Source organism: Oncorhynchus masou, chromosome 31, assembly GCF_036934945.1.
Source record: "Oncorhynchus masou masou isolate Uvic2021 chromosome 31, UVic_Omas_1.1, whole genome shotgun sequence".
NCBI lineage: Eukaryota > Metazoa > Chordata > Actinopteri > Salmoniformes > Salmonidae > Oncorhynchus > Oncorhynchus masou.
In genome coordinates this window covers 37301402-37445580 of record NC_088242.1, presented here as the reverse complement: position 1 = coordinate 37445580, position 144179 = coordinate 37301402, and the positions used below count along the sequence as shown (strand labels likewise).

General features: G+C 42.8%; 1 protein-coding gene across 1 annotated transcript; it reads right to left on the bottom strand.

The window, feature by feature from the left end:
• Positions 1–39901: 39901 nt before the first annotated feature.
• Positions 39902–142360, bottom strand: LOC135523901 (transcription factor 7-like 2). The gene is given in 16 exon segments (XM_064950909.1): positions 39902–42041; positions 42044–42123; positions 45772–45844; positions 47243–47293; positions 48151–48199; positions 48788–48895; positions 49096–49258; positions 49424–49546; positions 53864–53950; positions 55340–55442; positions 57941–58073; positions 96747–96806; positions 105038–105139; positions 141222–141346; positions 141488–141554; positions 141707–142360. Coding segments are annotated over 16 exon segments (1893 nt in total). The 5' UTR covers positions 141896–142360; the 3' UTR covers positions 39902–41661.
• Between the last annotated feature and the right edge of the window lie 1819 nt (positions 142361–144179).

Here is a 144179-nt window from a genome sequence, read left to right as displayed (position 1 = left end):
AAGGGTTCGGTTGGACTACAGCTGTTTGTTTATTTAACTCCAACTTGTAATTATGGCTCTGACAGACTGCACCATGGAGAAAGCCCATATCTGTCTCGAGTTTGAACAGGTAGGCTTATAACGAAAATGTCTAGCAACCCAAAGGTTGCGTGTTTGAATCTCATCACAGACAACTGTAGCATTTTCTTGCAACTACTTACTACTTTTTAGCTACTTTGCAACTACCTAACATGTTAGCTAACCCTAACCTTAACCCTACCTAGCTAACTTCTAACCTTAACCCTTCTAGTTAACCTCTAACCTTAACCCTAACCCTAACCTTAACCCTACCTAGCTAACTTCTAACCTTAACCCTTCTAGTTAACCTCTAACCTTCACCCTAACCCTAGCCTTAACCCCTAACCCTAACTCCTAGAGCTAACGTCGCAAGCTAGCCACCTAGCTAACGTTAGCCACAACAAATTGAAAGTCGTAACATATCATACATTTTGCAAATTTGTAACATATTATGTTTGGCACATTCATAATATAATGTACAAATTGCAATTTGTAACATATTGTACAAATTACAATTCGTAACATATCATATTAATTGTAATTCGTAACATATAATGCGAAATGGATGATTGACATCCACAAATGAACACATACCATACGAAACGTAACTTATCACACGAAATGTTGATGGCAGATTTACGTACAGAATAATACAAAATGCTCTGAGACCACCTTGGTTTGAAACCAATCCTCGGCGGCTGTGCTCAATTGCTCTTGATTGCACTTCATTGTTGAACCCATGCCTGCCATGTAACAGGTTCACGTTGTGTGTTTAACCCATCCCTGCCATGTAACAGGGTCAAGTTGTGTGTTCAACCCATCCCTGCCATGTAACAGGGTCAAGTTGTGTGTTTAACCCATTCCTTCCATGTAACAGGGTCAAGTTGTGTTTGAACCCATCTCTGCCATGTAACAGGGTCAAGTTGTGCTTTTAACCCATCCCTGCCATGTAACAGGGTCAAGTTGTGCGTTTAACCCATTCCTTCCATGTAACAGGGTCAAGTTGTGTTTTTAACCCATTCCTTCCATGTAACAGAGTCATGTTGTGTTTTTAACCCATCCCTGCCATGAAACAGGTTCAAGTTGTGCTTTTAACCCATTCCTTCAAGTTGTGTTTTTAACCCATCCCTGCCATGTAACAGGGTCAAGTTGTGTGTTTAACCCATTCCTTCCATGTAACAGAGTCATGTTGTGTTTTTAACCCATCCCTGCCATGTAACAGGGTCAAGTTGTGCTTTTAACCCATTCCTTCCATGTAACAGGGTCAAGTTGTGTTTTTACCCATCCCTGCCATGTAACAGAGTCATGTTGTGTTTTTAACCCATCCCTGCCATGTAATAGGGTCAAGTTGTGCTTTTAACCCATTCCTTCCATGTAACAGGGTCAAGTTGTGTTTTTAACCCATCTCTGCCATGTAACAGGGTCAAGTTGTGTTTTTAACCCATCCCTGCCATGTAACAGGGTCAAGTTGTGCTTTTAACCCATTCCTTCCATGTAACAGGGTCAAGTTGTGTGTTTAACGCATCCCTGCCATGTAACAGGGTCACGTTGTGTTTTTAACCCATCCCTGCCATGTAACAGGGTCAAGTTGTGCTTTTAACCCATTCCTTCCATGTAGCAGGGTCAAGTTGTGTGTTTAACCCATCCCTGCCATGTAACAGGGTCAAGTTGTGTGTTTAACCCATCCCTGCCATGTAACAGGGTCAAGTTGTGTGTTTAATCCAACCCTGCCATGTAACAGGGTCAAGTTGTGAGGCAGCAGATTTTTGTAATGTCAGTTATCAGTTATGCATCCAATATGGAACCGGATTTTATTGATGAATTGTACACTATATACACAAAGGTATGTGGACACCCCTTCAAATTAGTGTATTCGGCTATTTCAGACATACCCGTTGCTAACAGGTGTATAAAATCAAGCACACCGCCGTGCACTCTCCATAGACAAATATTGGCAGTAGAATGGCCTAACTGAAGAGCTCAGGGAATTTCAACTTGGCACCATCATAGGATGCCACCCTCCGAACAAGTCAGTTCATCAAATTTCTGCTCTGCTAGAGCTGCTCCGGTTTAACTGTAAGTGCTATTATTGTGAAGTGGAAATGTCTAAGAGCAACAACGGCTCAGCTGCGAAGCTCATAGAACGGGACTGCCGAGTGCTGAAGCTTGGAGCAAGTAAAAATCATCTGTCCTTTGTTGCAACACTCACTACTGAGTTCCAAACTGCCTCTGGAAGCAACGTCAGGGAGCTTCATGAAATGGGTTTCCATGGCCGAGCACCCGAACACAAGCCTAAGATCACCATGCGCAATGCCAAGCATTGGCTGTAGTGGTGTAAAGCTCGCCATCAAAAGACTCTGGAGCAGTGGTAACGCTTTTTCTGGAGTGATGAATCATGCTTCACCATCTGGCAGTCCGACGAGCGAATCTGGGTTTGGCAGATGCCATGAGATCGCTACCTGCTCCAATGCATAGTGCCAACTGTAAAGTTTGGTGGATGAGGAATAATAGTCTGGGGCTGTTTTTCATGGTGAAGGGAAATCTTAATGCTACAGCATACAATGACATTCTAGATGATTCTGTGCTTCCAACTTTGTGGCAATAGTTTGAGAAAGACCCTTTCCTGTTTCAGCATGATAATGCCCACATGCACAAAGTGAGGTCAATACAGAAATGGTTTGTCGAGATCGGTGTGAAAGAACTTGACTGGCCTGTACAGAGCCCTGACCTCAACCCCATCAAACACATTTGGGATGAATTGGGACGCCAACATCGAGCCAGGCCTAATCGCCCCCATGTTCGACGAGCAGGTGTCTACATCATTTTGGTCACGTAGTGTAGAATGTCCAAACTTTACGTGTTATGAGATAGTATAATTGTATTGTGTTAAAGTTTAAATGAGAGAGAGAGTAATGTTTTATACATCATTATGCAATCAATCCATACTCCATAGATGAAGGTCGATCAGCATTTTGCTTATTAGACAAGCTGTGTGTAAATACCAGCTTCAACTGCTGCCGTACACATTTCCCTCATTTTCGTGAGTTGTCCTGATGATGAGTTGGCCAATCTGTTTTGCTTTCATTTATTAGGCCTATCCATAAGGTGGAGTTGAGACGGAGACGTGTAGTCGACGAAACCACAGACCTCAAAAGGAGCAGGAAGAGAGGGACTATTCTTCACAGCAACGACACAAACCGAACCCAATCGCTCTCTCCTTCCTCACTTTCCCTTTCTTCTCTCTCCTTTTTTCCACTGGTTAAAAGTTGTCCTGGCTTTTATTTTCAGAAACATTAATTTGGTTGAGAGTGCGCCACATCAGAACACACCAAGAAGAAGAAAAGAGATGGAGATGGAGATGGAGAGCAGGGAAAACGGGGGGGGGGGGGCGGCTGTGTGTCTCTCTCTTGACGTTTTGCTGAAGTTTGTACGCCACTTGAGCCCGCCGTTTCCCTCGCTAATGATACCAGCGGAGCCTCTCTGGGGAATGGCGTCCGTCGCGCACCTGGCTTTCACATTTCCAGCACTGGATATTTCGGGAGGCACGAGCGAGGCCTATGAGGTGCATCATTCCAGGAGCTCATCTCTCTCTCTCTCTCTCTCTCTCTCTCTCTCTCTCTCTCTCTCCATCTCCCTCTTCCCCCTCCAATTCATTCCCCTCCTCTCCTTCTCTTTTTTGTTGTTGTTGTTGTTGTACTTCTGCATACGCATTCATTCTCTTAGTCACTCTCTGTAGGTTTGTCCCCCTATTGCCCTCTCTCAATTTTTTTGTTGATTTTCCGATTGATGAGAATATATAGAGAAGAGGGATAAAAATATGTGCATGGTAAAAAGCCGTATTCATTGTATATAAAATCAATAGTTTTCTTCCTCTCTCCCTGCTCTCTTCTTGGTTAAGGCAAATGAATGTTTAAAGAGGTAATTTACTAGGCCCTGGCAGGATCCACATTGTGCATCATACAAACACACGGGAAACAAATGAAAAATCTAATCTAGACAGTAACACGACGGCACAGAGGATTCTCTGCGGGGGGCCAGATGAATTATACAACAATCTGTGTTCTCCCACATTTAATTTAAAGGTCTGTTTTCAAGGCTATTGCCGGTTCAACATCAGAGAGGAGGGTTCGCCCGTTGAGGTCAAGCCCATATTGACAAATATGAAGAGGCAAAAAGAGCGCCCAAAACGAAGTTATGAATAAGTAAACGCAAAGATAAGCATAAAGTAACTAGGGAGAGGAGGCCGACACACACACACACACACCATGTTTGTTGGCCATGAAAATGCGCTTGGGTTTGTATGGATATAGAAAGAAAAGAGATGAAAACAGTGTAAGGTCATTTCTCTTCATAAATAAAAAGAAGTGTTTGACTGTATTGCTTAGCTGTGATGGTTCTGTGCTTTTACCTGTGCCTGTACCTACAAGTAGAATTTACCATTTAGGAACTGGAATTTGATAATATGTACAATCATAATTGAAAATTGATGATCCATAGCTACAGTTAATGTCGGACGTTTACATTAACTCAGGTTGGAGTCATTAAAACTTGTTTTCAACCACTCCACAAACTATAGTTTCGGAATGTCAGTTAGGATTCCGATTTTTCCAAAAATTGTTTACAGACAGATTATTTCACTTATAATTCACTGTATCACAATTCCAGTGGGTCAGAAGTTTACATACACTAAGTTGACTGTGCCTTTAAACAGCTTGGAAAATTACAGAAAATTATGTCATGGCTTTAGAAGGTTCTGATAGGCTAATTGACATCATTTGAGTCAATTGGAGGTGTACCTGTGGATGTATTTCAAGACCTACCTTCAAACTCAGTGCCTCTTTGCTTGACATCATGGGAAAATCAAAAGAAATCAGCCAAGACCTCAGATAGTGGCTAGTGATACAAGCATTTCGCTACACTCGCATTAACATCTGCTAACCATGTGTATGTGACAAATAAAATTTGATTTGATTTGATAAAGAATTGTCGAACTCCACAAGTCTGGTTCATCCTTGGGAGCAATTTCCAAACGCCTGAACACCACGTTCATCTGTACAAACAATAGTACGCAAGTATAAACACCATGGCACCACGCAGCCGTCATACCGTTCAGGAAGGAGATGGGTTCTGTCTCCTTAAGAGATGAACGTACTTTGGTGCGAAAAGTGCAAATCAATTCCAGAACAACAGAAAAGGACCTTGTGAAGATGCCGGAAGAAACAGGTACAAAATTATCTATATTCACAGTAAAACGAGTCCTATATCGACATAACCTGAAAGGCCACTCAGCAAGGAAGAAGCCACTTTTCCAAAACCGCCATAAAAAAGTCAGACTACGGTTTGCAACTGCACATGAGGACAAAGATTGTACTTTTTGGAGAAACGTCCTCTGGTCTGATGAAACAAAAATAGAACTGTTTGGCCATAATGACCATCGTTATGTTTGGAGGAAAAATGTGGAGGTTTGCAAGCCGAAGAACACCATCCCAACCATGAAGCACGGGGGTGGGGTTTCACCATTCTGTTGTGTGGGTGCTTTGCTGCAGGAGGGACTGGTGCACTTCACAAAATACATCGTATCATGAGGAATGAAATTTATGTGGATATATTGAAGCAACATCTCAAGACATCAGTCAGGAAGATTAAAGCTTGGTCGCAAATGGGTCTTTCAAATGGACAATGACCCCAAGCAAACTTCCAAAGTTGTGGCAAAACAAAGTCAAGGTATTGGACTGGCCATCACAAAGCCCTGACCTCAATCATATAGAAAATGTGTGGGCAGAACTGAACAAGTGTGTGCGAGCAAGGAGGCCCCAAAACCTAACAAATCAAATCAAATCAAATTTTATTTGTCACATACACATGGTTAGCAGATGCTAATGCAAGTGTAGCGAAATGCTTGTGCTTCTAGTTCCGACAATGCAGTAATAACCAACAAGTAATCTAACTAACAATTCCTAAACTACTGTCTTATACACAGTGTAAGGGGATAAAGAATATGTACAGGCCCTACACCCAAACAAGGGCACTGCGTTCATCCACCTCTGGCCTGCTCGCCTCCCTACCACTGAGGAAGTACAGTTCCCGCTCAGCCCAGTCAAAACTGTTCGCTGCTCTGGCCCCCCAATGGTGGAACAAACTCCCTCACGACGCCAGGACAGCGGAGTCAATCACCACCTTCCGGAGACACCTGAAACCCCACCTCTTCAAGGAATACCTAGGATAGGATAAGTAATCCTTCTCACCCCCCTCCCCCTTAATGATTTAGATGCACTATTGTAAAGTGGCTGTTCCACTGGATGTCAGAAGGTGAATTCACCAATTTGTAAGTCGCTCTGGATAAGAGCGTCTGCTAAATGACTTAAATGTAAATGTAAAATGTACATAAGGATATATGAATGAGTGATGGTACAGAGCAGCATAGGCAAGATACAGTAGATGGTATCGAGTACAGTATATACATATGAGATGAGTATGTAAACAAAGTGGCATAATTAAAGTGGCTAGTGATACATGTATTACATAAGGATGCAGTCGATGATATAGAGTACAGTATATACGTATGCATATGAGATGAATAATGTAGGGTAAGTAACATTATATAAGGTAGCATTGTTTAAGTGGCTAGTGATATATTTACATCATTTCTCATCAATTCCCATTATTAAAGTGGCTGGAGTTGAGTCAGTGTCAGTGTGTTGGCAGCAGCCACTCAATGTTAGTGGTGGCTGTTTAACAGTCTGATGGCCTTGAGATAGAAGCTGTTTTTCAGTCTCTCGGTCCCAGCTTTGATGCACCTGTACTGACCTCGTCTTCTGGATGATAGCGGGATGAACAGGCAGTGGCTCGGGTGGTTGATGTCCTTGATGATCTTTATGGCCTTCAGGTAACATCGGGTGGTGTAGGTGTCCTGGAGGGCAGGTAGTTTGCCCCCGGTGATGCATTGTGCAGACCTCACTACCCTCTGGAGAGCCTTACGGTTGAGGGCGGAGCAGTTGCCGTACCAGGCGGTGATACAGCCCGCCAGGATGCTCTCGATTGTGCATCTGTAGAAGTTTGTGAGTGCTTTTGGTGACAAGCCGAATTTCTTCAGCCTCCTGAGGTTGAAGAGGCGCTGCTGTGCCTTCTTCACGATGCTGACTGTGTGAGTGGACCAATTCAGTTTGTCTGTGATGTGTATGCCGAGGAACTTAAAACTTGCTACTCTCTCCACTACTGTTCCATCGATGTGGATAGGGGGGTGTTCCCTCTGCTGTTTCCTGAAGTCCACAATCATCTCCTTAGTTTTGTTGACGTTGAGTGTGAGGTTATTTTTCTGACACCACACTCCGAGGACCCTCACCTCCTCCCTGTAGGCCGTCTCGTCGTTGTTGGTAATCAAGCCTACCACTGTTGTGTCGTCCGCAAACTTGATGATTGAGTTGGAGGCGTGCGTGGCCACGCAGTCGTGGGTGAACAGGGAGTACAGGAGAGGGCTCAGAACGCACCCTTGTGGGGCCCCAGTGTTGAGGATCAGCGGGGAGGAGATGTTGTTACCTACCCTCACCACCTGGGGGCGGCCCGTCAGGAAGTCCAGTACCCAGTTGCACAGGGCGGGGTCGAGACCCAGGGTCTCGAGCTTGATGACGAGCTTGGAGGGTACTATGGTGTTGAATGCCGAGCTGTAGTCGATGAACAGCATTCTCACATAGGTATTCCTCTTGTCCAGATGGGTTAGGGCAGTGTGCAGTGTGGTTGAGATTGCATCGTCTGTGGACCTATTTGGGCGGTAAGCAAATTGGAGTGGGTCTAGGGTGTCAGGTAGGGTGGAGGTGATATGGTCCTTGACTAGTCTCTCAAAGCACTTCATGATGACGGAAGTGAGTGCTACGGGCGGTAGTCGTTTAGCTCAGTTACCTTAGCTTTCTTGGGAACAGGAACAATGGTGGCCCTCTTGAAGCATGTGGGAACAGCAGACTGGTATAGGGATTGATTGAATATGTCCGTAAACACACCAGCCAGCTGGTCTGCGCATGCTCTGAGGGCGCGGCTGGGGATGCAGTCTGGGCCTGCAGCCTTGCGAGGGTTAACACGTTTAAATGTTTTACTCACCTCGGCTGCAGTGAAGGAGAGACCGCATGTTTCAGTTGCAGGCCGTGTCAGTGGCACTGTATTGTCCTCAAAGCGGGCATAAAAGTTATTTAGTCTGCCTGGGAGCAAGACATCCTGGTCCGTGACTGGGCTAGATTTCTTCCTGTAGTCCGTGATTGACTGTAGACCCTGCCACATGCCTCTTGTGTCTGAGCCGTTGAATTGAGATTCTACTTTGTCTCTGTACTGACGCTTAGCATGTTTGATAGCCTTACGGAGGGAATTGCTGCACTGTTTGTATTCAGTCATGTTACCAGACACCTTGCCCTGATTGAAAGCAGTGGTTCGCGCTTTCAGTTTCACGCGAATGCTGCCATCAATCCACGGTTTCTGGTTAGGGAATGTTTTAATCGTTGCTATGGGAACAACATCTTCAACGCACGTTCTAATGAACTCGCACACCGAATCAGCGTATTCGTCAATGTTGTTGTCTGACGCAATACGAAACATGTCCCAGTCCACGTGATGGAAGCAGTCTTGGAGTGTGGAATCAGCTTGGTCGGACCAGCGTTGGACAGACCTCAGCGTGGGAGCTTCTTTTTTTAGTTTTTGTCTGTAGGCAGGTATCAGCAAAATGGAGTCGTGGTCAGCTTTTCCGAAAGGTGGGCGGGGCAGGGCCTTATATGCGTCGCGGAACACCAGCTCTGTCAGGAGGAATGGGCCAAAATTCACCCAACTTATTGTGGGAAGCTTGTGGAAGGCTACCTGAAATGTTTGACCCAAGTTAAACAATTTAAAGGCAATGCTACCAAATAATAATTGAGTGTATGTAAACTTCTTCCCCACTGGGAATGTCATGAAATAAATAAAAGCTGAAATGAATCATTCTCTCTACTATTATTCTGACATTTCACATTCTTAAAATAAAGTGGTGTTCCTAACTGACCTAAGACAGGGAATTCTTACTAGGATTAAATTGTGAAAAACTGAGTTTAAATGGCGAAGGTGTATGTAAACTTCCGACTTTAACTGTGTGTGATACACTGTCATTAAGAGGATTAGGATGGAACAATATCATAGACCTATACGTAAAACATTTTATATTGATATATCATGAAAGGTTCCATGAAGGTGTCCAGATATAATTATCAAGGTCAAGAAGTCCTCAGATGAACTCATTCCACAAACATGTGTATAAACACACAACGATAGGAAATCACTAACATTCTCTGCGTCTTGAATCATTGGATAGAGCGAAACTCTTTTTGGCCACACGCCTCTCAGCTATTCACTTTCTCATCCTCCCATCACCTTGCTCTATTGTCTGGTACCTACTTCCACTATCTGTCAGGTTGTCAGCTGGCGACAGAATTACGCGGCCACCCCGAGTCGCCTCGTGTCGCCGCTGATTTCCCTCATAGCTCAATGGAGCCGTGCTCCCGAGCGTCACACTCCATCAAACCATGGTGAATCAACAGGTCTCGCCCCCTGACCACACCCCGCTGCTCGCCGCCTGTGTCATCTTGACAGGATGAGTTTGACCTCTGACCTCCCGGAGCAGACAGCTCAATTGACTCTTTTTGTGCCACTGGGAGGCTGTGGCAGAGAGCTTAGCAGGGTTTCATCACCGCGTCGGCCCTTTGACAGGAGAGAAGTCTATGTGCCTCTTCTTTTTTCCCTTGCTGTTTTATATACCTCTTTTACACTGTTGATGATCCTTTGACCTTTGGAAGGGATGTGTATGTTGAAATACTTACTCACAATTAGAAATACTTAGAAAGGATGGATATCACTTTGACATATATTTGAAGTAAATTGTTATACGTTATTTCCTTCCATTGAAAAACTCGGGGCAGATTTCTGCTTGTTAACTACTTTCATAAGTCCTAACCCTTGCCAATATCATGTACTTGCCTTTGGAAAAAAGCTACATTTGCCCCAAACCTACAGCCGTGCAGCATGCTGGAGCTAAGTTGGTTGCTTATATTCAGAGTTGTACTGTACCACTGATTTAACCTCCTGGGTGAGGAGCGATCATCACACACAGAGGAAGTTTAAGGCCTCTCTCTCCAGAGGACGGCGCCTCTCTTCCCTCTTCTCGATCTGTCAAAAAAGGAAGGTAAAGATAAAAAGCACAGTGTGTGTGGGCTTCACACAAGTCTAAAACTGCGTCATCAGCACAAAGATTTAACTGCGTTTCTGTGTGTGAGTCATGTTGGGGGAAGGTAGCTGCCCCGGAGCTAGATTATGAGCAGGAAAGCAGATGGGAGATTTAACGCAGACCCAATGGGGTATTACTGTGGTAGAACTGACACACAGAACCTGTCTCAGAACCGTTCCCAGCCCGAATGGATGCCAGCACTGAGGTTGAATAACAGCGTGTGTGTGTGTGTGTGTGTGTGTGTGTGTGTGTGTGTGTGTGTGTGTGTGTGTGTGTGTGTGTGTGTGTGTGTGTGTGTGTGTGTGTGCGGTGCGTGCGTGCGTGTGTGTGTACGTGCCTCTCATTGCTCCCTTCACCCTTTATTTCGCTCTTCTTTTTGTGTTTCACATGCTTCCCTTATCACACTCTCTAATCCTTCCATCCTGTTTGACTCCCTTCACTTCTGCTATCTCGTTCGGCCGTTTTTATTCTTCATAAATGTCAAATACACTCTGTGTGAAAGAGAGTCAGGCAAGCTCACCGGTAAAAAAACAAGTACATTTATCCAAATCTAACTGTAATGTGTCCAAATTTAGCCCCTCAAATACTGTCAAAAGAAGCATTATGAGAAATGTAGTACACTTAAAAGCAGCTCTGTATGACTGTCCTCTAACAATACATTACATTTGTGTGTATTTGTTGTATGAAGATGATTGATGCGGAAATGCTCAGTGGGACATCTTTCGAGAAGACAAGTGAGTTGTTTGTCAACCCACAACCCCCTGAAATCCTGATTAAATATACAGACAAATCATACTTATGTGTATGCACACCCACTCAGCCTAGACAAGTATGAATGGTTTAACATCAACCACTATGCAAACAGACAAATGCACAGCACACAGAGTATAAAATGAGTATAGCCTGTACTTAGTTGCTCTATACAGTAATAAAAAAAAGTGACAGTACGACCTGGTAAAACCACGTGCTAATGTGAAAGATCATGTAATACTTTGCAAAAAAAAAGATATGTAAACATAGTGGCACTGACTGCACTGAGTTTGCTGATAGCTGCTTTATCGAGGGGAAAATGTACTTGCTCCAACTGCGATATGTCTCAACGAGCTATCTTAAGACGAATGCGCTAATGGCAAGTCATTCTGGATAAGTGTCTGCTAAATGACTTTTTATTTTTATTTTTTTAAATAAATCATTCAACAACAAAACACAAATATTCCAAATATGTACCCAAACACTCATTAATCTACAGTACCAACGCTGAGTCGTACTTCAGATTCTACATCCAACTCACTGGGGGCCAATATCTGAGTTCAGTAAATCAAAATCTGCATCTCCCTGTACTAAAATAGTTGGGGTTTTGAAGAAGCTCGCAGTGAATGAGAAGCACATGTTGCTGCTGGATGGGTGAGGCTGGTGGAGGAGAGGAGGGGAGGCGAGGGTTAATAATGAGGTGAGGGAGAGCTTCTCCAGTCCTGACCTGATTTACTTTCCCCCTGTTTCCCACATTATCAGAGCAATGTTAAGGTCAGGACTGATGAGGGAGAGAGTGGGGGTTTGTTTTGTCAGTAGCAGTACAGCTGGTATGTATAGTAGAGTACATAGCATCCTTCAGAGAGCTATAGGCCTTGTAAGTTAGGCTACTGGGTACCAAACTGACCCATAAGCCCAGGGTATACAGGCCTCCTTTCTAGCTGAGCGCATTGCTGCACTTTGTTGCTGAGGCCACCCTAATGTTCAGAAGTCTGGGGATTGCTGGTGTCTCTCCGTCCATCTCTGTCTCTCTCCCGTTCCCTCTCACACACACACACACCCCTCCTCTCCATACAAACCCTCAAGTATGATTGATGAGGAAATAGCGGGCAAATTGCAGTGTCCATTCTGATGGATGACATCATTTGGCCAATGTGCTGATCACGTATGACAAACAGACCCTGGCTCTCTTCCCTCCCTCCCTACCTCCCCCTTTTTCTTGCTTACAATTGATCAGTTGGAGTTTGTTTTTGTGTGCACCCGTCTCCTTTGAATTAAATGCACGAGGAAGACCACACGGCAGGGCTCTCTTTCTGCCCATCTCTGGCTATCAGCCGCGGTCCGCACTATCCATCCTTATCTGGGTGGGCGCTGGCCGTGACAGACAAACAGTGGCAGGCCGTTAGTTTGCTTACATTCATTGTTAGACACAAGACTTGCGGTGTCTGTTAAATTGGTATTCTACTCTGTTTTGGGTTGATTTTGGTTTGTGGTATAGTTTACTAAGAGAGCTGATTTAATACAGAAGCACAGATAAACAAAGTGCTTATAAGTGGTGGTTGATGTCCCTAGACATTTATTTGGAAATTTCTCTCAAGTAGCAGAGGTTCTCAAACTTTTCTTCACATAGACATTTTTTACAAGGACACACACTACAAATGGAGCAGATGCCTTCGAACCTGAGAAAATAAAACATTTGTTCACAAAAACTTCCTAAATGCATCTCACTTCTTGATAGAAATATATGCTGTGGTATCAGCATGCTATAGAAATTGCGTGTCACTCTGAATAAGAGTTCTAGTTAAATGCCTAGTGCAGTCAAAAGCGGTATTTTCCTGTGTTTTATATACACTGAGTACACCAAACATTAGGAACACCTTCCTAAAATATTGAGATGCCATCAGAACAGCCTCAATTCGATGGGGTGTCAAAAGTGTTCCACAGGGATGCTGGGCCCATGTTGACGCCAATGCTTCCCACAGTTATGTCAAGGTAGCTGGATGTCCGTTGGGTGGTGGACCATATTCTTGACACACACGGGAAACTGTTGAGTGTGAAAAACCCAGCAGCGTTGCCGTTCTTGACACAAACCGCTGCGCCTGGCACCTACTACCATATCCCATTCAAAGGCACTTAAATATTTTGTCTTACCCATTCACCCTCTGAATGGCACACTTACACAATCCATCTCTCAATTGTCTCAAGGCTGAAAAATTATTCTTTAACCTGTCTCTACCCTTCATCTACACTGATTGAAATGGATTTAACAAGTGACATCAAAAATGTATCATAGCTTTCACCCATGTTCACCTGGTCACTCTATGTCATGGAAGGAGCAGGTGTCCTTAATGTTTTGTATTCTCAGTGTATGTTTCCACACTATGACGTTGGAATAATACTGTGAAATTGTGAAAATTATGATAAACCCCCTTAAACGTCTAAGCCGTTTTGCATTATGTTAATTAAGGTGCTTCAATCTACTCTTAAGGATTAAAGAGCGGGAAGAGCTGTTGGAAAAGACTGGCTGAAATGTCAGTCTTTTTTTTGGTGGGATGGAGTTTTGGCCTTCCGTGGTGACATCACCATGTGGTAAGTTAGGCAATAGACCAATAAGAAAGAGTTCCAAACCTTTCTGCCAATAACAGCACATGTTCAGTTTTCCCCTCCCCGCTCAGACCACTCCCGGAGTCCTAGCTAAATTCTTGCTTGAAATATTGCTCTTAGCTAACAAGCTATTTTTGTTTATCTTTGACCATTTTAATTGAAAAAAATAGTAGTAAGTAGTAAGGTGAGGGAGAGCTGTTAGTCAGAAATGATTTGATATTGAGATAAAAATGGTTGCATTGGCCCTTTAAGGTGAGAGAAAAATCTGTCCCATACTTTGAGGGAAGAGGTATGCATACAATATTCCTCAATCAAAATTACAGCCCCTAACACATGTAACTGGTTTGCAAGACCTCATTCTCCCTCCGGCTTATTTGCAGAAGCCATCCAAGCGCCACCTTATTTTCAGATGGGTTGACAGATGAGGAGGACGGACACGAGTTGATTGATGGGCAGTGCTGTGCGGGTTTATGAGGCAGAGAAAATCTAAATATTGAGAGAGCGACCGTCGAGTCACATTGCCATATTAATAATTATTTGACAATGCATTATCTTGGAGATCTGTCACACAAAAAGATGAGCGAGGCATCCCCTGTGGCTGAGATGATGGTTTGTGGTGTAGTGAGTAACACCCCTTTTCCAACCTCCCCCATTTCCAATCCTCTGTGGACTATTCCGACACGAGTCCCATTGGTCGGCCACCCCCACTTTCTCAGAATTAGCAACTACCAAAAAGGACATTTTATCATGTATTTCAATATATATATATGCATGTATTTCAATATATATATATTTTTTCAAGGTGAGAAAATCGCTGTGCCATTTCCTGGTTGTTAAAATTCAAATAGTTTGCATAATTTCAGTTTATCTGACAAAACAAGCAATGTATAGTGTAGGGAATCATTGTACCATCTAAACTGTTATGAAATATATTTTCAATAACCAAAAATATTTTATTTTCACCTGTTAGAAGCTGGTGTACAAAACCGGAAGTAAAAAACGCAAAAATGTAACTTGGGAATGAAATAACAGATTCTTAGATTTGCATTCAACGGGATCGACAGATCTATAAATAAGTCACATTTCCAAAAAGTTACATATTGCAGCTTTAAACCACTGCAGAGGTTTGTTTTAGGATATGAGGCAGCTTATTAGCTCTCATTAAAGAGATTGAACGGGATCTTAAGCACTTGCAAATTCGTAACATATTGTACAAATTGGAATTTGTAACATGTTTTTTTTGTTGCAGGATTTAACATATCATATGAAATGAATGATATTGTACACAATTGTGCACAAGTTTTGAGCGTTTTTTTCAAAACTGCTGGCTGAAATTATACAATGCATTTTATAACGCTTTTTAATGAGAATGAGCTGAAATGTCCCCCAATTAGCACAGAGGTACAATACAGATCCACTCACATTGCGCTGGGGTAAGTCTCTAAGAGCTTTGCATACATGGATTGTACAACATACAATTGTACAATATTCTTTTGAAAATTCTTCAAGCTCTGTCAAGTTGGCTTTTGATCATTGCTAGACAGCCATTTTCAAGTCTTGCCATAGATTTTCAAGACAATTTAAGTCAAAACTGTAACTAAGCCACTCAGGAACATTCAACGTGGTCTTGGCAAGCTTGAGTTATTGTTTGCTGAAAGGTGAACTCCCAGTGTCTGTTGGAAAGCAGACTGAACCAGGTTTTCCTCTAGGATTTTGCCTGTGCTTATCTCTATTATGTTTCTTTTCATCCTAAAAAAAACCCCGTCCTAGTCCTTGCCGATGACAAGCATACCCATAACATTATACAGCCACCCCTTGCTTGAAAATATGAAGAGTGGTGTTCATTGATGTGTTGGATTTGCCGCTAAACATAAGGCTTTGTATTCAGGAAATAAAGTTAATTTCTTTACCACGTTTTTTGCAGTTTTACTTTAATGCAGTGTTGCAAACAGGATTCGAGTTTTAGAATATTTTTTATTCTGTATAGGCTTCCTTCTTTTCACTCTGTCAATTAGGTTAGTGTTGTATAGTAACAACAATGGTGTTGATTCATCCTCAGTTTTCTCCTATCACAGCCATTAATGGTAACTGTCTTTTAAAGTCACCTTTGGCCTCATGGTGAAATCCCTGAGCGGGATCCTTCCTCTCCAGCAACTGAGTTAGGACGGATGCTTGTATCGCTGTAGTGACTGTGTGTATAGATACACCATCCTAAGTGTGATTAATTAACCATGCTCAAAGGGATATTCAATGTCTCCTTTTTTTATTTTACCCGTCTACCAATAGGTGCCCTTTGTGAAGTATTGGAAAACGTCTGAGGGACCTTACATATGTGTGGGGTACAGAGATGAGGTAGTCATTCAAAGGTCATGTTAAACACTATTATTGCACACACAGTGAGTCCATGCAACATATTATGTGACTTGTTAAGCACATGTTTACTCGTGAACTTATTTAGGCTTGCAATAACAAAGGGGATGAATACTTAACCGATAACAACAGATAGCTCCAACAACCAGAGTGACATACTGTATGCTATTAACTGATATTAAGAAAACATTTTCTCTACGTGTAAACACTGATGTAGATGGGTCATTCTCCAGAAGTGGTGTAAATTAGGGGATGCTGGTATAAATCTTGGCCTTGGCTCCTGGATATTGCCTTAGTCTTTGGTTTACAAACCATAGGCAACCCAATTTGAGGAAGACAGTGCTCTCTGATCATCAGCCCATAGGAATCCACACCCAGTTGATTTATTTTAAATGGTGGAAGCACTCCAAGGCAATGTCTATACTAAAATGAGTTATTTCCATCTAGAGTCCTTTATTGCTGCATCTCTATGATTGACACTTGACACTGAAATGCCTGTTATTTTGTCAAAATAAAGACAGGTAAAGTGATTGTTTAAACAGCGAACAACATCATTGTCACGTCCTGACCATAGTTTGCTTTGTATGTTTCTATGTTTTGTTTGGTCAGGGTGTGATCTGAGTGAGCATTCTATGTTGGATGTCTAGTTTGTCTGTTTCAGTGTTTGGCCTGATATGGTTCTCAATCAGAGGCCGGTGTTAGTCGTTGTCTCTGATTGGGAACCATATTTCGGTAGCCAGTTTTGTCATTGTGGGTTGTGGGTGATTGTCTATGTGTAGTGTTTGTGTCAGCACGATTGTTCATTAGCTTCATGGTTGTCACTTTGTTGTTTTGTAGTGTTCAGTTGTTCCCATTAAAATGACAAACACTTACCACGCCGCATCTTGGTCCTCCTCTCTATCTCCAGACGACATCAGTGACAATCATTAATTATATGCATAAGTAATTCAATCAATCAACAAGTTTCAGGTTTATACAATCAACATTGAACATTTTACAGAGACCAATATAAATTATAGTTTTCCAAATTCAATTTAAAGGTTTTGAAAATCAGGATTAAAAAAAATTGTTTTCACTATTTTGTTAATTTGGTACGTAAAAATATCTTCTAAAATGTATCTGTCGTAGAAGGTTAATCAAAAGGATCGCTACTGTTCATGGTTCTTCCTTTGCTGCAACTTTGACACTATGTTTATGTAGAGACAAATGTAGTGGTGTTAAAGAATTCAGGTAATTATTTAAAATATGCAATAAAAACAAAGTGAGTTAGTAGTATATACAGTGCATTCGGAAGGTATTCAGACCCTTTGACCTTTCCCTAATCAATATTCACACAATACCCCATAATGACCAAGCTAAAACAGGTTTGTAGATTTTTTGGGCAAAAAAATGAAAATATCACATTTACATAAGTATTACTCAGTACTTTGTTGAAGGACTTTTGGCAGCGATTACAGTCTCGAGTCTTCTTGGGTATGACGCTACAAGATTGGCACACCTGCATTTGGGGAGTTTCTCCCATTCTTCTCTGCAGATCCTCTCAAGCTCTGTCAGGTTGGATGGGGAGCGTCGCTGCACAACTATTTTCAGGTCTCTCCAGATATGTTTGATTGGGTTCAAGTCTGGGCTCTGGCTGGGCCACTCAAGGACCTTCAGAGACTTGTCCTGTGCGTTGCCTGGGCTGTTCGCTTAGGGTCATTGTCCTTTAGGAAGGTGAACCTTCACCTCAGTCCGATCTCCTGAGTGCTCTGGAGCAGGTTTTCATCAAGCATCTGTCTGTACTTTGCTCCTCCAGACGTGACACTTGGCATATAGGCCAAAGAGTTCAATCTTGGTTTCATCAGACCAGAGAATCTTGTTTCTCATAGTCTGAGAGTCCTTTAGGTGCCTTTTGGCCATCTCCAAGTGGGCTGTCATGTGCCTTTTACTGAGGAGTGGCTTCCGTCTGGCCACTCTACCATAAAGGCCTGATTGGTGGAGTGCTGCAGAGATGGTTGTCCTACTGGAAGGTTCTCCTATCTCCACATAGGAACTCTAGAGCTCTGTCAGAGTGACCATTGGGTTCTTGGTCACCTTCCTGACCAAGGCCCTTCTCCCCCGATTGCTCAGTTTGGCCTGGCGGCCAGCTCTATGAAGAGTCTTGGTGGTTCCAAACTTCTTCCATTGAAGAATGATGGAGGCCACTGTGTTCTTGGAGACCTTCAATGCTGCAGACATTTTGGGGTACCCTTCCCCAGATCTGTGCCTCGACACAATCCTGTCTCGGAGCTCTACAGACAATGCCTTCGACCTCATGGCTTGGTTTTTGCGCTGACATGCACTGTCAACTGTGGGATCTTATGTAGACAGGTCTGTGCCTTTCCAAATCATTTCCAATCAATGGAATTTACCATAGGTTGTCTCCAATCAAGTTGTAGAAACATCTCAAGGATGATCAATGGAAACACGATGTACCTGAAAAAAAAACAGGATGCACCTAATAAATAAATACATGTACGTTTTTTAAATTTTTTAATTGCAAACACTTCTAAAAAAAAAGTTTTTGCTTCGTCATTATGCGGTATTGTGTTTAGATTGCTGAGGATTTTTAATTTTATTTAATCCATTTTAGAATAAGGCTGTAACGTAACAAAATGTGGAAAAAGTCAAGGGGTCTAAATACTTTCCTGAAGGCACTGTGTTGCTATGTAAAACAGTTTTGTTATATTTCAGTCTTCAGTGATGTATATAAAGTGTAATTTTGGGATGCAAAACTCAAAATTGAATACATTTCAACTCTTTCTCTAACATGGTACAAGTGTCTTCTTTTTTCTATGTCCATAACCATGTGTGTGAGGTGTATACTTCTGGTTCAAAATATATATATTTTTAAGACAACCAAAAATCACTCTGTGTGACCCTGATTTAGCACACTGCAGTAAAAGGTTAAACAAATGAACAAGCTAGCTAATACATTATCTTGTTAAACTGTTAAATTAGTAGCGAGAAAGCAACAAGTTATTCCAAATAACAGACCCATGATGTCTTCTTCAGTGGCACTTGGTTGCGACCAAAATTCAGGGATGATTTTCTCTACACAGACGATCAGTGATACCTCTGTTGTAACTAGCTCTGCTGCAATCAATTGTGAGAGTTGATACCCAAACTTGATATTGTTACAAGGGCTATGTAGAGTTAAAAATGTATGTCACTGATAATGATGACGGCGCAAGTCAAAAATCCCTACAAAAAGTTACATACATACCATTACACATTTGTAATAAACCAGTTATTCTCATGTTCATCCAACATTGACGTGCTAATTGCAAAGTAAAAATGCATTTAAGCCCACCTTTACTTGTAAATTAAGACATTTTCTATCCTCATGGTGCATTTTGTCTATGTTGCTAGCTAGCTAGGCACAGATTGACGTAGGCACAGATTGACGTAGGCACAGATCGATGTAGGCACAGATTGACGTAGGCACAGATTGACGTAGGCACAGATTGACGTAGGCACAGATTGACGATGCAAACCCTGGCGACTCCTAAGCTTTTGATGTAGTTTTAGCAAATTTGGGGATTTTGAGCACAAAAAACACCAGAATCATTGCAAAAAACATGTTGAGAAAATAATGGAAAATATATATAGAATTTTACTTTGTATTTGGCTTTTCATAACAGCTATTTTAATATGAGTATCACAGGTTAAGCACTGCCTAGTGCCTACCCTGCCTACCCTGACCACAGTCATTGTAATACAGTATACATAAAAAATAGTTGCCAGGATAGACATGATTTAAAAGCCCTCACTCTGTGTCTTGTGGTTTCTGCAGAAAGGTCGGTACACTGAGACCGTCACAGACCTAATAAGGTCATGGTGTTACGTAATGGGAAACAGAAGGACCTATGACGCTGCTCTCCCCCAGCCCCTCTCAGATGATTAGTCACACATGGGCATGGCTGTTGGGGTCGACTAGGGTGAGATGTGGGGATATTATCATATAGCAAGCTCATCTGTTTGTGTCGTGTCAGCACTTTGGTGATGATTAGCTCAGGAGCTCGGTGGGCCTGCCCTGGGTGATATGATCAGCACACAGCCATCGTCTTTGATTAGGACTTACTTGTCTGTGTGTGTGTCTCTGTGTCTCTCTCTGCGTGTGTATGTGGGTGGGTGATCTTGGGGGGACCAGGAACAGAGATGGACAAAGCCAGAAGTCAAACGCTTTCAAGGAAAGATTTGTAGCTACTAGTGCACAATTTAGAGATGCCAACGCTCAAAAAATGAGCCTTCTTGTTTTTCTTAAACGTATCATCTCAAGTACCAGAAAGGGTTTTCTGTGTTGATGTGACTCTTTACCACCACCAGGAGCATATATTGATAGTGGAATCTATCAAGTCTACTGCACGGAAAACAATATGCTTCGGAAAGGTATTGGCGCCACTCGAACGGGTTGGGGTAGACAGCGTTTCCCATATTTTGTTGGTGCGAGCGGTGGAGATTTATGGTTAAGTTAAGACGCAGGAGGAGAGGCGAGAGGGACTTCCACAGAGAGATTGAGGCTCAACCCCCCCACTTCAAAGCTTTGCCCACTGGCGGTGTCTTGTGATATTTATTTATTGAGATGATTTTGCCAGAAACCCACTGCCCTCCCCATGCCCTTCCACTCTTTGATATGCTGCTTCATTCTTAGCTCAGTGTCCTCCGAGAAAGAGGGGTCAGGGGTCGCCAAAGAGACCTCCTGAGTAAAACATGGCTCACACACTTGCACACAGAGATACACACACACACACACACACACACACACACACACACACACACCTCAGATGATGCACCGGGAGAGAGCAGGACAATGGGAAATTAGGAATTGATTGTTGTTAAAAGTCGTCAATCGTCTGTTTCCTCCACCATGTTGAGGCCTGTACCTCACATCTTAATAAACACCAGATTAGCACCTTGAAATCATTACCATGCAACCTCTATTACATCAGCACAGAGTGTCATACTTGAACTAGCTTAATGCTGCAACCCATAGCCACTGGATGAGGCCTTTCACCATAGTGAAACTCAGTAGTGAAACTCAGTTTAACTTTATGTGGTTAGGGGTACAAAACACCCCGAGGCCTGATTCTACTCATTTAAAACCTCCATAAAACAGATTGACACCAAAGTAATAAAGTGTCATGACACACAGAAGCTGTACATAGGCACACACACACACACACACACACACACACACACACACACACTCACACACACACACACACACACACACACACACACACACACACACACACACACACACACACACACACACACACACACACACACACATACATACACACACACACACAAACAGGTTTGGTAGTGTATTGAAATCTAGGAACAATGTCACAGAATGAATTCCCCTGACTGATACCAACAATACCACACATATCATCTTCGATATGCAGTAAACCCCTCCCTCTCTGCACTCTCAGACCAGTAGCCTTGATTATGTGAAAGTGGTGCAAAGCAAAATTCTTCATCATGCATATGTGGTCTCTCCTCCAAGAGAATCCAGTTGCGCAACACAATGTATGCATGTTTCGTTTCCAAGGCTACGCTACACAAACAAATGTCGATTTATGCCCGTATACTTTATCCACATAAATCTGACTAATTTTATAATGATCCAGGCAATTAACTCTGTAATCTGCTATGAGAGTTTAAAATATTGTTAGGGGAGCACCATCAGGGAACAGTTTTGTTTTTACTTTGGAAAATAATTGCCAGTGAAAAACTGAGCAATTTAGTTTCTTCAAGGGAATTTTGTGGCTATTGCTGGCTGTTGCCTCACTCTGTCACAAGGAAGCGACTGTGTGTTTGTTGGTGACCCTGGGGGGATATGGAATGTATTTTTCAAGTGGAAGTACAATCATGCTGGAAACTGGATTTTTGCTGAGACTGATTTGTAATGGATGATAACGGTAGCGGTGGCTTACTGTGTAACAGTGCCTCTTAGAGCAGAACATTTATTTTATACAGGGTATAGTAGTTAGAGTATAGTAGCTAGCATATACCTAATGGTGTGATGAGTATTGTGTAGTCTTACATGAATTAACATACTGGTATTGAATACATATCAGGAGGCTGATTAAACAGCATGATCATTACACAGGTGCACCTTGTGCTGGGGACAATAAAAAGGCCAGAGCTGTTGCCAGATAATTTAATGTTAATTTCTCTACCATAAGCCATGTCCAACTCCGTTTTAGAGAATTTGGCAGTACGTCCAACCAGCCTCACAACCGCAGACCACGTGTAACCACACCAGCCCAGGACCTCCACAATCCGGCTTCTTCACCTGCGGGATCATCTCGGACCAGCAACCCGAACAGCTGATGAAACTGAGGAGTATTTCTGTCTGTAATAAATCCCTTTTGTGGGGAAGAACTCATTCTGATTGGTTGGGCCTGGATCCCCAGTGGGTGGGCTAATCTCACAAGTGAGTGAGCCTATGCCCTCCCAGGCCCACCCATGGCTGCACCCCTGCCCAGTCATATGAAATCCATAGATTAGGGCCTAATGCATTTATTTCAATTGACTGATTTCCTTATATGAACTGTAACTCAGTAAAACTGTTGAAATTGTTGCATGTTGTGTTTATATTTTTGTTCAGTATATATACTGTATGTCTATGGCCATAATGCAACCCGCTGTAAGCCTATATTTGTGCGCATGCTGCCCAAAATGCGGATTTCCCGACTGTAGGCATACCAGTAACTGACAAAATAAAGGAAACACTTGGGTAAACAAGGGATACCAAGTATATGTTATGGTGTGGGGTGCATTTTCCTGGCATAGTTTAGGTCCACTTGTAGAATCTATGCCAAGGTGCATTGAAAGTGTCCTGGCAGCTCACGGTGGGGCAACACCTTGACACTTTATGTTGTTGTTTCCTTCATTTTGGCAGATACTGTACGTTATTTTAATAAACTATTTATCCTCTGTGGCTAAATTGTGCTCTCTGGTGTACTTAAATATATATATATTTGTTTGCCTTTTAGGTCCAGTCCCTGACTCACACAACTGACCAGTCGCATTCATTTATTATGCAGTTTATTTTAATCAGTTACTCAATGTTTTTGTATTGTTAGTTATTTCATGTCTAGTTCATTTCATTAAAGAACATTGCGCTGCATTTTGGTCCGCTTCTCCTTCACCAGACGAGAACCGTTACAGAATCACCCACCACAACGGGACCAAGCGGCATGGTAACAGGCAACAGCAACAGCAGGAGCAAAGAGAGGAATGGACATGGGAGGACGAATTGTACGGAGAAGGACCTTGGGATCAGCCCGGAGAATATCACCGTCCCCAAAGAAGAACTGGAGGCGGTAAAAGAGGAGAGGCGCCGGTATGAGGAGGCTGCACGGCGACGCGGATGGAAGCCCGAGAGTCATCCCCAAAAATGTCTTGTGGGGGGGGCTCAGGGAGAGTGTGGCAGAGTCAGGAGTCAGACCTGAGCCAACTCTCCCTGTTTATCGTGAGGAGCCAAGGAGGAAACCAGAACCAGAGCCGGTGTTGGAGATGAGCGAAGCAGAGACTGTGAAGGAGTTAATGGGGAAATTGGAGGAGAGAGAAATGAGGGAGTTGCTGTGTTGGTGTTTTAAGCATGGAATTCGCCCGACGGAGCGTGTCGGGGATTTGATGGCACCTGGGTCAGCGCTCCATACTCGTCCTGAGGTGCGTGTTAGTCAGCTGGTGAAGATGGTGCCAGCCTCACGCACCAGGCCTCCTGTGAACCTCCCTAGCCTTGCACGTCCTGTGCCAGCACTGCTCTCAAGATCTCCAGTACGCCTTCACGGTCTAGCCCATCCTGTGCCACCTCCACACACCAGCCCTCCGGTGGCAGCTCCCCGCACCAGGCTTCCTGTGCGTGTCCTCGGCCCAGTACCACCAGTGCCAGCACCACGCATCAGGCCTACAGTGCGCCTCGCCTCTCCAGCGCTGCCGGAGCCTTCCTCCTCTCCTGCGCTGCCGGAGTCTCCCGCCTGTTCTGCGCTGCCGGAGCCTTTCTCCTCTCCTGCGCTGCCGGAGTCTCCCGCCTGTTCAGCGCAGCCAGAGCCTTCCTCCTCTACAGCGCTGCCAGAGTCTCCCGCCTGTTCAGCGCAGCCAGAGCCTTCCTCCTCTCCTGCGCTGCTGGAGTCTCCCGCCTGTTTAGTGCTGCTAGAGCCTTCCGCCTCTACAGCGCTGCCGGAGTCTCCTGCCTGTTTAGCGCAGCCAGAGCTGCCAGCCTGCGTGGAGCAGCCAGAGCTGTCAGTCTGCATGGAGCAGCCAGAGCTGTCAGTCTGCATGGAGCAGCCAGAGCTGTCAGTCTTCATGAAACAGCCAGAGCTGTCAGTCTGCATGGAGCAGCCAGAGCTGTCAGTCTGCATGGAGCAGCCAGAGCTGCCAGTCTGCAAGGAGCTGCCAGTCTGCAAGGAGCTGCCAGTCTGCAATGAGCTGCCAGTCTGCAAGGAGCTGCCAGAGCTGCCAGTCTGCATGGAGCAGCCAGAGCTGCCACTCTGCAAGAAGCCGCCAGAGCTTCCAGTCTGCATGGAGCAGCCAGAGCCGCCAGTCAGCATGCAGCAGCCAGAGCTGCCAGTCAGCATGGAGCAGCCAGAGCCATCAGTCTGCCAGGATCCGCCAGTCAGCCAGACTCTTCCAGATCCGCCAGTCAGCCAGACTCTTCCAGATCTGCCAGTCCGCCAGACTCTTCCAGATCCGCCAGACTCTTCCAGATCTGCCAGTCAGCCAGGATCCGCCAGTCAGCCAGACTCTTCCAGATCTGCCAGTCAGCCAGACTCTTCCAGATCCGCCAGTCAGCCAGACTCTTCCAGATCCGCCAGTCAACCAGACTCTTCCAGATCCGCCAGTCAACCAGACTCTTCCAGATCCGCCAGTCAGCCAGACTCTTCCAGATCCGCCAGTCAGCCAGGATCTTCCAGATCCGCCAGTCAGCCAGGATCTGCCAGATCCGCCAGCCAGCCAGGATCTGCCGGATCCAACGACCTGCCTGAGCTTCCTCTCAGTGCTGGGCTTCCTATCAGTGCTGGGCTTCCTCTCAGTGCTGGGCTTCCCCTCAGTTCTGAGCTTCCCATCAGTCCCGAGCTTCCCCTCAGTCCCGAGCTTCCCCTCAGTCCCGAGCTGCCCCTCAGTCCAGTGGGGTTCTTGGTGAGGACTACTAGGTTATGGTCGGCGGCGAGGGTGGACTATCCAAGGACGCGAGGAGGAGGGACTAAGACATTGATAGAGTGGGGTCCACGTCCTGCGCCGGAGCCGCCACCATGGACAGACGCCCACCCAGACCATCCCCTATGATTTTGGTGTGCGTCCGGGAGTCCGCACCTTAGGTGGGGGGGGTTCTGTCACGCCCTGGTCGTAGTATATTGTGTTTGTCTTTATTTATTTGGTCAGGCCGGGGTGTGACATGGGTTTATTGTGGTGTGTTTTGTCTTGGGGTGTTGTTGGGTGTGTGGCTTAGTGGGGGTATCTAGCATAGTCTATGGCTGTCTGGAGTGGTTCTCAATCAGAGGCAGGTGTTTATCGTTGTCTCTGATTGGGAACCATATTTAGGCAGCCATATTCTTTGAGTATTTCGTGGGTGGTTGTTCCTGTCTCTGTGTTTGTTGTCACCAGATAGGCTGTATAGGTTTTCACGTTCCGTTTGTTGTTTTTGTATTGTTAGTTATTTCATGTCTAGTTCATTTCATTAAAGAACATGAATAACCTCCACGCTGCATTTTGGTCCGCTTCTCCTTCACCAGACGAGAACCGTTACAAATATGAAATGTATTTTTTGGTTAGTACATGATTCCATATGTGTTATTTCATAGTTTTGATGTCTTCACTATAATTCTACAATGTAGAAAATAGTAAAAAATTAAGAAAAACCCTTGAATGAGTAGGTGTGTCCAAACATTTGACTGGTACTGTATATAATATATAATTGATATATAAAATATACAGTATATATATTTCCTTAATATTTTTCATTTATTTATTTAGAACACAGTACAGTAAAGAAAAGTAGAGTCGAGTATAGGTCAGTACTGTTCTGTACAGTAGAGTTTAGTACAGTACAGTAGAGCATACTCGAGTGGAGTACAGTATAATTTACTGCATTGTACTGCACATATTAGAATAGTAACCAATATGAAGAGTAATACTCAAACAATTAAAAGAGGATATTTCGTTTTCCTTTGTGTACCGATTCAGGATAAATCACAATTAAGAGAATGACATTCATAATTATGCATTTCTGCATGGTACAGATCAGGGACCCATGATGTCATTCTGTTACCACCACTCTGTTACCATTAGTTAATCCACTTCACTTACTGTAGTGCAATAACCAAAATAGATTTTTTTTTTCTCAATCTCAAGGTGTCATTGCTGACACCCCATTCATTCTGCAGACATCTTTTGAAATCTTAGTTCAGAGTAGATATTTAACAGAGTTTTGGGGAAAACATTGACATGTAAAAAGAAAACGGGAGATTTTACCAACCTTCTATTACCAAACTTTATATCTGCACTGTTCTTGGAGTACATTTTTTGTTGTTGTAAAATGTTCAATAGAAATTGTTAGAGGTAGTCCATATATAGTTGTATGGTTTGTTTAACTTTGCAATCAGTGGTTTAAAGTGGAAAAAGCTGAGTCTCAGCACCATTCTGTTACCGTGGAGTTGACCAAAACTGCTGTTCTTGTGATTCTATGAAGCACAAAAAATGGCCAGCCCCAGTGTCTATCTACAGTCATAGAAACAGCAAAGAATGGCATATCATTATATTTCTCCCTCCTAACGCAGGTACTGATGAACATGACCGTAGATATGACATCAAGTCATCACTATATTGCAACAGTGTATGCTTTGAAACCCGTTACAAGCCAGTACTAAGCAAGCATCAGCCCTACAGTACACGCGAATGATTTGAAAGGGAAGTTCGGTTTTTAACCAACAGACTGTTATTTTCCTTTCAGCAACAAGAAGCTCCCTTCTCCTATCCCTGTAATGTTACTGTCAGACTGTAAGGTTATCAAGTCGTCCTTTCCATCCTTTCTCATTTAAACACGGTCCCATTCACCGCACCATCACAACACCGCGGACACAAATAAAGCAGGAGGAGGAATAGCCCGGAGGGTGGGGGACATTAAACTCTGTAAGTAGTCAATAACGCTTTGTCCGTCACTAGCTGAGTAGCGGTGGGGGAGTGCAGGCTTTAACATGACTGAGGAGCGCAGTGGAAAACCGCAGCCCCCCAGGGAATATGTTATTGACTGTTGAACAGCCCAAATTAATTTTCAACAGCACTCTACAGTTTGACAATAGCGCTGGATTATGGTTGTAAAGCGCCCTCGCATTGTTAACCCCAGGCCCTCCTCTGTTGATAGCGCTTTCACGTCTCTGTGTGCTTTTTCCGTGAATGGAAACGGTTCTCTGTAGCGATAGCTCTCACATTGAAGCATAGTATTTGGGGTGGTGATATTTTGTATTACTTACAACTGACTTACTGGGGTGTTGTTGACAGGAAATGTCGTAAATTTCGTTTTGTTTTCACTTAGCTACATCCTTATTCATAGGACACTAATTGCATTAGATTTCTTCTACGCATGATATAGATATGATGCGTCTGTTTAGATTGTATAATGCAGAGGCACCGGGAGGAAGTCAGGAAGCAGGAAGCAGAGTTGAACAAGCTGCATTGTTCATTTGAGCATCCTGGCTTATTAGTTCGGGTTTTGATCTGTTTCAAGTGGTTGGGTGTCATCGTAGCTCTTGTTCCCTCTCCCACTTTGAGTCGTACAAGTAACAAAGCCCCCCCCCCCCCCCCCCCACACACACACACACACACACACACACACACACGGTGGAGTCGGTGTGATCGCTCGCACAAAGAGACACGGGAAATGTCAGCACTAATCTCCTTTAAAATGGCTCTCTTGTCTGCTCCAACACTCACCGTAGCGTGAACGCCGACTCTCTCTAATTATCTCCTCTCTGGTATACTTTCTGTTGCCATCATAGATTCATGCTACGCCTCAGTGAAATTACAGCAAATCTACAGCTCTCAACTAAAGAGGAGAGCAACAAAGTGAGAGAAAAAAATGTGTGGTTTGTAAATAACGATAATACGTATCAGATTATGGTTAAGAATAAAAGATATGGCTCTTGGTTAAAGTGACCAGAGCGGAGTTAAAGTGGAACTAGTAATATGACTGATATCGGTAGATGACGGAATAACAGGGTAATAACTGTGTAATAACAGCAAAAAATGGTGTAATAACAGATTCACACTGCCTCTGCTTGTTTAATGACACTTATGTGAAGTATTGGTTTTGATGTGAACCAATACTATGAAACCAGCCCAGATATAAACAAACTCCCTGAGTAAAACCAGAATCAAACAACTTCTGATGTCTGTCATCATTATTTCCCTGTTTGATCCGGAATATATTTGATTTTTAATCATCTCCTTTCAGCATATATGACTCTTTTTTTGTTGCTTTGTCACATTCTCAGGCCCTTGCTCTATTGTACAATGTACTGTACAATGCATGTTAAAGCCAGAACAGATGTTCCGAGGTAACAGTGACATTAATTTGTTTCAACAATAGATAGGTCAACGTCGGTGGAGTAGTACAACCTCCTGTCTGACAGAGTAAGGGGGTTGGTGAGGGTAGACAACACCACCAGTATCTTCTAAGATTAAAATAACTCTGTCGGTGGAAAACCCTTGTAAATGTCTACTCACAATCCCTAAATGGGGAACTTTTGTTGCGTGGTTCCCAGCGCAGTTGTGACAGATAGGAGAGCAGCCATGTCTGAGGTTTCTCAAGCTCACAGATCAGATGATGAGGAGCAGTACTAGCTCACTACATCTGGACACTATTATATCACATTGGAATGTGTTCCTCTGTCTCCCCTACTATCTTTGAGGGGGCAGACCGGCCGTGTCCAGATACCCGTACTTGCGTCCTCAATAGTAGGCCATTTGGGTATGTGAAAATAGAACATTTTATAATATGTGACATTTCCAAAATGTAGTATGCTTGAAATTAAGCCTGATGACTCACACTAAATTCCTAGTCGGAGACTGCCATCATCAAAGTCGTTTGTGGTGATGAGGGGCACAAGAGGCGTTGTACAAAACAAAGCAATGTGATTGGATCGTCTCGAAAACATCAATGCCAATGACGAATTTTCAAACCGCTGCTTTACACACGTGTCCTGGCTCTGGCCCAACACAACAGTTTCTGGCCCAATCAGACGGCCCTGAATGTGTTCGCATTCGGGGAAGTGTTGGAAAGGCACTCAGATCCACGTATCCCCCAATACCCCCCTTTACCCCACGCCCCTACCATCTTCCCCATATGCCCTCATCCAACCCCCCTCACTCATCTTCAATTTTGCTGATGAAATCAAAGAGACTAGTTTTCGCCTGTACGACTGAAGCTGTGGACTCGACCGTGTGGCTAAGGGGGAAATCAATGTGTCCAAAAGTATAAGATCAAACTCAACATGTACGTTTGGATTGGGCGACAGCGTCTTCATTACAACCAAATAATTCTGTATGTATTTGAGCGGGGGTTGTTCAAGATTTATTTGTGCAGGTTTGTCTGAGATATATCTAGACGACAACTTACAATAACAAGAAGCTATCTCTATTCCTTCCAGTCTACATTGTGTTCTAGGACACGTGGCACATTTTTTGGTGGTAAATGGCTGAGGTGATTATAGTTTGCAACACCTGATATTACATAATGGCTCACCGTGTCATAATTGCATCATCCACATCTGCAGGACTTCGCTTGAAGTGATGGTGTCGTGTGATTATAATAACCTCCATTGACCCCAGCCTTATACATTTGTCATTGTGTCCTTAGACTACTTACCACATTTAGTACAAATCAAAGAGTGGTCATTGGTGAAGTGCAAATGAAACACGTACATGATTCGAGGTGTTATATCTGGACCTTTTATAGAGATGCACCATTTATTTATTTGTTAAAGTTGGATTTACCCTGAGAATTCTGAAGGTGAGAAACAACATGTCCATTTTTTTTTTTTTACATTTTGCGAGACGGCCATTCAAAACCACCGCGCCAAGGATTGTATTATACTGTCTCAGAATGTCACAGAGTTCCAACACCTGCTTAATGAGGTAGTGTGGCAAACTTTCAGGCAGATATGAATTATTTGTCATTGAGAGTGTGTATGTGTTCCTGTCTTTTGAGTGGGCCGGTGTAACACAGGATGAAGGAAGGCCTTGACGGAGAGATGTGGCACTAGCCTGGGGGCTCGCTCCACTGTGAGGGTAGTTAGCTCACTATAGGCTACACACCGCCATCATTAGGGACTGTGGCAGGGAGAGGAAGGTGACACGCACACACATACACAGTCGCATGCGCACACACACACAGGCACCAATACGACGCACAAGCGCAAGCGCACACATTCTGTTTGTGTATATGTTGTGTATGTGTGTGTGCGTGTTTGTGTGTCAGTTTGTCAGTCGAATACTTATCAAATAACACTTTATTGTTGTGCGTATTAACATGTCCTTGTAAAAGAAAGACTGTAGGATACTCTGTGCAAGCATTGTCTACTATATTGTTCCAAATCTCCTATTGTTTTGGGCGGTCAGTATTTTCTAGATTGAAAAAGAGTTTTTCAAAATGTAAAAACCTTCTACCATATTCATCTTTTGTGTGCCTTGTGTTTCCCAAAGTTGTAAGACAGTTGCCTCCTTACAAAATACCATAGAAGGATTTCTCTTGTCTGAATAGAAGTATCTTTGTTGAGAGAGAAATCTTACGAAAACATTCAGACACCTCCCCACATCACCGTAACAAGAACCAGAACAGTGTAGATACATGAACGAAAACAGATTAAATTCGCACCTAATCTAACATAAGAGAAGACAAAACAGTCCAGTAACCTTCCAATTCAAATAACTGTTCCAATGATGCTCTTCAATTACAGTTGCTCTCAAATGTTTTGGCACCCTTGCACTTTATAATGGAGTAGAATGTTGTTTTCACTTTTCAAAACTGTTTGAAAAACTATTTTGACCTTGTAAAGCACCTGCAATTTACCACAGATCAAATTACACAGTAAACAAGAATCACCTGCCTCCAACCAAATTCATTTGAATTCTTCTGAATTCTAAATATTTTAGTCCAGGATTTTTAAAGTGAGAGGGGAAAAAAGTGTGGTACTGTGCAGTTGTAAATCAAAAAAAAAAAAAAATGTTTTGAAGAAGAATAAATAGTGAATTATAAAAAATAAAAATGTTCAAAGGTGGCAACAGACAGTATGTGAGTGCAAATGTACAGGCCACGCAAAAGACAAGTTGTGAGAGAATTTCACATATTAACATCTCCAGAAATTATTATAGATTAGATGAAATATATGGAACTAAGATGGGACAGGCACTTCTAATGTTTGTACATTCTAAAGCCCTCACTACCAAACATTCACCCCATCATACACACCGCACACACTCCACTAGTGAAGAGTTCTACAGCTGTCACACGATTCCTCAATGGCACAGCAGTTGTCTCCAATCAAAGTCAAGTCGTCTAGGACTCTTGGGCTACCAGCGAAGGCATTGCTCAAATCATTAGAAAGCTACACAGCGTCTCCATGGGATTTCTACCTTGTCTCGTCCTCTCTCTCTTCCATCCTCTTGAGATTCATATTCACTCTCTCCCTCTTTCTCTCTCTCTCTCTCTCTCTCTCTCTCTCTCACACACACACACACACACACACACACACACACACACACACACACACACACACACACACACACACACACACACACACACACACACACACACACACACACACACACACACACACACACACACACACACACACACACACACACACACACACACATACACACATAGTAGGATGCAGCCATGATCGTACTGTACCATCTGCCTTTCCCTTCCCCTTCGTTTCTCATCTTCTTCATTTCTGTTCCCTCTTCATGACCCAGTTGTCATTGATATGGACTAAGGTGCCACCTGTCTACCAGGAAAGCTAAGTGGGTGCAGACTAGGTGAGAAAGTTCACTTTCTCTTTACAACGGCCACAGAAACACACCACTGTCTCTTCCAAGAGTCAGTCAACCTCGATTCTACTGTAACTTTGGAATTCATTAACGATTGTAGCAATGTCACAATATGCCACACAACAAACAACCTCATTTTTTGTTGTTGAAAATATTCTGCATTGTCAGGGGGTCCAATTAGTTAGCATGAATATCAATATTTGAAGACAATCTGTGGTTATATGTGATCCATTTCTCACTTTTGCAGTCATAGAAACACGCACAAGCTTTGCCGCCCCACTTGAATAGGGGTCACACAAGACCCGATTCAGCTTGTTTTAATAACTCAGGACAGACAACAATACATTTCTCAGTCCCTGTAGGTCAGGGGATATACTTTAGTTAGATTTAATCAGGCTCTATGCTATTTGTATATTTGCCTGCAGCATGGACCTACCCTACATCGTCAGCCAGTTCCCTCCACACCAGCTTCTTTACTCGGGTACACCAAGCTTTTTATTCTGTAAGTCTAAGTAAACGTCTACACAGATGTGTTAAGTAACTCATTTCAACAAAAAAACATAATTCTGGCCTGTGGTTGTTTGTCGTTAACTATTATGTGGGCACCTGCAATTTACCACAGGCAAAATCAAAATGTATTTGATAATTAATTTAGTCCAGTCTATTTGACTTTGAAGTGAAACATTTTAATTTCAGTTTAAAAATATATATATATTGGCCCTGTGCAATTGTAAATCAAACAAATACATATATGAACACACAAATTATTTTTCTTTAATGTATTTTAATTATTGTATTTTAAAACATGCAAGGGTATTCATATACCAAAGCAGGACAAAAGCATGAAAATAAAAAGCAGTTTGTTTACAATATCAATACCAAGAACTGCAATAGTTCAAATAAGGCAAAATACCGATGAAATAGCAATGAAAGGAATTGGATAAAATAATAAGAATGAAATCAAAGGTCGAATCAATGGTCCCCTCAAGATCAAGAGCGAGTTTCAGTCAAGAGAAATTCTGAATGGAATGTGAATAATATACACTGAGTGTACAAAACATTAGGAACACCTGCTCTTTCCAAGACATGGACTGACCAGGTAAATCCAGGTGAAAGCTACGATCCCTTATCGATGTTACCGGTTAAATCCACTTCAATCAGGGTAGATGAAGGTGAGGAGACAGTTTATAGAAGGATTTTTAAGCCTTGAGACAATTGAGACACGGATTGTGTGTGTGCCATTCAGAAGGTGAATGGGAAAAAAAATATTTAAGTGCCTTTGAATGGGGTATGGTAGTAGGTGCCAGGCACACCGGTTTGAGCGTGTCAAGAACTGCAACACTGCTGGGTTTTTCAAGCTCAACAGTTTCCCGTGTGTATCAAGAATGGTCCACCACCCTAAGGACATCCAGCCAACGGCAGGCCAGTGGTTGAAAATGGATTATTAATGAAGAAGGACAAAGGAGGCTGACACAAATTCGGCAGAGCAACAGACGGGCTACAGATAGTCAACTGACAGTCCAGTACAACATTCGTGCCCAAAGACCATCAAATAGTCCACAACACGGCAGCAGACAACCTTACAGAGAGTTCCACTTCTTTCAGCAAAAAAACAAGAAACTGCGGTTGGAGTGGGCTAAGGAATAAAAACACCGGACACTGGAGAATTGGAAAAACATAGCCAGGTCTGATGAATCCCGGTTCATACTGTTTCACGGTGATGGGAGGACAAGGGTATGGAGAGAACCACAGGAGTACATGTACCCATTGTGCCGCGTGTCACGGTGAGGCTTGTGTTCTCATGGCACATGTTGGGCCATCACTGCCAATCAGGTGCATCCCTTCATGGCAGCAGTGCATCCATCTGCAAATGGCTTTCCTAATGTTCCAAATGTTTTGTACACTGTGTGTGTGTATGTGTGTGTGTGTGTGTGTGTGTGTGTGTGTGTGTGTGTGTCTAAAGACACAGTAGTATAATGTCTAGCTAAATTCAGGACATTGTAAATCATTTCAAGGGACAGACAGACTGACAACATACACACAACTCACTAGGTTCGTTCTTTCTGGTACTGTAAGGAAGTGGAAGGTATAGAGGAAGAGTTGAATGAGAATATACTTCAGGCAAAAGAAGAGAAAGAAGAGAAACAAGACAATATGCACCGCTCTTCCTGACATGGTGTGATGTATAATTATTACTGGTACATGGTTTGGGATAGTGTTGTGTATGGGTGCCTAACAAATAAGTACACTTACAAAAATGGACCATTGGACGAACAGTTCAAACTTGGCTTTGTGCACGTCTTTTTAGCTATCACTGAATAAAGCCACTTCCCGAGACTTGGAGGAGAGAATACTGTCTCCGGTGAAAATGTTCTTTGATCCAACTACGCTAATTCTTTCTTGTCATTTCAAACCGAGCTCAAGGAGTTATCGCCCTTGACCCAAGGTGTCATGGTAAGGGAAGGCAGGCATTGTGACATTTGAGGTGGTTTCATCCAATTCACAATCCATCTGTGTCCCTTTAAGATGCCTTGATGTATTTAATTGTTTGTAATTGTGTCTTTCAAAACATTTCCTCACTGATATATTCTTAAAAGCATTATAAATACTTATGATGGCCTGTCGTTTCTCTTTGCTTATTTCAGCTGTTCCTGCCATAATATGGACTTGGTCTTTTACCAAATATGGTCTGTATACCACCCCAAGCAAGTGACAACACAACTGATTGGCTCAAGTGCATGAAGAAGAAAATAATTTCCACCAATTAACTTTTAACAAGGCACACCTGTTAATTGAAATGCTGGTTGAGAGAATGCCAAGAGTGTGCAAAGCTGTCATGAAGGCCAAGGGTGGCAACTTTGAAGAATCTCAAATATAAAATATATTTTGATTTCTTTTACACTTTTTTGCTTACTGCATGATTCCACATGTGCTACTTCATAGCTTGATGTCTTCACTATTATTCTCCAATGAAGAAAATAGTAAAAAATAAAGAAAAACCATGGAATGAGTAGGTGTGTCCAAACTTTCAACAGGTACTGTGTATCTTTATATAGAAATAAACGTCCCTTTTTCAGGACCCTGTCTTTCATAATTAGTAAAAATCCAAATAACTTCACAGATCTTCATTGTAAAGGGTTTAAACACTGTTTCCCATGCTTGTTCAATGAACCATAAACAATTAATGAACTTGCACCTGTGGAACGGTCTTCAAGACACCAACAGCTTACAGACGGTAGGCAATTAAGGTCACAGTTATGAACATTTAGGACACGAAAGAGGCCTTTCTACTGACTGAAAAACACCAAAAGAAAGATGCCCACAGTCCCTGCTCATCTCTGTGAACGTGCTTTAGGCATACTGCAAGGAGGCATGAGGACTGCAGATGTGACCAGGGCAATAAATTGCAATGTCTATACTTGAGATGCCTAAGACAGCGCTACAGGGAGACAGGACGGACAGCTGATCGCACTCGCAGTGGCAGACCATGTGTAACAACACCTGCACAGGATTGGTACATCCGAACATCACACCTGCGGGACAGGTACAGAATGGCAATAACAACTGCCTGTGTTACACCAGGAATGCACAATCCCTCCATCAGTGCTCAGACTGTCTGCAATAGGCTGAGAGAGGCTGGACTGATGGCTTGTAGGCCTGTTGTAAGGCAGGTCTTCACCAGACGTCACCGGCAACAACGTTGCCTATGGGCACACACCCACTGTCACTGGACCAGACAGGACTGGCAAAAAGTGCTCTTCACTGACGAGTCATGGTTTTGTCTCACAAGTGGTGATGGTCGGATTTGCGTTTATCGTTGTAGGAATGAGCATTACATCGAGGCCTCGATTTGGAGATGAAGGGTCCGTCATGGTCTGGGGCAGGGTGTGTGACAGCAACACCGGACTGAGCTTGTTGTCATTGCAGGAAATCTCAACGCTGTGTGTTCCTGGGAAGACATCCTCCTTCCTCATGTGGTACCCTTCCTGCAGGCTCATCCTGACATGACCGTCTAGCATGACAATGCCACCAGTCATACTGCTCTTTCTGTGTGTGATTCCCTGCAAGACAGGAATGTCAGTGTTCTGCCATGGCCAGTGAAGACCCCGGATCTGTAAACAACAGCAGGTGCACGAAATCTAAGGAAGTCTCGCCTGAAGTAGCGTATATTGTGATAAACTGCAGGCCACACTACTTTCCTAGAGACTTCTCAGCTATACTTTTCGTGGCTGTTTATTTACCATCATAGACAGATGCTGGCACTAAGACCGCACTCAGTCAGCCCTATAAGCAAACAGGAAACCACTCACCCAGAGGCGGCGCTCCTAGTGGACGGAGACTTTGATGCAGGGAAACTTAAATCAGTTCTACCAAATCTCTATCAACATGTTAAATGTGCAACCAGAGGGAAAAATATTCTAGATCACCTGTACTCCACATACAGAGACACGTACAAAGCTCTCCCTCGCCCTACATTTGGTAAAGCCGACCACAACTCGATCCTCCTGATTCCTGCTTACAAGCAAAAATTAAAGCAGGAAGCCCCAGTGACTCGGTCTGTAAAGAAATGATCAGATGAAGCAGATGCTAAACTACAGGACTGGAACATGTTCCGGGATTCTTCCGATGACATTGAGGAATACACCACATCAGTCACTGGCTTTATCAATAAGTGCATTGAGGACGTCGTCCCCACAGTGACTGTATGTACATACCCCAACCAGAAGCCATGGATTACAGGCAATATTTGCACTGAGTTAAAGGGTAGAGCTGCCGCTTTCAAGGTGCGGGACTCTAACCCGGAAGCTTACAAGAAATCCCGCTATGCCCTGCATCAAACAAGCAAAGCGTCAATACAGGGCTAAGATTGAATCATACTACACCGGCTACGACGCTCGTCGGATGTGGCAGGGCTTGCAAACTATTGCAGACTACAAAATGAAGCACAGCCGCGAGCTGCCCAGTGACACGAGCCTACCAGACGAGCTATATCACTTCTATGCTTGCTTCGAGGCAAGCAACACTGAGGCATGCATGAGAGCATCAGCTGTTACGGACAACTGTGTGATCACGCAACCCCTCTTTTTTACGGTCCTGCTACTCTCTGTTCATCATATATGCATAGTCACTTTAACGTTACCTACATGTACATACTACCTCAATAAGCCTGACTAACAGGTGTCTGTATATAGCCTTGCTACTCTTTTTCAAATGTATTTTTACTGTTGCTTTATTTCTTTACTTACCTACACACACACCTTTTTTCCCGTACCATTGGTTTGAGCCTGTAAGTAAGCATTTCACTGTAAGGTCTACACCTGTTGTATTCGGCGCACGTGACAAATAAACTTTGATTTGATTTGATCTCAATCCCATTGAGCACTTCTGGGATCTGTTGGATCGGAGGGTGAGGGCTAGGGCCATTCCCCCCAGAAATGTCTGGGAACTTGCCTTGGTGGAAGAGCGGGGTAACATCTCACAGCAAGAACTGGCAAATCTGGTGCAGTCCATGAGGAGTAGATGCACTGCAGTACTTAATGCAGCTGGTGGCCACACCAGATACTGACTGTTACTTTTGATTTTGACCCCCCCTTTGTTCAGGGATACATTATTCCATTTCTGTTAGCCACATGGTTGTGGAACCTGTTCAGTTTATGTCTCACTTGTTGAATCTTGTTATGTTCATACAATTATTTACATAAGTTAAGTTTGCTGAAAATTAACACAGTTGACAGTACACACTATACACACTACCGTTCATAAGTTTTGGGGTCACTTTGAAATGTCCTTGTTTTTTAAAGAAATGGCAATTTTTTGTCCATTAAATAACATCAAATTGATCAGAAATACAGTGTACACACACATTGTTAATGTTGTAAATGATTAATATAGCTGGAAACGGCAGATTTCTTTTATGGAATATCTACATAGGCGAATAGAGGCCTATTATCCGCAACCATCACTCCTGTGTTCCAATGGCACGTTGTGTTAGTATAAAAGGTTAATTGATCATTAGAAAACCCTTTTGCAATTATGTTAGCACAATATGTTACAACTCTAGGCAGATTTCCTCTGTCCAGTGTCTGTGTTCTTTTGCCCATCTTACTCTTTTCTTTTTATTGGTCAGTCTGTGATATGGCTTTGTCTTTGCAACTCTGCCTAGGAGGCCAGCATCCTGGAGTCGCTTCTTCACTGTTGACGTTGAGACGGGTGTTTCGTGGGTACTATTTAATGAAGCTGCCAGTTGAGGACTTGTGAGGTGTCTGTTTCTCAAACTCGACACTCTAATGTACTGCGGTTGTGAGGCCAGTTGGACGTACTACCAAATTCTCTAAAACAACATTGGAGGTAGAGAAATGAAAATTAAATTCTCTGGCAAAAGCTCTGGTAGATATTCCTGCAGTCAGCATGCCAATTGCATGCTCCTTCAACACTTGAGACATCTGTGGCATTGTGTTGTGACACAACTGCACATTTTAGAGTAGCCTTTTATTGTCCCCAGCGCAAGGTGCACCTGTGTAATTATCATGCTGTTTAATCAGCTTCTTGATATGCCACACCTGTCAGGTGGATGGATATCTTGGCAAAGGAGAAATGCTCACTAACAGGGATGTAAACAAATGTGCACAACATTTGAGAGAAATTAACTTTTTGTGCTCATGGAAAACGTCTGTCATTTCTTTTGTTCATGAAACATGCAACCAACATTACATGTTGAGTTTATATTTTTTATTCAGTGTAGTTTGGGGGTGGGGTGCAGCAACTTTTTTGCCGACAGTGGGATGCAGACAAAAATGTTGCCCGTGCTGACGACATCTATATAGGTCCGTTTATATAGGACTAGCACACTTTGGCATTGAATGAGTAGGTTTGTCCAAACTTTGACTGGTACTGTATGTTTTCCAGTTTCTTGAAATACTTTGCAAATGCAACTTATTTCAATGTACAACTGAAATGGTCTATTCATTCCTTTTCCATTTTAGTAGATGCTCTTATCCAGAGCAATTTACAGTAGTGAGTGCATACATTTTCATACTGGTCACCATGTGGTTATCAAACCCACAACCCTAGCATTGCAAGTGCCATGCTTTACCAACTGAGCTACATCATCACAAACCACTTGATGTCTCAAAGTACCTTTCATGGTGATGGAAAGTCTACAGGTACAAACCTAGATGGCCAGCCTATGTACAATACACTACACTAATGTACTTTGACATTAAGTGGTTTGTAAGGATGGCAAATTAAAACTGCACAAAAAATGGTTGTTTTCCATGTTTTTTGATCAAGAAAAATATTTAATTTGATGTGGATGTTTTGTGTGTTTGCCCATAACCTTGCACCTTTTGATGTAAATGTTTGAGGACAGGGTTTTGTTTGTTCTGGATTCCATTAAATGACCATTGCAGAGAAAGGGACAGGGCAACAACTCTTACAATTCCAACTATTGAATCCTGCAAGTTACTGTACTGAATTATACTACCTTTTTTTTTTGTTGCCATAACGGACATGCAAAACAATAAAAAATGGCCCACGCTACAGATGTCTATATTGGTCCGCTAAATATTAGTAAAGGCCCAGTGCACAAACAAAAGAGGTACATTTCTTTATATATTTTTTATTATGATTTTTTAGGGGGTGCTGCTGCACCCTCAGCACCCCTAATTCCCCGCGGCTATGCCTTTACACTACTGCGATCTCTCATTTTGTTGCTGCACTCACATATTCTATCACAAAAGTTAGACACAGATTTATCTGCACATACTAAGTCGCTTTTATTAATACAGAACTGCATGCTACAGAGACTGTACAGCATAAACATTTATTCATTACAAAAACATGGTTTTGGAACCATTTAAAATAACAGGGAAAAAAACAAAAAATTTAACAAAAGATAAGAGCATAAAATAGAACAGGAACATCACAGCCGTTAAGGAAACATTCAAACTATTCATCATTAGCATCTTAATAAACCAGAGAAGAAATCGACAGGTTACAGTCGCGTCATGTCAACTACAATGGTACCGAGTGGATGATTCTCTTGTAGCTTTTTTTACAGCCTCTTGCAACATCAACATGCCTATTTTTTCTATCTACCTATATGTAGCTGTGTACTTAAAAGTGGCAGTTTGTGTATTTTTTTGTAGTTATTTCATAGTTTTTTATGAACCTCCTAATATACATAATTTGGCCCTTGTGGGTTTATACAGTATGATGTCCGTCTTTTTAATCAGTTTAAATTGTAATATTTGACAATCTGCTACCAAACACATTTGTTATAGCAACATTTATACTACATACATAGCAATCTATGTAACGTCACAGCAAAGTATGGTTTTAAAAAACAAAAAACAATCAACAACAGAAAAACCCTACAGCGTGGTTAGAGGGGGGAGAGAAAATTATCACAAAATTTGGCACGGAAAATCTGTACACAAATCTACAGTCTGGTAGAGATGAGACTGTGCAATAAAAAAGAAGGGCTTTGACACTTTCCCAAACTACTGAAGACACGGTACCCACTGTCCCTTGTTGTTTCAAGTTTCTTTTCTTCTTTTGTAAAATGGCTTATAGACGCATTTCTTGAAATGAAGTTGTACATACCTCTGTTCGTGAAATCTACACAGTACATTGGGTGGAATCCAGGTTGTCAACAACAACAAAAAGATTTACCTTTAAAACCTCCTTGTAAAAATGGATCATTTCATATATAAGTTGCTTACGTTAAGAAAAAATATTTATACAATGTATTAAGAAAAGAAAATATTTAAAAAGGGACAACATACAAGATACAACAAGCAATCTCTAAAGCAATAAATACTACTGGTCCTAGCGTTGTGACATTTTGTATTGAATAGCGCAACCCCCCCACCCACCTCAATAGCCCTCCCCTGTCTCCCCTCCAAGTCCAACCACCCCACCTGACTCCACCCCCAAAGGTAAACAACAACAAAAAAGACAACGTAATGGAACAATGCACATTAAAACAATACCCCCCCCCCCACACACACCAATATTTCTGTACATTTAAAGAAGAACAAGTAACATCACAATTAAAGTTGTTCCTCAGTAAGAGAGGTGTCTCCACGATCCTCATGCCCTCCAGGGTTTGTACGGGTGTCAAATGATTGGTTCGCAAGCTCGTATTTAATACAAATAATGAAGGAGAACCAACTCTTTCAAGAAAAGGGCTCATTGAATAATCATCTAACCTACCTTTTTATATCTGTCATTTAAACATGTTTAAGTGGAACTACATAACAATTTGCTGTTGCACTGCAAAATAAAAAATAATAAAAAATAAAAAGTTAAGAAAATGTTGGCAAATTCCCAAAGCTATACTCTACAGCTCTTTGTATTATTCATTCATTATAATAATTATATATATTTTTTGATAATGATGGGTCAAATATTGACCAATGAACTTTGATAAAACAATAACTAATTTTCAAAGCCTTATGGCACAGAAATAGACAAAAAGATAGAAAAGAAAGAGGGCCCAAATAGAGGTGTGCAGAGCTAGACAAATAGGAAGGAAGGACAGGAGTGAATAAGGAGGGAGGCTACTCTATAGACTTGGTCACGAGCGACAGAGGCTGAGGGGCCGTGGAGTTGGGGTGTAGCGAGTGGGAATGACACAGCGATGCTGCCGAGGGCCTGGCCAAGGAGGCGCCTGAGGAGCCCGGTTGCCGCGAGGACGAGACATTGCCGTGGTCATGGGCTCCATTGTGGGCTGCGCCAGGCATTTTACCCGCTGCAGCAGCAGAGTTTTCCAGCAGAACCAAAGATGGCGGAGGAGGATGCCCAGCCAGGAGGTGCGGGTGGTGGAGAGGCTGGTGGGCCGGTTTCATAGTCAGTGAGAGAGGTTGCATTTGTTCAGTCTGAGGTTTGGACTCTTTCGAGGAGGGGGAGGGGGCCACCGAGGAGGGGGAGGATGGGGGGAGTCTAGTAAGCTTCCGTCCGAAGAGGGAGGACTGGCACAGCTGCCTTCACCTTGGATGTAGCGAATGCACTTTTTTTTTCTCCTGGAGATGGGGGACAGAGAAAGACGCTTTTTAGCATGACATCCCAGAACTGACAGCAATCTGCTGGGCAATAGCTGAGCCTTAGCAGTCAACTTAAATGCACCATCTTGTTTAATTTGCATAATATCAGTGTCTTAAAGATTCAATCTAAAACCTATTTCTGGGCCTTAAATTATTGTTGTTTTCTGGTGCATTTAAGTGGTTGCCACCACTACAGCCTAGCTGAGGATTAAGGCTACAAGTGGCCTTCTCAGATTCCCAGGACATATACAGTACAACACAGTACACCAAACAGACAGACAGGAAAATGAAATAGGAGAAGCAGCATGATGATGAAAATGATGGATGAGAAATGGATGAAGAATAAAGAAGGATGAAGAATGGTTTTCATGGCAAATCTATAACAGCTCACTTTTCTTTCTTCTATTTTAAAAAGTATTTTAATCTTAAAAAAGCTCTGACGAAGGCCTTAAGGCAGATAGGCTTATTAAAGAGCAGAGATACTATCAAGAGCAGTGTGCAGGTTTCTTCTTTTTTCTCAAACGTTTCCTCACAGACTTCTGATCTTGACTGAAACAAAGAGCTGGCCCTGGTGAAGAGCTACCGCCAGGGATCACCCTGCTCTTCTGAAATACTAGTCCTCCCTCCCTCTCTCCTCCCTTCCCTTCACTATCCTGACCTCTCTCTCTCACATTTCCTTAGAGGGGAGACTTTGGATGCAGAGGTAAGAGTTCAGGGGCATGAACACTACGCTGCACCTGCCCCTAAGACATATGTGTGAGTATGAAGGGTAACGGCGTCATGTATGCATTTCTGCTCGGGTTTGGACCCTCCCCTGTCTGGCGTGCCTGCAGCGTGTGTGTGTGTGTGTGTTTGTATCTGAGATGGCTGTGTGTGTGCTATGTTCAATTGGGGTGGAGGAAGGCTGGGAGGGAGGGGAGCCTCTGCCCACCTCGTCTTACCCTGACCTCTACAACAACTCCTTATCACAAGGACTGTGCTTGCCTGAAGGGCAAATACACTGTGGTTCAGACTGTGTTGCTAGCTCACAGGGACAATGAGCAAGGAGAAAGAACAGAATTCATAGCTGTGGAGGGAGGGAATGAGAAGGGCAGAAGTGACTGAAAGAAATGATGCTTTGGTTCAGCTAGCCTTTGAGAAATGTCAGCATCTCTGTTCTATTGTTCAATCAAGGTATGGCCTATTTGTCAAGTCATACCCTGTCTGTACAAACAGTGTGCAAGAGAGAAAGAGATGGAAAAAAGAGAGGGAGATTGATCAGTGAAAACTGATAAAACAGAGGAATGAAGAAAAAGGGAGAATGGGGAAAGAAAAGCAGACATTTGGACAGCCACATATACATTACACTGATAGCATGCTGAACAAAAAAGGCAAGCACTTCTGTGACTGAACAATTACACAAAGAGGACAGGCACACAACATGGACACACAAGAAAGAGTGAACCACGGGAAATGTCAACTGAAAAGCAAGGAAAGTGAGTTGGGGTGAGTTGTCTGCTTGGCTGTCAAAGACCCTGTATGAGTATTGTGTGGTATTGACTGTTAGCTACCATCGTAAAATGCTATTATTCTGCCAGTGCTAGGCTGTCTCTTCCTCTGTCAAGGCTAAACTGATAACTGCCTGTCAAACCGCTACAAATGAGCTAATATCCATTTTTTTAACAGACATATCGATTGATAGTATGTGCCTGTGTAACATATTGATTTCTCAGTCTCCAGGGGAATTACGCCAGATGCATCTTTCAGGAAATGGATCCCAGTGAGGTCTGTTAACCTCTTGGCTCCTTAAACGAAGCAGGAATTATCCCTGGCTATTCCCAAGCCTGGCCCTCTGGCACCCCGTTGCTGCCTCGCTCATCATTTACCCGTTACGTTCATGGACTAGATCAGGAAATACTGTGAGAATATCATCCCTTTCTCAATGTGATCAACCGTGTACATCTTAATTAAAATCTACAGTAAAAGTACTTGTAACTGTTAAAACTGAGTGTGGAGCATTTCTAAAAGAGTTCAGCTGTATTTGTCTTTGTGGATTACTTTAATTGAATGCCATGTGAATTCAACGTTTATAACCACTCATAAAATGTGAGGGGAAAAGTGACTCGGTAAGATCACTCAATATCCTGTTTTCTTTGAGGCAATGACAAAATGGCAGAAATATTTCCGGAGTAATAACTCCAGATCAATATTGAAAACAAAATAAGAAAAATGAAATGCGTTGATAGGTCGCATGCCTTGGGTTGACCAGTGATACACAGTACCAAACGGCATGTCACAATGGTCAGAGTAGAGGTGGGGACACAGTGCAAGCCAGACACAGAGAGGGGTATTACTTAGCAGAAACAAATACCTACCATGAAAATATTCCCAATTCAAAGACTGCTTGTGTCAGAACAGAAAGACAACATGTAGGGACTAAGTACGGGTTATCAGAGAGGAGTTTGGAGGAAGAAGAAGAGGAGGAGGAGGAAGAGGGCATAGAAGAAAGTCACTCTGGTGCCCTCTGAGAAGCAGGGCCAAGTCTTAGCATGACAAGGTTATCAAGAGGGCCAATTCAGACAGACACTTAAGACAGTTAGAATGTCAGGCACTTACATACAGCCTGGATAGAAAATGGATTTCAACCTTTCAACTTGACACAAGAATGGTATCAGAAACCATACATGTGTTTTAAAAAATTACATTACAACAAAAATACCCAAAGGTCTCCTAAATTTGATTGTTTACAATGTTGCAACCGGGACCTTTCTTTACAATGTTATTGTTATCGCCGAGGTAGTGTACAAATAACAATGCTAGCAAATCCATTTTCTGCCACTGGGCTTCTAGTTTTCAAAGAAAATAAGTAAAATGACTTGCTTAGAGAAGATATAGCAAAACAATTCCACAATCAGGAAAAGGAACAGATAAAAGAAGGCCATCAATTAACACATTGAAGAAAACATAATACATATATTTTCGAGGGATGTCTTGAGAAGACGTAAGAGAAGGAAGTGGTTGTCTATACGGTTGTCCTCCCATAGATACTACAGGGGTATACCTGCATGGTTTGCACCATAAACTCAGCTGGTCAAGCCCGAACAAGGCACGACACTTCTTTGGGGTATTTGCATCTGTTAGCCAAAGAGGTAGACACACAAACAATACAAAAACACAGAAAATGGACACGTCATTGGACAGACAACACATGTAGGCAGGGCTTAGGTTTGGGCTGTCAACACTGGGACTTCCTCCACACAGACCAGGCCATCAAGTCTCCAACTCCTCTCAGACCCAGTCTACCATCTGATGAGTCCTGCCCCTCATTGTGGCTAATTCCTAAAGAGAATACCCCCTATTGGACCCGCCCAACCCCACATCTATATGTAGAGAATCTAGAGTTATATACAAACACCACTCAAACAAACACACGCACACACATTGACGCATACCCTGTTCCCAAACACCAATAAAACTAGTGGATAGAGGCAGGCCAAACTGGCAGGGCTGGGTTGGAGGAAGAATTGTGAGGTGGCGAAAGCCTGGCGAAGGAAGGAGAGAGGGAGTCGGGGAGGGAAGGAGGAAGTCCCAGCTCAGAGAACAGCCGTCACCTGGCCCTGGCGTTCATGCCACACACACCATACACACCTGCACGGGCCACACCAGTTATTCTGCTGATCGAGCCCAAAGCGCGCTCGACACTTCTTAGGAGCGCTCAGGTCTGATGCCACAACAGGGAGGGAAGCCAGCAGAGAGGAGGAAGAAAAACCAAAAAGGAGGGAAGAGAAAGAGGAGAAAAATAAAGGAGAAAAATCGTAAACCAGTGAGGCTGCGAGTCTCGAAATCATGGCATATTTAGCTTATTTCCCCCCCTAATTAAAAAGATGCAAGTAATTGTGCAGTATGCCTTTATAGAAAAGGACTGTCAGAAGACACGGTTAGTGTTTCAGACATTAGTCAAATCAAACCACAAGCAAAAAGTAAACAAATGCATAAATGTGCAAGGATTAAGTATAACAAAGCGAATAAAAAGATAATAGGTATTTGTTTAAGGTAGAGAATACGATGGGGGAAATAATGCAGACATGATTACATTTCTGCAAAGTGCCATTCATAGTTTTCTTTTTATCAGCATATTTGAAAAGGAGAGGGAATAGGTGGTAGGTGAAAGAGGCAGCAGTATCAGACTGTTAAAATAAGGGAAGGTTTGGGTTAGTCCCTGCCAGCGAAAGCATTAAAGGGTTGAACCCTACTGAATGCAGCAAGGGCACTTCTACTTAGACCTGAATTCAACCACCTGACAAAGTTTTCCTTTACCTTGACCTGTCAACAAACAATTTGTTGTGTAATCTTCTAGAACTTTACCATGGGCTCTACACAGCCAGCCCAATTCAGATTCCCCCCCTTCGAATTTTGACCAATCAGATCAGCACTGAATATGTGAAAAAATCTGATGTGGTCAAAAGACCAATTAGTGGGAAAAAAATATCAGAATTTGGCTACCTGTGTAAATGCAGCCATAATGGCTTAATAATCATATGTAGAGCAAAGTTTACACTTGGGTCAAAGGAGGAATCCTGTGGTGAGTTGTTTGAATCCAGGCCCTAGTTTGAGCAGAGACAGCATAGAAGGGGAATAGGCCCAACTCATGCTGGCCCAGGGAAAGGAACAGGTGCAGCTACTGAAGCAAATAGATTAAGGAGGTTTACCCTGACTGACATCAAATCTCTGGGTCATAACTCAACATTAAGATTCTGTAACTTTTACAGTCACTGCTAGAAATATATACTACATATTGATTTGGCCAAATGGGGAAGATTGTTCTGGAATGAATTACTTTAACATAGAAGAATCATTAAATAAATGTGTAAGTATATCAAATGAAACATACTTTTGCTAGTATAATAAATAAAATGGTCAAATAAATAAACATAATCAACATTTTAAAAAATAAAGCAGCAAACAAAGTCAATAACATCCTTCAAAATATTGTATTGAGCTTAGTAAAACTACTTTTAAATAGAATATAATACACACACATAGATAAATAAATACATGATAAACCAAAAAGAGAAAAAAAAACAAGTTAGTAATTTAATACTCAAAATGACATTAGCACCTGTAATCGGAGGGAGTGAAAGGCAAGGGTTTGGAAAATATTCTCTGTGTTCTGAAAAAAAGAACAGATAGAGAGGCCTTCAAGAGGGGATCCTTCACGTAAACGAGCGTAAAATACAGTTTAATATGCCGCATTTCTCCTTCTCAACTCACAATATGGATTATCAGAAGAATATGAATAATAAGAATATAAAATGAAGAAATAATAGAATTAGCAAACCTCCTTAATTTCAAGAAGTGGGTGATTTTTGTTTGTTTGTGTGCATGCATGCAGACAAGCAGGGGCAGCCCATGTTACACACACACACACACACACACACACACACACACACACACACACACACACACACACACACACACACACACACACACACACACACACACACACACACACACACACACACACACACACACACACGCACACACACACGCACACACACGCACAGACACAGACACACACACAAGCACAGTCTATCTGCAGGGCACAGGCATTATAACACACAGACACACACAACACTGGCAAAGTTAATGGCTCTCACAACGCTTAAATTTCACATTCTCAAAACACACATCACAGTATCATAAATGCTGGGGGGCAAAGTGGAGAGGGGTGATATTGGCGGGGGTGAGGAGGAGGGATGAGGCTGGTTGGGGGGGGGGTCATGCATATTCAATGTTATTAGCTGGGGAAGGCTAGGGGGGGGATGGGGAATGGAAGGAGGGGGCGAACAAGCAAGTCTACCATTTAAATATTGCATTGGGTAGCATAACTATGTACAAAAAAAACGAGCCAGGCACAACAACACAAAAAGAAAAAAAAAACGGGCTAGACTTTTATCTTGTGAGATGTCACACAGTCCTGACACATGATGGGGCTCCTCTAATAGGAGGTAATTGGAGCTCACTTACCATTGCCCTCTCCTGGCTGCTTATCCCTTTTTCTCTTCTTCTTTTTGCCCTGTTGGTTACCCGCCAAAAGAAGAGAAATAGACAGGAACCTTAGTTATTATATTGCAGAAGACCCGAGACATGAAATAAAAACGGGGCCCATATTTCTGTTTATTTATTCATTCATTCTCTCGCTCTCTCTGCCCGCTGGTTTTAACTGCCACTGCAGGCCATAACAGAATTTTCCCTTCTCACTTTTTGTACTTTATCCCCCTTCTTTTATTTTGCTGCATTTTATATAGAGGCTTTGTTGGTTTGTAGTGAGGGAGTCAGATTTGTGCACAATGCTTTGGGTAGGCTGAGAGGAGTCAGAGTTTCACTGGTCAGTCTGTACTGCTGGACACACCAACGCTGGGAGAGAAACTTCCTTCAGCATCAGCATTTCAGGGCTTTTAGGCCCTGTTTAAATAGCCCAACATGTCTACTGTAAAGTATATTGGAGATTCCATCGACTAAGGTGTTTAGGGAAACAGACAGCAGGCATTGCTAAGGAGGTGAGCTCTCAGCTCAGACAGAACAGTAAGAGCACTCATCCCAGGGACATGTTCTTGTGAGAGGAGAAATACAGGATGTACATGTTGAAAACTTAAAAACTTACATAGTTATCTCGTGCTGACCAGCCTGGGTAGAGCTGCATATGAAGCTGTCGCTCTTTCCGGGCCAGCTCGTAGTATTTCGCCTGCTCCTCTCGTGTTAGGGCATGCCACTATAGACAGACACACAGAAAAAGAGAGAGGGAGGGGAAGAGAGAGGGACAGGACATAATACAAAGAGGTGAGTGCAAGGCGAGAAGACTATAATTGTCAACAGTAAACATGATCATGTTCAGTCAAGAGCCGTGAGAGGTAGAGACAAAATAAGATATAGTGAGTGAGCCTCTGTATAGTGGTGTTGTTTCTCTCTCACCCTTCGTCCCAGGATCTGGTTGATGGCGGCGCTCTCTTTCAACGTGCACTCGGCCACCACCTTGGCCCTCATCTCCTTCATGTAGAGCATGAAGGCGTTCAGCGGCTTCTTTATGTGGGGCTGCTTCTTCTTCTCGTCCTCCTTTTTCGAGTCCTGGTGTTTCCTGTGGAGTGTGTACAGTATAGTACTGTATGGTTGGCAAATACCCAGAATTGGTATTAAACAGATTATTGTAATGGTAGAATTTTGAACAACAAGACCAGTGCCAATTTTGACTACACTGCTGTTTAGTTTACAATGGTGAAAACAACCAGGTATGTGTACTCACGAGCTGTTGAGGCCTATGTCGCTGTGGGAGGACTCCTGCTTGACATTGGGAGTGACGATGGCAGGGTGGGGGATGCCGGTCTGGTGCAAACTGTGGTGAGGGGGGACCATGTGGTGAGGGAACCTGGAGGACAGAAAACTGTGTAAATCGTCAGAGTGGACACGTGTGAAATGGAAAATGGACACATATTAGACACAAACAGAGACAGAATATGCTCACTCGACATTAATACAGATGTGCATATATACAGGGCCGAATCCTACCTTGAGGTCCGAGCATGAAAGTCCGATTTTCACGCAAATCTCTCATTGATGTCCAATGCATGACATAACACAAAAGCTTGAGTTTCGCACGGGTATATCAAGAAAGGATTCGGCCCATAAGTATCACAAAATTTAGATCTCACAATCACATCAAAACTGTTACACAGCAAACACACGCTACACATCATAATGAGTCATATTTCATACAGTATATTCATTTTAAAAAGAGAGTCCGTTTGTGTTGGAGTGGGAAGAGTGTTAAATAGAAAGACAGGGCAGCCATTGCACTGAAGGTTTATCTTTGACAAGCCAAAATGGTCCATACAGACACTTCAACTACACGTGTCCTTGTAATGGATTCTATAAAATCCTCACTTGCTTCCATAACCGAGACAAAATAGTGACTTGGCTCCCCTTTTCTCCAAGGTGAATTCAGTGTTTAGTGCTGCCACCCCTCTCTCCGGACTGTGGATAACAAATACAGGTCCCAGGATGTCTTGCCCTACTTTACATTGTGACAAACTACAGGTCAATGGAGTCTTGTGCCAAATCGCTCTGTGAGCTGATGTCAAATCCCAGTCCCAGTCCACCACTTTATCTTTAACCATTGGCAAGGCGAGGACAGTCCAGCATCAGGCCTTTCTGTGCATCACTGTGTTAGGCCTATTCTATCTGTCCTCATGCTTGATCCGAATTATTAATGGTGTTACCATTCTTTATCTCCCCCCTCTACATCTTCATAATACTGGTAGAATCATTTCATCATCTCCCACAGTGATTGAGGGCAATAACCAGCATCTATTGAGCAGTGTGTGTGTGTGTGAGAGAGAGAGAGTAAATGTGTGTGTGTGCAAGATTATTTGTATGAGTGTGTCTGTGTCTGTGTGTGCACAGTATATATCTCAGCTATGCATGACCGTTCACAAATCATAGAAAAAGAGTGGAGGATGAAGAAGGGCAAAAAAAGGAGGAATATTATATATATTTTTTAAACAGCTCATTATCTGGCTATGTCTGGCTGCATGGCTCGGAGCCAGAATATAATGATGAGCATAAACTCGCCAGGAACAACTCGTTTCTGTTGCAGGCGATCTCTGGGGAGTGTTCCCTCTCTCCCTCCTCCCTCTCTCTTGCTCTCTCCTCTCCTCCACTGCTCTTCTCTCTTCCCTTTATCATTGACACGTTTGTGTTTGTGCCATGTCATCTGCTGAGGCGACCGTGGCAGTGGCTGCGGATCACTCATCATTAGCCCGCCACACTTCCTCTTTCTCTCTCTTTTTCATTCCTTCTCGCCTTCTTTCTCTCTCTCTTGGTGCTCTTGTTAAGTTTCCTCTGTTCCAGCATCCAATTTTTCTCTTCTTCCTTCTCTACACTCCTCCTCCTCCTTCTCCCTGTCCCCTTACCACATCCACATTCCCCCTCCCTCGCCCCAGCTGCCACCGCGCGGCCCAGGTTATGGTTTAAACATGACGGCCATCCCTTTGATGTGCGGGGGCATCATCATCTTGCCTCATCAGCACAGAACAGAACAGCGCCTTGGACCAATTTAGCCAACCCCCAGGCTCCTATGTCTCAATCTGAAAGGCAAGGATGGGGGGTGGGTCATTGGCTGCAACGCAGGCCCAGTGTCAGCCAGTGCCATTTAATTGCCAATGTGAGGAAGTACCCCTGTGCCTGGTTAATGTACAGGATAACGAACTCGGCCGGCGCGCTTTCCCTTCCGCAGGAAAAAAGAGGGGTAGCGAGGGAGGAAGGGAGAGAGAGCGATGAGGGGGGAACATATCAAAGCGCAGGCATTGGGCAGGGGGGCGAGGGGTTTACACTTCTCCCCACCTGTCACATACAGGGCCCGCCAGAGATAATGGACCTGTACGGTTCCATTCCCATTATCAAAATAATGTCTCTCATTTGCTCCGTTCGACTGACTCTGCTCTCTCTTGCCTGCCTTTTTTCCCCCTTCCAGAGAATGTATTTTTTAAACAGGACCTAGGTGTAAGGTGCTCATTGAGTGGGTGCAAGGTAAGAGAGCCAGACTTGCTCTCTGCATTCTAATTGGCCCGGTATGTGGCACTAGGGGCTAGTACTGAAGCACTAGTTCTCTTCTTAAGATCTGGCTAGCCAGTAAAATACAGGATCAGGACATCTCAATGTAATTATTAGACACAGACTGGATGTCCGTGTCTAACTACTGGATGTCTTGTGCCATATTTAAGCAAGAAAAGCCCTTTTTAAGACGAGACAATTTTTTGCTTCCGAAACCCTGTCATATACACGATTATCCAAACCTTCCCACTCTGTGCCATTTCTCTACGCCGTTGACAACCCAATCGGACGTCTTTTATTTCTTTTGTCAATTCCCCAGTGGAAGTTATAACAAGGACATGCTAAAGCCCCTTTCTCCAGAGAGATGGAGACCTCCACCTATTCAGCTATGCTAATTCAATTAGGGCTCATCAGAACGCATTAGCTCTCCCCAGCCCCACAGCCCAGCCAATCCCCCATCCAGTAGATTCAATTAGCCTTGCTGGAAATAAGATGATCACAATGTAGAGGCCATCATTAGGGGTGAATTAGCTGTCACTTAAAACACAGGTCCACTAGATGCTGCCAGGTCCTGCTTAGTCTGGCTGCCTGTGCAGACACCAGACGCACCCTGCCTGTACATGAGAGCAAGGCAACCAGGGCTAGGATTGGGAGAGGGGGTAGGGCAAGGTCTGCTTCATGGGGGTTGCTAGGGGTGGAAGAGGGACACAATAGGGATAGAGAGGAGAAATTAGCGCCATCTTAACCCTGCTACATAGATGACACCCACATATGGAAAACAAGACTGTGCTACAGTGAACTGTGAAGATGGTTGGGTCTGTTCCTAAAGCCACAAGGGAGTCTGGGTCAAGGGGTGGCCAACAATGATATAAACTATCAACCTATGTATATAGGTCATGTGTATTAATGAAGAATATGCGTGAAGGTATATAGTTTCAATGTAAGGCTAACCAAGAAAAAGGACAAACGAAGAGCTATTGGCTCACCTAGCCTCTCTTTTTAACAGAAAGTGTGAAGTCAATCTGCTTTTCTGCTTTTAATTAAAAGAAGTGTACCAAGAGGCCATGTCAGAGTGTGTGTGTGTGTATGTGTGTGTGTGAGGGAGAGAGAGAGAGGGTGGGGATAAGGAACCCGAGTGTACACGTGTTCAATGTCAAAGTTCTGAGGGTGTCAGGTACTATTTCACAACATTAACCTTTCCATATCCCATTCGAGGCCTCCCTCTCTCTTCTTCCCTTCTTTTGCATTCTCTCTCCTTTCCTCCCTCACTCACACTTATCCATCAATATCACAGAGGTCTGAACTGTCGACTCTCAGGAGCTGCTTTTCCAATCAGCACGTAATTAAACTGAAGTTTGGCCTGTTCCCCATACTCCCTAGGCCTCTGCCTCCCTCCCCCCACCCCTCAAAACTATAAACCATCCCCGTTCCAAACTCTCCAGCTGCCTGCAATGAAATGCCTGTGTATACTGTTCTGGGCTCAGGGAGAGGGACAGGGGAAAAGGGAAAGGGAGGGGCGGCCATATGGAATTGTTTGTTTTTGTTGTTGTCGTTTTTCGAAAAGACTCTGAACCTACAAATCATAGGGTACTTGTCATCCACAGTTAACTCTTCCCTCTTCCCACACAATGCAGAGAATTATAGCACAGCCCCCAGGGGAGCCATGCCCAGTTAAAGACACATAATACAACAACAACAAACATATGTGCCCCCCTGGGTCCACTTGAGTCCAGAGTTCTCCTCTTGAGCTGGACCCTAATGGACCCAACAAAGCATTAGCCAAGTGTCAAGCCCGAGTCTACATCATTCTCTCCTTTTAAGCGTCTATATGTTTATTTATCAATGTGTCTGGTGGCTAAAAACTAGGACATGCCCCGTCCATTACAGATGTGGCTGACATGCAGCTAGGGTAAATGTTCTTCAGGGGCCTCATTAGAAAGTGATAAATATAATTAATATTTCAACACATAGTGGGGACACTGGAGGATTGGCCTTTTGAGCACGGAGACGAGAGTGTGCACTTTCCATAAGGGATAAGTTTACGCAAACTGTGTGTGACGCCTGTGTGTGCACCCGCGTCATGGCCTCTTCCTGTGTGTGTGTATGCCTGTTTATCTTCCAAGGCTCAACTCACCTTTGCATGGATGCATTGACAGTGAGTGCAGTCGGGTAGGGGTGTCTAAAACCCCCTGTCGTGATTGGGTAAACAGGTTGACCTTGCCTAGGAGAAGGAAAAAGAACAAAGGGAAGAGAGGGAGGTAAAGAAACAGGGTTGATGGAAGGAGAGGAGGTAAAGCCCTCTCCCTCTCTCCCCGATCGCAGGTCTCTTTATTCTCATTTGATCAGGACTAAAATCTAGGGGATTGCAGAGTGCGGATCAAAGGAGAGGCAAACTCTGAACAATTTGAATACCACAAATTTGATAGGAATGGCTAATTAAATTTCATAACCCTTCGCTCGGTGTCGAAGGAGAGGGAGCCCCTTCCTCCCCGAGCTGGAACTAGGTGTTTTGTTGTGATAATTAAAGACGAAGCGCGGGACTCTTTAATGGAGCCATCACGCTAATTGAGGTCTACACATCCAAAGACAACCAATAATGAATGTAAATTTATACCAAAATAAAGTGCAGCAAATCAAAGGGTGCCGTGGCTGCGCTCGGGGCCCCTTCCGGTATTTACATCGCGGTGAGAAAACATTGAATTAACAGAGCTTAATTTGTAGCCTTTTGTCATATTAACAAGTGTTGACAAGAGTTACCAGGGGAGAGCCCCCGTGTGGAATTCTGGGTAAAATACGGGCAATCACGGTTCATTAATCTAATTGGACAATACAGAGAAATGCAAAAATGCATTTGCCACAAAGAAGCAAGTTGGGGCTGGAGCATGGGGGGGGGGGGGGGGTTAGGAAACCGCAGTGTGCTTCTAAGGCCCAGTAGTTGGTCCATTGCCAGAATGTATAAACTGGAGACAGTGGTCAGCCAGGAGTCAAATCAGTGCTTGATGAAAACTGAGAGGGCCCAGTTTGAGATAAGTGGATACCGAGCTTTCCCTATGTGCTCTGCTTATATGATGTTACCAGTCAGGAAAATACAGAAACGAAGCTCTTAGAAAACCCAACAAAACCAGAAGACATTGCCTCTGACGGAGAACCATTTGACATTATAAACTGGGTGGTTCTATCCCTGAATGCTGATTGGCTGATAGCCGTGGTATATATACCACGGGTATGACAAAGCATTTATTTTTAATACTCTAATTATGTTGGTAGCCAGTTTATAATAGCAATAAGGTACCTCAGGGGTTTGTGATATATGGCCAATACACCATGGCTAAGGCCTGTATCCAGGCATTCGGCGTTGCGTCGTGAATAAGAACAGCTGTTAGCCGTGGTATATTGGCCATATACCACACCTCCTCGGGCCTTATTGCTAAATTACATCATCTACATTAGGGATGCTGATTTTATACCGTAACGATATACTTAATGATCCAAACCGCTAAATAGATCTACATCTAAACATAGTTATATACATTGTAGCCAGCACATGCGTGGAGCAATAAAAAACATGCTTGATGACAGTGGAGAAAGAGGATAGTAAAATGCTGCTTACTGTGGTACTAACCAGCCTAGCGGATGGGGGAGCTGCCCTACAGAGCCAGGCGATAGAGGGTAATAGGGAGATATGTCTGGGTGTTGTGGAGGCCTTGGAATTCCTGGAGAGAAAGAGAGAGAAAGGGTAGAGAGAGCAAGGGTAGAGGGACAAATAAAGAGGGAGAGAGAGAGATGGACCCCGAAACATCAGTCAGTGTTAAATTCCTCCTTTGTGTGTTTCATAATGAACAGAGTCGACATCACAGGAAGCTGGGTGGGTGGAGAGGAGGAGGAGGAGGAGGAAGAGCAGTTGCGCTCACATGTACACAGTGCTAAATCACACGTCCTGATCAAAGCTGTTTGAGTCTGGCGGTACGGTGTCATAACGTGCTGAGAGAAAGGGGGGGGGGGGATAAACAGGGTTCGACTTCATATAAACCTAATAAGTTCTCTTACTGTCATAAGCATGAATGAAGGGATGTTATAAACCGTCTCTGCAAGTTATTAATGGCCAGCTTGTTTCATAGCTAATATACTGGATGACACTACAGTGTTGTATTTGCCTAGCAGTCTTTATCTGACATAGGCTCGTACAAGCATTTCGCTACACCCACAATAACATCTGCTAAATATGTGTATGTGACCAATACAATGTGATTTGATTTATGACTTTTGATAACATCTATGACATGCTTATGACATAGGCCTTATAAATAAATAGGGGCCCTTGGGTTTCCAGCTTCTTTTAACCAGAATTAGTTCATCCTATTCCTCCTAACGTTTTTAACAGAGACAGAAATAATGTAGTTTTCTCATCTGATACAGTGACAGAGATGTCCTTGAGCGTTAAAACATGACAAGGAAGTGTTTAAGTTCCACTGGCAGACAGCACAGCGAAGGGACTTTTATTTGCTCTGGTGCATTATTTTACAGTGGTCCTGCCTGGCCTGCATATCAGTGCAGCTGTGGAGCAGTTTTTGTTTGGCTGGTGCCAATATGGCCACAGTGGAACCAGGTGAAGAGTACTGCAGAACTAACCCTGGCCCCATGAATCCGTCCACAGCCGGTGTGTTGCTGGTGTGTGTCATACCCAAAGCCACAGGGCCAAGCCAGGTATTTGAAAATCGGCCCCATGGGAAGGTTTCCATAGACATTGTTCAGTGACAGGTGCCTAAGGAACATTTTGTGCATCCAAGAAGTAGACACACCCTCACTGAGGTTTGTCTCTCAAAACTGATGCCGAACTAATTGAGAACAATTTTTATAAAAAGTTATAGATCGTTAAGGGTTCCAGAGTGGCGCAGCTTTCTAAGGCATTGCGTCCAAGTGCTAGAGGTGTCACTACAGACCCTGGTTCGTTTTCAGGCTGTATCACAACCGGCCGTGATTGGGAGTCCCATAGGGTGGCGCGCAATTGGCACATCGTCAACCGGGTTAGGGTTTGGTCAGGGTAAGCTGTCATTGTAAAGAAAAATTTGTTCTTAACTGACTTGCCTCATTAAATTATTATTATTTTTTTTTAATTCCACATTTGTAGTTGATGAGGGTTTCAAAAATGTTGTATGCCCTAGTTCTATAGACATAGCGGCACTGACTGACGCACTCCCCAGAGAAAAGAGTTCCTAACGTTGCTCTCCATTGCCATCCAGTGCTGAAGTCTTAATATAACTTGTTAATTAATTCAACAACACTAAGCTCAATTAAGCAGACCATTAACTGGCACATTAAACAGCAGCTGGGTCATTATCACCCTTTTGTGAGGAAAATCATAATAAGAGACCATTATTACCTCAAAACCCTAACAAAACAACCAGAGACCCTTCAAAGCTATTCAACACTAACTCAATATTATGAACAACATATTGAAAGTGAGTTGACCTGCTAGGTCAAAATGTTTATTGCTGGTGGACATTTAACATGAAGGAATGCTACATTTAAATTCAGTCAGATGGATGGGGAACATGCTGTGGTGTGTGTGTGTGTTTGTGTGTGGGAGAGGAGCATTTAGGCATGTGAAGTTACACACACACCCACCTCCTCCTGTAGTGTCAAAAGAGAGAGGAAATAGTGACGCTCCCCTCCCTGCCAGAGCCAAATCAACAGGCTTACTTCTGCAGGACCAGAGACACAATAGCACAGCCATAAGGAGAGAGAAGCTTTCTGTCTGAGTAGCCCTGACTGTTGTCTGCCCTCAAATACCTCACACCTGGTCAGAGAAAGCAGGCCCTGCAATGCTGTGCTTTGTAAGGGCTATATCTTCCATAAATAAAACTACATTTGATCAGCCAGTCGTGTGTGTGTGTGTGATTGTGTGTGTGTTTGTGGTGGTTGCATAGGCAGCAGTGGTAGCCTTTGTATGTGGACAACAATAAGAATTCTTCTGTGTTCTGTTGAGGAATTCAAAAAAAACAAAAACAAAAATTATCTTTTGTTGACCTTGGGAGAAGATCTCGTGGCTATAGTATGTTAGTCGCTGGAATATCACTCTTTGGATTTGAGGACTGTGTGTCTTTGGAACATTGGCTGGAGTGTTAACCATTTCCCAACCATTTCTACCATTCCCCAACGGGGCATCAATGTAGTGTAGTGTAGTGTAGTGTGTGTATGTTCTCTGTCTTACCTGTTTTGGGGTCCACGTCTCCCTGTAGGTGCGGAGGGGGGTTGCCCGGTGTGAAGTGCTCATTGCTGTAGGTGATCAGAGGCGTGAGCGGGTGCACGTGGTGAGGGTGCTGTACCACTGGGACTTTATTAGACTATAAAGAGAGGAAGAGAGAGGAGGAGGGGAAAGGGGGAGAAAATAAAACAAAAGAACAGTGTATTAATATTTGGGTTAGGGGTAGAGATGGCAGGCACCTGCAGAAGAGTTACAACATGGCTCAGAAAGCTCTAGAAAATTGAGAGCCATCAAATGATCAACCCCCTCGGAGCGCCAAACTGCCAGAGCAGAGTGAAAATAGTGTGCTTGGTAATTAAGAACACTTTTGCGGCGACACTCCGCGACTCAGTAATGCTATCTCAGATGCAGGGCTGTCATTTTAGTTTTGGACTGGGGCTGCATGACAAGGTTGCCTCTTACTGGGGGTAGATCGATCATGTGCAGACCACCAAATGTGTAAAATCCACACCCATTATAACAACAGTCAGCAATCCTCTACCATCCAACCCCTCACTTAGTGCTTCACCCTACTGATTCCCTCTTCTCCGTCTGCTATACACCCCTCTACCCCTCCCCTCGCTGTCCCCCCAGGGTCTGGTTTTGGAGGGGGGTAGAGGAGGAGGGGAGGTAAAGAGGACAGGGGGGCATTGTAATAATAGAGGGGAGAAAATCCATTTCTACATTTTTGCCAAATTAGTTTTAGCTATGTAATCTGCTCTTTGTGCTCCTAAGTGGCCCAGGCCCCTTTTTCAATTACTCAAAAGATAACAGTTAAGCTGAGGGGTGCTCCGCCATGGGCCATGTTAACCAGAGCTCAGCCCTCTTCTCCAGGCGCACACACACACACACACACACACACACACACACACACACACACACACACACACACACACACACACACACACACACACACACACACACACACACACACACACACACACACACACACACACACACACACACACACACACACACACACACACACACACACACACACACACACTAACCAGATTAGTGTTCTGGTTTAAACCACTGGCGGTGAGCTGGTCTTGCTCTTCAACTCATATTCTGTCCCTCGGCAGTCAAAGAGGCATCACTAATCAGGCTTGTGGTAACATGGCTGATGTATGCTGGGGAAAAGGAGAGCTAGCTGGTGTGTGTCTCTGTGTGCGTAGAGAGAAGGAGGGAGGGAGTAGGAGCAATGGGGGTGTGGGTAATGTTCCCTTCACAAGTTCAATTTGCACTCTTGCAGTCCAAACACACTCATTAGCAGCCCTAACCATGGCGAGGCACCAACCCAAAACCTGGCTGTGGCAATTTTCCAATAGACTTTGAAATGCATTAAAGTAGGAGAGGGAGGGAGGGATAATGTAAGGACTCTATGCTCATTTAACTATACAAATGCAAAGCTGAGGGCCTTAGGCAAGACACGTGTGCAGAGCTTAATGCTGAAAATCCATCATCTCCATAGGTTGAACCAACTGTGAGCAATTTATGAGATACATTTCTGTGTAACTGACAACCTGATTGGTCTGAACTTAACTGTACCAGGCTGGAGTGGGTAAAGTTCCCTTCCAGTGGAGCTGTGAGAGGGGTAGAGAGGAGAAGGGAGGGGGAAGGGTAGCGCCAGGCGAGAGAGGGAGGGGGAGGGGTGGCATTCCACACCGCATGGTCCCAATGAAAGATTAATGAACCCAGTAGAACTACTGGGAAACATGGAGAGACTCTGGGGACTCATTCACAGCCCTGAGCTCAAAAGACTGGAGAGTGAGAGGAGAGAGGGAGGAAAGAGAGTGAGAGAAGAAGAGGGGTGGGTGTTGGTTGTGGTACACGACTCGTTAAAATGAATGCAAGACACAAATCAACATGTTTCTTCCCCACAGTCCCCATATCTAATCTAAAAATCTTGAACAGAGGGATAAAAAAAGATGCGGAGATGACAGCTGCCAAACACAGCTGACGAGGTAGCCATTGAGCAAAACGCACTGACTGCCCCAAACGGCCTTCTCTCCTCTACCCCCTTCAGTAATGATGTGAAAGAATGTTGTCAATTCTCCCTCTGCTGAAAGGCTTTAGAGGCCATTTAAATTAGTTATTTTGTCTCCATTGAGAGACTGTTTAAAATGCCCATCCACCAAGTATGCATTAAGAGCGAGAGACAGCGAGAGATGACAGAGAGAGAAGGACAGAGAGTGAAAGGGGGAGAGAGAGAGAGAGACTGTTTGAGCATGATAGAGAGAGCGAAGCTGTGAGAGAGAAACTGTGTGTGTGTGAGAGAGAGAGTGAAAGAGAGAGAAAGAAAGAGAGAGAGAGATTGAAAGAGATGTAGAGAGGGATTGACATGGGGCTAACAGGCCTCCATTTCAGAAGCCCCGAGCAGAGCCAGGCAAATAACAGACAACGCAAGTGCTCCAGTTTATATGGCTTCTGGGCCATGCGGACAATACTGCTGTATGGCTACTGTAGCGCCCAGCCTCTCTCTGTGTGACTGAGGGGAGGATTAGAACCACCCCATGAAGGGGGGAGGAAAGAGGGAGGTGTAATGTCACCCATAGAGAGAAACATTCATCAGCAATGGAGGTTTGCTGCCTTACAGAGAAGGCTAGTCTGTATCAAGACGAAAGAATAAATGCATTCTGAAGTATTTTTCAGTGCAGTTATTTTAAAACAACTCTGGAGAATGCCTCAATTCTATGCTCACATGCAGCAAGAGGGGTGTGAGAGTGAAATATTCTGTGCAGCTTCCATTTGGGTCAAGTTGACTCACACACACACCTCTACATGCCCTAGAGTCCAGACGTCACTGACAAGTCCATGAGTTAAGCTTTTGCACTTTCACAGAGAGAACAGGTGAGTCATACCAGATTCCAACACCTACAGTGCAGAGCCCATATGGACTGTAACACACGCACAGAACTTAAGTAGAACAGCCATGGAGAGAGGCGGGATGAATTTTTGTTTTACTGATATGAGCCCAATCACACCTGAAGTTCAGGCCTTTGCAGAAAACACAGACTAGGTTCACACCATATCAACAATACAGTTTAGTCCCCCCCCAAAATAAGATATAGCCTACACTGCGTGCACACACACACACACACACACACACACACACACACACACACACACACACACACACACACACACACACACACACACACACACACACACACACACACACACACACACACACACACACACACACACACACACACACACACACACACACACACACACACACACACTCCGTCCATTAAAATGAAGCCTCGGTGCAGCACCTGCTTTTTTTCCCATTAAAATGAAAGTAGGCCTAGGTGCAGCACCTGCTTTTAACACCCTCGGACAACAGGTGCTGACGGAATCACACCACAGCTACTCAAACAAGTGGAGCATTATACAAAGCACACATGCTAAACAAAGGAACTACGTGGGAGTATTTTCTGTTTCTCTACAAAGGAAGGAGCAAAGCCGACTTCCTGGCCCTGTTGCCATCACTCCCACCACTTCCAGTATTACTATAGACAAAAATATACCAGGAGACTAATCACGAGAGAGCTGTTCAAGAAAGTGCACACACGCTCAAAAGAGCACACGAGCTCAAACGGGTACACAATCAACACACAATTGTATGAATTTGTATACACTACTGTTCCTTGACCTTGATTAACCATTTCAAAGAAAGTGTCCCGCAGAAATTCCAACTGCTGAATGGCTAAACCCTTTACAGAAGCTCTGTAGTACTACGGCATGTGCATACACCTCTGCACACACACTGTAGCGCACTTTATAAATATATATACATAAAAAGACTCACACTGCCAAGAAAGACAACTGTTTTTTCTCGAGAAAGTGTGTCTGTGAGAGCGTACATGTTCAAATGAGTGTATGCGTGCGTACGCTGAACCCCCTTGGTGCGAGTGACAGTCGCAGTATCAGGGTCTTGACCCCTGGTGGTGATCTCACTAGTGTCTGGGCTGTGTGGATGGAGAGAGGGCCTGTGTGTTTGTGTGCAGGCCCTCTGGTTGCCACGGAGAGGCTGTGTCACACTCACTCAGCATCATTGTCCGACCCCTGACCCCTAGGCATTCCCATCAGCCACTCATGCAATGGGTGGACACAACTTGTCCGAGTTGGTTAGGTATCCTCTTTCTTTATGGTTCAACTGACCATGGTTTTGGATCTGAAAATAAAGTGTGACCTTTATAAAGTGGTATTTCACGTTCCAATGGTACATTTGAGTAAATAACTTGGTTTTTACAATATTGTTTATCATTTAGTATACGAAACAAATCAAACTTTGTCAAATCACTTTTTGAGCTGATTCACCACAGGCATGTGGTATTGACAGTTACAAGAGGATACCCTGTGAGAGACAGAAACAAAGAGGAGGGGGACAGATAGAGAGAGAAAGCAGGACAGGGAAAAGCTGTTGGCCTTGCATTTCTGCCTGGTGGCACCTTGCAGGGCAATTTCAAGACTAAATGTGAAGGTGGCGACCTTGTGGCCCCTGGGGGGCCCTACACGTCTCTCCATGCTTTATCTCATGATATGATGAGTTGTCACAACGCCTTGCAGGCTCTAATGAGCTGTAGTGGGGTTGAGTGAGGGGGGCAGGGGGACCAGGGGGGCTGACAGCATATTGATGGATAGGGGTCCTCACAGGCCCACAAATTCCAGAGCAAGCATAAAAAGCCACCAGGGCACTGATCCCCTCCCAAAACGTGCCTGTGGCCCGCATCCAAGCACACACACAGAGACACCATGCAGAAAACACACACTGTGCAAGAGGAGTGGGAGAGAGGGAGGGAGAGAAAGAAAGAAAGTGTGTGTGTGTTTGTGTGTAGACTTTTACATTATCTGATAAGTGCAAAAACAAAACACATGGCAACATCAAAATTATTGTCCACGATCACAATAGGTCTTATTGGCGTGATAGGATTTATTTTCATAAAATATTCAAGTTTACCTCTAAGGCGTTAAGAGTGCCCGCTCCAGGCAAAATATTATCGTCTCCAAGCGACACCCATATCACATCTCTGTTGCCAGTAACTACATTTTCCCTCTCACTGTAGCAGTGATGGAGATCAAAGTGAACATTCACAAAGATACAGATCGCAGGCTACACATCAAATCCTAGTAACGATGCCATATTTTCATTAATGCAACACCTTGGGGCCAAACGAGCAGAGAAACACATTACATACCATTTTGTGTTGGTTTCCTTACCAATACAATATCTTAAAGCATAATCTTCTATGAACATATTGTATATACACTCTTAGAAAAAAGTGTTCCAAAAGGGTTATTTGGCTGTACCCATAGGAGAAACCTTTTTGTTTCCAGGTAGAACCTTTTTGGTTTCAGGTGGAACCCAAAAGGGTTCTACCTGGAACCAAAAAGGATTTTTCAAAGGGTTATCCTGTGGGGACAACCGAAGAACCCTTTTAGGTTCTAAATAGCACCTTTATTTTCTAAGAGTGTACAGTGTCAGAATAAAAATACACACACTAACTTAATTCACCATATTTGAGTTAAAACTGGACAATTTCCGCAGCATTAAATACATCAATACTTTCCATATTTAGATGTGGAAACAACCCTCACTGTTGTGTTTGCACTAAAATACTATCTCAGTAATATCTCAATGCTGTGTTGGAAAAAAATGAAAGAATTTAGGAAAGAGCCAGGCGATCAGTATTGCTATTCCAGACAGGGAGAAAAAAATCAGCCCACTCCAAGGGCATCTTGCTCTAGAGACCGAGTCAGTATATTTAAAAGTTAATCTATTCACTTTGCTTCTGTGACATGCTTGCTGCTGATCACAGGACCTAACAAAAAATGTATCTGGGCCAAAGCCTTTGCTCTCACTCTCCATCTCTCTTCATTCATTCATACATATTGAAGTCTGTCATTTGTCAAATTTACATTTTGCAATATATCTTCCATATAACTTTGTCAATGTGATTTTAATAAATAATTGTCTAAAATATATTTTATATTGAGTTTTATACAAGAGCAATGTGCTATGTGTGTTTACACTTCCCCATTAGAATGTAATCATCTCTTGAGCTTTCCTACCCGAGTTGAAGTGGTGTCTAGAAGCAGTGATACTACAGTGCAGGAGCTACACTGAGTTCTGTCATCAGCTTTTGAAATGCAATCAGCGTTTTACATTTTCAGTTGAAAGAGGAGGCAATTATAATTTTGAATTAGACGGCAAAATTAAGAGAGGAATATGTTAATTTGTGGGTTATTTCAATTATATTTTCCATTTCATGGTTAGATGCGAGCATGATCAAATAATGCTTTGTCTAGGAATTACTATTCAGTTGGATAATAAGGTATGATCTTTTGATAAATAATACAAAGTAATACTGAACTAACTATTTTCATTTTAATTCATTAGTAAATAACTGTTTATAGATTTGAATAGCAATTTAAAACAAAATGGCAAATGCTGCTTTCTGTCTTTGGCCTGTTTCTGTAAATGTACACTGCTCATTAGCATATCCCCACACACACCTCCCAAACACACGCCAAGATCAAGAACACCCCCTCCCCGCACATAAACATACACAGCCACCTAAAAAGTAAATAGAAGCAGAAAGGAATATTTGAAAGGAAAAAGCTTTAAAGCAGATGACCACCAGCCTGCACTTACAGGAGAGGGAATACCCGCCTGGGTCCCCCTTAATCACAACAACCATCATCTGAACCTCAAAGTTCAACGGTAACATAATCAAAAAGTAATGGAGAACAGGAATTGAGAGAAAGGGAGATGAAGAGAGACAGAGAAAGGAGATAGGGGAGTGTGGTTTACTCACCCAGCCACTGAGATTCAGATGCCAGCAGCCGATCTGCTGGAGGAGGGGGAGCCCGGAGGCAAGGACTCCTCCTTTGGCTCCCCTCTCCTCCGGCCCCGCTAAAACGCCCTCACTCGGGTACATGACCCCCCGCTTACTTTTCACCTGCCCCCCACTTCTGCTCCCTCACTACAGAGTTCAAAACCACTGGCCTTCCCTTTCTTCTTCACACTCTTTTTCCTCCTCCACTTCTTCTTCTTTGTCTTTTCTTAGCCCTCACTTCTTCTTCTCCCAAAGTGCTGAAGTGTGTGTGGCTGGGCATGTGTGTGTCCCTCAAACTGAGGCATCCTCATTGCGACACGAGTGGCCCATTGTTCCCAGGATTTTATGATTGGAGTATCCACAGACATTTGTGTCTGAGGATCCACAGATGTGGTTCAGGGTCTGGGGCCTAGCCTGGCCCCCTACCTCCCCCAAAACAGCATGAGGATCCCCCAGCTTCCTCCACCACTCTCAGCACCTCCTCACAGCTTCCTCTCTCAGGAAAGTTTGTGCCGTCACAAGAAATGAAAGCGAAAAAATAAACCGAGAAAAAAAATATAAAGTACTGCTTCTCAGTGCAGAGAAATCTTCCCACAAGCAACAAACGAGAAAAAAATACACAACAATATAGACAACAAAAATATTGTTATTACAAAACTCCCAGATTGCACACTTGTATATGTGTGTGTATGTGTGTGTGGGCTCTGCAGTCCCTCCAGGATGCCCAGAGTCGAACTGGCAGCTTGAAAAGCTTTGGCTACAACAAGGTAAAGTGAGCAAGGAAAGAGACAAAGAGAGAGGGGGAGAAAAAAGAACAAGACACAACATCCACAAAGGGAGGGCAGGCTCAGCAAAGTGTAGCGAACAGTCACTTATCCATGTGATACTGACAGTCCCCTCTCCAACCCAACTTTCCAGGGGGGGAAGGAGGAAACGAGAAAGAAATGTATTTGTCTTCATTTTGACATGGACGTGACATCTACGTGGGGTCTTCTTTCTGTTTTTCCTTTTCTGTTATTTTTCTGACCAATAATACTGAAGATGGGAGGGTGGAGGATTCCACTGTTAAATCCTCCAGACCTCTCTGTGTGAGAAGATAAACTACGCAAGGCCTAAAGCCTCCATACCCCCTACTGCTCTCTCTGTCCTCCGCCTCTGAAACATTATTATCTTGAGATCATTTCCTCTGAATATTCGGGCCCCACAACCATGCTCCTGTCCCTAGCGCTTTCCAGGCTCTTACCACTTCCAGGGCCTTAGAGCAGGGCAAGCAAATGCAGGACATGTGCCCTTCACCAATTAACAAGTAGGGTGATTAACTAATTGCACAATAACTTGCTTCACCAAGGTTTAATTTGATATTTTGAATGTAAAGGAAATATACAATTGTGGTTTTTAATAAATCTATCATTTCAATATGATTTAGTGACAAAAAAAGTAGGTAGAGTTGACCGATGGTATATTCCAAACACATTGTCACCTAATTTTACCTGGTGACAATGAATCAAAAATATATTTGCAAAAAAGGGATGGCAGGTAGCCTAGTGGTTAGAGCGTTGGGCCAGTAACTGAAGGGTTGCTGGATCGAATCCCCGAGCTGACAAGGTAAAAATGTGTCGTTCTGCCCCTGAACAAGGCAGTTAACCCACTGTTTGACGGTAGGCCGTCATTGTAAATAAGAGTTTGTTTTTAACTGACTTGCCTAATTAAATTCAAATATATATTTAAAAAATGGGCAACTGAAAAGGTGGAGCAGCATATTTTAATATCTGAGCAACAATAAGATGTAGAAAAATTACAACAACGGAAGCAACAAAAACCTAACTCATGGCTTTTTCCTCAATATTTTATTTCAATCTTATTTTTTATGCCCTGCTCTTCTCTGGCATTCGCCAGAGGCCCTTAATGCCAAAAACAAAGCCCCGGGTATGTCCTTTACATGGCTCCCACAAAAGCAACGAGGCTCCGGCTTGACAAGTAAAAGAGCCCCAACAACGTGGCGGCTAATTGCCTTCCCTCCCTCCATTCAGCTCGGCCGCCACACTCCCGCGACCTCCTTTGTCCCACGTGCACTTTCTTAAGTAAACTGCCAGTTCGCCCGCAAATGATGGACAGCTCCCAATCAGCCGGCCACAATGGCAACAGTGCGACCAACAGGAGAGACGACCCCTCTGAAAAAAGAGAGAAATAAAAGACCCTCTATCCCACTCCACTGTCTCCGGTGTACACACTAGAGCAAAAAGTGTGCAAGAAAAGAAACGAAAGAGAGGAAACCGGAATGGACAACAATGGATGGCAACCGTTACAAATCCTGCTCATTTGGACTTAACTTTGAGGAATACAAGACTGGACACAAAATGTAAATGATTGGCATACACTCAGAGATGCCCCTAATCCAGGCACATTGTTTTCTGATAACATACCATGATAATTGATTTAATAGAATATTTACAGATAATACAAATTGAGTTTCATGATTTAAAATTCAATTTTTAAAAAACTATTTCAAAATAACAACAATTAAAATGTAAAAAAACAATACATTAGAAGAAACTGAATACAAAATACCTGATATTTAGTTATTAATAGTACAATGCACTTCACTATTTTCATTACCTTAATCATAATTGATATGATTTATGATCAATATATTATTACAAAATAATAAATATAATTTTAAATTAAAGTTGACCATGTCAGACTGTCAGACAAAGCAATCAAACACTGCCTTTCAACCTGTCACTTAGCAACTAAACTATTAGAAATTGCCAAATGGAAGACATATAATAATGTCAACAAACTCCAATAAAAAATCATATTTACAGCCAGACAAACCAACTTACATTAGTTGAACAATAAAGCACAGGAGGTAATAAATAATGTTGAAGTCTTACCATTTAAAAGAGCTGTATTTGGGATGCTGCTCGGTTCCTGGTTAAAACAAGCATGCTGGCGCTCATGGTAGCGCACAGACTTCAACAAGACGCCCATCACCATGTCATCCACTAATCCACTGGGGGGCAGCACCTCATCTACGGCAGCCCCTCGCAAACCAAACGCCTGATCGGCTGAGTCGATAACAAACCAGCCCAAAGAAGAGGGAAAAGGACCGGTGGAGCACCAGCCAGCGATGGCAAGCCCATCCAGGTCCGACAGAGGAGAGCGAGCGAGCGGCCAAACTGGGCTGTTCACACTCAGCCCCCTCATTCATTCACACACACACTCTCAGGCAGCGTTGCTCTCCTCCACGTTTGACCAGGAGTCCCTCTCTCTCCCCCTCACCCATCTTCATATCCCCCCTAATAAGCTCCTTTGTGTCCATCTCTCTTTCTTTGATAAGTTGAAAGGACAACAAAAAGAATTGAGAGAAAGAAGTGAGGGAGAGGGAGAGAGAGGCTATCCTTCTGCGGCTTGGTAGACATAAAGGTACTCGAGTCTTCTATAGGAGTTTCCCTAACTTGGCTAAACTCAAGCAGTGGGGTGTCCCTCGTCATGTCATTAATCCTCAACGCTAGCTACGCTCCATTCACTAGGAGTAGGACGGAATAAAACGCAAAATCAAAAAACACAACACTGGGCAAAAATACATGTTTTTAAAAAGCCAAAGAAAGTAATCCGATCGGGCAGCGAGTGTGTGGTGTTATGGCCAAATTGCCCCCTGGTCCTGCCTGCCGGTAGCCACAGATTTTGATGAAGGGACCCCGTAAAATACGATACCAAAAAGACCAACCAGACATTTATTAACAAAAGAGCCAGGCGCACTGTTAAAGCTTTGCAAACTCCACTAATCTCTAAAGACAACAGAAAAGAAAAATCAGCCCCGACTCCAAAGTCAAACAAAGCCAGAAGACAAGCCAACAACAGCAGTTAACAATGACAAAAATACTAATAAATTGAAACAAGCCGGTATGGTTCCTACCGAACTTGCAATAGGAAATTAAGCCCGGACAACTGGTGGCTTGAAGAGAGGAAGCCCACTCTTAAAGCCGTGATCCGACCATCCACCATACCACCGCTGTGAGCCTTTTAACCATAGCAGAAAAAAATTACTATTGATCTTCAAATGGCGATAATTTAAAAGATCAAAAAGATTAAACAAAATCAAGAATGTGCTGACTTACCATGTTACTCTTTTTTTTGGTTGCAACTTTTATTTAAAAAAATATATATATTTGCTCAAAGATGAGGCATTGGAGGTGTCAAATTTTTGTAGCCGTCTCTTGATCGTATTACTTCTGCAGTCCTGGTTTCCAATGCGTGTGAACTTTTTCCGTTTCTCTTTTATTTTGTTTGTGGTACCTAGCTTTTTTTCCTTCCTTAAGACTTTAAAAGCCTTCAGCTCAGTAAACCAGCACAAATTATCTTGCCACCTTGCGCAGCTCTGATGCTTTGGCCGCTAACTTTGGAAGGCCCTTTACTACTGCATCAAAATTAGCATTGTCAAAGCAGTTAATGAATATTAATATTGTATTTGTCATTGGAGCTGGCCCATTGCTGAACTCCAAGTCATCCATCAGGGACAAGATTAAGCACACAATTATTTCTGACTGACAGGGACCAAATCTGGGAGATTTTTTTCCTCCAACAATTTAAAGAAAAAGACAAAACATCATCTTAAGGTGCCTCCCTGGAGACAAGAGACAAGATTAATACACTTTTAATGAAGCAAGATTTCATTGTGCGTAAGCTGGAGGAACGTCAGAAAAAAAGGACGTAAGAAATATTCTGACTCACGATTTTAACCGTTTTTACTAAAAGGACTGAAACCACAAATTACTAATATTTTCTGTGACAGCAGGCAAAAATTATGATTCAAGTACTATTATAATTTTTTTGATAGAATCTGAATTCTAATTAACATTTCTCCCTCCTTCTGGAATACTTTTTCCTCAGGGCTTTCTAACATGAGTTGGAATGAAGAGGAATGAGAGATATAAACACGGAATAGTAAATAATTCCTGCACAAATTTGACATGAAACGTTAATCAGAAACCTGGACCTCCAGCGCTCTACGTGGAGCCCGACAGTGCCGATCACCGTGGACCACACAGTCAGCCTTCCACTACCACCCGCTACCACCATTTCAACTAAAACCTGTGAAACCCTTTCCCTACACCATCAGAACAACCCGCTTACACCATTACAGTTCAAACTAAGGAACCTTTTCCCAATAATCTGAAATACAGTACCTACAACCCGGGACGGATTTCAAACAACAAGTCTGAAAAATCACATATTTTCTAATCGAGACTGGCCAGCATAAATTCAAGTCGTAATAACATATATATATTTTTAAATACAGTGCCTTAATCAACAGCATTCTTACCTGCACCTGACTCGCTGAGAAATTAGCCAGGTAACATGCCATTTAGTTCAGTCCTACTCTTAATCCAATATCCATTGTAATTGCTTTTGCATGTTTTTGAAAAGCAAAAAAGCACAGATCACACACATTTTAATTTTTTTCGTCTTCTCACGATTGAGGCTTAAGATTTTGGTCAAACTCTACAGTGCGATACCGGTTCTTTTCACCATTCTTAGAGGTGCTTTTACTGTTTTCCCTTTCCCGTTATCCATCAGGGGTCGACCCAAATAGGAACCTTTTTTAGGGCACGTTTGGAATTTCTTTCGATCTTTTCATGGAAAATACCACTTTGAAATCTAGTAAAAAGGCGCCAAGGGGGTGTACGAAAAATGACAGATGTGGGGCATTAATGCCACCGGCCCTGTGAATTGGTGCAGGTCGGGGGTCAAGCTATGGGCACACCTTGGGGTGTCGGGCCCCTGTCGACCACCCTGCAGGACCCCTAATACCATTAGCAACCCTTAGATGAACATAAAAAATTGGGCTTTTGTTCTCAAGGTGCTGATCCGACTCCAACAGCCCAGCGGCACTACCACCCCAAAATACAGATCGGAGTGTCTTCTATTGAACTGAAGAAAGCAGCATAGGACCGCTCAATATCAACATTTTACGGCGCCTCAAAAAGCCGCAGGCATTGATGTGATTGTTTTCAGGTGTTTTTATTTTTTAGATAACTTTGCAGTATATACCTTTAATTTTTATAAGAGCTTGATTATATTTGACCTCACAATGAGTTTAAAATATCATATTTTGATATTGTAAGCTTTAAAAATGTATGATCATGGTCAATAAAAAAATGCTATACCAAAATACCAAATGCTGTATTTAGAGTTTTAATTTACCTTGGGTTGTAATTGAGTTGTAAAATATAACCTATTTAGCAATATTAAATGAAGATATGGTTAATATTACAAATACAATTGTGTGTTCCTCACAATGCATTTGGCAATTTGAGATTGACAAATGCTGGTCTATATGTCTACTTGAGCAAACATTCATAATAATAATTATAATAATAATAGTAATTAGTAATAGCAATTATAACTACATTTTTAGCAATTACATTAACACAGACACACAGCCCAATGTATTAGGTGTTCACTGGAGCCTGTCTTTAAGAGTAAACAGCAAGTAGAAAACCCCTCCATGTCTTAATGCATGTTGAGAGTCTATAACAGGTCCAATCTAGGTGAGTAGAAGGAAAGAGGAAAGGAGGAGAGCAGGCAGCTCTGTGGCCCAGCGTGATCACATCAGCACTAGTATCAAATTAACTCTCCGACTTTGAAACTTATTGATCTGCTATTAAGACACTAGTGAACTTGATGAAGTGAGTGCTGTAGGTGACTCGGGGACTTCAAAGTCTCACGCGAGCCACATAAAACAAGCCACTTTGATCCCCCTTGCCTCGGATCTGGAGAGGGGCTTCTGAGGAACCCCCAATTCGTCTCCTCTCTCTTCTACTCTCCTCTCTCCCACTCACCCGAGGCCCGGGCTTCAGTACCGGCTCTCTCTTTCTCTCCAATCCTCTCTGGCAGCCTGGAGAACTGGCACAGCACTACTGTACAACCACACACTGTTAATTGCACATATTCAAGGGAATGATTAACATGGAGAACACAGTAGCTTTTACAGTGGTGCAGATCTCCTGTCTGATTCACACAAACACTTACATGAAAACACACACACAGTTTGACTGCATGATACGATGCATCAAAAATACACATTCACGTCGGCTACACTGCCGGTTCTAAAGATGTCACCATTTTTTTTTAAATTTTACCTTTATTAAAATTCACTGCTGATAAAGAGGGGAGTCTCCTGACCGAATTTACAGTATTTAATATTGTAAGGATAAGAGGAACAATGCAGAGTGCTAGATATAGCATTGCTATTGTGTGGCGAACCCCCCCCCCAAGGAAAATCTTCACTTCCATATTAGAAACTGCAGAATGCCAATCATACCTGGGATTTTCTTTTCTCCTTTTGTGCCACTGGGTGGAGGTAGTAGTTAATGTTTTCAGTTCATGCTAAGTCACAATTACATTTTGAGATATAAACAAATCCAGACATGCCCACGGAACACCATATTTTCCGGGCCAACTCTCTATAGAGCCTACTTTAAATAACATAACACAAAAAGCAGTGTCTAACTCACTCACTAGAAGCTCTATCTGCTGTCTCTCTCCATTCCACTATTAGAACGGCTGGAAAATGGTTTTAAAAAACCCCACTGGTTCTGCCTCCACTCCTCCACTAACCCACAAGGGCCGATTAAAGTAAATATGAATGGCAAAATGAAGGACCGGACAGTGTTTGCGCTTAGGCTCCGGTGCTCAAAAGGTGTGTGTGTGTGTGTATAAGTGTGTGTGTGGCTGCGCTTGGAGTGCCAGGGCTAAGCTGTGTCTGTTTAATTAAGAGGTGTAAACAGATGACAAATGTGAGACAGTTAAACATTTCATGTGTGTTTATCTCTCCCCTCTCGCACTCATTTATTTAGTTCAGAGAAGATTCTAGAGTGGGTGGTGTTAAAGACTGATGGGAGAGACGGCGTCGGATTAAAACGCAGCCGCCACGCTACCGTGACAGTCAGCAGGCAACAGAGAGAAATTTCCTGACAATTGTTTTGACATTTTTTACTGCTCAACTAAATTCTGTTTGATAAAAAAAAAGATAGGGATTATACAATTAATTGAATAAATTCAAATACTTATGCTGCTATGCAGCTGTTGTTAGAGGCAATAATTACATTGGTTTCAATTTTGATGACATTGAATGACAAAACATTGGAATTAGATTTTCCATTTCAAATAGTATCAAGTGAATTGACAATATAAAAGTGCAATTAATATTGCTATAACGTTCATGACCGCATTCTCCTTGCAAGTAAGATCACCTGACAATGTTTTTATGCTTCCTATCTCGCATTGATGTATATTGCCAAGAGTCAATGTCAAATCGGAGCTGCGCAACACCCGCAGTAAATGCAGAACGAACAACGCCTGCGGCACACGCATCCTTTTCTTAACCCACTTGCAATATATAGCTCAAAGTTATCATTTCCATTGTGACAATGTTAAAGTCAAAAAAAATATGTTTGGGGGGTGGATAGGGGAAGGAGAGGCATGAGAGGCAGGAGAGAAAAAGCAAAAGAAGAAGGAGAGGGAGAAAAAGAAGAAGAAGAGCAGCAGGAGGAGGGGAAAAAAGAGCCCTGTGCCACGAGCATATATAAGAGAACTTTCACCAATTAGTGGGGAGAAACGGGAGAGGGAGCTGCCGCAGAGCCGGCACTCAAAGAGCCAGGCCTCGCGGCGGAGCTGTCATGTCGGCAGGATTGATCAACAGGCCTGCTATTTCTAATGGCATGTTGTCATGAAGCCGCAGCCATGGGGAGCCACCTGCCTCAGTCCTCCTAGACAGCAAAGTGTGTGTGTGTGTGTGTGTGTGTGTGTGTGTGTGTGTGTGTGTGTGTGTGCGTGTGCGTGTGCGTGTGCGTGTGTGCGTATGTGGATTTGAGATTGGGTTGGGGGGTATTGCAGCAACCATATATACCTATTCCGTGCCAGTATATCTTTAACTAACAATTTGAGAAGGGCCTCAATTCCTCCTCCCCTCTCTTCCTTCCTACCTTAACCATCCCTGAAGTGTTCAAATGTGACAGGTGCACCTGTACTGTTCTAATCTCACCTGGTCCAGCCAGACAAAGCGTGTGTCAGTGCAATGACTGCAAACAGGAAAATGTATAATATTGTTTTAATTTCTATTTCCATTGATAATAATAATACATTAAATCAATTTAAACCTCTCAGCTGTTCAACTTGTATTGTTAATAGGAGTGAAATTAAAATACAATAAATAGAAGATGAATTTCTGCTAAGAAGCTATTTTTTATTCCATTTTCATAACAAATCAGAAGTACCCATTTCATTGAGCTATAAATGATTGTCTCAATCAAGAGGCTATGATAAGCTGCATTAAGTATGCAAAAAAATGATATACTATAAAGCATCTTATTTGATTAAAGCTCATTTACTGAAAATCTAGCCAATTTTAAAACATTTTTGTATAATTTAAAACGGTTCTGGGAGAAACGACGCAATCAAACAAAGGAAATCGCTCAATAAAGAAGTTGTCACGTTGCTCTATTTTCAGTAATGCGGCAACAGTAACTAGAAGCCTTGCTTAATTTCTAGCCTCCACTGCAACACAAGTGTGGCCTCACTAACGATAAAAAGTCAAATAAAAGTTACAGAACTTTCGAGTTCAAGGTAGCGCTAGCTACTTGGAGTGTATGTCACGTACAGGTAACCTTTTTATCGGGCCTGCCTCTGGTCTCATCAGTCGATTAAATTCTCTGCCGGCGGCAGTGGCTTAGCCGAGGGACACGGACCAATAGAAAAATATTTCATTGTGTTAGCATTTCAAATGGCGAGTTGAGGGAGGAGGGGTGGGTTGGAGAGGTGGGGGGAAGAAGCGCAAACCGATCATTGCCAGTGGAATTAATTGGCTATTCCGAGAATAATGTCCCTTACCCATGATCCTCGGAGGGCCGAACGCCAGCGGAGGCCACTTTTTTTGTTCGGTGTCTTCAAAAAGAGGACTGCTTGGGGGTACTGACCGTATTAGGGTTTTAGCTCAGACCCCTAAAGGCCGGGTGAAATAATCAGAGGCGCTGAACCAAACTCGGCTAATCCGCACCCTAATTAAAAACTCAGAACCCCATTACACCTCACCGTAATGCCAATCGAAAAATAAATACTTTTAAAGAAATAAAATGGAGTGAAAATAAAATTCGGAACATAAAGAGAAAGAATAAAACAACGATATATGCAGAGAGAATTTTAGAACAATGGACTGCACTAGGCTTTCAGCCAACGCTCAATAAATGGCTCAAGATGGAGCTACCATGGTGGTGCTTCTATCCTTTTATTCAAGGGGATTTGGGTTTGAGCTCTGTTACACATCGCCCAAGCATATGCAATGACCCGAACTGATATCGGTGCATCTTTTAACCATATCTTAATCTAACCTTTTTAAAGCTCTGTGGCTTTTCAGACTCAAAACAGCATTAAGAATGAGCATTGTTTGGAGCATGGGGGAGGCAGCCCTAGGAGACGATTCCACAGAATTGTTGGGCCTGGTCCGGGGCAGGAGCCCTCTGGATAAACAGCTGCTTATGCGCACGAATCATCAACTCTATAGAGCAAAGTGGGAAAACAACCCCCCCCCCCAAAAAAAAGATACAGATTAGGGTGGGGGGGGCGGGGGGGATCATCCCAAATGCTCCATCTCTCCATATCGACCACTTTGGGTCTATAGTACGCAGTTTGTCGATTTTATCCCCCCCAAAGACGGACGGGCGAATTCGCAGTGGTCCCCATTACACGCCTCTCCTTCGCTCATTGTGAATTCAGTCAACGAAGTCAATCTTATTAACTTCCGCACTGGTTCACACATGACATTTTCTTCAATTTTCTCGGCAACATCAAAAACATCAATTAGCAGCTGGAAAATGGGAAGGAGCGAATGACAGAGTCCGATAACAGACTTATTTGAAGCTGAGGGTAAATCTATTCTCCGGTTTCTGAATGTGTTCATTACAATTGCATTTTCAAAGAAGACCTCCAAATAGCAAAGAAATTAAACGTATCTTCTAGAAATGTCCAGAAATTGTTTTTTGTGTGTTTTTTTAATCCTGTGTCTATCTCCCGGCCTCAGCGGGCAACACAAAGCATAGTGGTGCCGCATTTTCCGTCTCTCATTATAACAGCTCACAACTTCCTCCACAGAACTTGAAACCCTGTAATGCCAAATCCAACCCGGAAAATAACAATTTTAAAGAAATGTAACATTTTTCTATGATGGATGGAGACCCAGATAAAAATAACCCTTTAACCGACCTATTGTCAAAAAAATATATAGACCGACTGTATGATGATTTAACACCTACTTTTATTTTAAAATAGTGATTAAATACACCAGATATCATATCACATGGCAAATCCGAGGGAAAAATATGTTTATTGAGTATTATTTAGTTGGTTTCTACCCTTATCCTATCTTTAATTAAAGTCTAAATAAGTGAAGACTTCAATATCCAAAATCCACTGTACTGAGAAGTAGTCTTGCAATGTATGTGGCATGGTATCACACCCCCTCATAGTTTAACCTTGCTTTTAAATGCAATATTTCCTTCCCCTTACTGGATCCTGGATACTTGAAATGCTATAAAAAAATATATAAAAAATAACATATTAAATATCATACATCAACTCATTTCAATTGATAATTTCCTGCTTTTTACATCACATCACAGTGTGTCGAAATATGAACCTGCATAAAAAAAAAAAAACATTTCTTTGCTCAACTTTTCCCCTTTCGCAACATTGATGAACATGTAACCCAGTAAACTAAGTAAAAGGCTATTTTTTTGCTGATATCCAAACATCATCAGACGATTTCCTCATGCTTGAGTTACATCTCCGAGGGGGTGAACGAAAGCAACTTTAGTGGCTGCGGAAAGACACTCGTAATGCTATGGCGGAGAGGGCCGATCACATACAGAGATGCGCGGATCAGGTTCCTCCAGCCCATTGATTTCTGATCTTTTGACATTATTTAGTTGCTTTTTATTTTCTTGCCCATCTTTCTTCCACGTCACAAAAGACAGGGATGTCCAAACAAGCGACGGTGGGGATATCTACTATCTGTCAAAAGAGCAGGCTTTTCCCGGCACTGAAGCAGTGGAGTGCTCTGACAGTGCCGAGAACCATCGGGATGAAAATATCACTCTTTATAATGGGGCTAATCAGATTTCGGATGCTATTTGCCTTCTAGCCAAGGGGAGACGGGTGGCGTAGAGCAAAAGGGCTGTAACCAATACACTTCCCCTAGTCCATCAGAGTCACTATCTGTCCGCACCTCAAAAAGAAGGCCTTTAATGAGGTTAGATCCATTTGAGGTGTAGCTATAGGCTATAAATCACACCAATACGGAAGAACACAACTTTAAATGTATGGTGACACATCTACCTGAATTTCTATGTACAACATTGGAAATATGGCTAAAACAAACAAGCTGGCTAAATGCAGAATGAAATGAGTAGAGGTGCATTTGTAATACCTCTGCTCAATGAATGCTGAACATACAGAAGTGATCATTTCCATTAAGCAGGGATTAGATCATCTTTCCCATGTGCTTTCACAGGCCTGTTGCAGATTAGATCACTGTGAAAATGGTCAAATGGTTCTGTTTATCTCCCTGTAATTATTCTGATGCAGATGACAGAGATTGTTTGTGCGGCTGTGTGTAAGGCTTGATGACGCGCATAACCACACACACACACAGACACACAGACAGTGAGATAAAGACCTCTGCATGGACAAAGCTGAGTGGCGCCTCTAAATACCATTAACCCATTAGATTGTTTTAATAAAAACCTTACAAAAGGACCCATAGTAAGTGATTTGTAATACTGTTTTAGGTGAAGGAGCAGGTCCAAGCACACACAATTACTATATTCAAGTCAAGTAATGACTGACAGTGATGTTCTTGTGACGTGACACAAATTGACTTTCAATGAGGTAGAAAAACAGACAAACTGGGCGACCACGGCATGGCGTTTGCTATGCTAGCAGACAGTGCTTCAATCAGGGCCACCCGCACATCTCCCACGGCATCAATTGTAAGGGAGAATTCATATTGGTTGTTCTTCACAAAACATGACTATCAACCACTATCAAGTCAAACAATTTTTTGAAGAGATCTCCATCATATTTTTCCCATTACCTGTATATTGACAGTTTAAAAGAGCAATTACAAGGTTAAAAATAATAACTGTCCTTCGCCAGGGCAAGGCATTGTCAGTAACCCAGATGTAAATAATGCTGTCTTTTTATACTAACATATTTTATTAGCCTAAGGAATTATTAAAACATTGCAAAAGTTGCAATAATAGAGGACCATGGCATTCTGTTATTTTCATTCAATTCCATGCATTTTACAAGCAAGCAATTCAGCTTTCTTTTGTGTGGCGCAATTGGTGATACTGTACCTTAAACAGTACACTCCCATCATGTCAATTGCTTTGTAAATAAGGATGCATTATGAAAGGAAAATTACATGGGCAAGAGACTGTAGTAATAGTTTTCCTCTTCAGGACTATAATTCATGGCATCCAGGTCAGGATAACCAATAATATACACAAAACACTAACCCTGACTCTCATTTTTTAAGTGTTCATAGGTCTAGGTCTATATATTCCTGGTGTTTTTATAACAAACATTGCTTATTTTAGTTAAACGCTCTTCACAGACTGTGCTTATTTGAGACCAAAACTAGCGATCAATTGTAGAGTCGTGACTCTTTATAATCACTTATATTTCCAGTCCATTAAAGTTTGGCCATGTCACTTGATTACTACCTTTTGTATCTACCTTTCCAATTACTTTTAGAGTTTGGGATTTACAAATGTGCACTTTCATGTCCCGTGTTAGCAGATAAGTTGCTGCTCCTTGCCATGAAAGAAGCGTTTTAATGAGCTGCACTAGGGTTAATTGGTTCGCTAAGATCCCAGAGTCATGTGTCTCAATATGAAATTAAGCCATTTCTTGGAGTTTCCACAACTTATTTAATTACAAACACTTCAGCCCAATTTCTATTTCTCACAGAGTTGAAAAAACGGCTCTGTTGATCTGACCATGTCTGCTTGTTTGTTTATGCTGGCTGGTCTTACCCTGCCTTCCCATGATAACTGACACCATCATGTTCTTCATAGATGGTGTACTTTCAGATAGGCAAATAAACATGATCCAGTGTAATGCGTAGGTGCATAAGTGTGGTGGTCAGAAAATGGCACGAGTCACCAATATGATTGGTCGATTTAGTATTTGTCCTAGAATTTGGTAGCTACTGTTTATAATTATGTTTACTCTTTGGAAGAATAAAATAACTTCTCTCACACCTTTCCACTCTCTCCATCTTACCACACACACAGAGTCCCCCCCCTCACACACACAACCAGCTAATCCCCCCTAAAAGACTGTTCCAGTCAGTTGCTATTAGGAACTACATGAGGTGAATCTGCCCGTATAAAATGCCTTGTAATTAACACTGGTGCAAACGTGTTAAGGTTACCCTCTGGTAGAAGGGGTTCAGTACTCTTGGCAGTGTAATTACGGGTTCCCCACAACGCACCAACCATCTCACTTAACATCGCTAATTCAATCCATCTTCATTTCCCCAGCACCACCCATCTCATTGATGGATAGCTATCATTAGAGGGTGACAAAGCACTGAAATGACTGAGGCGTGTGTGTGTGTGTGTTGGGCCTAATGTCGGGGTGCCGTGCAGGAGGACGCATCCTCTCAGTATTGCCTTCTAACAGTGGACCTACACATTACCAAGGGGTGTGGAGAGATGGGACAGAGCGAATGCTTTTGGGTCAGAGAGCAGGACACATACTGGAAACACATACATAAAAAGCACACGTATATTTGAGTATACGCACACCACTTGCCTGCCAGTGACCCCAACACACAGAGATTCTATGGTTCTGCTCGGCACCCTTTTATAACATGCTGCTCAGACAGCAGACACACAGACACACGTCTCGTGTTCAAAGCAGTCCAACACTAACCACAGGCCCTGATTGAGGGAGACTGGTCTGGTGGTACTCTATATTTTCAGTCTATATATTCAGCCCCAGCCTGGCTGTATATCTTAATTATGTGCTCTGTTTCTTTGTGGAGTGGCGGAGAACAGTCTCCTAGTCATCCCAGTGCAGCAGAAGGTCTCTGTCATGAGGCTATGTTAGACTTTATGGGCTCTGTCATACCCACTGCATCATTACACAACTCACAACCAGCCGCCCCGAATGCCTCTCTAAAAAGTGTGTCGCACTCAAACAGGCAATTGCGCGCACACTGTACAAGACCAACAGCTTCACATGAAGCGACGCTTGTTTGTAAATATAATAATTAATTTAAACATAATTAAGGTCCTACATACTTGTTTAATGACCCGCAGTAGGCCTATCTCTTATTACACATGGGCATCTGAAAATCAACAACCCATTCGGGCTACAATGTGGGATAAAAGAGAATAAACAACTGAGAAGGAGGTGAAGAGGAACAAATGCCCAGAAGAGCGAGCCCAGCTGACGTGTGGCTATAGCAGCCAGGCAGCCCTGTGCTCAGCTCAATGTGATTATCTCCTTTCTGGCTGCAGGTTTCGGGGTCAACGGTGCCACACACACAAGCCTGGCCTTGCTATTTCAATGATTGAATTGAATCCGGAGCTCTGAAACAATTGTGTTCAGTGACCCCAGAGACGCCACTGTGGAGAATGCCCACCACCGTTTCACCGTCCTGGGGAGGGAGCCTAGGCCTACAACAATCCCCTATCCATTAACCAGGATCCGGTGCCACCGGGTTGAGTAGCTCAAAATGGCTGCCACACCAGGCAGCGGCGCTTCATTTTTTTACCCGGAGACGTGGGGTCTACTGTGGGAGGTTTGTTTTGTTTTTTCTATTAGCAGGGATTTAAAAGGCATTTTGACACCTGGAGTTGTAGGCACTTCCACAAAAGACACAGACACTCTGTTTTACTGTCAAACACTATTGAACAGTGAAGAGGACACAGAGGTTCACATTCAGGTGATGCTGCCTGGCTGAATGTGGGAGATTCTCAGGCTTGTGCTCTCTTGTTTTTTTGGCTTGTTGTGAGGGAGGAATGTGTTGCTACAGCCTCCAAACTCAGCATTCACACAAATACAGCACAGACACACACACAACCTATTGCTCACACTCACATACACACTCAGACACACCTTGCATCCATACACTCCCACTATTAAATCACCCTCAGACAACTCTGACAATCAGGCAAATACACACTAGTACATCAACGAAACTCATGCAGGCACTCATATACTCACAGCAACACACTTACAGTCAGACACACACACACACACACACACACACAAATAGATGTAGGCCTATGTACTGTATTCCAGTGCAGGCTGCTGAGAGGAGGATTACTCTTAACAATGACTGGAATGGAGTGAATGGAATGGTATCAAACACGTGGTTTTCATGTGTTTGATACCATTCCATTCAGTCTATTCCAGCCATTATACTCCATTCCAGACATTATTATGAGCCGTCCTCCCCTCAGCAGCCTCCACTGATACACTCCCATAGACTTCGGTGCTGGCCTGCCTGCAGATCCTGCAGTTTGTTTAGCAACACTCCATTTGACGACACCCACAGGGTGCAATTAAGTGCAATTAGAGCCTGTCGGTTTTATTAAGAGGCAAAAGCTAGCCAGGCTTGGGGGCAGCGAGGGGAGCAGGGGGAGCTACAACAGCACCAAACTGCTGCACTGCACACAGCCAGGCTGGCTGAGGAGAATAGAGCCATTACTCCGAGGAGAAGGGCAAATGCCAGTAGATGTCAGGAAAAAAAAAGACAACTGAAAGACGACTAAACGACTCGGCTGCCAATGTAAACAGTGGAGGTGTGGAATAAATGTTCACCAGGTATTCGCTGTCAGTCAAGACTCGTCTTTAACCAGCCCGGGGTCAGCGGGTGAGCTGACCTCAGATGCTCTGGTGATTACATCATCAGGGTAAGACCCCGTTTGGCACATTGAGAGACACTAGTACTGTAAACAGCTGCTCTATCCTTGAGGTGAGATAGGTCGGACTAGCAGTCAGGCGGTACTGTGCGCCAGGCTAAGCTATACTGTAATGATGAGTTATCAAACTATAAATAACTTAAAATTGAATAATTAAACTGTATTTTTACGACAGATGATTTATCAAATCGATCAATACATGATAAAAGTAGTAGTCTGTAAATGCTGAAATCTGACAGCAAAAACGCCTGAAATGCAGATGTCACAAGCCAAATTGGGAGGGGGTCCATACAGGACTTATGTGGCCATGCCCTGGGATACTTGTGTTTAAATAGCTAAATACTACAGCTGTGATGGAACAAAATACTGGCGCAGCTTTCATCGGATCAAAAACATTTTCCACGTTTACGTCCGACCCCTCCTCAGGGATGTTTACAGATCGCTATCGTTCCGTCTTCGTCACGTTTTTCTCTTGGACCTGTTTCAAAAGACGAGGGCTTTTTATCTCGCCTCTTGCTGTGAGGAAATCTGCTCTTAATGGCTTTCAAAACAGGAAGCCCAACAACAAAAACTGGAAAGTGAACATGCTTCCCTACCAGCCCCTTCAGTAGGCATCCTTCCCAGTGTTGGGGTATAGTATTCTGATAGTGCACCACAGTGTAGCCAAATGTGTCAGTCACAATGACCTTCACCTGACAGCACAACTTAATATTCCTGATCGATATCAAATTAAAGTCTGTAGTATACTGTTTATGGCATTCTTAGGCATTTACTGTTGTGTATCCACAACCCAATCCCGTGCCTCCTCTTTGGAATCCATGCCCACTGAGTGCCCTGGACATGCCATGAGTAGATTTTCTGTGGCCCAACAAAAAGAGACCTGGAAGACAGCTAGCTACACATGCTTCCTCACAGTTGGATAAAACAAACCTTAACCGCACAACTCAACCTCACCAAATAACTGATTTTGATATCCTGAAGTTGTTTTTACTACCCTCCTCTCTCTCTCTGGGTAAAAAAAAGTAGATAATTTTGAGGAAAAAAGAAGAAAAAAATATATCCTTTTTCACTCCCTGTGTGCTGTTTCCGTGTGTGGAAGTGTTCCCTTCCATTGATTTTTCCCAGCCGGGGCCCTTCCCAACACCAGGCGCTTCCTTGACGGTGTCATCTTCAGCACCATTCTTCCTTTTAACTGTGCTTTACTCAAGTGGTGTAGTGTACTAAACCGCCAGAGAGGAGGGGGGGAAGAAAGGAGGAGAAAAACTGATACATGCGCTTCAAAGTTTCATCTATTGATTTCTGTTTGATGCAGATTGGGGGGGGGGGAAGAAAGAAAGAACAGTTCACAGCTGAGGAGATTATTTTTTGATCACCGCTACAGTGGTGGTGTTTGGTAGTAGGAGTAGTAGTTATAGTAGACAGAGATGTGCGTCTGTCTGGGAATTCCTTTGTTCTGCGCTGTGTAGAGTTCGTACCCAGATTCCATGCGGACAGTGGGCTCATTAAACGTAGTGACCAACGGCAAGTAGCGTAATTACACGCTGATAGGAGATCATCAGAATGTGCCAGCACGTGACCTACGCTGCCTATCCCTATGGAGTTTAACGGTAGACAAAGGTGAATACATTCACACGCTGGATGGTACAAAACTGCAGACACACGGAAAAGCATAAAAGAAGAGCACAACTATTCAACAAATCATGAGTGCAGGGAGCTGGAGATGATAAGATATGGAGAGACAGGGAGAGAAAGATTGACAGCAGAGGGAGAAAGAGAGGAACGGAGGGAGTCTTTGCAGCGTCCATTTATTTCCCCCCGTCATGAAACAAGATACAGAGAGCCATGGAAACAGAGAAAAAAGACAGCATGGGCAGAACGATGGGTAAGGTAGAGACTAGAGAGAGAGAGAGGGGAAAAGAGAGATGGTGGGTGTCTGCCGTCTCCATTCATTCCCATGATTAGCAGAGCTGTACTCTTATCCAGTGCTCCCCACTCTGCCAGTCCTCTCTGTGATGTGCATCTGTGTCCACTGGGGGCTACAATTAGCCCATCAAACTCATTCCAGCCGGGACTCGGTGCCGCCTCTCAAACCCCCTCACTCTCAGGAGCCTACTCCTCCAAAGAGACGGGCAACTTGTAAGACTGGGGGAGGTAGCCTTTGAAGTCCCAGGCGTTGCCAAGGCCTCCCTTTTTGCTCATATCAAGGGTGAGGAGATATAACAATTAAAACAGCAAGAGAGGCAGGCCCACACCACGGCGCGCATGCATGCACAGCACACAGGCTTGTGCAGATGCAGGAGAGCTTGTGGGCATCAAGCACGTTCTCTCAGAAGAAGGTGGGCCACAATAGAGGAGACAAGCGAGCCGTTGGCATGGTGGCTAACGGATCACCACCGGCCATGGTACAAGTGATGGAGGAATTTGACACATATTTCCTAGCGTCTTTTCCAACCTTCTATCCATCCCATCTCCTTTACTTCTCTGTCATTATCTCCCTTTCTTCAACTGGTGCAAAACAGGAGTTATCGGTCTTATTGCTAGTTACTCAAGCTCAGATGGACATTAGTGTAAGTGACCCCACATTGCATAAGACACAGCTTTACTCCTCTCTGCTCCAGTGGGGCCTAGTGGCAAACTTCCAGGTAATTACACAGCCCTGACTACCAGCCCAGAGAGATAGCCCACACACACACCCACACCCACACACACACACACACACACACACACACACACACACACACACACACACACACACACACACACACACACACACATCCACAGGCAGAATCAGTCTCACACACAGCCAGACACAAACCAACATCATTTTAAGGAGGATTACAATGACTTCAATCTGAGCCTGTTCTTCAAGCCCCTATATACGGCGATACTCCCCTGTCAACTCCTTTGCCTTTAGCGTATTGTACTATATGTATAGTAGGACTGGCTCTGTACGGTGCAGGGTCATCTGTAGTTTAAACATGTGTGCGTATGCAGATGCAACGGAGCATGTGGTCCGCATTAGCTACAGCAAGGAGCAGTAGCCAAAAAGAGCTAAACCAGCGTTTTAGCAGCCGTCTAGTCTAGCATGTCAAAAGGGTCTCTTATTATTTATTCGGAGTCTGCCCTTTTAGCAATTTATCAACAAACTGTATCATAGTGATAGAATAAATAAAATTGCTAATGCATACTTTCGCATTTAATTGCAAACATAAATTGGATACCAGTTTTGAGTACATTGCACTGCAAAACAAAACAAAAGAAAGGGTCATGCTTAATAAAACTAAGAAGCGTTCTTTCTTTTGTCTGTTATTTTAGACTCTTCTCTAAAGACAGAATCCCATAAAAAAACAAAACACAAAACGGCTATGGTCTCAATGAATACCAGTGAGAATCAAATGAGCTATTCAGGCTGCCAGTTGATTTATCCATGCCTCGCTACACACCAATCAGCTCGCCCGCCGGCCACACCAACAGCCAGTCACTTGTCTGCCATTTCAACGCAAGATGGAGACAGTGCCAAAAGTTCCAATTAAAATCTCTGTTCACCATGACGTGTGAGGGGAAAAAGCCCAAATGCTGGGCTTTCCAACAAAGTCTAGGAAAACACCAAAAAAGCTGCCGAATGCTACGGACAAGCCACATCTTCTCGGTTTCTGCCGAGCACAAAATAAATAAGCATGAAGAGGAGGAAGAGGGGGGGACGTCTTGTTACGGAGGAACAGAGCATGTAACAGATAACAGAGCGACAGTGTTCAAAGAAGAAGGCAGGCCCGTAAAACTTGCGCAGATTCGACATCATCGCCTCACTGTCCCTTAATGAGCCAGTAAAGAAGAGCCTGTCGTGTGTCCGCAAAACCATGCCTGTCTCACTCCAATCACAATGCCTCAGATTCAAATCTCTCACACACACACACACACACACACACACACACACACACACACACACACACACACACACACACACACACACACACACACACACACACACACACACACACACACACACACACACACACACACACACACACACACACACACACACACACACACACACACACACACACACACAAACAACTGTCACACAGCCACTCTACATCTGTGCTGTTTATTTTGCTCAGAAAGGATGTTAACAAGACAAATGAATGAATAAATGCACAAATAATGCATTTAGATCATGTTAATAATGTATGAAAAGTAAGCTGCTGTTTTTTGCTTTTTGACAGCTATCCCAATGCTGAGGACTTTGTAGACTTGGTGGTGGGTTCATTATTTTGATCTATTTCCCGAGTTGCAACTCTTGTGCTTTTGTGCTTTTATTGACAGTCTGGCCAGTGCCTGGTGCACATGGCAGATCTGTTGATCCATCACCAGACATAAGTGTATCCACTATATTATCTAACAGATTTTTCATAAAAACGTGCCCATATTTCAATGAAATTGGGCAATGTTTCCCAGACATGTATGGCAAAATTAAAAATGTTTCTACTTCACCTTGATTGATTTAAATGGTATGTTAATAAGCCATTTAATCGGAGATGATTTTTAGAGGGCTGGAAAAAACAACTAAATAAAAGAGCATGTGCACGCACACCTGCAGAGGTATGCACGTACATGCAAATACAAATCACCTGCCTCGGTGTGAGCTGTTCCGGATTTTCACAACTATTAGAAAAAAACACCTAAGAGAGAAACTGACTTGGAAGAAAAATAGTCTCAAGTCTAATTGTATCGCTTTTTTTGAGGATTCAAGATGAGACAAAAGAAGAGCCCGGGACTCAGTCATCATTGACTACACTGACTGTGGAAGAAAACATAAGAAACACAGCCAAACAAATAAAGAAAGTTCAGAGATGTCTTCACTGAAACCGCTGAGAAGAACAAAATAAAATAAATTGGGGGTTAGTCTCGCTCAGGTTGAGCTGACACATGTGAAAACAATATAAAAGAGGTTTGAGGAAAGAGAAAGAGGAGGACAATGCAAAACTATTCAGGAATTAGATACCGAGTGTTCTTAACTAATCCCCCCAACCCGCTCTCCTGCCGTACGTACAGGGAAACTAAACCTAATTCAGGGCAGCTTAAGGGCTCCCTGGAAACAGTCAGCATTCCACCGGCCAACACACACACACACACACACACACACACACACACACACACACACACACACACACACACACACACACACACACACACACACACAGCCACACACACACACACACACACACACACACACACACACACACACACACACACACACACACACACACACACACAGGGAGAAGGAGGTGTTAAACTTTAACTGCCACAGTGCATTCAACTGTAGCAATAAATTGCTCTTTGGGGATGTGGGGTTCATTGCCTCTCCATACACCCCCAATGCGCCCTACCCCTCTCCAAAATCCACCCAAAAATCTCTCACCCCAAAGTGTGGCCACCGCAGTCAGGTAAACAACCAGCCAGGGGATGGGTGCTCCAACACAAGGGGCGCTGTGCCAGTCCAAACAGTGGATTAGCAGGCGAGAGCGTGCTGAGGGTCTGACGGTGATTCAAGAGGACAGCAGACTGTAGCACTATATACATAGGCCTGTGTGATGGGCTTTGCAGTAGAATGTTAGAGTTGTGCAGCCAGGGGCTCCACTGGTATTTGACCCTAACCTACGGATTAATGATTGGATATTACTGCATTGTCGCACAAGCATTCTGCTACACTCGCATTAACATCTGCTAACCATGGCCTGTTCCTTGGCCTGTAAGCAGTATATGGACAAAGTGTGACAGCAATCCATGCTTTGGTTTAGTTTCCCTGGCACGGTTTCCAAATGCTAAGGTTTTAGCATTTGTGACATATTTCCCCTGCAAGTCATCGAACCAATATCAGCGTTCTTCACGCATCATGTTCAAATCATCTATAAGTGACTTTGTTGAGCTTCACAAACAATCTTAGATACTTTCGGTTGACTTGGATATGATGAACGAAATATGCTAATATCGGTCCCATGACTCGAATGGGATTTGTGACACAAATGCTAATATGGAAACAGTGCCAGGGAAGCCAAAACATGGATTGCAGTCATACCTTGTCCATTGATTGCTTACAGGGTAAGGAAACTAATATGTGATTTTGTAATTTGGGTGAACAATCCCTTCAATGAGTGCGGTTACATATACACAATAAAGCGTTTATTGTGGATAGTCAGATTGATATAATCGATTAAAACGTTTGTATGCTTTGCAAAAATAACAATTTCCCTAATAATCATGTTTAAATGGACACATCTGAAATCAGGCTACCTGATGGCACTCTGATAAATGTAGAAAATCGGCAATCAATATAGACATTCTACCACAGCGAACATGTTATTTTTGGGAAACACATTTGATTCTGAGTACGGACATAAAGTGTGAAAACTACTTATAAGACACATTCATTCAGTTGTTTCCGAACACACATCACTCGCACTAAAGAGGGAGGCTCGATCGGCTGGTGCTGGCACATGCACAGATCAAAAACACCGCTGGAGATCGATTAAGGTGTTTACATGTCCTAATAGTATGAAAGATTGCTTAGAAAACTAGATGTTTTAATTGGAATATGCTTACTTAGATATTGACCTTACGCCAATTAAGACAAATAGAGTAAGGTGTTCACGTGACTTTTGTATAACCTGCCCACTGCCATAATCAGTTTAATATAGAAGTATTAGCGTGCATGTCAATGTACTCAATGAGAAATCTTTACGAGCTTATTTCTAGAGGGTTCATCACTTTTGTCTTTATTTACGTTTTTTTCCTGACCAAGTAAGCACCCGCAGTGATTTCATAGAGCCACTACACCAGAGTCATGACGGACACACAAACACATACTGTACTCTGGAGCCAAACAGTGCTCTAAATTCTACTGGCGACTCTAGGGATATTCTCTAAATCACTTCACCCTACTCTCCAAAGTTCATGTAAAAACTTCCTGGAAAAGGGGCAGGCTGTTCTGAAGGTAAAACAAAGAGTTTCAGAAAGTTACACCTCTTGTCTATAATCCCACACAATTCAGCCTAGTAAGAAAGTGAGAACAGAGGAGGAAGATTTCTATTAAAACTAATCATTGGTTCGGGAGCGGATGTGTGTAAAAACACTCTCCAAAGATTGGGATCTGCTGAGTCAATACATTGTGTACTGAGGCCCACTTGTGTTAGCGTAAATCAAATCATCTCAATTTTGAAGTAACATTGACAAAAACTAACAGAGCAAAATAAGAAAAAATGCCATCCTTTTTTGGCAGTATCAGGCTGGACTATAGGCCACTTGTTAAGTTAAAGCCTAAGCCTCCTTTTCCTCCTCCTCCTCATTTGCCTCCTTCACACCGCCCATCCTATTTCTTCTCCTCTTTGTCACAGCTGAAACCTGTCATTCCATTCCTCCGCTGGGAAAAGGAGGTCACGTATCGACTTGCTCAGCGTCCCTCTCTCTCTCCAGCCACAAGACCCTCCAAAAGACCCCCTTTCTTCTTCCTCCTCCTCCCCCATCTCAGTCCATCACTCTACCCAACCCGGAACATCCCATCCCTCCTCTCCATTTCAATTCTTCAATACTTACCCTTCCCTCTGCTCCCGGTCCCCCCTTCCCACCACAACCATGCCCTCAGCCCAATACTAATTGGTAAATCTGTTGAACCATAGCAGTTCCAACAATGAGACACCTGGAGTTCTGTCAAAACAAATTTCCCTGTGAAACGGCCTCAAGTACTAATACAGTACACGCTCACAGCCCAGCCACAGAATCAGATGTGGGACTTGGGCAGAGGAGGCGGGAGAGAGGATTGGTCAAGCAGGGGATATAGAAAATATAGTCAATTATCATTATTTGGAAAATAAATAGTGGGATGAGGTGGGATATTTTTTAAGTTTCTTAAAAACCAATATGACAAATGAACTCTGTCTGCACATTGTACCATGATATAGGGTCACATTTTGATGAGACATTTTTGCATCCAACTGCAAAACTAAGCTGCTATTTTTAAAAGATCAGTGCAACCATCACTGTCTTTCATTTTATATTTTCCTCTCAAGTGCGCACACACACACACACACACACACACACACACACACACACACACACACACACACACACACACACACACACACACACACACACACACACACACACACACACACACACACACACACACACACACACGTTTTACTATCCTTATGGGGACAAAACAATTGATTCCCATTCAAAATCATATTTTCCCTAACCTTAACCCTAAAGGCTCGCACACATCGCACCGGTTGTGGGTCTAGCATTCGCCTGTCTATCGTTCAGTGCTCTGCTTTAGGCACCACCCGCTGTAGACGTATGACTGACTAAATGTTTTACTCGATTCCACATGTAAAATCAGTGTGCACTCGGTTCACAAATTACGTTCAGGGGTGCTAAGTACTCTTGGCCAGCAAACACTATTGGTGTGACTGAGCCCTAACCCTAACCTTAACCCTAATTGTAACCCTAAACGTAGCTTTTTTTCTTGTGGGGACCCGCGAAATGTCCCCATTTGTCCAAATTCACCTTGTTTTACTATATTTGTGAGAACTGCTGGTCCCCACAAGGATAGTAAAACCAAAAACACACACGCGCACAACTGTGCTTGACAACCTTACTTGACCTGAGTGAGACTGCTTATCTAGCACACAAACATACACACACACCTACATTGGATTTGGCACACATACATCTACACCTTAGAGAGACACGGACACTAAAGAATATGCAGACAAACACATATTTAAGACGCACTCACACAGAAACACAGACATAGACACACCCAACAGAGCTCCTGCCCTACCTAGTCAAACAGGTTCTAGCAGACACCTTTTAGAGAAAGGAGGGAGGGAGGGAAAACTAGAAGGAGGAAAATCTCTCTCCACTTGACATTTAAGGTTGTTGTTTCCGAAAGTGTTTTTTCCAAGTGCAACGACTTTATTACTAAAACGGTCTTGATGGAGCATGGAAATTCAACAAGCAATTGATAAGCCGCAGCGATTCAAGCAGGCAACTCAAGAGTCCGGGGGTCTATTCAAAGGATACAAAAATGTGTTTTCTTCTTGGCTCCTCAATGACAAGCCATGTCCCGCCATTCCTGTCACTCCCTTCATCAGGCTAACCATGCAACCGTGAGCTATAATCTAGTCTAACACCCACTGATCTGGCAGTAGTTATCTCTGCAGACCAAGGCTAACCATTATGTCCCCATCCATTCAAACCCTGAATGTTTGGGTTCGTCAAGTAGGACACCATAGTTAAATGAAACACTGGGTAGTAATATAAAAATACGAAACAAAGCATTCATGGTCCTTGGATGGCTCTAAGCACCTTCTGACAACAGCAGCAGAACAATTCCGAAAAGCTAGACAGCCTTGTCTCGTCCGAGTCCCTTGTCTTCAACATCGACCTCCCCCCGCAAACATAAATACATAGGCAGACACACACAGTCACTCACTTAGACCACACACACACTGCATTTTCTAGTTAACTTCTTGCTGGCGCACATTCAACCACAGATGCCGATAATATAGAGAATCCTCTTCAAGACAACTGTAGATAAAAATAGAACAGGAAGATTATCTCTCCTGGTTGGTAATTCAAACACAATAACACATTTGTATGTATACAGAGTACAGTCCTCCAGTAAAAGACTGTAAAACAAGTCACATCTCATAATGTGTGACAAATGTTTACCAAGAACCTCAGAACTGATGGAGATTTAGATCAACAAATACATTATCCATTAGAATTCAATCACTTTTTCACAGCACTCCTTTTGATTTGAACCAAACCTTCAATGCATGTTTGCCCATTGAAGAAGTGCTCAGAAAGTGATGTTTTGGACCTGAATGCCAAGACACAGGTGCTCAAAGTTGAGCTATTTTGCATACCATGAGACAATGTCCATCCTTGGAAAATATATTGATATTTATTGCTAATTATTGATATAATTTAAAGCTTACAAACAGGGTTGTCAAAACATTTCATAATTTATATTTTTAGAACCTTTTTTTTTGGTACTTTTTTCATCAATTATCTAAAAATGTGTAGACGCCAATTTTTATCATATTCACATGTTGTAGCTTAGACCATACTTTACATTATCTGAGGTTTTTGTGATGTGCCGCCATCGGTTGAGACACAACATGCTCTTGGATGCAGGGTAAGTGTCATGTTTTGGCTGAAAAATATACTAAAATGGGAATAAAACTGGAATGTCAAATTTCAAACATTACCACAAAGACGGTTGGATTCAGCCACAATGTTGACTTAAACGGGAATATCTGTTGTTTTAACTATACTGTCAATCCTCCATAGGAAACCTATTGAAATCATATAAATATAGATAATAGAATAGAATAGACATGACCATAAAAGTTAACATTCAATGGTGGGTAGACCGCCGGCCATCTTTGTGATAGCAATTAGAATCTAAATTGTCAGTTAAATGGAAATGGTGTACCAGCTAAATTGCAGTGGTCTGAAGGGATAAGTCCATTCTATGAATTCTAGTTCTGTGTTTGAAATGACACCCACCCTGTATTCAAGAGCATTTTGTGTCTCAACCAATTATGTAAAGTAGGGTCTAAGCTACAACATACAGTGCCTTGCGAAAGTATTCGGCCCCCTTGAACTTTGCGACCTTTTGCCACATTTCAGGCTTCAAACATAAAGATATAAAACTGTATTTTTTTGTGAAGAATCAACAACAAGTGGGACACAATCATGAAGTGGAACGACATTTATTGGATATTTCAAACTTTTTTAACAAATCAAAAACTGAAAAATTGGGCGTGCAAAATTATTCAGCCCCCTTAAGTTAATACTTTGTAGCGCCACCTTTTGCTGCGATTACAGCTGTAAGTCGCTTGGGGTATGTCTCTATCAGTTTTGCACATCGAGAGACTGAAATTTTTTCCCATTACTCCATGCAAAACAGCTCGAGCTCAGTGAGGTTGGATGGAGAGCATTTGTGAACAGCAGTTTTCAGTTCTTTCCACAGATTCTCGATTGGATTCAGGTCTGGACTTTGACTTGGCCATTCTAACACCTGGATATGTTTATTTTTGAACCATTCCATTGTAGATTTTGCTTCATGTTTTGGATCATTGTCTTGTTGGAAGACAAATCTCCGTCCCAATCTCAGGTCTTTTGCAGACTCCATCAGGTTTTCTTCCAGAATGGTCCTGTATTTGGCTCCATCCATCTTCCCATCAATTTTAACCATCTTCCCTGTCCCTGCTGAAGAAAAGTAGGCCCAAACCATGATGCTGCCACCACCATGTTTGACAGTGGGGATGGTCTGGTCAGGCTGATGAGCTGTGTTGCTTTTACGCCAAACATAACGTTTTGCATTGTTGCCAAAAAGTTCAATTTTGGTTTCATCTGACCAGAGCACCTTCTTCCACATGTTTGGTGTGTCTCCCAGGTGGCTTGTGGCAAACTTTAAACAACACTTTTTATGGATATCTTTAATAAATGGCTTTCTTCTTGCCACTCTTCCATAAAGGCCAGATTTGTGCAATATACGACTGATTGTTGTCCTATGGACAGAGTCTCCCACCTCAGCTGTAGATCTCTGCAGTTCATCCAGAGTGATCATGGGCCTCTTGGCTGCATCTCTGATCAGTCTTCTCCTTGTATGAGCTGAAAGTTTAGAGGGACGGCCAGGTCTTGGTAGATTTGCAGTTGTCTGATACTCCTTCCATTTCAATATTATCGCTTGCACAGTGCTCCTTGGGATGTTTAAAGCTTGGGAAATCTTTTTGTATCCAAATCCGGCTTTAAACTTCTTCACAACAGTATCTCGGACCTGCCTGGTGTGTTCCTTGTTATTCATGATGCTCTCTGCGCTTTTAACGGACCTCTGAGACTATCACAGTGCAGGCGCATTTATACGGAGACTTGATTACACACAGGTGGATTGTATTTATCATCATTAGTCATTTAGGTCAACATTGGATCATTCAGAGATCCTCACTGAACTTCTGGAGAGAGTTTGCTGCACTGAAAGTAAAGGGGCTGAATAATTTTGCACGCCCAATTTTTCAGTTTTTGATTTGTTAAAAAAGTTTGAAATATCCAATAAATGTCATTCCACTTCATGATTGTGTCCCACTTGTTGTTGATTTTTCACAAAAAAATACAGTTTTATATCTTTATGTTTGAAGCCTGAAATGTGGCAAAAGGTCGCAAAGTTCAAGGGGGCCGAATACTTTCGCAAGGCACTCTATGCCAGGAATAGGCAGATTTTTTTTCAACATTGCAAATTGACCACAATCAAGCCCAAAAATAGATTGGATTTGAAAATGATAATAATTTCATACTTTCATTACATTGAGACACGGTCACATGTCCCTTTTTTAATTTGTGGGACTACTAGGTGAACAGATTTCCTAAATAAAATTCATTTTTAGCTAAATTCCTGGTGATGCTTGTCTCGCTTGCGGGCAGGTTTTGGCCCCTGTTGCCGACCCCTGACATACAGTACCAGTCAAACGTTTGGACACACCTACTCATTCAAGGGGTTTCTTTATTTTACTATGAAGGCATCAAAGGAGCTCCCACATATGCTGAACGCTTGTTGGCTGCTTTTCCTTCACTCTGCGGTTCAACTCATCATCCCAAACCATCTCAATTGGGTTGAGGTCGTGTGATTGTGGAGGCCAGGTCATCTGATGCAGCACTCCATCACTCTCCTTCTTGGTCAAACAGCCCTTACACAGCCTGGAGGTGTGTTGGGTCATTGTCCTGTTGAAAAACAAATGATAGTCCCACTAAGCGCAAACCAGATGGGATGGCGTTTCGCTGCAGAATGCTGTAGGAGCCATGCTGGTTAAGTGTGCCTTGAATTCTAAATAAATTACAGACAGTGTCACCAGCAAAACACCCCCACACCAACACACCTCCTCCTCCATGCTTCACAGTGGGAATCACACATGCGGAGATCATCCGTTCACCTACTCTGTGTCTCACAAAGGCATGGCGGTTGGAACCAAAAATCTCAAATTTGGACTCATCAAACCGAAGGACAGATTTCCACCGGTCTAACGTCAATTGCTCATGTTTCTTGGCCCAAGCAAGTCTCTTCTTCTGATTGGTGTCCTTCAGTTTCTTTGCAGCAAGTCGACCATGAAGGCCTGACTCACGCAGTCTCCTCTGAACAGTTGATGTTGAGATGTGACTGTTACATGAACTCTGTGAAGCATTTATTTGGGCTGCAATCTGAGGTGCAGTTAACTGTAATGAACTTATCCTCTGCAGCAGAGGTAACTCTGGGTCTTCCTTTCCTGTGGCGGTCCTCATGAGAGACAGTTTCACCATTGTGCTTGATGATTTTTGCGACTGCAATTGAACAATTTTTTTAAGTTCTTGACATTTTCTGTATTGAATAATGTTCATGTCTTAAAGTAATGATGGACTCTTGTTTCTCTTTGCTTATTTGAGCTGTTCTTGTCATCATATGGACTTGGTCTTTAACCAAATAGGGCTTTCTTCTGTATAACACCCCTACCATGTCACAACACAATTGATTGGCTCAAATGCATTAAGAAGGAAATCAATTCAACAAATTAACTTTTAACAAGACAACCTGTTAATTTAATTGCATTTCAGGTGACTACCTCATGAAGCTAGTTGAGAGGGTGGCTACTTTGAAGAATCAAAACAATATATTTTGTTTTGTTTAACACTTTTTTGGTTACTACATGAATGCATATATGTTATTATTCTACAATGTAGAAAATAGTACAAATAAAGAACAACCCTCGAATGAGTAGGTGTGTCCATACATTTGACTGGTAGTGTATGAAATGATTAGTTTCTCGTTTATGCGTACTTAGATAATCGACCTTAAAACATTTTTTTAAAGTATTATATTTTAATAAAAAAAAAAAACTTTTTTCCCAAGACATTGTTAAATAGTTTGACAACCCTGTTTGCAAGCTTTTAAATTATTTCAAACTCAACCGTTTATCTTTTCCAATGATGAAGACATGGATGTCTCATGGCTATACCATGAGACATCCATGTCTTCATCACTGGAAAAGATAAACGACTGAGTTGAGATATGCGAAATGGGTCAACTTGGAACACCTTTACCGCCTAAATGTTTTGGCATTCAGGTTCAAAAAGTCTCTTTCTGACCACTTCTTTCGTGGGCAAAATGTATGCAAAGTTTTGTTTAAATCAAAAAGGATGCTGTTAGAAGTGATTGAATTCAAATGGATTTAACCTATACTGTTTGACAGAAACCTTTATGGACCTGAAAGCATCATTCTATACCATGTTCAAACAGCAGAGACTTAAATCAATAGACACTTTGGCACTGTTGTAAAGCCAAAGGGCACAATCCCTATCGATGGAGACCGTAATGCTACCTTAAGAATAAACATTCTAAACCATCTGATGTTAGCTACACCAGAGACAAAGCACAGTCAGCAACCTGAGCTGGGCTACACCAAGTATCACAACACTAGTGGGTTACAAGCCAATTACTTACAGACCACAGTTCACAGTCTTTTAAAAGCATATCGGGAAATCAGGATTGTTAGAGAACTAGGAATGTATGTGCTGCACAAGACATGAGTACATATTTAGTGTGAAAACCATGGCTAAAAGGTCAGTAGGTTAAGGCTGTCAAAAGTATCCAAGACATATCTGCACCAGCTGCCATTTCAGAGCAACAAAGCAAGTCAACAACACAGCAGTAGCAGCACTGAATCAGTAGCAAACACAACAACATAGCATGATTAGGCTATCATTAGGATTATGGTTGTTATTATTACTTTTTTTGTTGTAATTTTTATCAACATCATCATAATTTGTCAGTTGTTATTTTGGCATCATCAACCAGCTAACAAGATACTTGGAATTCAAAGTTCTCACCAACTGAAATTGGTGAAGGCTCAGATCTGACTGTCCGGGGAATTCCAAGCAGAAGGGCCCCTGAAAGGCAAAGACGGACGTTCCCGAGTCACACAATTATATCAGCTCACACACACATCATCCTAGCCTACCAGGAACATGAATGTAAAGCAGTGTGTTTTCACTTCCCAAAAGAAATAGGCCTAATGCTTTTTTTTTTCACTAGCTAGGCTATTCATTTATTTAACCTTCTATTTCCTTTCCTTATGGCTACCTCAGCTTTCTCCAGGGTGCCATGCCTATCCGTATACACACACATTACACAGAGAATATGAGAACATGGGTTGGCTTTGGGTTGGTTACATGGCAGTTATACTGTTATACACTGGAGTTTCTCAGCTGTTCTCGCTGCTGGTTCAAAGACATCGCCTTCTTTGGCTCTTAAGTAAATGCAGCTTGCACTAGGGTGAACATGGGGAGATGTATTCCTGTATTCCTGTGCATTAGGTAGGTGTGCAGCTATCATGTTTTACATCACTCTAAAATCAGGAGAGGAAGGGCATGGAAAGAAAGAGGGAAGAAAAAAAAGGAAAAGGGAAAAGAAACAGGGAAGGAGATGAAGAGTTCATGTATCATTTTACAAAAAAACTCACACACAATCATTCAGACACAAACACACAGACCCCAAAAAACTACCGAACCACATAAGTTAGTTATGACAAAGTGTTTTCACCATATACAGTACTGAAACCTCACACATAACGTTACTGTACTGTACAGGTTAGCCTACTCTGCACAAAAGTCAATAAGTCTTGTGTGCTTGACCCCATGACTGCTTGACCCTGTGGGAGACAGATTTCTCTCAACAGGATTACAGTATATACAGTGGTTATCGGTGTGACTGCTTGCACGCACACAAACACAGTCTAGATCTGCCCATTACCCAGGGTGGCCTAAGTCTACAGGGGTTAGCCTACATAATGGCTAAATACCACCCAAAGGTAAAAAGGACAAATGATGTCTCAACTATTCATGTGCGTATAAAAGCCGCTATTCACATTTCTTCCTGCAATCAGATGACAACTAATGGTGGCGTGCGCTAGGCCTAGAGTGCATTCCTGAGGAAAAAATATCGAACAATAAAGGAAACGGTACAACAAAATAGGCTACGCACTATTACAGGTCAGAATCTGGATGGAATCTTTCCTCTATAAATCCCTATAAATTCCACTATCGCTTGCTCAGTCATTCCTTTGTTGGCTGCTCAGCAGACACTGACTGTCATTGGGAAGTCTGTAAACAACTGGACATTCAGTGTTGTAGAGAAACAAGGACTTTGTCTAGATTGGGTTTCACTGAGTGAAACAGCAAACCCCTATTACCCACTCTTGTCACAGTTCCCATGATTGACACACGTCTCAGCTGGTCTCACATTTGGCCCCCAAGATGGTCATGATGTCAGCATGACAGTGCAACGTCTGGTTTGAGACAATGGACAGGGCCAAGGCCTGTTGGGTGGCCAGAATAGGCACAAAGCCCCCTGTCTAAGGGTGAGGCCATGTCTCCTACCAACAGAAGAGCCGAAGGGGCTCTGGTCTAGAGCACTACTGCCATAACAACAGACAGCATTGCATTCTTATGTGATAATGCTACCACTGACTTTGCTCAGTCTACCCAGAGCTTGCAGACTGAAGTAAGGATGATTATCTGAGCAAGGTAGAGGAACAGAGAGAGAGCGAGGGGGAGAGAGATAAAGAGAGCGAGGGGGAGAAGGAGAGAGAGAGAGGGAGAGAGAGAGGTCTCCCCTCGTAAACAGTGAGGGCAGTGTGTCTCCAGTCTGTGACCCTGGGGGCGCTCATTAACAGTGAGGCCAGGCTCTCACACCAGGGCTTCCAACCCACAGAGCTATTGTCTGTATAGCCCAGGTGGACTGCAATTCATAGGGAGGAGACTTGTCTTTATTTAACGTTTCTCAACATACAAAGATGTACGTGGAGTGAACAAGAGACCACTGGCCATGTCTTTTCTAAGGATGACCGGCCAAGCTGTTTAGCCACAGTGGGGGACTGAGAAGTCATTGTGGGCATTTCCTGAACAAATCTATTCTTTTTCAAAAAATTGGGAAGGAGACTTAATTTCAAGCCAACTCCCACTCCCATTCCGTAGCTCTTGTTCTAGTGCACTTTTCTATGGAGAGACAAATTGGCCTAAAACGTGAAAGCCAAGTGTTCATTGGTTCAGGTGGGAGGTCTTGCCACACATAGATGTAATGGTCAGATTCCATCACTTACTCAACGCTCATTATCATACACTTGGAGTAGGCACACAACCGGACACTATACTCCCTCAAGTTTCATTCTTCACTGCTCCTGACACACACACACGGACACACACTACACTGAGGCCTGGTTGGGAAATGGTTAACACTCCAGCCGTCCCCTGCTGCCAGTGAAAGCCCAGAAAACAATGGAGACATTGTCCAGCCTGAACAGACTCTGAGGAAAGGACTAGTGTGGTGTGGAGTGTGTGTGTATGTGTATTTGTTTGTGTGTGTGTATGCGCACACTCTCTCGCTCTCAAACATATTTCTGCCCCAGTTCCCAGCATGTCAATTTAAGAAACATTGTCAAAAATGTTTGACTTGCACCACAATAGTAACTCTAAAGTGGCCTCTAATTTAGGTTATTCATCACTTAACCCACGGGTGGGCAGAAATTATGGCTCGAGGGCAACATTGGGATTTCAAAATTCTGAACTGATTTGTTCATCAAAAGCTATTTGCGGGCCAGAAGAAGGACAGTTATTTGAAAATGTAAAGGTCCAGTATAATTATTACATACATTCTATCTAGTTTTAGACCTAAAAAAAAACTGACAGCCTACCATTTACGTTGTCCGATGACTGAGTTAGACGATGACTCAATATTTTAAAGCCAACAACAAGTGACGTACCCTTTCTTACATTCCCTTATACAATTCTTGCCTTACAGAGTTGAAATGTAAAGTACTCTTCTCAACTTGAATGTGTAAAGAAATGGCATGACCAGAACACCACCATGTTATGCTACTGGGACACAGCTATGTCCTGCTTGAGTAGCAGCAGTTGCCAGCTGTGATGTGGGGGCACACACACACGAAACAGATCCCGTAACAAATCAAAAATCTGTCACGTGGCTCAAAACAAATCCTATTTCGAGCACCTCTAAGCTACTAGGAAAATGGCATAATACATCAGCCGATGTAGGCCTACTGTATTTGGTGCACCAACAATTTAACAAGAAAGGATAACCTTCAGTTTTTTTTATAGACTGTCAACTCATTGTGTTTTGAGAATTGACTGTGTTAATGTGTGTATGAAAATGTGTCAAATGAAGATACTGTAGCATACGACTCTACGAACTGAGTGCTATTCTATACAAAATTCTCTCAGACTGTTGACTATGTGAAGCACAAGACAAAAATGTCTCTCCCTGGGTTTCTTTCAGAAAAAAATACACATCAATAGACATAAATAAATAATAACTTTCAGCCAATGGTCTAAAAGTTCAGCGGCAGCGGTTTGGAGGCTGCCCCGCGGCGCGGTCAGACACATCAAAGGGCCAGGCGTGCCCCCTTTGCGGGCATGGAGGAGAGGGGCATGCCCTCGTAACGACAAGCCCCTGTGAGGTCACTTCCTCCTTTCCCTTCATGGCTGACCCTCAAGAGTTCCACCTACTTCTGCCCCTGAAACTGACCTATCCATAGATTCTACACAAGACAGTATGTTTTTGTTTGATTCTATGTGTATCTGCCCATATGTATTTTTACATCTCTTTGTCCATCAGTCCTTCTCCATATCTCATTGCTCAATTTAGCATTTGTATGTATGTCTCAAACTTGATATTTTTGTCTTATTTAGTCTTTCACTCTCTCTGACTTTCTGAAGTTGCTGAAGGGTCACTTAAACTTCGGATCGCTCTCTCCATATCGCTGGTGCCTATCTGCTGGTTTTTATCACTACGGTGCAGATGGCACATTTCAAGCCAAAGATCGGTCAATGTGCCCAGGTGTTTTTCCCATTTGAAAGCAAAAAGAAACAACTGTTTACGGCCACATTTTTTTATAAGGGGATTACGTAAAGCGGGATCATCGACTAGATTCAGCCAAAGAAAATTGACCGCAAGAAGCCCAAACAGATACAGTGAAAAAAAGTATTTGATCCCCTGCTGACTTTGTACGTTTGCCCACTGACATAGAAATGATCAGTCTACAATTTTAATGGTAGGTTTATTTGAACCGTGAGAGACAGAATAACAACAACAAAAATCCAGAGAAACGCATGTCAAAAATGTTATAAATTGAATTGCATTTTAATGAGGGAAATAAGTATTTGACCCCTCTGCAAAACATGACTTAGTACTTGGTGGCAAAACCCTTGTTGGCAATCCCAGAGGTCAGATGTTTCTTGTAGCTGGCCACCAGGTTTGCACACATCTCAGGAGGGATTTTGTCCCACTCCTCTTTGCAGATCTTGTCCAAATCATTAAGGTTGAGGCTGAGGTTTGGCAACTCGAATCTTCAGCTCCCTCCACAAATTGTCTATGGGATTAAGGTCTGGAGACTGGCTAAGCCACTCCAGGACCTTAATGTGCTTCTTCTTGAGCCACTCCTTTGTTGCCTTGGCTGTGTGTTTTGGGTCATTGTCATGCTGGAATAACCATCCACGACCCATTTTCAATGCCCTGGCTGAGGGAAGGAGGTTCTCACCCAAGATTTGATGGTACATGGCCCCGCCCATCGTCCCTTTGATGCGGTGAAGTTGTCCTGTCCCCTTAGCAGAAAAACACCCCCAAAGCATAATGTTTCCACCTCCATATTTGATGTTCTTGGGGTCATAGGCAGCATTCCTCCTCCTCCAAACACGGCGAGTTGAGCTGATGTCAAAGAGCTTCATTTTGGTCTCATCTGACCACAACATTTTCACTCAGTTATCCTCTGAATCATTCAGATGTTCATTTGCAAACTTCAGACGGGCATGTATATGTGCTTTCTTGAGCAGGGGGTCCTTGCGGGCGCTGCAGGATTTCAGTCCTTCACGGCATAGTGTGTTACCAATTGTTTTCTTGGTGACTATGGTCCCAGCTGCCTTGAGATCATTGACAAGATCCTCCGTGTAGTTCTGGGCTGATTCTTCACCGTTCTCATGATCATTGCAACCCCACAAGGGGAGAGTTTGGAATCTGATTGATTGATTGCTTCTGTGGACAAGTGTCTTTTATACAGGTAACAAGATGAGATTATGAGCACTCCCTTTAAGAGTGTGCTCCTAATCTCAGCTCGTTACCTGTATAAAAGACACCTGGGAGCCAGAAATCTTTCTGATTGAGAGAGGGTCAAATACTTATTTCCCTCATTAAAATGCAAATCAATTCATAACATTTTTGAGATGCGTTTTTCTGGATTTTTTTGTTGTTATTCTGTCTCTCACTGTTCAAATAAACCTAGCATTAAAATGATAGACGGATCATTTCTTTGTCAGTGGGCAAATGTACAAAATCAGCAGGGGATCAAATACTTTTTTCCCTCATTGTATGATATTTGACTAAAACATACTAATTTCAAACCTTGCTTCCATTTGTATACAATCACATATACAGGTAACTGCCAAAATAATGGAAACACTTGAGTAAATGAGGGATACAAAGTACTGTATATTGAAAGCAGGTGCTTCCACACAGGTGTGGTTCCTGAGTTAATTAAGCAATTAACATCCCATCATGCTTAAGGTCATGTATAAAAATGCTGGGCAGGTTATTATTTTGGCTATTATGGCTATACCCCCATAGGATAACAATGCCCCCATCCATAGGGCACGAGTGGTCACTGAATCATTTGATGAGCATGAGAACAATGTAAACCATATGCCATGGTCGTCTCAGTCAACAGATCTCAATCTTAACACTTATTGGAGATTCTGGAGCGGCGCCTAAAACAGCGTTTTCCACCACCATCAACAAAACACCAAATTATGGAATTTCCAGTGGAAGAATGGTGTCACATCCCTCCTCCAGTAGAGTTCCAGACACTTGTAGAAACTATGCCAAGGTGCATTGAAGCTGTTCTGGCCATGGTGGCCCAACGCCCTATTAAGACACTTTATGTTGGTGTTTCCTTTATTTTGGATTTGGTAGTTACCTGTATCTCTATTATGCTTGGGAATACATTGGAACAGATTTCCATAATTCAAATCACTTGGAGTTGATTTGTTGGTGGTTTTACAGTATTTTATGTCCAACAATAATAATAATATTTATTTATTTTTTACTTTGGAGGGCTGATGTAAAGGAACATATAAACCAGTGGCATTGAAACTTTTTCACCTGGGACCCCATTTCTTCCCGCAAGAATTTCTGTGGACAATTTTGTTTGCAAGAATTTCTCATGACCCCAACCAACCAAATCCAAATCTAATGACAACCATAAAACACATTTTTCTAATAAAACTTCCCTCATTTGGAGATAAATGGAGGAGGGCAGGAGGGAGAAGACAATACAAGCTTCATCTCCCATTCAATTTGATCACTTACACTAACAGCAAGTGCATTCAGGTGCAGCAACACCTCTGATCTTACAAACTCCTGCGTTTTTTATCAAACAAATAAATAAATAAACAATGAAGATAGACGCGTTTTCTGGAGTAACAAGATGCTAATGCATTCTGACTACAAAGCATTTTAACTGTAATCGTGTTTTGGATGGCAAACTCCTCCTAAAGCCCACAGTACGAAGGAGCAATGGAAGATATGAGGTGATAAGTATTTAAAGCCATATGACTCATGGAGGAATAAAAACTGAAGCATTTACCTGCAGCTTAACTGCCTCCTACCAGCTTAATGATTTCAGAGGAAATGGTGTCTCTTAAAATAACCATGCAAGTTGGGCCTCCTAAACTTTACGGTATAAAAATAACACTGGCGTGGCTCTGAGGATAAGGAGGGCTTGTCCTACTGAGTTTGCTTGTTGTGTTCGTTAGAGCACTGTCATCGCCATCTCTTTGTCTTAAGCATAACTTTTGACAGGGTTTCTGTTTTCCAACTTTTTCTTACTGTTGAACTGGAAACCATTGATGATAATATTTTTTTATTGTAGCTCATAAAAACTAGCTCTACTTATCAAATACCAACAGTGACTCATGTGGAGACAGTTCCTTAACATCGTTTAAGCCACTAATTATTCACATCCTTGTGTAAAACTCATGACCTAAACAAATGTTGACTACACATATTCGCTCCATGGGTCAACACGGGGTCAGCTATGTGGTTAAGTCTAAATCAATCAGACACTCATATGCACAATGGGTCTATAGTGTAGCCCTAAGTGTATGTCCAATATTATGCCATAGAGACCATGTATGAACTTTAACGTTGGCAATATCTAAACGATCCTAATTACAACTCTAGAAACAATGCTACCCACCATGCCAATACTGGCTCACTTTTAGTCATCTTACTAACACCAACTTTATTCCACACCTTTTTATATTCTTCACTATATACCACTTTTACATTGGTCAAACATGGACAAATCTGTTAATAATAGAGAACTAGCTTTTAAAATATTGACATGGTCCCTATTAGACTATCACTGTCCAGTCACATAGCCAGCCCGGACGCAGGGCGGTCATGCTCTTTGGAAAGTGAACCGTGTGGGTTAGTTAACAATATGGCTATAGCTCTTCCTTACTGTGCTCATAAAGTCAGAAGAGTATCCATCTGTAAACTCTACTGTACAGCAAGCGCTGGGTTGGGCCTTGTGTCGCCACACACACTGCGTCGGGAGCGGTGTGGCCGTCCAAAGAGCAATAGCCATCTGCCACTTTGGCAACTCCACTACAGCTGCCAGCTTATCCCTTTCACAGAGTGAGCTTTCCCTTACAATTGGCTTTACGCAATCAATACAGTCCATATAATGCTTATAATAGGGTTGGGCTCAATTCAGGCTCAATAAGGCAGTCAACTCAGGAAGTGATTCGATTTAACATTCAGACATTTTTTTCAGTTTATTGAAGTCATTGAAAGTAAATGCAATTTTGTTTTGATTATTGAATTGTAATTTTTGTTTACTTCCTGATTTGACTGCCTTCAATTCGAATCGATCCCAACCCTGGTCTCTAGGTATTTCAGTTAGTCACTGACATCCATTCAACAGATTTTGTGTTAGAAAAAGAGGGTATACAGAGGTATACAATACAGGATACAGGAGAAGGGTTGTATTTCTGTTTTAGGGGCAAAATGAGGTAGAGAAATGTAAAGGAATAAAGAGGGGGTTACTTACAACAATGTGTGCTGGTGACGGGGACCGGGCATCTTTAAGTGCTTGTCTACTTTGAAGACTTCCGTGGTTAACATCTAGCAAGGGCCATTTCATCTGTAGGTACTGTATGGTGAGAAAGAAACAAAATGGACAAAAAAAGAAATACATGTTACCAATGCATATTAGTCAGAAAAAACTACTACAGTAGATTGAAACCATTTATTACAGATATGTTGCATAAACATTAAAAAAAGAGAACTACATGTCCTAGTAGTTTGAACGGGATACAGTAGTTGTGTGGACAACTATGTGGAAAACTATAAATAGGGCATCCATTCAAGAATTAGAACCGTTCCAAATCTTAGGTAAGCTAAATCACTGCTTATATGCCTGAGAAGGCTACTGTACGTGGATTATGGGTTTAGAATGATTTGATGCCATAAATGTGACCACTCTGAGATTCCAGGTGACTTGAATGACTTTTATTGGTCAGCCTCATAAAACCGTGCACTGTGGATCCACTGGCCGCTATTATGGGTCTGAATCCACCTAGTGACTGTCCCAGCGAATGATTGACTTGGCTTTATTAGGCCTGAGGGACATATACACAGAGAGCGAGATTGCGAGAGCTAGAGAGAGAGAGAGAGAGGGGGAGTGGGGGTGAGAGAGCGAGAGCGGGAGAGAAAGAGGGGGAGCGAGAGAGCATGAGATGAAGAGAGAGAGAGACTTACACGAGACATAGAGCATTTTCTAATAAATTGGGTAGAGCCCTTTAAATCAGATGACATGCCAATTGCTTTGGCGACATAGTCTACCATATTTAGTTTCCTGACGAGGAAGAAAGGAGGAGGAAGAACAGTTGCTCTGAATTATGAGCTAAGCCACCAGGGAGAGCAAAGTCTAAACCACTGTAAGACAAACTTTACAGGGGCAAAACCATCATAAAGAAGAAGCCTAGCATCTTAAGTATTGTGACCAATATCTTCCTTGTCAACAGGTCATATTGACAAAAGTTACCTTCAAAGGATTCAAGGATACTCATATAATGCAATAACATTATAATGCAAAGCATAATTTCCCCCCGCTCATTCCACAACCCACAGCTGAATGCTTTCCCTTCTAGACATCTATTTGCCGTGCCTGCCCTTTGCTATAGCTAAAGCTCCTACTGCATTCTGACCCAGTGATCCTAGGGGATGACCCTGCTATCGGCTGTGACATAGTCTCCCTAACAAATGTCAAGGCCACCTAGTCGGAGGGGGTACAAACTGAGGTCACCTCAGCTGCCTGCGCTCAGAGAGGGCCCCCAACATTAGTTAAGTTACTGGGGGGTCAACAGGGTGAAACAGGCACTTATTGTACAGTATGAAAAATAGAACTACAAAATATCAAAGCAGGGCACACTGTGTAAGACCTTTCCATACCACTTACTGCAAGAGAGTACATTCAAATAGGGAAGCAAACAATATGTCCAACAGTGATAGGTGTTCCCTGAATTTGCAGGTACGGCTGTGCACACACTGATGGGAATGCGGACTGTCCAAATATTGAGGGCAAAATACACTGTCACAAAGAACTATAAAACCCTGTACAGTTGATGTACATGTAACATGAACAACAACTAAATATACACAGGGAGAGCAACAGAAAACGAGCGCAACAAGGTCAGATAGGAAAACAGACTCCAAGCCAATAAGACAAAATGAAGAGAGGAAAGAGAAAAAGGAGAGTGAAAGAAATATGGGGTCATTAGTAGAGCCGGGACGATCATTAGTATAATGGCAAGGAAACAAAACACAAAGCAGATTTAACTTCTTAAGGAAAACAGCCCTAATGTTGGAAACAAACATCACTACGTGTCATCCAGAGTCACATTTATTTATTTATAGCACATACATACAACAGGTTTTTAAAGGACCAAAAAGTTTGGTCTGCTTCGTGTTTTTTTTTGCAATACTGGTATCGTCACAGCACTAGTCATTAGAGTTGGCTAGTAAAAACACAAGAGGGTTACAGACTTGTTCCTTAACCTTGAGACCACAGGCAATGCTCTCTCTAGCGTCAAGGCCGGCGCATCCGTAAAGTATGCCGCCTCATAGCACACTGGGTCCCCCCCAAAGGAAAATTCTGACAAGTCAAGTTGGCCTTGTATCTTGGCCTCTGATGCAATCGGAACATCAACCGCTGGGCTAGCTAGGATTCTGGCCAAAGAACTCATCCAGAGCTAGAATTGGAATGTTGTCATTCCATCTACGTCTGTGTTCCTATCCTTATCCTCTAAATAAAACAATCACAATGGCCCTCCTGCTGCCCTGATATCCGATGACAACAGCTCCTTTCTTGTAGCCTATTCAACTACCTAATCAGAGCAAGTCTCTGTCCTCTAAGTATGGGCCTGTGCTAGAAGAAATCTGTACACTTCTACACTATTGCTGTGTGCATCTGCCTGTCTGTGGTTGTTACTACATCAGCAAGAGTTTGTGTTTGCGAGCATGTGGCACGTGTGTATTTGTGTGTGTGCTTGTGTGTGTGTCACGACCTTTCCTGAGACCGTGGCTAAATCAGTGGTAATTAGCGGAGAGTTCACCACGGGGTGCATTGCTGTGGCTTGTGCTGGAGGGAGTTATTGACTCCCGTCCTCTGGCTGGCTCCACAACCACTCATTTATGACCCCCACAAGGCTTTTACTGCAACTGTCTTTGTTTGCGTTTGTTTGTGCGTCGAAGGGTGGAAAGTACAACTTGTAAAGCTCCAGTGTTGTGGTCTTGTGATTTTTACAGACCACCCATATTGGGTATTAATTGCCATGAAGGGGGATGGAGTGTTGAGAGTGATGGTACCACTGCTATCTATGAGGTAACTCAAGACAGCCTATACTGGTGCAAGAGGGGCTGGTGGATGGCAGGTTATGAATTCTGATTCCAGTCATGGGAAGGTCTTATCATATACTAGACTTGCCAAATGATTGTCCAAGTTGAGCACACAGATGCACACAAATATTCAGACACAACCGCAGGGAGGCCTTCAGTGAGGGGACATCCCTTAAGCCTCTGTCTTGAGGTGGTGGGTGAAAGGTGACACTCCAGAGTGTGGCGCTGAAGCGGAGAGAGGAATAGAGCACATGCCCTAACAGGCGGCTCCACTTCAGCCTGCTATTGCAAATGTTCTCACACGCTAATCCCTCCTGTAGGTTTTACAAGCATGCCAAGGAGAACGGAGCCCCAGCGAGTGCCAAGCTTTCCGACCCCACCTCCACCTCCTCCCCATTTACCCTCCTCCTTCCCTCCAACTCTTACTGACGGATGCGTCGCCTGGGCTTGAGTAGGCAGTGACCCCTGACCCCCCTCGGCCGCCCGGCTCCTCCTCCTCCCACCCATAAAAAACTCTCCCACTATTAGGGCCACCTTGGTAACTCAAGAGCCATTCCAATGTGACAAATTGCTTCGGCGTTCCAGGATAACTCTCGCACCCCCACCTCTTCTTCCTCCCTTTACCCCCATCCCCCATCTCTCGCCCCTAAGAGCCACCCAGAGTACACACTGTACATCAGGGGCTTCCCCCTTCCTTCCCTCACTCTCGCTCCCCCTCTAACCCTCTGCCCCTCCTCGCCTTGCCGGGCCCCACAATGGGAGCTGAATGACTCAATTGTCTCTGATGAAGTAAAAGACAAGGGAGTCCTCTAAATCCTTACAGAGGGATGAACTCTCCCTCTCTCGCCTGGAGATTTCCCATAGTGACAAGCAAACTGGCTAGAAAGGGGGTGAGAGTGAATGATAGAGGAAAAGTGGTCTTAAAAAATAGCCCCAAGCCCCCACATTTCACTACCAAGGTCCAACTGCTGGACTGTCTGCTCGCCATATTTGAGTGACTGATGCAAAAGTTCAGCTTGGCATGGTATGAACTGCTGAATGTGACCCAGACCCACTAACTTTCATCACAATGCAAAGAAGCTGAGGCTAACCCAGTGCCATCCGTTATACAGAAGGACACAGAGGGAGACAACAGAGTGCATTGTGAGTGCTCACACATCATCCTCACATGTCTACACCATAAGTTGGGTGATAGAACTGAATATTTGATTTGGAATATGAGAGGACTCTTATTTCAAATATATAACAAATAGACTACAAGAACATTTTAACCTGAAATAGTTTGATACATATGTCATTAACACTAGTCTAACGCATAATGTTACTAAAGCACTCCCAAAATGTATTTATTGAAAAATAAGCTAATCAAATCCATTAAAATATTCTCATGCACAATTATTAGCTATAAACTATGTACACTGAGTCAGCTACCCTGAATTCTGGAGGTGGTCAATGCTGTGAAACCTGTTCTTGTTGAAACCCCATCTGACGTGTTTATTACAAGCAACCCGAGCCTCGGCACATACCGACTTGTTCATTTTGTTTTGGATTAACAGCAGAGGATTTTCCCCAATCGGACAAATAGGGCTCCTAACATGCCAAAGTGGCTCGGAACCCCGGGAATATTCCCAGCGGGACTGCGAGAGAGGATGAAGTGAATCTCGGTCTCAGGCCGAACGGGGTCCAGAGGCATTCCTGCCACATAAACAATGTTAGGGGGAGATCGACAGAAGAGAGCGGGAAAGAGGGGCGAACAGCTCGGATTTACAGCCAACATATGGAGCCTGGGTCTTGCTCTGGAGACCTCGGCAGATCCCCGGCCCATCTGTGGCTGTGTGGGCTGCTGCCTCATAGTGCAGTCATGACACAGCCACCACCATCCAGACATACAGTAGTAGCAGTGGGCGTGTACCACAGTGACACATGCATGTACACATACACTCAAATAAAATAAAAATTAAAAAAATGGTTCATGCTTTGAAAACAACAGGTTTAGACTAACAATGAAATGCTTACTTACGGGTTATTTTCCAACATTGCAGAGTGAAAGATAATGATAAAGCTACCTGCATGCACAAAGAGACACACATGTTCACCACACACACACACACACACACACACACACACACACACACACACACACACACACACACACACACACACACACACACACACACACACACACACACACACACACACACACACACACACACACACACACACACACACACACACACACACACACACACACACACACACACACACACACACACACACACACGCTCACACACAGGAACACACTGTGGCTAACTGTTCAATGACACCCTGGGGGCCCGGGATCAGAATAACAGCTTGCAGATTACACCAAATCAAACAACAAATTTAAAAGAGCTTTATTTGTGTTTGCTATGCCCAAAACAAGTGAGACCCAATCGAAACAGAGTAAATCCCACTATCCCAGTGTCAAGTCCTATTGGGGTTGTGTTAGACTAAAGGTCTGAGAAAGAGTATTATTTAGTTAACTTCATGTTCTTCTAAGGACAGCTGCTACATTCAAATAATACTTGAAAATGATGGGCAAATGTGTTTCCTTCTTGACATTTGTGGGTTCCTTTGTCTAGGCCACAGGTGCAGGGGTTAAACATACACCCAATTGTTGGGGCGGGAACAGTAATTTTCTGTAATTGGGGGGGATAATGCAATCCAGATCCTTTGAAATCCCCCAGGTCAAAAGAGAGACCTTTTCCCAATCTATAGGATACACCACACATTTGAGAAGGAAGAAGAACGATATAAGCAGGCAGAAAGTGAGGGGAGTAGAGGGAAGAAAGTCCAACCAAAACTGAGAGAAGGTTAGTCGACGAGAGAGGGCTCTTCATGACTGATTTAGTTCTTCTAATACACATTTTATGAGTAAATAAAAAAAGTCCCACCAGCTCTGATAGCCAGAGGCGTTTTGCAAGCAGGAAAATAAAAGTGGAATGTGGGAAGGTCTGGGGTTTGTGTGCCCTGGGGCGGGGAAAGGGGTCCGCTGGGCCTGTATTTACTCCAAAGCCCGAACCGTTAGGGGATTCCACAAGGCCCTGACAGCGCGGGGCCGTCGACCCACTCCAACCCCCCCACTCCCCCTTCTCGCGCAAGATAAACTCAACCTGACACTTTTATATGGACGTTTTTTTAGGCCCCAGGTCCCGCCTCCTGCATCCTCTAAACATATTCTACGGACTGTCTGAAAACAACGTGGCCAAAGCCAAGCTGGTTTCAAAAGAGTTTGAGACATTGTACTCTTCAATAATTTTTTTATATTTTGGAATAGATTATTTTCTTTGTTTTCTCAAAATGTGTCCCTGAACACTTTCCTTATCTGTCCTGTTCTGGACGTTAACTCTGGTCTCAAACACGGGTTCATGAGATTGGAGCAGTCTTGCTCCTACACTGTTTACTTAACAGGTGTGGACAAAATGTGCTATTCAAACACCAGCTGATTTGCTGGAAAGTTTCTAAAGATTGCGCAACACATATTCAACTAAACTAAGGAATGAACAAAAATCAATAACAGCAGTAAAATGCTCCATTTGAAAGACAAAAAGCATCTGAACCAATGAGAAACAAAACTGATCGGCTGATGGAGCTGGAGTAATCCAATCCCACTTGGAAGAAGAAAGACCAGTCACAGACATACTGGGGCACTCACATCTTCTCCAAGGATGTGAAATCACCCCAGACTCCAAATTCTTGGTGGATTTACAGCATACAGACTCAGAAAGTAAACAGTGTTGTATTTCTCTGACTCTCCCCGTCTCTGCCTCCATGTCATTAAGGGCATCTCTGGGCCTGTCTATAAATAGAGCTGGGAGGCTAAGGACTGCGGGGCCTGCTGTTCCTCCGACAGACCCGGGACACTAATGAACAGCACAGGCATCTTTAACATCAGGCCTTCCTGGCTGGCTCTGCTCTCAGGTATTGCTTCGATCTCAGCTTCTGTCTCCAGTTCTCTGACTGTTACTTCTCACGTTTCTCCACCGCCCATCTCTCAATGTCAATGTCTATGTCTGGGCCTCTTCCCAGACATATTTCCAGCAAATAGTAAATACACATCATTTGTAAACTATATGTTGCTTTGGGTGAAAGCATCTGCTTGATGACTGTACTATTATTGTTTCAACACTAGTCTACAGATGCCCAGAGCAACATAGTGAGTGTGGGCAGTGAGAGAGTGAGATCAGGGCTGAGATGAGAAGTTCAGGTCAGATCCAAGTCCTGCTGCCCGGTGGATTCTCGTACATACTGACCTACTTAGCGGCTACGTGAGCTCAGCAAGCTAGCACAGCAGGTGTGTCTGAGCCCCTTGTGCAAGGAGCTCACTCTGTGGTAGGAAAAGTTTGGGTAGTAGGTGCACATTGTGTGTACATGCTTGCCTTTGTTTAGGAGAAGTGGTAATATTAAAAGTATAAAATAAGAAGTTGAAGGTTAAGCCAGAGCCCTGGAACCTCTACTTAAAGCCACCTTGAGTAGGATGATGATGATGATTGGCTTTGTGATGTTGGACGGATATCACCCTGACATAACAAGAAGGTTACCTGTTTATTCAGGTAACTATTTAGGTATCTATATAGTTCCATAGCCGTTGGGTTGGGGAATAATTATATTGAAACATTAAGGGAAGAATGCAGGTTCCTTTAGAAGAAGCCTACACTCACCTTGTAAAGAAATAACATCCTTCAGATAGAGAACATGCGTAGACACACACACACGCACACACACACACGTGGCCAATGACACGTGAGAATGACACAAATATTCATTTTCACAAAGTTTGCTGCTTCAGTGTCTTTAGATATTTTTTTCAGATGTTACTATGGAATACTGAAGTATAATTACAAGCATTTCATACATGTCAAAGGCTTTTATTGACAATTACATGAAGTTGATGCAGAGTCAATATTTGCAGTGTTGACCCTTCTAATTCAAGACCTCTGCAATTCGCCCTGGCATGCTGTCAATTAACTTCTGGGCCACATCCTGACTGATGGCAGCCATTCTTGCATAATCAATGCTTCGAGTTTGTCAGAATTTGTGGGTTTTTGTTTGTCCACCCGCCTCTTGAGGATTGACCACAAGTTCTCAATGGGATTAAAGTCTGGGGAGTTTCTTGGCCATGGACCCAAAATGTCAATGTTTTGTTCCCCGAGCCACTTAGTTATCACTTTTGCCTTATGGCAAGGTGCTCCATCATGCTGGAAAAGGCATTGTTCGTCACCAAACTGTTCCTGAATGGTTGGAAGAAGTTGCTCTCGGAGGATGGGTTGGTACCATTCTTTATTCATGGCTGTGTTCTTAGGCAAAATTGTGAATGTCTCAGGATGCTTTACTGTTGGCATGACACAGGGCTAATGGTAGCACTCACCTTGTCTTCTCCGGACAAGCTTTTTTCAGGATGCCTCAAACAATCGGAAAGGGGATTCATCAGAGACTTTACCCCAGTTCTCAGCAGTCCAATCCCTGTACCTTTTGCAGAATATCAGTCTGTCCCTGATGTTTTTCCTGGAGAGAAGTGGCTTCTTTGCTGCCCTTCTTGACACCAGGCCATTCTCCAAAAGTCTTCGCCTCACTGTGTGTGCAGATTCACTCACACCTGCCTGCTGCCATTCCTGAGCAAGCTCTGTACTGGTGGTGCCCCGATCCTGCAGCCAAATCAACTTTAGGAGACGGTCCTGGCTCTTGCTGGACTTTCTTGGGTGCCCTGAAGCCTTCTTCACAACAATTGAACCGCTCTCCTTGAAGTTCTTGATGATCCGATTAATGGTTGATTTAGGTGCAATCTTACTGGCAGCAATGTCCTTGCCTGTGAAGCCCTTTTTGTGCAAAGCAATGATGTTTCCTTGCAGGTAACCATGTTTGACAGAGGAAGAACAATGATTTCAAGCACCACCCTCCTTTTGAAGCTTCCAGTCTGTTATTTGAACTCAATCAGCATGACAGAGTGATCTCCAGCCCTGTTCTCGTCAACACTCACCACACACCTGTGTTAACGAGAGAATCACTGACGTGATATCAGCTGGTCCTTTTGTGGCAGGGCTGAAATGCAGTGGAAATATTTGGGGGGGATTCAGTTCATTTGCATGGCAATTCATCTGATCACTCTTCATAACATTCTGGAGTACATGCAAATTGCCATCATACAAACTGAGGCAGCAAACTTTGTGAAAATTTATATATGTGTCATTCTCAAAACTTTTGGCCACAACTGTACATACACACACAAACCGTCAAAGGCTTCAACATACATACAGTACACACACACACACTAAAACACTCAACCATCACACATCTACACCCTCAACCAACACGATTTAATCATATACACACACTGTTTCAACACACAACCTACAGAAATGCATTGTACACACACACACACACACACACACACACACACACACACACACACACACACACACACACACACACACACACACACACACACACACACACACACACACACACACACACACACACACACACACACACACACACACACACACACACACACCTTGGAGCAGTTTAGACTCTATAGTCATGAGGCCCATTCCCTATGCAGGCCAGAGACCCATTACCAGGGCTCCAGCTCAAAATCCAGAATGGTTCTTAACAATCACTTTGGCACTAATTTCAGAACCGTATGTTCATTTTTCAAAACTCTAGACACAACACTCAAAACGGTCATCACGCGGTCATCACTTCAAAACATTGCATTGTGCATTCATATCTTTAAAGAAACCTTGCACTTGCAGAATCATGGGTTCAAATAACTAATTGATCATGAAATACCATAGGAACCTTTAGATCACCCACACACAAGATACCAATAGTTTCACTGTGTAGTTGTTCGTACAATCATTACATATTGTAGTACAAAATATGTGATACATGTTTCATTATGCTACTACATGTAAATACATCACTGTAAAAGGACTAGTGGAGAGAATACTACAGACACAGTGGAATCATTGAACAAAATATGAAATTTAGTGATGAAATACAATAAAATTACAACATAGGTTTCTTTGAATCAAAGCAAAAATAATTAGCTACAAAAAAAAGAAAAAACAGTTAAAGGTCAACTGCAGTGTTCCTCACCTGGCTTACTGTAAAAAGGAAAACAAAATAATTTTTACTGTATATTTCCATCAACCCTGTCTTGTGGATTTGGCCACAGGTTCTTATCCACATCACAATGGATGTTTTCATTAGCCAAACATCTTGGGATAATCTTCGGTCATGGCGAATCCAGGCCTGACACTGGTCTGCCGTGATGTCATTGCATGCTTCATCCATGGCCTGGAGAAGGGTGGCTTGTTCATGAAGGAGCCTACCTTCCACCTCCATGTGGAGAAAAATTCCTCAATCGGGTTAAGGAAAGGAGAGTATGGGGGTAAGTACAGGGTGGTAAATTGCGGATGGGCCTGAAACCAGGCTTGCACCATTTGAGCATGGTGGAACCTGACATTATCCCACACAATGACATAAGTCATGCCATCAGCTCTACAGACCTTATTTAGCTCATCAAGGAAGGTTACATTCGAACAGCGAATCATGTGGCTGCCTGCAACTCAATATGTAGAGTATATAGAGTAGAGAGCTTTAGATGTTGTTCGACCAAACATTAGAACGGACAAGATGCGTAATCTAAGCAACTTTGACCATGGTATGATTGTTGATGCCACACATGGTGATTCCATCATCTCAGAAACAGCTGCCTTCCTGGGATTTTTACGCAGTACAGTCTCTAGAGTTTACAGAGAATGGTGCAATAAACAAAACACATTCAGTGAGCAGCAGTTCTGTGGGCAAAACACCTTGTTAATGAGAGAGGTCAGAAGAGAATGTCCAGACTCATTCAAGCTAACAGAAAGGCCACAAATGCTCAAATAACAGCTGTTTAAAACAGTGGTGTGCAGAAGGGCATCTCTTAACGTACAACACCGTGAATAATTCTGGCTGTTGTGGAGGCAAAAGTGGTCCTACCCAGTACTAGATAGGTGTTCCTAATAAGGTGGCCGGTGAGTGTACAGTATTGTCAAATCTGAAAACATGGTCTGGAAAAGTGGTACATGGGACCATAGAAACAGTGTCTGATAAAGAATGATGATGAAATATTCCATCCATAGATAATGTAGTCCAATTGGTTCAAGTTCCACGGTAATTGGTGTCAATGGATCTCGTTATCCTGAAACTTTCATGATCTAAACATGGAATATAGTCAGTTTCCATAAAACTATGCATACACATAAAGCTAAGATCATTTGTTAATTGAACTAAAATCACCTGTTCAAAATGACACAACTTAACATCAACGTATTACCATTTCAAAATTAAATTCACACACTACATCTGAAATGACTGTCTATTCATTTCATTACAATGACCTAACTATCAATTGATACAACTGCTCAAAATGATAAGTAAAAGTTGGGTATCCAAGCAATTGGAAAAAGTGGTATAGTTTTGAAAAATTTGAATTTTGATCATTGGTTGTTGAGTTTTGTGTCTAGAGTTTTGAAAAACGACATCAAGGTTCCGAAATTAGTGCCAAAGTGATTGTAAAAAAACTGTATTACAGTATCCTACAGAAAACATCCTCATACCTCCATCAGATTAAGCCTAGTTTAAACACATCGACTAATCTGACGTTCCTGAGGGCCATATGATCTTACTGACTGTGATACAGGAATAATTATTTTTCATCCATTAAACACACACACACAATATAGCAGTAGGAAACTAGCTCTATCGCGGCTTAATAAATAAATAAGTAATAAGGATGTGGTTATTGGAGCTCATTAAAATGGAGGATGCTGCCGTGACAACAGGACCCCGGGAGGGTCAGGGAGGCTGCTACTTGGGCCGGGCTGTGTCTGCGTGGGTGTTTCTCCTTCCCGTCTCCTGTCCCTCGGTACCCCACCCAGGCGCCCCCGCCCCTCACCTCCAAATCAACTGCCAATGACTCCCCCCCTTGCACACACCCCTCTCTGCCTTGTGCACACACACACACACACACACGGCTAATTACAGCCTTGCTTAATCACTGGGTGATCTGTCTGACTCTGAAGACATTCTCCTTCACCACCGACACAAACATGGCACAAAAGCCAATTATTGATGAATCTTTAATAAGGTATTTTACCAACTCCCTGTTTGGCTTTGCTACAAATGTCCCTGTTTGGTTTTCCTAGGAGTTATCTCCCCCAGCCAAGGGAAATGTAGTGGAAAGGGAGAAAGATACAGAGGACAGTGTGAGAAAGCCTGCTGTTTGTGACCTCTGCCCTGTATAATTTAAAATAAATAAATCATCTTAAAAATATATATTTTTTTATTTTTGTCACCAATGAGCTGATATACTGTGCATCTGAAAACACTTTGTTACTCCCTTCTTCATACCTCTTCTACGAGCCCCTTAAAAACGGACAGAAATCCCACACCATGATAATACGTCGATAACGAGCTGAGGCCATCTATTGATCAGTTTCATTTTGCATCTATTAGCTGGGGAGGTGCGGCTCCGGGCCAAAGCGGGCGTTACACACACTGACAGCCAGGCTGGATGGAGATCCTAACACTGATGTTCACACGCTGTGATTGACATGGAGATAAGGTAGAGCTCAGCACAACCGCCCGCGTTACAGCAGGCAGGCTAATGACACGTGTGTGTGTGTGTGTACATGTGTGAGAGAGAGAGGAGAGAGAGCAGTCCACAAGTCTTTACTAATTGGTGCAATGAGACAGAGATTTTTTTAAAAGAGAGGAAAAAATATTTTCCCGTAGTGCCAGTCTCACTATATTATACCATTTAGCCCCTATATATCCTATATTCTCACTAGTTTTGTGGTATTTCACATGGTCACATCCAGAATAAGCTAAATTCTGAAATTGTTTTCTCCCTTTGAAGGGATAATTTTTGAGATACTGATGCTGATAATAAGCTAAGCATTCATCATTAGATCAGTTATGTGTGGTTTACCAGTGAGTGAACACAATAGTGTGCCTTGCACCCCCATGTAAACACGGGACCTGAAAGGCTGGATGTTCTCCTCCCCTTAACACATTCTGACAGTTCTCAGATAAAAAAATAATTAAAAAACAACAGGCAGATGAATATATCTGAACATGCGTGTAGCAAACAGTATGGAGTATTATCCTCTCTTCTGGACCCATCCGCCAACGAGGCCCAGCATTGATGCAACCCACTGCAATATTGGGAGCTGCATGTCATCCACGCATTAAGAAGAAAATGCTTGGTCCTGGCATGGGCAATAATTTACACTGCACACCTTAATACAGAGGCTATGAATAAACCTATATATAAACCTATAGAGATGTAGATACAGATTCATGAGGTGCTTTTTGGTTCTTGTTGTGTTCCAGATAGGTTCCATAAAGGTTAACATGGACTAGAAAAAACCTTGACTACAAACTGTGTGTTTTTGTCAGCTGAGGGAAGCAGTGCAGCGGCGGGAGGAGGAGAGAAAAAAAGCCCTCAGCCAAGCCATCAAGTTGAACATTGAACTTCACAGTAGTAGCTGCCTTTCTATGCCTCTCCTTTTGATGTTACCTCCAAAGCAAAGGATCAAAGGCTTGGAGTGTGGCGTGGGGAAGTCCCAGGCTCTTAGTCTGCCAGCCTGTGATATATGCAAAAGTCTACGCCAAAAAAGAGAGAGCAAGCTAGGGAGAGATAGGGGAGAGAGAGTGCGAGAGTGCGAGAGAGAGAGAGAGAGAGAGTGCGAGAGAGAGAGAGAGAGAGAGAGGGGAAGACAGACAGAGAAAGGGGGAGAGGGAGAGACAAAGAGTGGTGTGAGTGAGAGAGCACGAGAGAGCAAGCTTGCAAGGAATGTGGCTAAATAGTATTTTTCGCTTTTAATGAACGGCGGGAGATGATGCAATCGGCTGCTTTCTCTTATGTTGTTTTAGCTACAATGAGAGGTGAAAATAATGTGTGTATGAATCAGAGAATAGGCATTTGTTTGATACTGGGGGGGGGGAGTACTGGCAGTGTTTGTTACCCTGCCCCCAATCCCCCAACCAGCCGTGCAGTACCTACCCCCAACCCCCATCGCCTTTCAAACATCAAGGGGGTGAGGCTGTGTCGTCTCTACATAAATATACAGTGTGCTGTTAAAGTGAGGACTACAGCAAACATAGTGGAGATGAAATGCACAGACACACACAATACGGGACATGGACAAACACACACTCAAAATGTGGGCTCAGCTGGGCCAAATACTGTAGCAGGTGTGCTGAAATTGTCAAACCTTTACTAGACACATACACACACCCTTTCCCCAAGGCTATAGGATTAAGAGGTCCAGCTGGCTGACAGCAAACCCTTCGTTCCCACGTATCCCGTCGATCTCCCCCCACAGCCCCTCCACCCCTGGTCTGCCAGCTAGCCAAGTCTGCAAGGAGGACACACCTGAACTTGACATCGATCGGCCCCAAGCTTTTGCTGCACACAGACACACACACTTGCGTGCTCAGACACACACAAAATCTAACCAAAGAAAAAGAGTGGCGAAAGGCAGAGGACACCTCAGGGAGGTGTATGGTTGAGGATGGATGAAAAGCCGGGCTGGGAATCGCCAGGGACCACATGATACAATATTCTCATATTATTTTGGTGCCGATACAATATGTATTGCAATACCCACGATTCTCACAATTCTATATATATTATGATTCAATACTCAATTTTTGTTGCGATTCGATGTTGGAAACATCTTGCTCATCATATGTCTTCCGCAGAGGGACAAGAGCGAGCCATGAGAAAACTCGTTTTGATCAATCATGGAAATAAAAGTGCTGAAAACAAATTGTCTCCCTATTTTAAAAAAAAGATGGAGAATAAGCTATTAAGGAAAAATACTGGAGTTTTTGTGCAGGTACAGCCAACTAACGCAAAAATGATAATGCGATATTGCCAAAACGATATGATACGATATATCTTATGATATATCTTCCAACATAATATCCTGATCCTTTAGTAAATATTTTCTTAACTCTTAACTGCACTGTTGGTTAAGGGTTTGTAAGTAAGCATTTCACGGTAAGGCCTACACCTGTTGTATTTGGCACGTGACGAATAAAATGTGATTTGATTTTTGATCTGGTTTGATATGTAACTGTATCAATCTTTTCCCCCCCATCACTTTTTCCCTCCTTGATTGGGAGAACAAGGAACCATCCTTGAGAGAACTCTGAGAACCTACTATCCCTGCCATCCATGAACCAACTAGAACACTGCATAGCATAGCATACAAACAAACACATCAACAAGCAGTCTTACGCCCAACACACACATCTAAATGCCCAGCCAATATCAATGTCAGTTGTGTTTGTCCATCTACCCTTGGGTCACCGCCACAGCCCTATTCTTCAAGTTACAGATTCCTTAAGAGTCAAGGCCTTGAGAGAGAGAGTGGAGAAAAAAGACTGGAGGTACAACAGAATGAGCCTGTTGTTGGAGGAATAGGAGAATGTGAGACAGAAAAGAGAGAGAGAGAGAGACAGAGAGAGACAGAGAGAGACAGAGAGAGAGAGCGAGAGAGAGAAGGGGAGAGGGAGGAATATATAACATGGCTGGATCTTGTTTCGCAACAGCTGCCAGGTCAATCTGGACTTTTTGCATTTCCATGTCTTTGTGTGTGTCTGAGTATGAGTAGGCCTAGGCAATGTGAGTGGCCGAATGTATAGGTTATGATAGAACTACAAATTATTCCCTCGCATCAAGTGCTAAGGTATTGTATGTAAACACAAAACAGATGGGGCACTACCCATTGAAAATGAGTAGTTGAAGGATAAGGCCTTTTTTGCTATTCATTCACATGCAGAACCATTACGTCCAATCTACAGTATAAGACATTCAGGCTTTCATTGACCTTTAAAATAAATAGTTAGGTTACTTCATTGAATTTCTTTGGGAAATAGTGCATACAGCAAGAGAGAAATGAAGCACACAAAAGATAGGCTAGTGCTCAGGCTCTGTAGCCATACTAGAGCATATCTGAGTGATGGCTGAACTGTGGAGAAAATACAGAAATAGGTAGATGCACTAAAACAAAAATAAATAAAAAATAAATAAGGGGACACGTTTGGGGTGTGATCAGGGCATGTGTTGCTAAAGCTCGGCTTCAGTCTGCCTTGCCGTGATGGATAGCTAATGAGCGAGAGAAAAATCCATCCGATGATACAACAGAATACCATCGACAGGGCAGATCGCTAGCTCCCTCTTTATCAACGACGGGTTAGGGGGAAGAAAAGACAGGAGGATAGACGAGGGGGGAGGGGGAGGGAGAGAATAAGAAAGAGAGAGTGTGAGAGAAAAAAAAATCCCAATGATGACATTAAGGATTTACTTTCAAAAGGACTCCCATTGATCTTTTTTGATAGACCTGCAATAAATCAAACCAGATTGACTCACATGAGGACGAAGCCTAATCCTTTAGTCAGATCCAGAAGAACTCCAACCAAACCAGCTGTTAATTTAGGCTTTACAAGATAAAGCAGGAGAAATCCAACCTGATGTACCCTAGGGCATGGGCTTACATCATCTCTGTAAAGCAATCAACTTATTGCCAGTTTCGAGAGGTAATCAGAGCACATACTGTGTGAGATAGGAGGGGGAGAGGGAGGAGAGAGGAAGAGGGAGAGAGTGAAGCAGAGAGAAAGAGAGAGCAGAGAGAAAGAGAAACAGATAGCCTGAGAGGCTAGAATAAATAAACGCAGAGTACAACAAAACACTGAAATGGGATAAAAAAAGAAAAAAAGAAGGACCTCAAATCGAGAAACTTAGCCCAAATATTGCTACACTAGAAAGTATGGAGGGTTTTTTCCAAATTGTGAATGTCTAGGCCTACCGCTACACAGGTCTATTGACTGAAACGCTGACTATGTGAAACAAAGTAACTTTGAAAAGATACCTTGAAGGAAGACGCTGTGTATGTGGGAGTACCTTCTCCAATTATCTCTGGAGCAACAATATGAAACAGTGAGCGGAAAGTGGTAGGAGATGGCAACAGTAGCACTTGGGGATGATAGCTGAAGTGGAGCAGGCGGACTGCTGAAGGGGTAGCAGGCAGTGGAGGCCGCCGGCTCTATTTCTTGCCCTGAGCACCCTGTAATTTCCCTGGAGCCTCGCCCAGTCTCGGTCATGGTCCCCGATGGCTGGTGCCACCTCACCCGAGCCTTGCCAGGCACACTGTGGCTGCGCCATAGCAATTAAAACAGTTATTTTTGTTTTGGCCTTATTTTTCTCTCTCCCCCCTGACCGCTCCCAGCGGAAGTATTGCAAGACGCCATCCAGCGCACACTGGTAACATCGTCTAATGTCTTTTTCAGCCATGCATCCTGTGTTTGTACGTGAATGTGTGTGTATGTGTAATCATGATATAGTTGTTAAGTTCCTTTTCTGACCTAGGCGTGTTACCACAATGGGGATGCAAAGAATATGCATACCATACACAAACACACACACACGCAGAGTTCACCCCTTGTCTCCTTGTCCTGTTTACTACATGCAACAAGATAAAATCTCAAATCCAATTCCGGGCCTTACAGGACCCTTCACTCTGGGATTTCAGAGGGGTAAAAAAAGCAGGCTCTGTAGTCTCTGGACACTGTCCAAGGGAAACTGATCCTCAGGAGTCAAAACAAAACCAGACGTGAAATCAGAGTTAAAACAGCTCCACCCTCTGCCCCCCCTCAGCCCCCCCTTCACCTCCCTATCTCTCCGCCCTCTCGTGGTTACACTGGATGCACACAGGGATCACCATGACTTTGTGGGGCTCCTCTCGCCCCTCCAAATTGAAGGAGGTTTTGGGGCTTTGACACGGACCAGTACTTGTGTGTATTAGTGGTGCGCGGGCCAGCTGTTTGTTCACCCGCACCTGCCCGCAATATGTGATAAATTGAAAATCTGAGGCCCGCACCCGACCCTAACCCGCAAATATAGACAATGCGCTGTAGGCTAAAGTCAGAGTGAGCAGAATGTTATTTTGACAGGAGGTGCAGGATTTTTAAATATATTTTTCTGCTTATAATTTCAGACATTTTGGAAGGCTATTTGTTAGTCAACTTTTCTATAATTATATACACGCAGCTTCTCTTCTGTCATTATATGTTGCCCTAGAAGACTAAATAAACCCTTGCTCATTACCCATTCCCAAAAGCATTTGGCGATTGGCGTGTAGGCCATTTGGCGCTCGTACAGTTAGGCCCGAAAGCTTAGGCTTATGCACTAATGCCGGCTAGCTTAAAATAATGAAAGAAAAACCTCAGTGTAGCCTATAGACAAAAATTGCACAAGAATGATATATATATGGATTTTTAAGGTATTGTTTTCTCTTTATTCAACCAGCCTGCACGCCCACCCGCCCTTGATCCACACAATATTCCATAACCCTAAACCTGCGGATATAACTGCAGGGATTGCAGATTATGAGTAAACCCGCGCATCACTAGTGTGTATACAGGACACATCCGCCCCCCAGCCTGGGCCTGTGGTTCTGACAGCCCATCCTACCACGGCCTCAAGGTCACACTTTTAATTACACAGAAACAGTAATCTCACGAGACAGATGGCAAGCAGGCCGCCTCTCAATTACTTTATGCCCAATTGAATCATTACTGATGTTATTTGCTAAATCATGGCACACAAAAACACCACAAAACAGGATTTGTGCTACAAGTGTGGGGTGGGAGGGAGAAAGCAGATGTGCCTCTAGCCAAGCATCTGTGACGGAGATCAAAAAGGAATGAAGAATACATGCACAGGACAGTGTTAGTTAAAAAAAACTATAATACTATAATCAGTGCCAGTGAAAATAGACCCTTATTTTTCATGAAGAAAATAATACATGGGCCTATGCAAAACAAGTCGGCTCCCAACAGCCTAGTTTGGTAAACCACATAACAAGGGCAATTTAAAAGTGAGGAAAAGTGTTTGTCTCTTAAAAGGAGAGAGGGAAGAGAGTTTGGTTTACGGGTTCTCTCTGGGCCCGGCAGATTGTCTTTGGGGAGCATCCTGGGACTCGGCTCCTTTCCTGAAAACTCAGCAATGAGAGAGCTCCGCTCAGTGACCGCCCTGCTGATGCTTCGCTCTTCCTGCCAATGGCTTCTGTGAACAATTAGAGGTCGACTTTCCCAGCATCTCTGACTACAGCTCCCCAAGCATCTCAATCTCTAGCCCATCATTTCGAGGTGTTGGCTACTCAGATGTGTTTCAAACCAACACTGATGCCGACCGATATTGATTTGATATTGACACTATTACAAATGCCAAAGCCAAAACCAATGAAGAAAAACACATCCTGGTTAGTTTAGGCAAGGACTTAATAGCACAAATATTGCTGCACCAATGCTCATAAATACTTGAGAGATACAGTGCCTTGCGAAAGTATTCGGCCCCCTTGAACTTTGCGACCTTTTGCCACATTTCAGGCTTCAAACATAAAGATATAAAACTGTATTTAATTGTGAAGAATCAACAACATGTGGGACACAATCATGAAGTGGAACAACATTTATTGGATATTTCAAACTTTTTTAACAAATCAAAAACTGAAAAATTGGGCGTGCAAAATTATTCAGCCCCTTTCCTTTCAGTGCAGCAAAGTCTCTCCAGAAGTTCAGTGAGGATCTCTGAATGATCCAATGTTGACCTAAATTACTAATGATGATAAATACAATCCACCTGTGTGTAATCAAGTCTCCGTATAAATGCACCTGCACTGTGATAGTCTCAGAGGTCCGTTAAAAGTGGAGAGAGCATCATGAAGAACAAGGAACACACCAGGCAGGTCCGAGATACTGTTGTGAAGAAGTTTAAAGCCGGATTTGGATACAAAAAGATTTCCCAAGCTTTAAACATCCCAAGGAGCACTGTGCAAGCGATAATATTGAAATGGAAGGAGTATCAGACCACTGCAAATCTACCAAGACCTGGCCGTCCCTCTAAACTTTCAGCTCATACAAGGAGGAGACTGATCAGAGATGCAGCCAAGAGGCCCATGATCACTCTGGATGAACTGCAGAGATCTACAGCTGAGGTGGGAGACTCTGTCCATAGGACAACAATCAGTCGTATATTGCACAAATCTGGCCTTTATGGAAGAGTGGCAAGAAGAAAGCCATTTCTTAAAGATATACATAAAAAGTGTTGTTTAAAGTTTGCCACAAGCCACCTGGGAGACAAACAAAAAATGTAGAAGAAGGTGCTCTGGTCAGATGAAACAAAAATTGAACTTTTTGGCAACAATGCAAAATGTTATGTTTGGCGTAAAAGCAACACAGCTCATCACCCTGAACACACCATACCCACTGTCAAACATGGTGGTGGCAGCATCATGGTTTGGGCCTGCTTTTCTTCAGCAGGGACAGGGAAGATGGTTAAAATTGATGGGAAGATGGATGGAGCCAAATACAGGACCATTCTGGAAGAAAACCTGATGGAGTCTGCAAAAGACCTGAGACTGGGACGGAGATTTGTCTTCCAACAAGACAATGATCCAAAACAAAGCAAAATCTACAATGGAATGGTTCAAAAATAATCATATCCAGGTGTTAGAATGACCAAGTCAAAGTCCAGACCTGAATCCAATCGAGAATCTGTGGAAAGAACTGAAAACTGCTGTTCACAAATGCTCTCCATCCAACCTCACTGAGCTCGAGCTGTTTTGCAAGGAGGAATGGGAAAAAATTTCAGTCTCTCGATGTGCAAAACTGATAGAGACATACCCCAAGCGACTTACAGCTGTAATCGCAGCAAAAGGTGGCGCTACAAAGTATTAACTTAAGGGGGCTGAATCATTTTGCACGCCCAATTTTTCAGTATTGAAATATCCAATAAATGTCGTTCCACTTCATGATTGTGTCCCACTTGTTGTTGATTCTTCACAAAAAAATACAGTTTTATATCTTTATGTTTGAAGCCTGAAATGTGGCAAAAGGTCGCAAAGTTCAAGGGGGCCGAATACTTTCGCAAGGCACTGTAAATGCTTGGGTCTGACTGGTTGTAAATCCCCAGGCTGATTCGCTGCTCGTTTGGTCGTTGGGTATATATCTTGTCCTGATTGGTTGCACCCTGGTGTGTCATGCTCTACAACATTTATTTGGAGGCTCGTGCTAATGGGGGGTGCAGCCCAACAGGCCAGAATAGGGCTATAAATCTGTCCTAACCATCGGAGGGACAAAGAAGACATCAATGCAACAGAACATTTCCCCTACCAACAAGAACACTATGGGGACTCCCACCTCTTCTCCTCGATTAGAACAGAGCACCATGGGCTAAATCAGCACAGGAACTTTCAGGGGGATATATGAGACTGACTTGCCAAGTTGAGTCATTTAGACTGGGCCAAGTCTGAATCCATATACAGTATAATGGTTGTGAAAAATATCTGTCCCTCTAATGACCCTAATAAGACTGGCAGCTCCCCACTAAATGAGAACAGTTGCGCCTAGTGGCACATCCTATGTTGTAAAACGATCCTTAGCATATATAGAAAACTTCCAAGCTGTTTTTTTTTTACTGTTGGCCTACAGAGCGCGGCCAGCAGTTGTTCTCCCAAGAGAGTGGTGAGCGACTTGGAAGTAGGGAGGAGGGGGGATTCTGGAAGATGGTTGGATGTTACCAACCACATGGCATGTTGAGAAATTGAGGGATTCTTCCAGAGGGATTCGTAAAATGTGGGGGTCCGCAAAGCGATGCCACAGGCCAAGTTACAGGATGAGGAGGTGTGGGGGTGGTGGGTGGAGGAGGAGAATACAGACAGCATCCCAGGCAAACATAAGGCTGAGAGGAAGTAGTGTGTATGGCCCAATACATCACTGGGGCCAAGCTTTCTGCCATCCAGGACCTATATACTAGGCAGTGTCAGAGGAAAGACCAAAAATAGTCAGAGACCCCAGTCACCCAAGTCATAGACTGTTTTCTCTGCTACCACAAGGCAAGCGGTACCGGAGCGCCAAGTCTAGGACCAAAAGCTCCTTACAGCTTCTACCCCCAAGCCATAAGACTGCTGAACAATTAATCAAATGGCCACCGGACTATTTACATTGACCTCCCCCATTTGTTTTGTACACTGCTGCTACGCTGTTAATTATCTATGCATAGTGACTTCAGCCCTACCAACATGTACAAATTACCTTGACTAACTTGCACCCCTGCACAGTGATTTGGTACAGGTACCCCCTAAATATATAGCCTCGTTATTGTTATTTTGTTGTGTTGTTATTATTTTTTCCTTTCTGTTGGTTAAGGTCTTGTAAGTAAGCATTTCACGGTAAGGTCATATTCGGCGCATTTGACTAATAAAGTTTCATTCGATTTTTTGATCTCATGCACATCCACTCCATGGCCCTGACAATAAAAGTTTCCTGTTGCAATCTCCAACTCTGCCATAGTTCTGGGGCTAAGGGTTTGGGGAATAGCAGATAGGTTGAGTACGGAAGATTATGCTCTGCCAAGCTGGAAGGACAGGAGTCTACAGCTCCAATCACTAGGCCTATAATGCAAACTAACCCACACCCTTGGATTAAGTAATGAAATGCCAATATTGGTCCACAGTAATAGCATCTAGAGGCCTGCTAACAACACTAATCCCTGCTGAGATTAGGGCGAAGAATTCCACCCAATACCTTCTCCTAACCCCACACCACAGCCATGGACTCCTGCCCTCCCAGCTGCTGTGTGTGTAGCAGGGTGGGCGCCATGGCAGGCAGCTCTGACACCTGTCTCGAACAAGTGCCAGCATTCACACAGTGACTCTGGTTTCCTGAAGCTCGCTGCCTGGCAGTCAGGTGACAAACACTAACCCACAACTCCTCTGACAGTGCACACACACACACAGTAGGCACACACACAGCAACATCTTAACCAAGAGGCACTTAAGTGTGATCAAGACCACTTACAAAGCCTCAATACCATGGCTAGAGAGGCCATACCCTCTCATGTTTCTCAGATATCAAACCCCTGATTCAATCTGTGGCTTGGAGCTATAAACCAATGCTTCCCCCAGTCTCTCGCCCGCCCCGCTGTAACCACCATTTTTGCATACCGCTCGACTTGCATAACTGTTGAGTGGTTTCTCTCCCGGGAGACAATGACTATGTACAGAGCAGGCCAAATCTTTCAACTTTAAATAGGCTACAGATTGTGAGAGAGACAAAAAGACGTTCGGTCCAATGTATAAAAATAAACATTTCTATGAGTGTTGAGTAATGTTGCTTCTTTAAAGGGGTGCTGAACTTCCTGATTTGGCCTTGGAACTTCCTGATTTCGCCAATTACCATCAGCCGAATGGTGTGCGACTGTGGCAAAGTTGGTTTGACATTTGATAGCCTACCTCTGGGGCTAGATAGGGACTCTGGGGATAGATAGGGACTGTCAATAAATTTCACAATTAAATTAAAATCTCATTAAAATCTTTCAATATACAATATACACTACCGTTCAAAAGTTTGGGGTCACTTAGAAATGTCCTTGTTTTTTAAAGAAAAGCACATTTTTGGTCCATTAAAATAACATCACAATGATCAAAAATACAGCGTAGACATTGTTAATGTTGGAAATGACTATTGTAGCTGGAAACGGCTGACTTTTGGGGGGAATATCTACATAGGCGTACAGAGGCCCATTATCAGCAACCATCACTCCTGTGTTCCAATGGTACGTTGTGTTAGCTAATCCAAGTTTATCATTTTAAAAGGCTAATTGATCATTAGAAAACCCTTTTGCAATTATGTTAGCACAGCTGAAAACTGTTGTCCTGGTTAAAGAAGCAATAAAACTGGCCTTCTTTATAAATCCTCTTATGGCTGCGATCCCTGTACAGGGATCAACATCAGGGGAAATTTCAGAGTGACAACTAAAAATACAACGTCGTATCATTAAACATTCTTGAAAATGCAAGTGTCTTACACCCTCCAAAAGATTAGAATCTTGGTAATCAAACTACGTTTTCCAATTTAAAATAGCTATTACAGAGAACAAATACCATGCTTTTGTTTGAGAAGAGCAATCAACAAAATAAACATTTTCCGCCATGACAGTTTTTACACATTCACATCTGAATCACACTTACATTCTGATATCTTGCTCTTATTTCTCTTCCTGAGGGTCCCAGTGATCAAATTAAGTTTTCTTTGATAAAATCCATTTTTATAGCTTAAATCGAAACATTTTGTAACCCGTTTGTGCCGTGAATTCCATCTCTATTTTAAATTTTTTATGGAGCATTTGACGTAATTTCACACGGTAAACCATCGTTTATCTAGTCATGGTTGGTTTCAGTGCATTCCTCTGGATTTTTGCAACACAGCCAAACGCCATTGTTTTTTTTGTGGGGAGTATTGACTGAAGTGAACTGATTTGAAGACAACAAGCAATGACTACCTTGCGCACCAATCATTTTAGCGAAGCTTCGTTGAAATCTAGCTGGGTAGATAGCCAATGAGCTGAGGTAAATGCCAGTATGTAATGGTTTTGGGTTGGACCACCATTCCTTGTTTGTAATCTCACGCGTAACGAACTCCATTCTCACCTTGACGATCAAAGGAGTTGCTGTGAGGCTTGTTACGGTCAGCTGTATTTCGGGAAAGTTGTATTTTCAACGATTTCATTGAAGATATCATGGCGAATAAATCAGGAAAAACGAAGTCAAAGTCTAAAGTGAAAGTGAAAAAGTGAAAGTGAGACAGATTTTTTGTTCAAACAGGAACTGAGAACTGAGAAGCTGTTTCTGCAAGGACAGGACGTACTTCTGGACGGGTAAGTGCTAAATATAAATATATATATTTTTTGCAAATTTGTGGGTTAGATTACAGGCTCAAAATGTCCAGGAACAAAGAACTTTGTTCTGAAACTCGTCAGTCTATTCTTGTTCTGAGAAATGAAGGCTATTCCATGCGAGAAATTGCCAAGAAACTGAAGATCTCGCACAACGCTGTGTAGTTCTCCCTTAACAGAACAGCACAAACTGGCCCTAACCAGAATAGAAAGAGGAGTGTGAGGCCACGGTGCACAACTGGGCTAGAGGACAAGTATATTAGAGTGTCTAGTTTGGGAAACAGATGCCAGATGCCAGAAGTCGTCAACTGGCAGCTTCATTAAAAAGTACCCACAAAACACCAGCCTCAACGTCAAGAGTACTTGTCATCTTGCTCAGTTGTGCACCGGGGCCTCCCACTCCAGACTGACGAGTTTCAGAAGAAAGTTCTTTGTTTCTGGCCATTTTGAGCCTGTAATTTAACCCACAAATGCTGGTGCTCCAGATACTCAACTCGTCTTAAGAAGGCCAGTTGTATTTCTTCTTTAAATCAGGACAACAGTTTTCAGCTGTGCTACCATAATTGCAAAAGGGTTTTCTAATGATCAATTAGCCTTTTAAAATGATAAACTTGGATTAGCTAACACAACATGCCGTTGGAACACAGGAGTGATGGTTGCTGATAATGGGCCTCCGTTCGCCCATGTAGATATTCCATAAAAAATCTGCCATTTCCAGCTACAATAGTCCTTTACAACAAGAATAATGTCTACACTGTATTTCTGATAAATTTGATGTTATTTTAATGGACAAAAAATTTGCTTTTCTTCCAAAAACAAGGACATTTCTAAGTGGCCCAAAACTTTTGAACAGTAGTGTATAGTTGTTTGAGGGTTTTTAGTCATTGAAATATTGAGTTATTATTATTTAAAAATAATGTCCCATGTACATTGTGTAATTTACTGCAGGTCCCTAACTAGCCCCATAGGGATATCGATTATCAAACCAAATTGACCATGGGCATTACGATCGGTTCACATGCAGCTGAGCTCCGAATTGATGATTACTTGGGTGCTGCCAGCTGTGGTCATAATTGAAATAAACCCAACCCAAGGAAAACTCTTACGGTACCCTTCATTCTGCAACATACAATTTTTTCCTTTCATCTAGCAAATCCCTGTTTTTTGGACAAGACTGAATTTATGACCAAAATTATCAATGATTAAATTCAAAACGAGAAGTTGGTTTTGAAGGGCAATCGCCCGTGAAGAGAACAGTGAGAAGGAGATAGCGTGCCTGGAGTAAACATCGGAATCCATGCTGTAATTGTAACTTAATTGTAAACTCCCCTGAGTTCACTGAGAGTATCAGAGTCAAGCTGGGTCAGAGGGGGTAAAATTGAGTTGTAGTCCAACAACAGCTAGGCCTACAACTGACACCACTGTAGCCACTTTGAAACATTCTACTATTACTACTACTAGTGCTAGCACTTCTTTATCCATAATATATTTACGCTATATAGTGAGCTTGTCACCACTGTTGCTTGTATGAAAAGTACTCCAGTAGTATACCACTAGTAATGGGGGGGATGTGAGGTCAGGGGTGCAGGCTGAGTGCTGGGGCAGTGGACTGGGCCTGATTGAGCGCTGCAGTCTCTGGTATGGAGATGCTGCCGGTGCTCACTCTACCGCCCAGCGGACCACAGCCTCTTTCCCCGCCTCATTTGCACAGCAATCCCGCTTTCCTGCACTCAGTGTATCTTTTTGTCATTTCCCTGCTGAGGGTCCATTTGTATTATCTGCTGAAATGGCAGGCAGAGGGAGAAGGAGGTAGGGAGGAGAAAGGGGGGTCTGGTCCCAAGGAGACTGTGTTTCTTTACAGCAGTGAATCTCAATGGCAACCTCCCCCTGCACACACACAGACTGACACTCAGGCCCAACTCCCCTCCATGACTAATGTGCCCCGACACTCATACATCACCCGTAAATTGGCCAAATGAATTAACCACGGCCCCTGTGTAGTGTTACAGACTTTAAATGGATTTTCCCCTCTCCAGGTCTGCCCAATAATTGCATTTATCCATCTTGTTGAAGCGCAGTTTACACACTTGCTAACATCATGCCAATCCCGGCTACATTTTCCGCTCCAATGGTGGGAGATTTGTCATTGGATCATAACAGGTAATTCAAACAACAATTAGTTTGATGACTCAACCATATGTCAATGTCTGGCTGCCCAATAGGCAAGGCCTTGGTGGAGCAAAGGGCGCTTCTATCAGTCTGTCTGTCTCAACCCCACCCTTTCTCAACTCTCCCCTGTTTTCTGAGATAAAATACAGTCTTGTATTTATTTAATATCAATCATGCAAACCTCCAGGTTGAAGCAACCCATGGCTGTGGTACCTAGGAACTAAATGAGGCCTGTAGGCAACCATGCAAACACACAGAGACAGACAAACGAGGCTATGGCTGTGAACACTGGTGTGGGTGGGGGTCATCGCTACACTTGTGTAGTGTTTGAACAGTAGTGCATTAGACACTCTGGGGCCCACAGGACAATTCAGCTATGTAAACACAGAGGAACTTCCTTCCCTCCGGTCCTTCAGGCCTGCACTAAGACGACCCACTGTTTAAACAGCAGAGAATTCCTCCGCCCGCCTGGCCCTACCAGAGCAGCTGCTCTCCACTGAGGCCTCAGTGCAGGACAGACCAGAGACAGGCTCAGTGTTTAGTCAAAGTGCTCAGGGTAATCCTCCAAAGACAAATAAATATGTACAGACAGACAGAATCTGGACTGAATTGACAATAAAGACTTAGCATGGCCATAAAAGGTGTATTATATTTTTTTTTACCTCGACTGTAATGTCTGAATGGGATTTATTTGTTCACAGAATTTATAGACTAGTCACATGGGCAAAGGCAGATTAGCTAACCAGAAGATCAAGAGTTAAAACTGGGAAAATATTCCATCCTGAAATCTTGCCACTCAACATCACCTGTTATGACAACGCCAGTAATATATCTTTATTGATATTTGAAGAATGCTCGATGCATAAAGATACCGGGGCAGTAAATGGTAAGATAAAAAATAAGATGGGGGGGGGGGGGGGTAAAGAAACTCCTCGTTCTAAAGGGCACCGTGACAGACGTCACAGAAGCCGGTCACATGATCTTCACCTGTCACCCTCGCAAGATGGACAATCCAGACCCCTTAGTATACTTTCAATATTTTATTAATCACTTAAGTTCAAAGATCTTCATATTTGTTTTCTATAATTATTATGTATAAATCGTGTCAGTTGACTGTCAATCAAACCTGTTATAATACTGTACTAGGCCTAATCTAGAAAATCATCTTTTACTTTCATCCTTTTCCCTGTAGATATTTATCTTAGTACTATATGACTTGCTAACACCATGAACAACAGGTCATTATTTCAACCCATACCTTGGGATGCTGAATTCAATTGTTTTCTACTTCAACAGTGCTACATTTCTTCTGCTTGTCAGTTGATTTGGTCCTCATTCCACATCAGTCCCCTCTGACTGACAGCGAAGGCCACTCATCCCACCTCGGGCCAGTTGTCCAAACAGACACTCAATTCACTTTGACCCCTTGGGGAGCCAATTGACAATTCACTCAGTACTGGGAGTCAATTTCTTCACTTTTGGAATTGACCCCAAACACTGCTGACACCATTCCTCAGTGGAGAGTAGAATGCATTAGGGGCATTTAAACCTATGCTTTTCATACAAACAGCCCCCCTACCCACTCCCACACATACACACACACACACACACACACAGACCACAACATACAATATCCCACAACAGTGTCAGATGTGGTATTCAATCTACTCTACTGCCTACTAAGAACACAACATAGCATGTGCCCATGTGACCAGCAATTCTCATGAAATGTTATCTACTGTACACAAAGTGACAGCTGTCTATTTTAAGGGGTAGGCTAATATTTTATGTAAATAGATTTCTAACGGGCAGCTAAAGAGCTGACACTGGAAATGTTCTCTTAATCTATTTTTTCCGGACATTGTTGCACAGACCCGTAGAATCTCTCACTATTCCACAGTGTGTGCAAAGGGCTTACATTTCATTAGCCTTGTGCATTTTTACATACAGTAATCTCTGAAACATTTTGTTCTAAATCCTACAATAATCTGGAGATTAGTAGATACATTTCTTCTGCTTTGGCTCTAAAGCTCCCTCACCTTTTCAAGCAGTTATAAATCCAGCACTTTTAACGGCAAACAAGCAGACAATCACCTCATTAGTGCGCTACCACACACACACAAACCACTCCGCAGAGCTTATCCTCCTGCAATTAAAAGTCGAATTAGAAGATTTAAAAAAGACATGGTTCTCCATGATGTGTTTGACATATTACAAAACGGTCCCTCGCATCTGAAAGGTTTTTGTCCAGATTATTTGAACAAAGGGAAAGTTCCAGAATTCAAATGTGCATTCACAAACTAGACAGACAGGATACCAAATTATCTATGCTCCTTACAAATCCAGAAATCCTTGACATTTGTGAATATCTGAAATACAGTAGATAATCACCATAATAGGACACTCGTCAGACTGCTGCATCTTTTTATGCAGGATTTAATATTGTAATGACAATGTCTTAATATATGCCATGTATTTTCCATTTGAAGTTAAAAATAGACGGGGAGGTTCGCTGTAGCTTATAACAATGGTGAGATGGTATAGGGAAGATTAAGTGCTAAAGGGTGGTGGTTCACATATTTTCACCAAACATTGCAGGTGATGATTCATAATCACTTCTCCCAAAAACACTAAGCTCTCCTGAGTGAGATTTCCACACAGTGGAACAATCTAGAGCAATCTGACACATCCATACAAGCCTGGCCTACTACAGGTGTTCCCTGCACATTGGCATGGCTAGTCATTATACAGTCCAACATGATCTTTAAGAGCTACGATAAAGGTACCCCCCCCCCCAATGGAAAACTCAAGCACTTTTATCTCTCATCATAAAAGGGTTAGAGGAGCAGCTCCTTTCCCAACAGAAAGCATTTCAGCCTCCATGCACTTTGACCCTCCCCAAACACACTCCAATCCAAACAAGCCCAGCACCACCAAATTCCTCCACCATCAAACAATCCACTCACTTGATGACGCTTTTGGGGTCGACATTTTGATAACGAGGCATGGAAACAGGTGGAGAAGTGGCCAGAATCATTAAGAGGAAAAGCCACACACATGGCCTGTCCACATCAACTGTGGCAATAAACTCGGCCCAACCCCCCCTTCTCTTAGTCTTGCTGTTTTTTGGAGGGGAAGATAAATGTGAGGCCTGGGGGCACTATTGTTTAGAGATCGAACCAGGAACTGTCGCTGTTCTCATTGCCCTGGCATTCACAGAAATTATGCGCCCTATTCAGACCACACACACACACACGTCGCTGAACGCATTTCCCGCTTTTCTTAAACCCCACATTCTCTCCCACTCTGCTAAACTCCTTTCGCTGCTGGAGACTCACGGCATAATGAATGAATGGGCTTACAGAAATATGCACACTCAGACGAAAAATAAATATACCTAGTCTTAAATTGAACAAATAAAAGTATCAATAATTATTTACCTAAAAGACATACAGTAACATATCTTACATATGCATTTAAAAAATGCTACATAAACAGTTTTTCACTATAAAAGGTCATTGGTCTAATTATCCTTAAACAGGCAATCAATACTACAGAGCTACATCTTATCTTTCTACTGGATGCAGTGCAAAAGCACAGCTCTATTGTAAAGGAATACAAACCCCTGCTAGCACCTGCTCTAAACTATATTGATCCCATAATTGATGGAAAGAGAAAACAACTTTGAGCTTCAGTAGAATTATAGAATAAAAGGATGAGATTGTCTATCAGTATCATCTAAGGAGTCATTGCCTGCAAGGTAAACCTTGACATCTCGACTAGCAGTCCAGGGCTAACGCAACCAGCACTCCCAACACGTGCATTTGTATTGGAACACTTGATAGATATAAGGACAATAGAGCAACGAATCCTAAGAACTGCCCCTTGAAATTCAAGGAACATCCATGCATCTTACATACTACGGATCTAGGGAGCATAGTACATGGAACATAAAACGTGAGTGCACACTGCATGCACATACTATGCCGCACACATATGGTACATAGATGTAAATGCAAACACACAAATAGGATATAATTTGATTTCCATGTTTCAGGGAGCCCCAAGCCCTGTGGGCCGGCAGTAAGACTATATTTAACAGATGACAAAAGTTGCATTCCAGATGTACAGTGGGATCTTTGTGTTGAGCTTTATGGAAATGCATGGGAGAGAGAGAAAATGAGAGAGGGGGTGAGTGGAAGGGAAGGAGAAGAGGGGGGCACCAGTGCACAGCTGCTAAGCCAATGCTGTTTTTTGAGACAGAATAGCATAAAGCAGTGTGGCCCAGTGATAGGGAATTTGAAGGTTGGGCGGGGTTAGTTGTTGCGGTATGGGGGAAAGTGTATTTGTCAGTAGTCTATGCAATGTGCCTTCGCAGCCACAGTTCTATTGAGGAAGAAAAGTTAGATATTTCAGTTATTTTTTTTTTAAGTGCATTCAGCACAACACACATTTGAAATTGAACATGAGATTAGTAGTTCTATTACCCAAAGCTCAATTGCATAGGTTTGATAAATAAATTAAACAAAACCAGGGTTGATTGTGCAGTTGGGCATAAACTACACCCAAACTCTGTTCACTACCACCAGGGAACTACTCCCATCACAGTATTTAAAAAACCTAATTAAAAACACACCCATAAACATGTTGGACTGACTGATTTTGTTGTGTGTCGTTTCAAACGAACTGACCGAGAGCCATTTTTGTATGGTTTCACAGCTTAGCCTGCCAACATCATCAGCATAAGACAATTAAGTCCTGCCAGTGAAAGAAAAAAATATCAGTAAATATTTACATCGCAAATCTTTACCAGTCATTCACTAGGCGCTAACAAAACCTTACTGTACTCTCCCTCTCTCCCCCTCCTTCCCCTCTCTCTTTCTCTTTCTTTCTCTACATCTGCGATTCATTGACTTTACAATTTACCACATGTCGAGATGGGAGAGGTCGAGCCTCCATCTGAATCACGAAACAAATATGCAAGTGATTTATTGTTTTAAAAACTGTGGGCCGATTTAGTGCAACTCCACTTTTCCTGAGCATTACTCCTATTGGCAGACCATGAACAATTACAGTTTGGACTAATTAAGCTTGGAGAATGTGCAGTGCGCCGCTAATGTCTAGCAGGCCTCGATTTTAGTTTAATGGTGCCAAACTTTACTTCCCAACTTTACTCCCTCAAATCCAAAACAGATTGCACTTTTTATGGGTGTTTATCAAGCTCAAGAAAAATAAGGCACTTTTATTTTCCTTGCATGGGATGAGAAAAATAAAGAAGTGGAAGGGGGGTGAGAAAGAAGAGAAAAGATAGAGGGAAAAAGAGGGCATGAGGGAGAAAGAGAGCGTGTCCTTCACAGCCTAAAAAAATGTGGAGTGCATTTTGCGAGGAATGACTAAATGTGGACGCGTAGTGCCATGAACCCCCTGCGGATTGCAATTAAGCCCTATTAACATGTAAAGCCAATTTGATAAGGTGTGGGTCTATCCCCTAAATCCGCATTAAGATATCTTTCCTCACCTCGCAGGGACAAGCCATTCAGAGCTGTACCAGAACACACATAATCCATGTGATATACTAGTGTAATGCATATTCTGCTAACATGTTTAAAAAGATACTGAATGTGTCAATTATACAATTTTGGCCATACCAGTACATCTACATACATGCAAAGCATTACACTATGTATTACATTTGGGCTAATGTACAAATACCACTGCTGATCTGATGTTAATCTTGCCACAAATCCAACATTCCCTCCCAAAAATGTCAAAATTGTGTAAGTCATTAATTGTGAAGGCAAGCACCATTCATTTTTAAATAGGTGGGTCTACCGCAATAGAAGAGATACTGCTGCAACAATACAAGTGAAACAAAGAAAATAGGAAAAAGGCTATTGTTTCAATCATACAATGCCTCTTGCCAAGCTTCCTGTGGAATCGCCACGGGTTTCGAGAGTGTCTTTATTTCACTCTAAATAGACCAGGGGATGCTGGGTGTTGCGTTCTCGCTCTATCTCTCTTTTTGGTTCTTTTTAAAACTACTCATAATTAGACGTTGAAACCCAAAACCATAAACCCCAGCCAAAAGTCTCCAGGCCCCAGGAATTATGGGGCCAGGGGTGGCGTCAAATATCTTAACATTCATAAGTCTGAGGCAGTAAATAAACCCGGCGGATTTACGGCCCTGCAGCCCTATGCCAGAGTGCTGGCCGCCCAGCCCCCGCTCCCTCTCTTTCCTCTCTGCATACCTGTTGAGGTGTGATGTCAGCCAGCAGCACTGAAGTTAACCCGTCGCCTTTTCAGAAAGCCCCATGTTAGCATGAGCATCTGCACAATCGCAGAGAGAGAGAGAGAGGTGCAAGGAACAGCATGGCACCTGGAGTTAGCTGGCCAGGCCACTTCACCAATTCAACCTGTTCCCACTGAACCAGCAGGCCTTTGTGTGAGTTTGAGAAAGGAGAGAGAAGAAGCAATAGAAGGACGAGGGGAAGAAGAGGGCAGGAGGCCCAACACCCTGGGCATAACGTCATGTCAAATTGCTAAATTATCCCAAATTGTACAGCTTTTTAGATTTAGGTGGTTGGAAGAAACAAACTCACGCTCGTTATAGCTGTCTGAGGTCAGACAGATTATAGTAACCTCCACACATTCAAACACACACACACACACAGACTCACACACAAAAAAAGACATGCAGTAACGGAATCACAGGAAGCATGGAAAGGCATGCCCAAAATGTCAAGATCATGGCCAGTTGGCAAAAAAAAAAAGAGAAATCAAGTGGCAAGTCCGTAACATCACTAACATCACAATCATATCACATTGGGCCATTATATGTCTAAAAGTATGGAAACAACAAAAAAAGATTGCACGCATTCCAAATCATGAATTCCAAAATAATAGTACTGAACCGTCTGTACCAATGAGACCCAAAATTGATCAAATGAGAAAATTGGACTGAGGAGAAAAAGCAACCGACAAAGCCTGCTATATCAAAGAACCACACAACAATGGAGTGAGCTAGCCATTTCTAATCACAGACACAGTACCAGTTATATTCTGTAGCCTTCCTTACTAGTTAGGGAGGAAGACAGATAATCAATGCCCAGGTGAATTATTGATGCTATACATTTATGAATACAACAGCCACACACAAAAAAACACTAATGGGTGGACACACACGGTGCTAAATGTAACCGACCTGAGAGGAGGGTTGGGTTAGTGCACTAGGTAAACCATCATAAGCCAAAAAGGTATGATGTGATCTTGAATAAAGCTGTACTGAACATTTATAGTGCATTTGATCACGTTTGAAACGTCTCCTTGCATTGTTAACCAATTAAACACGGATCACTGGGTTTTTCTAAAATGTTATTTTTGCAGATGATCTTATCTTGCATACAGGGAGGTGGTGGAGTATGGAGTAGACAGGATGATGGAATGACAGTGTGTAACAAAACTGATCAAATAGGCTACTATGAAAACCTTCCAAGTTTGAATTACCTCTGACAACCACTGAACTAATGGGCACAAGGAGGTAGACTGTACACAGACCTGATATCAGATTTGAGACATGTACAGCAGCATCTTCTTACACTGCAAGGGCATTCCATGACTTTGCTCATATCAGTTTGGTATATAAGCGTCTAATGTGGAAGTTATGTGCGCAAGCACTGGATCTGGCACTATAGTGAACATGTGCAAAAAGAAAATAACTCATTGAAACAAATAGCCAGCTAAAACCCAGTGTGGGTGTGTGCACTGATGGGAATAAAGGATGACTAGTCCTGCAAATGCACCAGTATTGTGAACATGAGGGACACACTACTGCGTAATAATGGTAAAGAATGTCAAACGGTCACAAATATGCACAAGACACACATTTAATAAAAACACCAAATCATAAAATATACAAATAGCAAGATAATTCGGTAAGATGTAAATAAAGTGCCATATATGTGCAATTATTTTGTAGACATGTTATAAGACATGCTTAAAATACTTACATGTGTCAGACAGAAAAGGGTGCATTACATTGTCTATCACATGTGTGTTCATTTTCAAGGTGTGTGTGGTGCACTAAATTGAGGAAACAAATATCAGTTTCATTACCCAGAGGTATATGTGGGGGTAAGATCATATTTCCTAATGCCTGGTCTTTGCCTTAACCTTGTAAAATGAGATGACAGGTCCTAAAGCAATGACTTGTAATTGCAACCATTATTTTTTTTTTTTAAGGTTTCGAAAATTATCCGGCCTAAGCATTGCTATTGCCCAGTGGGACTAGGAGGTGGCGAGTAAATGAGTAAGTATGCATAATTATAGCTGAGCTGATTGCCTCTAATAAATAACATAAATGTATTTATAAATAACATTTTACATGGCACATGCTTTTAAGAGCAATGGTTTACCCATTACAGGCTAGCGTGGTATACATGGGCTACAACATGTAAAAATCAAACAATTTCCAGCCTATAAATAAATTATTTCAAATTTATTTAAATGTTTGAGGTAAAAATATTAATGTCTGCATATTCAAAGTAACTGTCAATGACAGGCCTCTTTCAGCTAATGTCAATGCAGTTTGACAAATGCAAATTACATAAATAAACTAATTAAAACATTGGCTTTGTTTTTATAAGGTCCTTTCTCAATGCTTTTCTGAGTTTCCTGTATGTTGATATATTTATAGAAACTTGTGTTAGGTGTTATTATACTGCCCTAGGATAAAAAAAAAGTTTAAATGGGTCATGTGTTTTAAGCGTTAAAGAAAAAAACGTTTTCAATTAGGTTGTAGCGAACATAGCGAAGGCTCAGTACAACATTATATTAGGGGGCGGTATGAAATCAAAGCCAGAGATAGCCTAACAAACACTCACATAATAATAATAATAACAATGCTAATATAATAACAATAATAATAACACAATCAAGAAGAGGCAGCATAATAATAATAATTTTCAATTGTCCACTATAAACTGCTATGTTATTATTGAGATTAATGTTCATATTTTGTACTATAATTTGATCACAGGTGTACAAAAAATAGAATATTCATCATGTGCGCATGACCTTGCATACCATTTGTTTTATTTGAGGTGATGGAAATGAATTGATTATCCCTATTCCTAGAATGCTACAGAGAAACATGCAGGCACACTGTTGCAAGCGACATGCATGCCATTGTACAGTTCATGAAAAGTTGGGAAACTTCTGTCTACATTTAACAGCTAAACACACCTAGCTGTGTGTCAATGCGCGTTTGTTCAAGGCTACGTGGGTCGTGTGTGTCCATTAATGTACGCACATCGGTGTAAATAAATGAACTTACTGTGCGAGCTGTTGGAGAAAGTGATCCATTCGGAAGGTACGGGCTTGTAAGATCGGGGATCATTATAAATGGATAGCCCGGGTACGGTGGGCTCTTGAACAGCCCTCCATCTTGCCTTTTCGCAGCTAACATGGCGGGGGGAAAGAAGAAAAACTTTTATAAGTGCCTTGACAACTTTTATACATCTGAGATTTTAGAAGAAACCCACTCGGTACGCTCATATGCCATTGTGTACAAATCTAAGAGACAGACAAGCAGAAACTCACCCTCCTCTAAACTTTCTCTTGTTTTGTCTCTGAAAGTTTCAGACCTAGGCGGAGGCCGTCTTTCCGCCTTGAAAAACAACGAAACACAGGGGTTGCATTAAAGAAAAACATAGAAACAAGAAATCATTACTTTTATATACCGTGGTTGCACATTTCGCGCACAATAAGTAAATGTTTGTAAACTACGAATGCCCAATCGATTCCGATTATTTCACTTACCTCCGAATCTGACGAGCTGTTTTGATTTGTTTCTGATTCATTTACAAGAGAAGATTTGACATCTGCTAAATCCCTTTCTGCCGATAAATTCTCCGAAATTTTTTCATCCTGCTCCCCTTCGTCTTTGAAGGAAATCATTTCATCGTTCGCACCCAAATCGTCCCCTCCACCGCCGTTGAGCTGCGGCATTTTCCCGAGCAATTTTGGGGGGCAAAAACACAAAGTTTTAAACCCTTGATCTTGGTGATCTAGAATCCGAGTTAAAGTTTAGAGTCTGTATTGGCGTTTTCCAAGCACTGGCGGTTTATACAAACTAAAAAGAGGGGAACCTTGGCAGAAAAAGAAGCCGGAGATGGAGCTGAGCCGCTCGGATTGAGTGAGTTGAAGTTGGTCGGAGTGGTTTTCAGTTCAAAGGCGGCGCTGATTGACAGATAGAGAGGGATGGAAATAGAGAGAGTCTGGATTCAGGATTATTGACAGGGAGAAACACACAAGAAACTAATGAGATTCAAAAAAGGGAGGGACTTGAAGTGACGTTTTCATAAATAGGGAGAGAGAAAAAGGCTAGAGGAAGACGACGGACGAGTGTGCAGTTCGAAAAGCGGGTGAGGAAAAGGCAGTTTTGGTGAGGAGCGCGGGACAGTGAAGCGCCCCTGTTTGCTTTTGTGCTGTTATAGCAAAATAAGCGAAAGACTGGAGTTACTCGTAAATACGGATTCAATATATGGGCGGTCTCCCGCTGAAAATGAGTAGAGAGCACTTCCTTATTTTCTACAGTTTCAATGTAGCAATTTTGAAAAGTCACGACATAGGGGCCAAAAGTTTACTGCGCCTGCTTTGCAGAATGAACTTGAATAAGCCTATATCCCATCAACATTTGCTTCGGGTAGGCTATGAAGCAGTATGAATACCATTTTGATCACGATGACAGCTTGAAGCCTTTCCTTCTTTTTTCTTTAACCCTTTTAAAACAAGCTATAATATGTCAATTATATTGGACATTTTGTTGTATATTTCTCATATCATATTGCATAATATTCTATTCGAGACTATATCCTCAATTAGGTTGCATCCATAGCCTATGCATTTTCATTAAAACATGTTGTTCTACTTAATTAAGATAGGCCTATATTTTCATGGAGTGTGAAATATAAAGGACGCGACGATGAAGGTACAGACGTGCTCTAACAGTCTGCACACCGTTGGGAAGACTACAGGCAGGGAGGGTCTAATGAGGCCGGAGATTTTAGGACTAACCTGTAGCCTATTCATTATAAAAGAACAGACAGGGGCTTGGTAAATGTGTGCTCTTTTCTCCATCTGACAGATTTCTAAAGTACAGTAAAAAAAATATATATATATAATAATAAATGCCACCAAAAAAACTGTACAGCTCATTTGTGTCATTGGTACAAATTCTTAACGGCACTCGAAAGAAATGTTTCATTACATTATGGAGCAGGTTTATTTATAATGGTCATCCAGTGGTTTTAATTATAAGTTTGGCTAGACATTTTAGTACAACAATTTAATGAATGCCACGCTAAAAATCTACTGTTTGTGTGTAAAAAAAAAAAAAAATGAAGCTCTAGGCCCACACCAGGTCACAGTCAGTTGACAGTAGTTTACTACGGTGTAGTGTAGGAATTGCCTATCGTAGTCTTCTTTGGACTTAAATTCTATTGAGTATATAATAGCCTACCGGAATATGTGACTGCAGTCCTCCATGTTTATCGCAGCATGTTTTCACACCTTCATCTCCCAAATGTTCAAAAACAGCAACCTCTGGAACTCAAGACATGTCATTTATTCTATCAACCTCTTTGGGTTTCGCGCCACAAGTTCCAATCAGGGTCACGCGGACATCAAACGGCAGATGAATCTCATTAATGCGATCAAGCGTTTGAATAAATTAAGGGGAGAAACAAAACGACCGCTTCGAATTTGATCTTCTGCACTATTTTCTTTATTTAGGCTTACCTTAATTCTCAAATTGAATTATTCAATTGTATATCTCTACTTAAGCCTAGGGTTCCTATTTTGATGACCCCCCCCCCCTCCCAAACAAGGTGTCGGTGGTAGCCTATGAAAAAAGCATTGTGAAAATATAAGCAGTTTAATGAATAGGCTATAGCTGACCCTCACCTCTCATTTGGCTGCTCCAGAAAGACCACTGTTTGTGTATGTGTGTGTGTGTGTGTGTGTGTGTGTGTGTGTGTGTGTGTGTGTGTGTGTGTGTGTGTGTGTGTGTGTGTGTGTGTGTGTGTGTGTGTGTGTGTGTGAGAGAGAGAGAGAGAGTAGTCCACTGGGGCTCCAAAAGCCTGGGAAAGCTATGTTTTATTTAATAATCATAAAAGTGATGTTTAATAAATCATAAAATGTTTTTTCCAGAAAAACAAAATATATAGCTATAGTAACACAATGTTTTTTTTTTAAATGGCATAATACATAATATGCTTGTTTCGAGTCTGTC